We start from the raw sequence: 123,471 nt of genomic DNA on the forward strand, positions 1-123,471 counted from the left end.
GTGCTTATCCATACCTGGTGGTCATAAGTATTATCGTGGCTAAGAAACACTCAATGCACACGTTGATTACTTCCAGTGAAAGCTTGAATTATTTTCAGCGGTAAAATCAAATACAAAATGCTCAATGAGAATGCTGGTGGGTTGCGCTTGATTTCGCTGATAGATAATAAATCCAACCAAGTTATGAGCGACGTAGAACAAGGGTAAGATTTGTCATTGTTCGGATAGCCGCTGGATCAACATAATTACAGTTTGGTGCTCCAGCTCCCCTCCTTTCCGACTTTGTTTCCTCCTAACTATTTTAATGCATGTTTTTTTTAATGAGATTTTGCAGACATGACATGTAAATGATGATCATATTGATGAAAAGATTTTAACGTATTTATTTATTCAAGAAAGGAAAGAAGTCCATACTGTTTTTTAGCTATTTGATAATTTTGTCGTGACCATTGTACGTTAAGAAATCTATGACATTATCCTCGTTCATATTATTAATGACCAAAATGAAATTGGTATCATTTATCTTTTACTTGTTTCAGTCATTGGACCGTGGCCATGCTGGGGTATCGCCTTTAAGGGATTTAGTCGAACAGATCGATACCAGTAAGCTTTTAGTCGGATACTTATTTTGTCGGTTTATTTGTCGAACCGCTAGTTGCGCTAGACATAAACACCAGTTGTCAATCGCTGGTGACACACACATATGTCCCTATCAACATGTGGGGACCGTCTAATTGAGACACCTTTCTTCTCTTCTCTCTATTCATTCTTTCCGTAGAAGAGCGGGTCAAACTAAAGGGTTTGACCCGAGCAAAAATAAAAAAAGAGGATGTAATAGGTGTAAAACAACTTGCTGTAAACGAATATGAAAAAAGCGCGCTCGCGAACGGAGGGGTTGGGGAGGACTCGGAAAATTCACATGGTCAGACCATGAAAAAGAAAAAGCCGTCTAGTGTGAATTTTTCGAAATTCTTTACCCCACCCCCGGAAAAAAATTTTTCACCGCATATTTTGATATAATCAAAATTTACACCTTCTGAAGCATATTTGTAGAAAATTCCATTTAAAAATATTCATTTTTCAGGAAGTTATGAGGCAACAAAATCGGGATGAGGCACACATCTGTAGGAATGCCTTTTTTCAATCAAAAAGATATCATTCGTAATCGCCATATACACCTTCGAAAACGTAACTCCGCACTTGGCAGGGGCGAGAATGGGGGATTAATACGTATTGTATCCTGTATGATGCACACCATCTGCGTATAAAGACGCGTGGCTTTGTGATCGAGGCATTCGGTTCGTGATCGTAAGGTCATGGGTTCGATTCTCTGCAGCGCATTGTGTCCTTGGGCAAGACAATCTATTTCACGTTACTTTGTTATATCCTGTGTCACGCTGAATCTCCCTGAAAACTACGTTAAGGGTATGCATGTCTGCGGAGTACTCAGCCAATTGCACGTTAATTTTTCAAGAGGAGTCTGTTCTGTTGATTGGATCAACTGGGACACTTAACATCATTACTGGCGAAGTGCCAGTCATGTCCTGCTGGCGACAGGAAGAGCATCCAGCTGTAGAAAAACTTCCTCAATAAATTCCCGCAACCCATGCCAGCATGAGAAAGTAGACGTTAAAACGGTGATGATGATGAATCTTGAGACAGAGTAAAGAAAGTATTAATGATTTTTACAGCAACAAGCTCAACTTTCTCATGGGATTTGCACACTTGAGCTGTTACCTGATCAAATCCAACAACAATAAAAGCAGTGATGATCCTTTCTAGTTTTCAATAACAATGTCCTTCAGCCCACCACCGTTCACGTTGAACTTTCTCAACAACAGCTGATAAACTTCTTCCCACATCCACCTCCACCCCACTCCCATTAAGAGATGTGTATTTTTCAGAAATGAAAAATGGAATTGTACCATCTGCTATTCAGTGTCATTCACACCCTGTTTGCTTAAAGGGTGAGATTTTGCTCTACACTTCCTTAATTGATTGATGCTTCGTGTCACATACAAAACAACTCAAGAGTCTATTTTTAGACTTGTCATTTTACCAGAACTACTACAAATCAGATCACAATATTTGTAGATATAAAGGCGACCGGCTGACAGAAACGTTAACACGACGGGCGAAATGCTTAGCGCTAGTTCGTCTGCCTTTACGTTCTGAGTTCAAATTCCGCCGAGGTCGACTTTGCCTTTCATCCTTTCTCGGTCGATAAATTAAGTACCAGATGGTTCCGGGTTCAGTCCTACTGCGTGGCACCTTGGGCAAGTGTCTTCTACTATAGCCTCGGGCCAATCAGAGCCTTGTGAATTGATTTGGTAGACGGAAACTGAAAAGAAGCCCATCGTATATGTGTGTGTGTCTGTGTTTGTTCCCCCATCATCGCTTGACAACCGATATTGGTGTGTTTACGTCCCCGTAACCTAGCGGTTCGGCAAAAGAGACCGATAGAATAAGTACTTGGCTTACAAAGAATAAGTCCTGGGATCGATTTGTTCGACTAAAGGCGGTACTCCAGCATGGCCGCAGTCAAATGACTGAAACACGTAAAAGAATATATACATACAGACATCTCTCCCTCTCTCTCTATATATATATGTGTGTGTGCGTGTGCGTGAATGCATAACCAACTTTGGTATCAGTATATATTTTAATTCAGGATCACTCATCCATCACTGTACCCATTTCACCTCACTACTTTCACTCGTAAATGTTTGTTATGAGCAATTAACTTCCCTGTCCTGAATAATAACTATCAATAATTACCTCCCCTTGTTGATTCCTTCACAAGCTCTCATACAAGAACGTGGACTGAAAAACTTTAGAAAATATGAAATCACAGACATTTCAATGTCATTATTAGTGAAAGCGAAACCAGTCAACAACCACAATACTCTTTTATTTAAGATATATTAAATCTATGCAAACTGTGTGCATTTTCCTTCTTTTATTATATTTATATATATATAATATATATTCATATACATACAAACATATAAATATATATATATATATATATATATATATATATATATATATATATATATATATATATATATATATATATATATATATATATATATATATATATATATATATACTTAACAGCTAGTGTTAGTTTCTTTATCTCCCTGTAACTTCGTAGGTCAGCCAAAGGGACCAATAGAATTAGTACCAGGCTAACCAGACTTAAATTAAATATCAATGTCAGTTTGTTTGACACCCTTCAAGGCTTAGACCCAGCATGGCTGCAGTCCAATGACTGAATCCAGTAAAAGATAAAAGATATAAACATACATAACAGATATTGCGCAGCTGCAGCATCAAAGTTGCCAACTTGTTCGTATTTTACGATTTATTCCTGTCTTTATACGATAATAACAGCAGTGTGTTATTGTCATATAAATTAAGAATTTATTGAAGAAGTCAAACATGGACATCAGCACAGCACAAGGGCAGACAACTTTGCTCTCATGCTGCAAATTCAGATGCCACATTCTCAGAATATTGCATTAACTACATTATTTATATTATTTACATTATTTACATTTGATGGATATTTGTCCTCATCTTGTTTGTTGTTAACACAACGTTTCGGCTGATATACCCTCCAGCCTTCATCAGGGGTCTTGGGGAAATTTCAAACCTGGGTTCTCATTCCTAAGGTATTTTTCAATATTATTGTTATTATTCACGTCACTGCCTGGAATCGAACTCGGTATCTTGGAGTTAGTAGCCCGATCTCTTAACCATTACACCATATACCCATGAGTCCAAGTTCAATTCCAGGCAGTGACCAGAATAATAATCATAATCATGATAAAAATAATAATAATAATAATAATAACAACAACAACATTGAAAAATACCTTGACCACTAGGCCACACAACCTTGCTGAGTTTGTGTATTTATGTCCCACCATCACTTGATAACCAGTGTTGGTTTGTTTATGTCTCCATAGCTTAACTATGCAGTAAATAAGACCTATAGAATAAATACCTGAAATAAAATGATAATTTCTGGGGCCAATTTGTTTGATTAAAGTCCCTCAAGAGAAAGACAATAATATTGCATGGCTGCTATATTCAACGTTAACCACTTGTAGAACTGTTATAAAATATGCCCACCACCCACCATTGGATTTACTTACTGAAACTTTGATTTTCTTCTGTGTTTTGCCTCCAGTGCCAAAAAACAGTGTCACCAAAACAGGTCAAATGTCCCACCAGCCATGCCAAATTGCCAGTGCCAAAACAGCTGCTCCTAATCGTCTCATTCTGCAGTAGCATGGAATGTGTTTGAGCTTTGAATAGATTTAGAGGAATTTGAAGGTTAAAATATTTCACTCTGACCAATAGCTTTGTGAGTTAATTGTATAAAAAAAATGGTGTTGACATGAAAATTCATCAGAAATTAATTAACTAATCATTTGTAAAAAATTGTGAAGATTTTGATATTGTGTTGTTGATGACAAGTTGGTCTGTCCCAATTTTTCATATCCATGGTCAACACACTAACTCTTCTCAAACACTCGACCTCTTTCTTGTCTTTAAAACCATCACAGTTTCTATTACATAGATTGATCAGCCTATCCCACTTCACATAAATCTATTGTACAACATCCACATCTTGAATCTTTTCTACTGCAATTGTATGAAGAACACTGCTTATAAAACTTAGATAAATTTCCAATTTCTAACTGGGCCATCCCATTTCCATCCCCATCACCACCACTCCTGAAATTCTTATTGGATGATCATTATGAAGATAAAGAATGCTTTGGGGCACCACATAACCAACAACGTCATTTGCATTATATATTTCAAGTGGATTCTCTGGCTTTTCCCCAAGTGGATGTCAACCAATATTATCAAATCTTCGTATCTATCACATCTCCTCAACAATAGCTAAATCCTCCACATTTATGAGTCAATAACAAAACTGCTTTGCAGTTACTTGTGAGGTGCTAAACATAGCTGTGAAATTAATCCGTCATCATATCCTGTGGTCTTAGATAGGATGGTCACAGATGGAGTGGCTTTGATTATAGATTTACTCAACCAGGGTATGTCCGAGGCTAATCTATAACAATCTACTACATCTGCTGTCTACTTAGTTGTAATTTCACTCTCTACACACATACATACACACGTCACATACACACACACGTGCATACATATACGAAGGGGTGTATGGAAAGTTTCTGGCTTTCGGTAAAACAAAATACAGGGGGATCAGTTAATTATGATTTTATTCAACATATTCCCCTCTCAGGTTCACACATTTATCCCAGCAGTCCCTCAGTTTTTCTAAGCCCAGTAAAAAAACTCAAAAAGTTGGGCCTCCAACCAGGTCTTTTATGATACCCTTAAAGCCAGGAGCTTTTCAGTACCCCCTCATATATACATACATGCCTACACAGGCAGACAGATATTCCCATACACACACACATTCATACATGATTCCCCACATAGAAACTTCAGAAGCTTCTTCCAATCTTTGCTGCCCAACCTGCATCATCCCTACATCTATGCAGATGCCACTTGCGGAGTCAACTCTATTCATGTCAAGCCAACAAAGAGATTGGTCCTAACGATGTCCATCTAACACTCCCAAAATCTCAAACTGTACCCCACAACTCCTAAGCCAGTTCCTATCCTCACCAAATTCTACAATCACTCACTTCCTTAATGGGTGTGTATATCCCCAACCCATCAGAAGACATATAAAGCAGTTTGTTCAACCCCCAAAGTAAGACAACCTTTCTAATGCTATCACACTTTTAACAGTTAAAAGATTGTCATGAAACCTTGTCAGTGACCAGGTTCATAGATTCCAAAATGGGGTGCGAGCAGACCCCTTCAAATTTTGAGAAGTAAATAAAACACTTTGAAATTCTCCTGGAAATCTTCATCAGTGAAACGATTTGAGACATTACTTTTCCATTATTGGATTTATCTGAATTGATGTACAAATATAATTACTACTATAATAATAAATATTTAAGTGAAGTTAACAGTCTTTGTGTAATTATGGATGGCTAATTAGCATCTGCCATGCTGTGATTGCTTTTAGCTTTAAACACAAAGTCACAGATGAAATCACTTGCCTGGCAAGTAAATTTCTGAAAGCGATTAAAAAGAAACAGAAAAAGTTTGCCATTTATGTTACACTGTCTCTTCTGTAGATTCCATAGAGTCACATCTACCTAAGACTCGCTTGAAGAGGATAGAACTGGTTCAGAGATGTGGTATTTGAGAATTTGCGAGACTCAGCAGGACACGGTTCATACCAGTGATTTTGTTGGCCTGAAATGACTGGAAATGACTTCATAAGTGGCAGCTTTATAAACCTAGAGACGAAGGAGGTGTGATAGAGATGAGGTGAAAGAAGTTTGTATAAGTATGCATGTGTGTGCTTGCATGCAGAACAGAAATACAAGTAAGCAGACGGTAGATGTAGTAGATTATTATAGTTTAGCCACAGACCAACTATGGTTGACTAGAACCATAATTAAAGCCATTCCACCGGTGACCATCCTATCTTTCCATACATCCAGGATTATACTGTTCTTTTTTTTTTCTTTTTTTACTTGGATGTGATTTGGGGAAATTACACTACAGTTCCATCAAATGGAATGACAAAATAAACAGAGTCATCAGGAAGATTAAAAAAATGCTTTTGTGCACCACGTAACCCACAAATTCATTTGCTTTTTATATTTCAAGTGGATTTTCTGACCTCTTTTCAAGTGGGTATCTACCAATATTGTAGAATCCTCTTATCTTTCACATTTCAAGAAGAAAGTTGGGAATGTCAGGAAGAGTCAGTCATGTTCTTTTATACATTCTGAGGTCAATTCCAACTCAGGTCAATCTCACCAACAGTTCCGGGCCCCACCAAAAAGGCATCTTATTCTTGTTTTAGAAATCAGTAACACTCCCTGTTTTATATTTTCAAGCCAATGAGGGCAGTTCGATTCTGTTTTCTGCTTGAAGATTTGTGGATTTTACATACACACATGAAGCAGGTAAGAACAAATATGCAAGGCTTTTTTTCCTTCAAGTTTAAAATGAGACATTGCTGGCATAATTTCGTTATATCTATATTCCACAACCCACGGAAATAATCGAAGTGAAATGTTTTGATTTTGTTGAGTTATATCGAAGGAATGCCTTTATAATTAATTAAATATTATTAGAAATTGTATAAAAATTGTTGAAATATTTTTTTATATTGTAGAAATATAAGCATATAAAATCGTATATGGACCCCAAAGCCATATGGATCCTGATTGAAAGCCCTTCATCTAAAGCTAAAAGGGGAAAACAACACACCAATGGCTTTTTTGCCTTCCAGAATGTCTGCAATAGTGAAAATGTTACCTTCAACATCATTAAAAAAATTTCTACAGATTCTGGTAAAAGAATCTTCAGGAAAAGTTGCTCTTTTTTTCAATTCAATCAATCTTCTGTAATGGAAAATTTTTTTATCCATCTTTAGCCAAAGTTTGATCCTCAACATTTAGATTCATTCACAGGAGAAAATTAACATTTTCATCAATTTGTGTTGGTTATATTTTAGTTTTTATTCTGTCAGAAAGAATAAAATAATTTTCTTTCGCATCTTCCAACATTTCTTGACCAATCAAAAAATATCAGCTTGACATATCTTGACCTTCCTCTCAGACTCCATTCTGCCAGTTGAAGAAATATATGTAAAAAGACAATGAGAGGTCATTGAGCATGGCCTAGTTGTTGACATCAACAGAGACCATATTTTAACCCTTGGCTATTCAGCTAAGGAGCAGGCTCCTTGTGACTTATTCTAAACAACAGCAGCAGCTACTGTCAGTGATTCAGCCACCATCAAACTAATAAGTAGCTACTCTGAGACTACAGATTAGATGTTCCAAGCAAGGGGTTCTCAACCGTTTTCCTACCTATGGACCCCTTTCATGCTGGTTCTACTCAGGTGGTCCCTCAGAGCCATTCAGTGTGTTAAAAATCTTGTTGTAGCTTTATAATTAAATATTATTAACAATTATATAAAAAAACTGTTCAAAATATTTTATGTATTGTAGAAATATAAGCAATCATAACTGTGTGGTATGAAGCTTGCCACATGGTTCTGGGTTCAGTCCCACTGCATGGCACCTTGGGCAAGTATCTTCTATAGCCTTGGGCTGACCAAAGCCTTGTGAGTGGAATTGGTAGACGGAAACAAATATATACCAGAGAAGGTGTTTAAAAGTGAAGGGGGCCATGTTCAGCTTCTGTGTATTCGATATCATAGCTGCTCAATGTCTGTCTGTTCGCTGTTGCGTGCATTATGCAAGAGCTAGTGAGGTCACGTCCTCACACGTTGCTGTTGTGATGACAAAGAGAAAGGACTTAGTGCCAGGACCTCAAAGTTACATGTTGTACCACCTAGTGGTGAGTTATTTAGACAGCTACCGTCAGGGGAGGTAACTGCGCCTGCATAAGTATCAGGCTTGGAAATAGGTACTCTTGAAGGCAGTACCCAGCATGGTCGTAGTCTAATGTCTGAAGGAAGTGAAAGATAAAAGATAAAACAATGTACACCTGTTTATATTCGTTAGAATTATTAACCCTGACGTTGAACACAATGTGCATCCTTAATATCTCTTGACAGCCCGACTTTGAAGAATGTGTAACACAATGAAATGCATTTGCTGTCTGAATTTGAAGAGGAATTACAGCTTTGTAAATCACATAACAACTTAAGAATCTCAACATTAAAAAATATTATAAACATGCAAAGACCAAAATGGCAAACATCCGCAACAGATGAAAAAAAAAATAAAATGAGAACCAACACTTCACTTCATTTAATTAACATTGGTGCTAAATTAAGTTTGCTCCAGCATCACAGACATATTTCTTTGGCAGCACACCATGTGATACTACTAAACATCACCTGAAGTCATTCTTACCATGCTACGATTGCCAAAGAACTCAAAAACATTCTCGTTGTTGCTGTCGTCATCGGTAGCAGCATCAGCATCATTTAATATCTATTTTCTATGCTGGCATGGGTTGGACAATTTCACAGGATCAACTGAACCACAGGGCCACATCAAGCTCCAAGTGTCAGCTTTGTTGTAACAATTTTTAAGGGTGGATACCCTTTCTTCCTTCCTAATACCAACCACTTTACAGTGTATCCTGGGTACTTTTTTTATTTCATGCTACCAGCATTCATGAGGTCACCAAATAAGTTGCAAGACAAAAGTAAAATAAAGAGGAAGGGGGTGGGCAAAAATAGCTGGGAAGAAGGTAAACATGGTAGTGATGGGCTTCCAGAGTAAATACTCAAGGTTGAAGAAATTGAGCATCAAAGAAGATACAGACAATGGATCAGTGAGAGAAGGAGTGGGTGAGTAGATTCATAAGAATGTGAGGGGAAGAGTAACAATTGGTTAGAAATGGGGGTAGATGTGAATATAGTTAGTGACGAACAAGGATGGAGGTGTAGTTGATGGAAAACACCAATATGGAGAGAGTACCACCCTCAACAAGGAGCAGACATCTTGATGCTATATCTATCAAGCAGCAAAAGGCCAAAAACATCACCAATTCAGTTTTATGCAGACACTTGTGTTGAATAATTTATATCCATATTTTGTTAAATTTCTTTTCCTGTTTTTTTTCCTGTGAATTCCAATAAACAATGTGTTTTGACAATTTTGTTTTATATTTTCATTTCTGTTTCTTAAACATGCACAGGCGTGACAGTGTGGTTAAGAAGTTAGCTTACCAACCACATAGTTTCAGGTTCAATTCCACTGCATGGTACTTTGGAAAGTGCCTTCTTCAATAGCTCCAGGCTGAATAAACCATATGAATAGATTTTATAGATGGAAACTGAAAGAAGCACATTGCATATATATGTATACACTATATTAAAGAAAGCTGCTTAATTTGAACTATGTAACTTTTACCAAAAAATAAGTAATCATTAAAGTCCATATCCACATTATTTACATGTGACGGATATTTGTCCTTATCTTGTTTGTCGTTAACACAAAGTTTCGGCCGAAAAACAAGTATTTTTTAATGAAATATTCTACAAATACCTTTCAGATAATGTAGATCAGAATTTAACATGAAAAACTGGTGGGTGAGGACTGGTATTTCATGAATCTCTACTTTATTTCCTCATACATTTTGGTTTAATTAGAATCATGTTGGGAAAAAATTACTCAGAGTGGCAACTCTTAGGATAAATACTTCAAGTCAGACATTGTTATAACTCTGTCAATCCACTGCCCCAGGGTATCAAGGTCTACATTACCTAACGTTCCCATTCCTTATTTAAGACATTTTGGTGTTATTTTAGGGAGATTCGACCACTATTTCTAGCAGGTTGAATGACCACACAGAGGCTCCTTTGCTGGAGACTATGTATATTAAACGAATCCTGTATATGGTTTAAAATGTACTGTCCTTATTTAAGATGTTTGCTTGGGTGTTATCTAAGGAAGATTTAGCTACTATTTCTTGCAATTTAGTGACCGCATAGTGGCTCCCTTGTTGACTTGTTTGTAGAGAGTGTGTGCATGCTTATGTGTAAATGAAACGGTATGCGAAGGAGATGCGAGAGCGAGAAGCATATATTTGTGTCATGGAAATGTGTGGCTATGAGATAACAGTAAACAAGTAATTAATGCAGAGGAGGAAATTACAACCTGAGGTGACGAGTGATTTGTCACAGCATTAGTCACTTCTCTTGGCTGTGAAGCAACCTAACAGGAAATCTGTGTTCTTGGTGACAAGCGATGAGAGAAACCCACATACAACTTTACCAAAAGATCTTCTTCCTCTCATTGCCATATGACATACTTTTCTGTAGATTTTCTCTCTGGTCATTATAAAATGGTCCTTCATGAGACAGGTTAGTTTTATCCTACCCATACATCATATCCAAGTCACTTGAAGCTCAGCGCACTCATATATCGTCTGTTACCAGAGTCCCTCTCTATAGAGGGCATCATCATCATCATCATCATCATCATCATCATTTAATGTCTGTTGCCCATGCTGGCATAGGTTGGATTGTTTGACCAGAGCTGGTAAGCTAGGGAGCTGCACCAGACTCCAGTCTGATTTGGTATGCTTCCTATGGCCAGATGCCCTTCCTAATGTCAACCAATTTACTGAACATGCTGGGTGTCTTTTACATGGTTCCACATGGGCATTTTTAGTGGCACTAGACAGGTCCTTTTACATGGTATCACATGTGTATGCAGAATACACTAGTGATATTGCTTCATCAGAAATTGCCGTCCTACCTCCTGCGAAAAGGAATCACCCTGCTATGTATAATCAAGGCAGCGCAAAAAGTTGTTTTGCACAAGCATTTGTATAGCCAATTAGATGGATGAAATTTACGTACACTTAATAATGTTACACAAAACAGCCTTCAGACTTTCCCTATTAATTTCGTCTTTTGAATTATGAACATATTTACAACATAAGGGTTTTTTCATTGTAAGGCTTTCTTTTTTAGTTGATTTTCCCCTAGCAAGACTTATCGTAGATGGCGTAATAAGTCACACCCGGGCAACGTCGGGTTATACTGCTAGTTACTGCTAAAGGCAGTCCTACCCCATATTAAAATTAATTTGCTTGAAATTTTAAGGTGTTTCCATTATTTTGCATATATATATTATGATGATGATGATGACAATAATAATAACATATATATATATAATATAGATGCACACACACATATGCATATTTATTATATACAAATGTATATTTTATTTTACGGGTCTCCTTTAATGTGAATGCCTTCAGAACCAACCTCACCAAATGTGTCTTCATGCTCGACTAGAAGGCAAGCATCGTTTGTGAAGCATTTATGTATTTGATGTTTTCTGCCTCCTCAAGAAGCCTCTGCAATGGTTTGACACATTCTTCCTTATCACAGTTTATTTAAGGAATTTGAGGAGTTCCATGTGGTGCTTGCAAAACTACTTTCTCTACTCTCACAGCTTAAAATGTCTCATGATGCAACGATAAGAATCATTGGCCGACAAATACTTTTCAGCTCAGTGATATTACGTTGCAGTGGTTTAGTCTAGTTTATAGGGATGCTGTTTGTTTTTGGTTGTTGTTGTTTTTGCATTTGTTGTTTTTGTATTTGTTGTTGTTTTTCGCATTTGTTGTTGATGCTTTTTAGTTCTATTGAAAACGTGTGGTTTGGTGGTTAGGGGTTTTTGGCTGACAACTGTAAGGTCATGAGTTCAATTCCCAGCGGCGGGTTGCCTCCTTGAGCGAAACACTTTATTCCTCCAGTCAACTCAGCCAGCAACAGTGAGTTGTACCTGCAATTCAAAAGGGCCAGCCTTGTCACATTTTTGCTGAATCTCCCTGAGAACTACATTAAAGGTATGCACGTATGTGGAACACTCAGCCACTTGGATGTTAATTTCTTGAGGAGGCTGTTCTGTCGATCGGATCACCTGAAATCCTTGTTGATGTAACTGACGAAGTACCAGATTTAGCTCACGATTCCTGATTGAACCACCCTACTATCTTGGGCATTCCACTCATGGCCATCCACCTGAGACAGCATTATACAATGTGACGTTTGTTTTTAAAATGGTGAAGGGAATATGAAAGGAATTTGGTTTCTATTTCTAGCATGTCAGGTAACCACATACAAGTTGGTATAATAAAATCAATTTTATTTACATAAAGATTGAATCACAATTTAATTACGAGGAAGCAAAGAAAAAGAAGTGGGGGGGTGAGTTTAAACAGCAGGGGTGGGAAGTACACCCCAGGACAAGTTCCATCAGACCCGTGCAGGCTTCAAAAAATGATGACGACAATGATGATGAGAACAATGACGACAACGATGATGATGATGACGATGATGACAACCAGCATTCCAGACTTCCCTATCTTGTTTTCTTTTCTAGCCTATAACATTTGTCTAATATATTCATCTATTTTCAAAATGCTCATGCAAAATTTGAAGGAGATCTGGCTACCATTTTTAGCAGGCTGAACGACTGCACAAAGGCTCCTTTAGTGACTTGCAGATTTTGAAGAGATTGGTTACTATTTCTACCAAATTTAGTGACCATGTGAAAGAACCCTTATTTGCATTTGTGATGAGGCGCAGCCATTAATTAATATTGCCAATAATGAGATCATTAAAGTGTAAAATTACTTTGTAATTTGTATAATTAGGTTCAAAAATGCTTTACATTAGACCTCTGCCACTCCTCCGTGAATTCTTCGGTGTAATTTATAAAGCTTTGGATATAGCTGTGCAGTTAAGAAACTTGCTTTGCAGCCTTGAAGTCTTGGGTTCAATCCTGTTATGAAACTTTTGGACAAATGTCCCGGGGTAACCAATGCCCTGAGTGAATACAGTAGATGAAAATTGGATGAAAGCTCATTGTATATATGTATGAGACTGAAGACACAAAAAATAGTAAAAAAAAAAAACATATGAGCTGAGGATGATTTGTTTTGTTAAGCGTTTGGCATCGAGATTCCTGTGAGAAATGCAATGCTTTTTTATTTTGCCTTATTTTGAATAAACCATGCATTGTCTCATAGCTTTGAGATTTCAATTACGGGATTGCTAATGGTGAGAATGACATTTTATAGGTGTGAGAATCTGGATACGGTCATTATGAATATAAAACAGATAGAATACACAGGCCGGCTAAAGTTGGTTTAAATGCTAAGGGGTTAAACCATTCATGTCGTTGCCCCAGCATGACCGTAGTCCAATGACTGAAACAAGTAAAAGACAACAGATGAATGTTGAGCTCACAGCTACTGCACACTCTTTGGCCATATTCCAATAATATCCAAGCGCTGAACTAAACATCCCATGAAATGGTACAATAGTCTTTCTTTGTTAACATTGTGTTGTTAGGATCAGGTTTCACTGACAATCCTAGTTCCACATTATATGATCTTTTGCAGCTGGGAATCTTAGGCTACTTTAGTTCTTCTGTCAGCGATGGCGCCTCTTTCCTTTATTCTCATACTTAACTCATTGGTGCTTTTTAGCTCTTTTGGTTTTTTATTTGTTTACTTGTTTCAGTTATTGGATTGCGGCCATGCTGGGGCACCACTTAGAAGAATCTTGTAGTCGAATGAATTGACCCCCAGTAGTTTTGGGGTTGAAAGAAGCCCGTCGTATATATATATATATATATATATATATATGTATGTATGTATGTATGTATGTGCTTGTTGTTTGTGTCAGTGTTTGTCTACCCCACCATCACTTGACAACCGATCTTGGTGTGTTTATGTCCCCATCACTTAGCGATTCGGTAAAAAGAGACCGATACTATAAATACTAGGCTTACAAAGAATCAATCCTGGGGTCGATTTATTCGACGAAAGGTGGTGCTTCAGTATGGCCACAATCAAATGACTGAAACAAGTAAAAGTGTAGTTTGAGAAGGGTGACAATCATCTGTTATAAACTGTAAAAATGTGACAACCAGTTGACAATATCTTCATCAGATTTTATAGAAGAGTAATGGAGATAAAATTCTTGCTCAAGACAAGAACATTCACATATAGATAAGAGTAACTTGATTTTTTTTCCAAGTTGGAAAGCATTTGAAATTTGAGTTTTAGAAAAATCCTTTTAATTTTTTAGAGGTGTACTAACCAGGAAAGTGATTTGATCTGAAAATTGTGTTGAAATTAAAGCAATTACTACATGGAAAACATGAAGCAAGAAGGAAGCTGTAATAATATACAAGGAAACTGAAATCAGATTGGAGGGAGGCCAAAGCTGAAGAGCTACATTTTTCATGCTGATAAAAATGATATGAAAGCCATTTAATCAGGCCACAGAGAAGAGGCACAACAAAGCTCATTGCTCTTGACAACAAAACAGGGCTTCAAGAATAATCAGAGATCCTTGATATATTTGCTAATTACTTTGACAGCCTGCTTAAAAAACACATACTAACCATTCAAAAACACACATAGAATATTAACTTCATTTAAATATTTATTTAGTGTCAACATTTTTGCCACACCAACTGTAACCTGGACTTTAACATAGTTCCACTGCATCTTGTTTGTGGTGACGTTGTTGGTCAGTATACATAGGTTCCAAGCTTGTAAATTGTTTGTTTTCTCTGTAGAGGTCAGTCATTCTGGTTGGGTGCTCATTGTCGGTCAGTTAATTTGGTATTTGATAGTATTTCATGCTCTTACGGGTTTTCTTTGTTCTTGCTTTCTCTCTTCTTTTGACATCATATAATAAATAAATAAATGAATAATTGCACCCTTTTAAAGCCTAACCAGGCTCATGGGCCCGGTTTCCCGGTTTCTATGACGTATATGTTCTACAGCTGGATGGGACGCCAGTCCATCGCAGCATTACTCATTTTTGCCAGCTGAGTGGACTGGAGCAATGTGAAATGAAGAGTTTTGCTCAAGAATACAATGCGTTGCCTGGTCCAGAAATCGAAACCACAATCTTATGATCATGATGCTGACTCCCTAACCACTAAGCCACACACCTCCACTTTGACAACATATACAGACAGAAAATAAAAAAACACTTTCAACATGCCTAAAGACAGAAAGAACGAGTAAAGGATAGATGGTCCCCTACAATATCTTACCCTCTCAGTTTGATCCAATGTTTTATGGTGTTAGCCAGAGTCGGTGGTCTTGCTCAAGAAACACTGGCAGCGGGTGGAGCAAGTGGGCCTTTTGGTTAAATAGCCAATATTGTTTTTTTTCAACTGGTTTAAATATCTGAATTTTCTTTACTCTTCCATCATGATAATCATTATCTTAATACTCGTAGTTTGTTTCTCATACAAAGCACAGGCATGGCTGTATGGTTTACCCTTTAGTATTTAAACTGGCCATATCCAACGAAAATGTTTCACCTGTTTTATGTTCAAACTGGCCAAATCTGGTCTCTCATACCAACCCTACAATGTCGTTCTAAAAATAACCAGTCACATCATCAAAATCTCACAATTACAAGATAATGCCGGGCTTTTCCAAAAATCCACCCATCCCTTAGATCGCCCATGGGCGTTTATTTGAAAACTGTGAACAGATAAGCATTTCATTGCACAGAATAATCTGAATGTTAAAGGGTTGAGAAGCTCATTTTGCAACCATGTGGTTTCGGGTTCAAACCCATTGCATGGCACCTTAGGCAAGTGTCTTTTACTATAGCCACAAGTTAACCAATGCCTTGCGAGTGATTGTGGAAGATGGAAACTGTGTGGAAGCCCATTGTGTATGTGTGTGTGTGTGTGTGCGTGCACGTGTGTGTGTGTGTGTGTGTGCGTGTGTGTGTGCGCATATGTGTGTGTGTGCATGTGTGTGTGTGTGTGCATGTATGTGTGCATGTGTGTGTGTGCATGTGTGTGTGTGCATGTGTGTTTGTCACACAACCCTGTGACCAATTGACACTGAGTGTTAGTTTGTTTACTTCCTGCAACTTAGCAGTTCAGTAGAAGAGACTGATAGAATAAGCACTGGCAATTAAAAAAAGAAAGGTATAAGTACTGAGGACAAATTTTTCAACTAAACTTCCTTCAAGGCAATGCTCCAGCATGGCTGCAGTCCAATGACTGAAACAAGTAAAAGATAAAAGATATAAGATAAAAAGTTACTAGAATAATTTGACAATCTATCCCACCCTACATATATATCCTTTGCCATGTTATTTTTGGGGACAGGAAACTTTTAGAGATAACATATCTTCAGAGAATAATTTTCTATTGTTTCTGAACCAGGACAACACTCTATCCAAACATTAAAAAAATCACTGGAGTGTGAAGCATTGATACAATATAGATGCTTATCACATCTATTCAGCTATTTCTTCTGAAATCCAATTGACTTAGGTTCAACGTTCCACGAAAATTAACACTTAAGCAGCTAAAGACATCCTCCATTCACTGCCTACATTTTTTTGTCATACATTTCACTGCGTATATACGCTTCATAAAATCAACTTTTGTGTGTGCATGCATGTGTGTGTGTGTGTGAAACCTTTGACTTTTTGTATCCAAAGGGATTTTTAACACAATATCTACACAATATTATTCAAAGTTTTATCTGCTTCAAGTCTCACCATTCCAAAGGTAGATTGTGTGATGCTTGTGTACGAATGGCTATGCTCCATGATAGTGAGACATGGGCCCTGAATGGAGAAGACATATGAAGAGTGGAGAGGAATGAAGCTAGTATGTTCCAACGGATGTGCAACATCAGTGTGCAAGTACAGCAAAGTGCAAATGTGCTGAGAGACAAGTTGGGCATGGGAGGAATCAGATGCAGCATGCAAGAGAGGAGACTTACAATGGTTTGGTCATGTGATGTGTATGAATGAGGGCAGCTGTATGAAGAAGTGCCACTGAAAGTGGATGGAACCTGCAGAAGAAGGAATCCCAAGAAGACATAGGATGACGTAGAGAGGGTCAATCTCATGGAGGAGATGACAATGGACCGAGATGTCTGACGATGTAAGGTTCTTGAGAAGAGCCACCCACTTCAGTAAAACTGGGTCCTGGAAGTGTTGTGTATTATGTATTCTTCAGCCAAATAATAATAATAATAATAATAATGATAATAATGAAATTATTGTGTACAGTGGTCAGGTGCACTACAACTCATCAAAGGTGCATGTACAGTACATGGAATTATGTACAAAAGTTTTTAAAAAATGTTATCAAATCTTTTATGAGGATGTTACTAACCTTTTTTGGGAAGAGGTTTTTTTCTAGTGTGTGAGTGCTTTCGTTAAACCTTTTCAAACACAAACACACACACACACACATGTTATATACATATATATATATATATATATATATATATATATATATATATGCTTGGAATATTAACAAAAACTCTTTCCCTTCACCAAGGGTCTAATTAATGTAATTATTGTGCATTCCTCATGTTCGTTTTTTCCTTCTTTTTAATTGTTTATTTATTTGAATTATATATATATATATATATATATGTATGTATGTATATATATATATGTATGTACGTATGTATGCATGCATACATATATACATATACATACATAGAGATACACAAATTTATGTGTGTGTGTGTGTGTGTGCATGTATGTTTCTATATGTGTGCATGTGGGTGTCTATTATCATCATTTTCATCATCGTCATCTTAACATGTTATACTGGCAAATATATATATTTATATATATGAGTGTGTGTGTGTGTGTGTGTGTGTGTGTGTGTGTGCATGTGTGTGTGTGTAAAAGCTTCCTGGCTCAGAGTGATATCTCCTACTCTAAAACTCTAGCTTCCACTATAATACCATTAATACCAGAAGGTCTACAACTACAGAACCGTGTTACCCAGATAACCGTGTTACCCTATTTGAGCACCGTCTTCACTTTACAATTTTCTTTTTTTTTTTTCACTTAATCTAATCACATGATATCTACAGATTTAGCCCCCCTCCCAGCAAGTACTTGTCAAGTGAAGTTATGATAATGGTGCTTTTTATCGTTGAAAGCAAACTCACTCCTATCATTTTAATGTTGTCTCTCACCTGTGGTATCTTTATTGTGATACACAAAAGAACAATTCTGAATATCTTGCACTTCTCATCCTTTCCATGAACACTGATAAACATTTCTACTCTTAGAATCTTTATTTATTAGACTTACAAAACACTTACCTCTCTACTTCTCCCTTATTTTCTTTCCTCACTGTTTACCAGTCGGCATCTTATCTCTAACGGCTTTGTTTACAGCATCACCTACTCATTCACTGTCTAGCATGGTTACTATGACACCCAGAAGGAATGCTGGATTAACCATTAAGCAAAATAATCAGGTGCCAAAGGTATCAAAGGAAGCAGGCACCACAGAAATGGTAAATGGTTTACAGCACAAAAGGAATCATTTTAAACTTGCTAAAATAATACATGAAGGAAATACAAGTAATGCTTTAGGATTAAATAGAGATTTAGATAAGATTCTTTTTCATCCTTATCATAGTTATAAGGATATATTAGGGTTTCTTTTAATAGTATTTGCGTTGGTTTATATGATTGGAAATATAATTTTGAGGAATCCATGGTGTCATGGTGAGGATCTGATTGAAGGCTTTGCAATTGAAAAAATATAAATGAAGTGGAAATATAGGAAAATAAACATTATTTTCTATACTACTGTTAGTGTTGTTTCATTTTGAAAATTAAAATTTATTTTGTGGCTCCACTATTGGTTTATATTTTGAATTCATCACTATCATCATCATTTAACGCCCGTTGTCCATGCTGGTATGGGTTGGACAGTTTGACCAGGGCTGGCCAGCTGGAAGGCTGCACCAGACTCCAGTCTGATTTGGCATGGTTTTCTACGACTGGATGCCCTTCCTAACGCCAACCCCTCCAAAAATGTAAAGGGTGCTTTTACATACCACCAGCACATGTGCCATTTTGCATGACACCAGTGTCTGCCATGTCCCAGGGGCACCAAAATCTTTGAAGTGCTTAGGGCCTCTATGGGCCTTAATTTGGCCCTTCCCACAGGTCTGCTGCTTATCTCTAGTTCTGTAATACTAAACAGCAGCAGCAGATTCCACAGTCTGCCTTGAAAACTTTTAACTTGCATCAGCTCTTTTACATTGGTTTCTTGCTTCCTTCAGTCCTGTAAATTAAATGAACCTCCTTCCATAATAATTCTTTCTAATGACTGAAACAAATGAAAGAATAAAAGAGTAATGGTACTTATTAATCTTGTAGGCCAGTAGTCACAAACTGTGACAGTGGTATTTTTCATGATTGAAAGTAAGTCAATTTCTAATAAATGATAGTAATACGTCTCAGCAATGATGTCCAGATTTATTGTGACAGACATGGAGCAATTCAAAACATTTCTTATCTCCAGTCCTTTTTACAAACAACTGACAAACATCCTGCTCTTAGTTTCTTTCCAAACTTGGAAAACATTTAGTTTTCTGTTTCTCCTTTTATCCCCACCCCCACCCATCACTATTTACAGACCAACATCTTATCTCTTATAGCATTGTTTACAACATTTCCTACTCTCTGTCTAGCTGGGTCAATATGACTTCCACAGGTCTGGTGCTTATCTCTAATTCTGAAGTGTTAAATAAATGGATGAGGCAAATTTTTGCACTGGAGGAATTTAGCCTGGTACTACATGGCAACAAATCACTTGTCGATTCCACAGTAGTCCTCCTGCTGCTGCTGCTGCTGCTGCTATCAGCAGTGAGTTTATATCAACACTAGTAACAGAATGAAAAATGCTGACCTTTCAGCTGGTTGTCTAATATCCCATCAACTTGGCTGTCTATGTTCTTAAGGTTTGTAATTATAAATTTCTTTGCCTAACTGAAACCCAGCTAATTTTATGCTTACCTTATTAATTCTGTTTTACCACTCTTCATGCACCCTACGATCACTAAAATCCTAATTTGGTAGGTGGCAAACAGTACAAAACAGGGATCTTTTTAAAATTCTTATAACCATTTTAATTATTTCATATTTTCACCAGATTACATCTTTCATTCCCCCCCCCCTTACACTGATGTAGTTTTGTATGATGAAAATCCTTTTTAAAATTATTTAAAAAATTCTAATGAAAATTTGAAATGATTCAAGAGCAATCTTTTTAAAGAGCATAAAGGAATTTAGTTTTGTACCACACTGTTATTAATAGTAAATGATTATTTAATAAGCTGCTTCTAAAATAATCGATGATACAAGCTCATCTGTAAGAATTAGCACTTTGCTCTTGGGTTGTTATGAGTTAAGTCTTAATGATGAAGTGGGGCCTAGGATTAACAGTAACAGACAAGACAAAAATATCTACAGGTATTTCATTTCACATGTTTAATTGTCATTTCAAATCTCACAAAGAAATGCTCTGCCTGTCACCTCTGCCACTATTTTTTTATTCAATAAAATAAATGCTGGGTACGGAGAAGGATCAATCGTGTTGTTGAGGTATCTCTATTAATCAAACCCTTGTAAGAAATCATTATCTATCTATCTATTTATCTACCTGTGTATGTCTATCTATCTGTCTGTCTCTCTGCCTGTCTATCTTTCTATCTATCTATCTATCTGTGTCTGTCTTTCTTTCTCTCTGTCTGTTTTGTGTATGCGTGTATGTATGTGTGTGTGTGTGTGTGTGTGTGTGCGCGCGTGCGTGCGTGTATGTGTGCTGCAAATCCTTAGCGTGCCAAACAAAAAGCTTAGTAGCATTTCACCCATCTTTACGTTCCGAGTTCCAATTACACTAAGATCAACTTTGCTTCTAATCCTTTCGGGGTCGATAAATTAAGTACCAGTTGCGTACTGGGTCGACATAATCGATTTACCTACTCTCCCCAAAATTTTAGTAGAAAGGATCATTATTATTATTATTATTATTATTATTAGGCACTTCCCTCTTCGGCCGAGGACTCATTAACATTTTAAGTTCGTTGAAAGGTGGGTGAATGTGGCGAGAATGGCCCGTGTGAATGCGAGAGGGTGAAGAGGAAAGGGGTGCTTGCCTGAGGTGCCCTGTGTGATCAAGGTGTCCATGGTGTGTGGGGTTTCCTTGGTCGCCCCTAGTTGGATTTCCCCCCTATGAGGGAATTTAATTGTTCGAATTCTTGTGTTGCTTTTGTTTGTTTACTATTTACACGCATCGTCTAAACTCCACCGTCTCTTGTTTGTTTTGTGCAAAGTCCTTTTGTTTCTAGTGGTGAGCCCTTGTGGCCAATAAAGAAATTATTATTTGTTATTGTTATTATTATTATTATTATTATTATTATTATTATTATTATTATTATTAAGTCGGCAAGCTGACAGAATCGTTAGCACGCGAAATGCTTAGCGGCATTTCGCCCGTCGCTACGTTCTGAGTTCAAATTCCGCCCTAGTCGACTTTATCTTTCATCCTTTCGAGGTCGATAAATTAAGTACCAGTGAAACACTGGGTCAATGTAATTGACTAGTCCTCTCCCCACAAATTTCAGGCCTTGTTCCTAGAGTAGAAAGGATTATTACTATTATCATTATTGAAAGCGGTGAGCTGATTGAACTGTTAGCACGCCGGACAAAATGCTTTGCAACATTTTGTCCGTCTTTATGTACTGAGTTCAAACTTCGCCAAAGTTGATATTGCTTTTCATCCTTTCGGGTCGATAAACTAAGTACCAGTTAAATAGTTGTAATCACCTTCCCCCTCCCCTCAAAAACTGCTAGACCTGTGGAAAAATTTGAAAGCATATATATATATATATATATATAACTTCCATCAACTAAATATGTTTACCTCCCCCCCTCATCATGTCTTATATATGTTCTCTATGCTTAAATTTTTCAGTTGAAACATCTGTTTTCTCTTAGACGAAGAGTCAGACCAAAACCGTCGGATGCCCATCTCTCCACATAACTTAAACACATGAACTAAACTGTGTTATTTTTGCCGATATATACCTCCACCACCTCCACTACCAGTTTTCTTGGACCCCCTCTTTTTTAACGTTTAATTTATAAGATAGTGAGTAATTATTTTTTTTTCCTTAATTTTTCTCCTGAAATAACATTTCGCGATTATATTATTCAAGAGTGTGGTTTCGTTTATTCTAATATATATATATATATATATATATATATATATATATATAAAGACCCCGAATTTTCCACACACACATATTATTTATTTATCTATCTATCTATCTATCTATCTGACTATCTATCTATCTATTTGTCTATCTATCCACATACACGCACGCACGCACACACACACACACACACGCACGTGTATAAAATTTCATTTACATTCCTTTATATATTTTTTTTATCAATAAGTTTCTTTTGTAAATTTCATTTGTACTTTGTATCCCTCAATTTGATAAACTTAGAAAAACTAAATCCATCAACTAAAAATTTAAAACGATCAAAAAAAAAATTATTTGAAAAATAAAAATAAAATGTTGCGTTCTCATCTGAATAAAAAAAGCTAAAAACACACTCCAAATTGTTTTCGTTGGAAAAATGCCCTGCCTTATAAGGGGGGGCATCTCTGAGAAGGTAAAGGTAAATATAATTGTGTGATGGGAAAGGATATTTAATTATAAAAATGACAATATATAAACACAAGTGGGAGGAAGAGTAGAAGGTAATGTTATAATGATGGTAGCGTGGTTATAGCAACCAACACAAGTGTGTGTGTGGCTATGGAACGAGTCACATCATCCACCACTGTCCCACTCGATTACCGTCGTCGTCGTCACTTGATAGACAACAACTTTTAAAACTCCATGTTCACTCCAACCAGGTGACGACGAATTGGATCGCCACTTTTACGCGGGTCAAACTCCATTCATTTGTTTATACAACAATGAACCCCGGTTGCTCATTGCTATTCATTCCGAACTAGAAAGAAATTCGCTGAGATTTTTACTAACACACATCTACGTCAATGTCTTTTTTGTTTGGTCACCAGTTTTAAAGCTTGGACAACATCGACAGAATTTCATTGTAAGTATAAAAAAAGATTATATAAACTTTCTTTAGCGTTTCATGTCTTTATCTGTTTCCTAATGTTCATTATACGTTAAACTTTGAAAACTTTAATTTCTTATTTTTACACTAGTCGCGATTGATGACAGGCTGGCTCGTTGTTATTGATATAATTCTGTGTGAAAATAAGAAAATACTTCAATACATGGACATTTTTCACTTTTAAGTGTTACATATAACCAGCAAATTAAGTAGAGTTAAATTTAAAGTCGATAATGTTTACTCTCCCACAAATAATTCCTGAAAGAAAAAGAAAAAAATTTATCGTTAGTCAGCATTAAGTTCAACGATGACATGTTTGACAACTTTTATTTATTTATATTTGGTTTAATTTTCACCTTCATACTCTTAAAGCGACTTCAATTTTCTTTTATGACATTTTTCTTTATTTAAACATAAAGAAATTGTCGAAAAACTATGTCGATGATAGAAAAAAATCGTATTTGTCTCTGTGGTAAATTCACGATTCGGTCAGCAATTAGCGACTAATTAAGCAGCTGAAATTTAATGATTACTGCCTTAGTCCATTTCCTAAAATAGCCCATCCCGTGAATATTAATTTGTTTCTCAAAGAACCATATAAATGACAGCTAAAAACAATTTAATTTTATCGAGTAATTAAACATGTTCACAGGTTGTAAATGCTTCTTAGAAAGCTTTAAATATTTTTGAAAAGAGAAAATTAAAAATGAAATCTCAAAACTTCATCAGTTTTTATAGATAATAACTTGTAGATTGGATATGAATCTATTTAACGTCACGAGAAACTTTCTTAATAGACAAACACCTGATCCCAATAAATAAAGACATGGAATGTTTTTTTTTTTTTTGTAATTAACACTGTTGTATAACGGGAGGGGTGTGTGTAAAGTTTAAGTTATTCATTGAAAGTCGTAGAGTGTATTTCATGCAGAAATACTAGGCGACTGCGAAATTAAATATTCAGAAACTAATGTAATGTATTAATCGCCAGAGATTTAATATTTTTCCTAGTTCCATTCGGGTCACTTTTTTGATTGTCAGCTAATTTTTATTTTACTTTTTTTAGTTTCGCATTCAGTAATTACTAGAGGAAATATGGCTGACTTAATTAAGTCTCACGTGTGACCTGTTGCATTTTAAAGGCATACAAGCCGCTTTAAGTGAATTTACGATAAATCTTATGTTAAAGTTACTGATGAGCAAGGCTTGATATTGGTTTCAGGGTGTTTATCTTCGCTGTAGTCTATGTATTTTTAGTCTTAAATCGTACCATATTTGCTGTAGGCTTTCAATCACCATCTGGAACTGTTTAAAACTTCAGATAGCAAAGGAACGGCCAGAAAGGCACGTAGCTTCAGTGAAAGTATCTTTCTAGCCATCTGTACGATGAAATGCTGCTAGTGTCCTCTTGTCGTCGCTAATTGTTTTTTTTTTTCTCTTTCGCATGCATAAAAATAAATTAATTGTAAAGTTGGAAAAGTTTAAATGCAATTATGAGAAATCCAAACACTGGTTTCTAAGTTCATTGACTTATCCAAATTAATAGTTGTATGCAATGTTTATAAAATGCGATTAACATTCTTCGTTTTTACTCTGTATAGTTCTAAGTCCAGTAGTTTCGTCATGACCTGGTAGTCACCACAGGAGCGCCCATGAACATAGGCGTCCCAACCGTGACCATCCTATCATTATACATATCGGAAATTACATTTTCTAGTATATCCTTTATTATTATTTTTTTTAATTATAGGTAGGACTCTAGTTTTTTTTTAAGGATATTTTTCTGATATTTTATTAAGATAACTCGGATTTAGCCAACCAATATCTAAAAGAAAAAGATATCAGAGGAAAGGCGATCCTTGATATTCCGGCTACAAAAAAAAAAAAAAATAGAGAAGTCGGAAAAACGTCAGAGACGATGTCTATGTAAGGCCTGACGACGATTGAATTTGTTTTTCCTTTTTTTTTTAATTTTGTATAAGTGATGTAACCAGAAGTCTTGTATGTAAGTCCTCAAAAGGAATCTTCGCAGCTGGAGTATGAAAGATTGCCGGTGGGAACTGGTGCAAGAAGTGGTGGGTGCGTCAGCAAAAATTTATACACCGAGATTCCTGAGTTTGGTTAAGCTTCATACTTTGGCGAGTAGCGTAATTGGACTTTGTTGGGGGTCTGTTTCTCTAATTGGAAAACATTTTGTTTACCATCGATATAATCCTAATTGATCTGATAAATAATTTTTACTTCGTGCTTTGTTATTAACGTTCCCCACCTTTTTTGTTTTTTCTTATATGATAAAAATAGTAAATATAAAAGGGTGTAATCTGAGAGACGTGCATGCTATTTTTAACGTGTTATACCATATAGAGACATGCTCGTAAATGGATAAGATCTTATCCATTGTATTTCAAATAGGACTTACAGGCTGCTTCAGCGAAGAAATGTAAAAAGTCTAAACCTTATCAACAACTATTGTAAAATATCATTGTATATCGCTGTTCAATCAGAACTATATATTATCTTACACATATATGTAAAACGGTGGAAAATTAAAGACAAAATACAGGGTATGGGGGAATCTATTTTTATCCGTGGGTAACACATATTTGCAAACGAACAATTTTGAATGACTGGAATCTATTTTTAGATTCCTTAATTGACTTTCCTCACATTCACGCTTACTCCCCCTCCCCCTCTCTCTCTTTCTCTATATTGTCTTCAATAACCCGTTTTGAGGCACTTAGCCTATTATTTTTATTAATTATTATTGCCAATAGACAGTGATATAAAATAAACAAAACCTCTGGCGCTGGTGTGGCTGTGTGGTTAAGAAGCTTGCTTCTCAACCATGTGGTCTTGGGTTCAGTTCCACTGTGCAGCACCTTGGGCAAGTATCTCCGACTATAGCCCCGAGCCGAGAGGATTTGTTTGATGGAAACTAAAAGGGTAAAAGAGCCCATTTTATGTGTGTATCCCACTACCTCGTGACTTGTTTGAATATGTTTACTTTCCCGCAACTTAGCAGTTCGTTAATGGAAATTGACAACTAAAACCTTTCAAGGCGGCACTCCAGCATGGTCGCACTCCAATGACTGAATCAAATAAAAGAGAAAGATACTGAAGTTCATGTAGGAACATTGATTGTAGTCCTTGAAACATTTCACAATGTTTCTTCGAACTTTGAGCCTCACAGAAGCAATGACTAGTAACCGAGACCTTTGGCGATATGCTGGGCTTGAGAAGACCTGTCAAGCCAAGTGAAATTATAGTCATGGCTAATACTGTTGTCACATAACTGTCACCTGTGCTGGTGGTACGTAAAAAACACCTTTCAAGCATTGGGCTCCATGTAGGCAAAGTGGCCAATGCCAGTGGCATGTGAAAAGCTCCTTTCTAGTGTTGGGCCTCATGGAGGCAATGGCCAAGACCTTTGGCATTAGGTCATGCTTGAGAAGACCCATCAAGCCAAGTATAATCGCAGTCATAGCAAATACTGGCCATTGGCATGTAAAAACACCCATTACACTCTCAGAGTGGTTGGCATTAGGAAGAGCATCCAGCCATAGAAACCATGCCAAATCAGACAGGAGTCTGGTGCAGCCTGCCAGCCCTGGTCAAACCATCCAACCCATGCCAGCATAGACAATGGATAGTAAATGATGATGATGATGATGATTTGTCAAGTTAAAACTTCACCTGATATTCTGGAGTCTTAGGGTTAAGTCTGATTTTTTAGTGATTTGTCCAGTCTAAAACTTTATCCCATTATGTCAAGTTAAAACTTCACTGAATCTTTTTTTTTTTTTTTTTTTTTTTTTGCCAGAATGCACATATTTTTCATTATTTTGGCTTTTTCTTTTCAAAATATTGTTTGTCTTGTTTCTCTTCCAATTTTGTTTTGGTGTCTGTTTTTCTTCATAGTAATTTGAGATGTACAACTTTTCTAACATTAATTACAATGAAATGCTGTTTGTGAATTCTAATTTGACTTTTAAAAACTTAAAAAAAAAAAATACAATTTACATGGCTCATGGTATAAAAGAACTTTTTCTTCTTGGAGAATGGACTGAATATGAAGAGACTATCACATATTCCATGAAATTTATCTTGAGGGAAAGCACTTGGTCAACCAACCTAAAAGACTGTTTTACAGCTGAAGATAAATGTGTTAAAAAAAATATTAATTATGCTTTTTTGCATTTCTGGGATGGATTGTGTCACTTCTAATCTGGTCCCTTGGATCAAGGGTCATGCAGTTTACCCCCCAGGATTTCACAACCAGTTGGCAGGCACTGAGGAAAGGCATTTTGATGGAGTGTATTGTTACTCCACTCCTATTGCAGAGGTTATTTCTAACCCATTTCTCTTTTTTTACATAAAATATTTCAGGGAACCAGATTAGAAATTGCACATTTCATCTCAGAAATGCAAAAAAGCGTAATTAACAATTTTTATACATAATTGTTTCAGTAACGATGTCATTATGTATAAAATTTACAGCTACTGATATAGGTCACTGAAGAATTAAAAAAAAAAATATTGGAAAGGCACCAATTTTGGAAAATGATTTTGTGGGGAGTGGTTGCTCCCCTGTTAGCTATGCTACTACCTCTTTGTAATAACCATAGAGTTTGTAACTGAAAGGTACAGTAAGCTACTTGGAAGCAATAAACACTACTCCATGTTCTTTTTGTGGATGATATTACCATCACCAGACTGGGAAAAGTATCAGGAGCATAGGAGATGGAGATCAGCCCAGAAAGGAATGAAATCTTGGTTACTAGTAACAACCAAAACACAGTACCCAACATCATGCTGAACGGAGAGAGACTTGATGAAGTGGACACTTTCAAGTACTTAGGATTCACTTTGACCAAGGATGGCAGATGTTGAAATGAGATAACAGTTTAGTCTCTGCTGTCATCATGAAGCTGAACACTGTATGGAAAAGCAATTACATTAGCTTTCCAGCAAATCGCAGAGTATACAAGTCCTTTGGTGACTTTGATCCTTCTGTATAGGTGTGAGAGCTGAAGGATCCAGGCATTTGAGCCCAAGTGCTTCAGAAGACTGCTACACATCTTGTACACAGAGCACAAAACAAACAGCTTTGTCAGGCAACAAGTCAACAAATATGCTGGCAAACCGGAACCATTCCTTGCATTGGTAAAAAGATGAAAGCTTGCCTGATACAGTCATGTATCCCTCCACACTTGCCTCTCCAAAACCATTCTTCTGGGCACAGTTTAGGGAGGGCAAAGAGAGGCAAACAGAGAAACACCTGGTTTGACGATGTCAAGGACTGGACAGGTCACAACACAGCAAACTTGCGATGCACAATGGAGACCAGTGGCAACAACTGAACTCCAAACGTGTCTTGAGTGGCACTCCAACAACTGGCTGCATTAGTTAAGGTTGTTGTTGATGATTATTGACATAATGGAGAAAAAAGAGAAACCAAGACTGTTAGCATAGTTGCATGGGGTTATATAACAGCAATTATGGCTGCAGAACAAAACAAACAAACAAAATCAGTGTCTATAATACAGGAGCAGAGTAAGGAATTTTGTTTTGAAATTGGTCAGGGGTTGATTACAGTGATCAGGAAGTTGAGAATTAAGAGTTTTAGCTTTTTCAACACAGTCCCTTTAATTGATATCAAAACTAGCATTGGCACTGAGCCAAGTACAGCAGACTAACTGCTAATGATAGCCTCAGTGTGGCAGAGAAATTTAAGGTGCGGCATTACCAACTTGCAACTGTTGCCAAGGCTTTAACCCTTTCGTTACCAACCCAGCTGAAACTGCCTCTGGTTCTGTAGTACAAATGTCTTGTTTTCAAAGTTCTGAATTAAAATCTTCCACCAAACCTTAGTCACAATTTATGTTCTTAACATAATAACTAAGTTATTTTACTAAATTCTTTGTTATATTTAAAATTAATTGAAAGAAACACAGAGCATCTCAAAATAAATACAGCAATGAAAGGGTTAATGGCCACAACACATGTATGAAATATGAAGAAGGGTAAAGTGTGCTAACAAGTAATTACAAGAGAGGTTGGCTCTGTTGATTTACTTTTATGTTTAGTGGGATGTGTAGCACATCTGCCAAACCTTGGCTGTCTTTGGTATCTTTGGTGGTGGAGTTTAAAGCAACAAAGTCCTGTAGCAGAAAGGAAATGGAGGGTGAGCAAAGCTGTTGAGGTGGCACAGTCCACCTTGAATTAAAGAAAGTGATGGGTGCAGTGCAAAAGGCATTGGTTAGATACAAAAGAAATGGATATCTCACCAGGATAACAAAAGCAAGAAAAATATTCTTTTCTACTCTAGGCACAAGGCCCCACATTTTTTGGGATGGGGCAGTCAATTAGATCAACCCCAGTATGCAACTGGTACTTAATTTAACGAGGCTTCTGGAAAGTGCAGTTGGATTGGAAGGAATTGCTCATATTCCCAAGCCATGTTGCAATAATAAAGTGGCACTGTGACCTTATGGCATGGTCAGATCTGATTCAGAAAATAAATTGTTCTGATTGTTGAACTGAAAGCAATATGGAGTGGACACATGAAGGGAAAGGTTAGAAATGTGCAAGATTCAGGAATTCTATGAGGGATAAGGATTGCAGTGTATAGTGCTTCCAGTAGTGATGGGAGGTCATCGATTTAAAGCTAGTTCCATTATGTCTCTCCTGGTTGGTACTGGTTCAGAACAGTGATTTGTGAACTGGAGACAAAAGCAGAAAATGCTTCATCATGGATATGGCAGATCTATGTGAGATAAAGGTCAGTGCTGAGAGCAAAAGATAAATGGTCAGTGAATAGTAAAATGAGAGATAATTACTGCATAGAGGGAGTGGTTTGGTGTGGAGAGTAGAGGGATAATGGCGAAGAGAAGTTTTACAGTGTGGGCCAATGACTTGGGCCTTCCCTGGTAGTCAATGACTTGGGCCTTCCCTGGTAGTCAATGCTACTTGGGCCTTCCCTGGTAGTCAATGACTTGGGCCTTCCCTGGTAGTCAATGACTTGGGCCTTCCCTGGTAGTCAATGCTACTTGGGCCTTCCCTGGTAGTCAATGACTTGGGCCTTCCCTGGTAGTCAATGACTTGGGCCTTCCCTGGTAGTCAATGACTTGGGCCTTCCCTGGTAGTCAATGACACTTGGGCCTTCCCTGGTAGTCAATGACTTGGGCCTTCCCTGGTAGTCAATGACTTGGGCCTTCCCTGGTAGTCAATGCTACTTGGGCCTTCCCTGGTAGTCAATGACTTGGGCCTTCCCTGGTAGTCAATGACTTGGGCCTTCCCTGGTAGTCAATGACTTGGGCCTTCCCTGGTAGTCAATGACTTGGGCCTTCCCTGGTAGTCAATGCTACTTGGGCCTTCCCTGGTAGTCAATGACTTGGGCCTTCCCTGGTAGTCAATGACTTGGGCCTTCCCTGGTAGTCAATGACTTGGGCCTTCCCTGGTAGTCAATGACTTGGGCCTTCCCTGGTAGTCAATGCTACTTGGGCCTTCCCTGGTAGTCAATGCTACTTGGGCCTTCCCTGGTAGTCAATGACTTGGGCCTTCCCTGGTAGTCAATGACTTGGGCCTTCCCTGGTAGTCAATGACTTGGGCCTTCCCTGGTAGTCAATGACTTGGGCCTTCCCTGGTAGTCAATGCTACTTGGTACTGCTGAAGGGAGTGATGCCCTTGCTATGTGCTAAAACTGCCATGACCTCCATATGACATTTTATATATATATATATAGATAGATATGTCTACCTTATATAATTGTAATTTGAAGTATGCACTGATGCCTGATCACCATCTTCTCTCCTTTAATAAAGAGGATGGTCATGTATGTCCTCTTCTGCAAGACTTCAAGAATCTTGCAAACCAAATACAAAACCGGAAAACCTCTGCCACCAGCTTTGTTGAATCTTCCTTTCCCCCCTTTTCTCAGATGTTTCTGTGAGCTTCACTCCTTTGGTAAAAGCTTCCACAATAGATTCTGGTTTTACCTTACATCCCAACACTGTTCATATGAGGTTACTACTGTATGTGCACACGTATGTTTGTGTGTGTGTGAGAGGGAGTGAATATTTATAAAATTATGCTGAACTGACTTCACTGTTTTGTGGTTCTACTACAAATGATGACGTCATTGTTTGTGTTTGGGGTGCTTCCAGTGAAGTTTGTTGGCATTTCCTGTCAACAAGTCATCTGTTAGCTCGACACTTTTGGATTCCTGTGGAATAAAAGAAATCTCTTATTTGATAAACAGGGAAGGGTTGGCAGCAGGAAGTGGATCCCACTGTAAAAATCCATCCTCAATTCAGCTCTCTTCTGAGCTTTGTTAGCATAAGAAAACAAATCGTCATTGAAATGAACACACGCACACACACATCTATGTACATACATACATACATTTCAACCTTGTTAATTTACATACATCCTTTCTACAGCTGGATGCCCTTCCTAACGCCAACCCTTTTACAGTGTATACTGGGTGCTTTCAACCACTTCTATGTTAAACATATACATACACATATACACATGCATTCATACATCTTCATATGCACACATCTAGTCCTTTAATTCACACACATATACACATGGTTACACCTACAAGCACACACTTTCTCACATATAAAACACTCTCCTACAGAAATAGACACTATTTATATACTGTGGTCACATGATTGTTTCCCCCATGCTATGGAAAATTGTTGTAGAAGATGCTACATTCAAAGTAACACATCTAGACTAATCAAAAAAGATGAAGTGTTTAACTTCCTTAAATGTTTACTGACCTCAGCTTGATGCTGATCTAACTCAGTTCACTGAAAATTGTGTCCAGTTTATAAAAACAACACATTTGTACTCAGTCAGATTCGGTTTCAGTCGGGTTGGTAACAAAAGGGTTAAATGGCTATGGAGGTCCATTAGAGTAAATAAGAACAAAAGGGGTCCACAGACAGAAAATAGTTGAGAACCACCTGTCCGACCAATCCTCTTTCTAGTCCAGTGACCTCACCGTGTGGTCTCATTCTTATCAATTCTGTTCTTGACTTCCTATAAATACATGTCTCGTTTAGGTCCAATCAACCTGTGACTGCTTATTCTTTATTGTTTAATATATATAATCGATGTAATCAACTTAATCCCTTTGTCTGTCCTTGTTTGTCCCTCTATGTTTAGCCACTTGTGAGCAATAAAGAAATAAATATATGTAGGTTTCCTAAATTCTGCTATTCCAGTGTCTTCTCTTTGTATCCTGGGCGTGACACAATTACATCAACCATGAATTCAATAGACACTTAATTACAGCACAAATAGTGCAAGTATACGTGTGTGTGTGTGCGTGTACATAGGCACCTTCTGGTTCATATATATAAAGTCATACACATAAACATTTATGCACCTATATATATATGTACACACACATACTTGGATCCACCTATATGTATCAAGAGAGTTGTGCATATATTCTGTAATATTCCCAGCAATTATACACACATAAGAAAATAGATATACGAGCACACATGCAATGCAGACACCCACCCACACAGGCTTACGCATATGCACACACACACACACACACCTGACAGGGCAACAAATACTAAAATATTACTCATACATAGGTGCAGAGAGGGCTGTGTGTTGATTGGTTGTTTTATTTCTTTATTCAGTTTTTTTTTTTCTTTTGTAAAGGAATGACACCAGTGAACATGTGAAAAAGACAGAAAAAACTTTCATTCTTAGGAATTATATTTGTCTGAACTATATACAATGACATCCAAAAAATATACAGGGAAAAATTATATAAACATTTATATACATTGCATTGTATATCCACATGAGGTATTATGGTCACCGCATGTGTAGGTGTGTGTGTATGAGTATGTAAAGTTATTATTGTAGTTGTGTGTGTGTGTCTTTTTTTGTTCCAGTCACTAGACTGTGGCCATGCTGGGACACTGCTTTGAAGAATTTTAGTCGAATGATCCATAGCCATTGCTTTTTTTTATTTATTTTAAGCCTTCTGCTATAGCCTCGGCCCGGCCAAAGCCTTGTGAGTGGATTTGGTAGACGGAAACTGAAAGCATGGACAGTGGATATTAAATGATGATGATGATATATATATATGTATATATATATATATATATATATATGTATATATATATATATATATATATATATATATATACCCCCCCACACACACACACACACCTCATCTGTTTTCCATGCTGATATATGTATATATAGACATATATATTTACATATTGCTGGTTCCTCTGTTGGGTCAGAAGGGGGCAGACCTTTTCATCCCAAGCCATCTCCTTGTTCATTACCCTTTATTACATCACTTCCATCCCTCTTTCTTGTCATCAACAGTAAGGGCGAGTGTATCACCATCATTTCTCTTTGGTAACACCTTGGTTTCCTCAAGCTTCTAATTTGGAACACCTCACACCTCCATTTCTTATATCATAGAACATGTGCAAGTCTCTGCTTTTTCCATTTCAGATTCCCTAAGTCTATCTCATGACTTTTATAGCTCTGTCTACCATTTTATTCTACCATGTCATCGCTTTGATCAGTAATTCTCAGCCAATGATCTCATCTGAACTCCCTGTTGTATCTATCTCTTATCTATTGTCATTTGCATCAGCTAGAATTCCTCTAAACTTCTAACCAACTGTGGATTCTTTTAGCTTCTGTCTCTTCCTTCCACAGGTGGTCTTCTGTTTCTGTGCCTACCTAGCTCTAATTCTCACGTCACTTACCACTAATTGTGCATTCTTCACTAGGAAAGGGATTAGAATTTACAATAGTCTGCCTGTCTTGTTCCCTAATGAGAATGATTATCTATTTGATTTGTGTTTGCTAGATTGGTAGGTGACAAAGTGGTTCACTGGATTATTGAATTGTGTTTGGTGCAGTTAGATGAAGTTGCATCACAGAATTCCAGGAATCTTAAGACCAATTTTGAACATTGGTTTCCTTTGTTGAGTTATCTAGGTTCCTACATTCTAGAAAGTTATCACTTCTTTCAGATTGTACCCTTCTCAGGTAATAATTGCTTTTAGATTAAGAGAGAGGACCTTCAAGTGTACCATTTATAGTAACAGTTGTTGATCTTCTTTGATTGGCTCCAATAGCAATGCAATACCAACTGCAAAATCTGTTCTTTTGGTATGATGTCTTGGTCATTTCCTTTCCGTGTATGTTAATCCAGTGGATTGGTCAGCTCTAGTTAGCAATTCTCATGTAATGACAACAATATGGAGATCAAATCTAAATTGAGGCCTGAAACTTAAATTCTTCAGAGCAACAATAGAGAATCTAACAAAAGCCAGTTGAACATTGCCTACATACACAGAGGGTATGTTAATAATGATGACTTGTATGAGATGAGAACTAATTGACTGAATTTGATTATAACTTCAATTAGCAATTATTTTAATGATGAAGTGAGTCAATGTATTCAGTTAATTTATGATATAAATTTATTTACATAATAGACTATATAAATAACTTATATAATTTATATAAATAATTCTATAATGAATATATTAAATGTTTCACTGTATGAACAGATGTGTTGACATCCCATTGAGTTTTTTTTTCTTTTTTTTTTTTCTTTTTTTTTGTAGGAAGTTTTCTGTTATCAGGAAAAGGTTATGCTCGAAAGCTGAATTACTAAATGTGTTGATATAAAAACAAACCATGTCTCAGGCCAAGCTACGTGCATTGCAACAGTGGTGTAAGAACAGGTGTGAAGGCTATCGTGATGTTAAAATTACAAACATGACAACTTCATGGAGAGATGGACTGGCATTCTGTGCACTTATTCATCGTTTTCGACCAGATTTAATGTAAGTGTTTTCGACTTTGATTATATTATTTTCAACTTTCTAACTACAACTTTTACTGCTCTGGCAATTTTACTTGCATTTATACTTTTGCCTACTAAACTCAATTGGTACCATCATTTTCTTCTGAACCAACAGTCTAATCTTGTTATAAATTATGCATTTTTAAAATTCTTTTAGCCAGTGTGTGTGTGTGTATGTATGTGAGTGTGTGTGTGTCTTCAGTTTTATTTCAAGATTTCTTGCCAATAGAGAAAGAACTGGTTTCTAACCTGGATCCAGGGCTCCTTCATTGGAATTTCAACCTCAACAACTGGGTATTTTTGTATGTATGTATACTTGCCGACTTGTATGTTTTGTTTTATGTATGTATTCTTATGCATATAGTTGTATATCGAGACATGCACATGAATGTATGTATGTATGTAATGTTCTGGTGTAAAAGCACTTGGCTGAAGGGTTAAGGGATTCGGCTCAAAATCATAAGGTCACGAGTTTGATTCCTAGTGGCACATTGTATCCTTTCTTTCAATTTATTTCACATCGCTCCTGTCCACTCAGCTGGCCAGAATGAGGAGTAATAACTCAAAGGGAGTCGATGTAATTGACTTACCCCCACTCTCTGAAATTGTTGGCTTTGTTCCCAAATTTGAAACCAATATATTAAAAATGGTTTAATAAAACAGCAGCAGCAGTAGATAAGGTCTGTGATTATTTCACCTTGAGCCAGGTGATTTCTGCAATACTGAACACTTCATTAAGTAATTAAACAGAGTTGGCAAAATGTCCGGCCTTTTTGCCTGTTGCTTGCCTCAGATGCATGGTTTGCATTTATTTCTTTGTTATGGTTTTATTCAATGTGCTGAAATACAAGGGTTTTATTAGATTCATCATTTTTAGCAGTGTATCATTTCTTTAGAAAGATATTTCATAACCAGTGGAGCTGCAAAATGGACAATGGTTGCAAAAAATTCACACATTCCACTAACTGATCTCTTGTGGAGATCATCTTCTTTCATCATCATCAGACACCTATTTTCCATGCTGGCATGGGTTGGATGATTTGATGGGAGTTGGTAAAGCCGGGGCCCTTCCAGGCTCCATTGTCTATTTTGGCCTGGTTTCTATGGCTGGATACCCTTCCTGGTGCCAACCACTTTACAGAGCGTACTGGGTGCTTTTTATGCGGGTTCCTGTGCGTCTTTGTTCTGACATATATACACGACAGGCTTCTTTTCAGTTTCCGTCTACCAAATTCACTCACAAGGTATTGGCTGGCCCAGGGCTGTTGTAGAAAATATTTGCCCAAGGAGCTGCACCGTGAGATTGAACCCTGAAACCTTGCAGTTGCAAAGCAAGCTTCATAACCTCACAGCCATTCTTGCACTGAATGTTTATTTCATTTTTGAGTTTTCATTCTTTCTTTTTTGTTATTGTTTCTTCTTTAAACCCTTAGCATTTAAACTGGCCTCATCTGGCCCCTATTATCCTTGCTGCTTTACATTCAAATAGGCAAGATCCAGCCTTTCATGCCTGCCCTACAACATCATTCAGGAGTGGCTGTGTGGTAAGTGGCTTGCCTACCAACCACATAGTTCCAGGTTCAGTCCCACTGTGTGGCACTTTGGGCAAGTGTCTTTTACTATAGCCTCGGACCATCCATAGCCTTATGAGTGGATTTGGTAGACAGAAACTGAAAAGAAGCCTGTCGTTCGTGTGTGTGTGTGTGTGTGTGTGTGTGTGTGTGTATATAATATATTGTGTGTGTGTGTATGTCTGTGTTTGTCCCCACAACATCACTTGACAACTGATGCTGGTGTGTTTACATCTCCGTAACTTAGCAGTTCGGCAAAAAAGACCGATAGAATAAGCACTAGGCTTACAAAGAATAAGTCTTGGGGTCGATTTGCTCGACTAAAGGCGGTGCTCCAGCATGGCCGCAGTCAAATGACTGAAACAAGTAAAAGAATAATAACAGCATCAAAATCTCAAAGCTTCTGAGATAATGTATGATTAATTCCAGAGCAGCCTAAAGAAATAAGCATTACATTTCAGAGAGTAATCTGAAGGCTAAATGGTTAAAATATTTTCTTGGCCAAAGCTCTGCAGCATAATTAAGCCAAGGACAAATTTTTAGCTATGTCTGCATCTTAAAGTTGTAACTGGATCCAAGATCTGTTCTCCACAAATTATTCTTTCGGTAACTGTTTCTTGTCAGTTGTTCCATTGATTTTTGCCAGGTGTTAATGGTTCTTTTTTTTTTTTCTTTTATATTCTACATACAAAGAGGAACTGCTATTTAAATAAAGCTTTGTGGTTATTTGGTTTGCAGTAAACAGATGCCTGGACAACTATTTCTCTTCATTGCATCAGTGTAGCTTTTGTATTTTATACTTGTTTCAGTCATCAGACTCCGGTCATGCTGGTGCTCTGCCTTGAAGAATTCTAGTCAAACAAATTGACCCCCTGTACCTATCTTTTTAAGCCCAATACTTGAGAGTGGATTTGGTGGATGGAAACTGAAAGAATCTCCTCGTGTGTGTATTTACATCCCCATCACTTAGCAGTTCACCAAAAGAAACCAATAGAATAGATACCAGGCTTTAAAAAAATAAGTATTGGGGTTAATTCATTCAAGTAAAAAAAACTTTTGCAATGTGGTGCCCCAGCATGGCCGCAGTCTAATAACTGAAACAAGCTAATGGTAAAAGGTACACACACACACACACACACAAAAATGGTACTGTATAAAAAGCGCTAGTGCTGGTGCCACATAAAAAGCAACCAGTACACTCTGTAAAGTGGTTGGTTCTAGGAAAGATGTCCAGCTGTCAAACTGTCCAACCCATGCCAGCATGGAAAACAGATGTTAAATGTTGATGATGATGAGGGCATCTATATATATCGGTCGATAACTGATGAAGAATTAGGGTTCTGGTGTCTGTCCTACGTGTATGTTTTGTAGTATTTAATGCCAGAACCGCCTGACTGGCCCTCGTGCCGGTGGTACCTAAAAAGCACCCACTACACTTCTCAGAGTGGTTGGCATTAGGAAGGGCATCCAGTTGTCGAAACTTTACCAGATCAGATTGAGCCTAGTGCAACCTTCTGGCTCACCAGTCCTAAGTCAAACTGTCCAACCCTGTTAAACGATGATGATATATATTTATAAAGGGAGTTTTAATGAGTTTTATAAAGTGCTATGGTAATTTAAAAGTGATAATCAGATATCTGAAAACTTATCTGCCAATCCTCGGCTCTCAAGTGGTGCCGGGTCAGAGGAAGTCTACTGTTGAGTGTTTTTATTGTGAATGACTCGGACAGTTGCAGTGCACTCACTTCTCTTCTCACATTCAACTTCTCTTTTGAGTCTATACCACCACATTGTTAAATCTTGTTAGACTGTAACAGGTTTCTCTTATACAAGGACTACTATAGGCTTCTGTTCTGCACCCATTATTATGGGTGAAGAATAATTGATGCGGAGCAGATGGTTGGTTAAATAAATATATCCCAGAGTGTCATTAAATAATGATGGAATAAACATCCTTTCTAGATTGACAAGAGGATGTTACTTTGTTTTAATAGTCATGTTTTCTAATTTCTTTTCTTTTTTTTTTTATGTAATTGTTGTCTTAGCCTCTCTCTCTTTGTGTTGGGTTCAACTTATTATGGTTGTTGTTTCAGTTACAAGGCAATCTTAATTAAGGAGTTTCTAGATCAAAGACATTCCAGTTGTGACTGACCTATCTTTATCATGGCTAATGTGTTCTTTATTTATTTAAGATGGTAGGATGTAATTGATGAGAGGTTTAGTTAGTATTTCTAGCAGGTTGAGGAACCACGTGCAGCTTCCTTTGCTGGCTTGTGACCATTTCATGGGATTAGGACCATACTTATTCATTTGCCATAATTTATCTGCTGTTAGAAGTTCACTGGAAATGGGGTCAACTTTTTTCAGAAAGAAACGGTAATCAAACAGAAAATTCAGTAAGACTTACTAATGGTTGGCCCTTTCCTTCATTGGTTGAGAATAGAAACAATTACTTAATCACCCCTGCTGGGTCTGGGCTGTTTTACAGAAGCAAATGCCTAGTCCCAAGTATGCTTACCATTCCTTTACATTTAACCTGGTCACTGCAGAGAACTGGACATTTGTTCTTTTTACAAAGGCCATCCATATTGAACCAGATCTACTGCAGATCCAGCTTCTGTTTTCTATGGATTGGAAGATAAAGCTTTGCTTTTGGCCTTTTGTAATTATTTGTGGTTGATGAGGTTGAATCGATGGGATTGGTTTTCTTGAATTTCTGGTCAACTTCTACAAAAGCATTGGGAGGAAGAGAATTCCTGAGAACCGACTGGCTAGCATGGAACTCTTGACAAACAAGCATTGTACACTTCACTCACAATTTTTTTTACTTTCTTCCTCAGAAACTTTGATTCTCTTTGCAAAGAAAATGTCTATTACAACAACAATCTGGTAAGTTTATTCATTTAATAATGTAAATTGGTTTCTAATGTTATCCTATTGTCTCCCTCTATCACACATCACCTACATGTTGGTTTTTGTATTTTAATATATGCTTTTGTGTCAGATCTCAAAATAACTTGTGACTTCATTTATTTGTGGAATCACACCCACTTTATAAAGTGCAGCTCTAATTGCAGTCAATGAAACCCTCAGAAAAAATGTCTTTTGTATAAGACCCACTGACTTTCCTTTTGTGTTATGTTGTATAGAAAAAGTATGTTTAGTAAAATCTACTATGATAATTGTCTAAAATACATTGGAAAGGTTTCAGTATCCTAAGCAAAAGAAAGGACAAGTTTAAAATTGACCTTTGAACTTTATTGTATAAAAGTACGCTTACTCCATTGGGGAATGTCATGTGATCATTTTTTTTTTTTTTTTTTTCCTGGAAAATCAATTTTATTTTGATAATAATGGTAGACTTCAATATATTTTTACTGAATTTTACATTCCAGTTTGTATTGTAATGCAAACACAAATTCATTTTTCCCCAAGAGAACAAAATATTTTTTTGCTTAAGTGTGAATTCTTTTGAAACTTATATTTTGTTATAGATTTTCTTTGTTTTTAAATGGTTTTTATATTTTTATGGATTTTTCTGGTTTGAATATCAGGCATTCAAGATATGGCAAAAAAAGATTTAAAACATTGATGCATGGAATGCATATTTTAGCCATTGAAATAACTCTGAAAAACTGTTAACTTCACTTCAGCATTTTGTGGCTTGATGTCAAGATTTTCATTGTGCCAAGTGAAGTTGATAGATTTTATGTTGTTGAATTGAATGCCTGATATAAGTGTCTTTGACGCTGCCGTTGTTTTAGTCTCAACAAACCATCTTGGACCAAATCACTTGCTTGGCAAGTACACAAGTCTGAAAAATATAAAAATATATAAAGCAAAATAGCAACAAAATAAAATATAAAAATCTTGTGGCTGTGTGGCAAGAACTGGATGGTTCTGGATTCTGTCCTAGTGTGGCACCTTGGGCAAGTGTCTTCTTCTATAGGCTTGGGGTTGACCAAAGCCTTGCGAGTGGATTTGGTAGACAGAAACTGAAAGAAGCCTGTCTGTCCCCCACCACCACTACTTGACAACTTGTGTTGCTATGTTTAGCAGTTCAACAAAAGAGATTGACGAAATAAGTACCAGGTTTAAAAACAAGGAAAAGAAAATAAACAAGTCCTAGAGTTGATTCATTCAACAACAAATTCTTCATTGTGGTGCCCCAGCATGGCCACAGTTTAATGATTGAAATAAGTAAAAGATAGAAGATATCAGGTCGATGCTAAAGGGACTCCTGAATCACTGTGTGTTTAGAATGAGAGAGAGAAGATTTGATATGAAACCAAAATGATTGGTTTTATGTTTTACAACAGAACTTGCTGATCCTTGTCAAAAACAAGCATCAGAATGTTGCTAAAAACCCCAAATAGTCCTATACCGGTGTTTAAAAAATTTTTTTTTCATTAAATCCAAATTCCAACTTGTTTTGTGCATCAAATGATGCATTTAATATTGTTAACTTTATTCCTAAAGGCTTTCACTGTTGCTGAACAACTTGGAGTCACTGCTCTCTTGGAGGCTAAAGATATGGAAGAACTCAAAGTCCCAGACAAACTTAGTATTATCACCTATGTTGCAAGTTTGTACAATTACTTCAAGGACAAAGAAAAATGTGAGTTTTCAGTAATCAACATCTTCTGTTTATTATAAATAAAATGTTTATAGATTACATCATAAGAATTGTAGAACAGTTACCATTGCTTGGGTTTCGTATTCAACTAACGACTCAGAAACTGGGATGTATCTTGTTACTTGTTTGATTTGGCAGATGGGACTTGTGCCTGATGGTGTACTTTTGATGGAACTCAGCTTGTGATCTTACTAAAAGGTTCAGCACTCAAGAACCTCATCCAAATGCAAATTCATGGGAAATTAGGCACAAACAATGATGTAATTTGTCTATAGAAATTTAAAGATTTTTACTGGTTTTTCAGAATTTTAAGAAAACGTTCTGTTTTTGAAGATAAACTAATTTCTATGTATGTATGTTTGTATGTTATACCTTGTTCCTCATAAGCTATTTTTATTGAAAAGAAAAAAACAATAGAATTCTATGGATCCAATATCTTAAAATCTTGACATAATGGTAATAAATGGTGGTCATTTTCGCATTTTTTGTATCAAAACAATTTGTTCAGGCCTAGATTTTTTGATAACAGGGAGACTTTTTTTTTTTTTTCGGTTGGCCTATGTTATTGAGTATAACAGGCTAAAGTGGTGTGCTGTTAGCACATTGAGCACAATGTTTAGCAGCATTTTTTCCAGTCAACTTTGTTTTCCATCTCTTGATTGTTGATAAAATAAAATGCCACTCAAGTAAGTACGGGGGTCGAAGTAATCAACTTTTCATAATTGCTGGCTTTGGACCCTGCATTCGGAATACTGTGACCTTAGTCACTTATACACCATGGAAACTGTATAACTGGCCCCTTTTGGGTCCTAGCGCTCAGGAAAAAAAAATGTACAGATTGGGCCTCATAGAGGCAAAGTGGTTGAGTTCTTTTTGAGTGTTGGGCCTCACACAGGCAATGACCGAGACCTTTGAGCATTATGTCATGCTTGAGAAGACCCATTGAACTGAGAAAAATAAGCCTTCCAGCTTACCAGCCCTGGTCAAACCGTTCAACCCATGCCAGCGTGGACAACAGATGTCAAATGATGAATGGATTATAATGACTCAAGCTCTTTCTTTCCTTTTAATTTGCATATTTTCAAGTTTATATATATTCTATTTTCATTTCTTTTTGAAAGATTGGTATATCCGTATAGTCTCTCATATTAATTATCATGTTTATGCTTGAGTAATCAGAAAGATATATGTATATGTTTATTTTACATGTGTACCATTTAAAAAAAAAAACAATTATTTCATCTCATGAAGACCAGGAACTACTGTTAGCCTTTCTTTGTTCTGCAAAAGTGACTGAAATGGTTAATTAGATGAGGTGGCATAATTAGTGTTTGGGTTGACGGTTTGTAGGAAAGTAGTTCCAGAGGGAGACATTTTTAGTGGTGATCGTTGACTGGAAGATAAGGGATAAAGTAGTTAGGACAGAGCGAGAGTGACAGAAAGAGAAAATCTGGGTGAAATGAATAGATTTAGGTGAAAAATTGTTTATTGTCAGCAAATTTAGAGATTAAAAATGATTGTAGTAGCAGTGGAAGATCCAGCTTTGTGATGGGGAGGTGGTTCAACAGTGTTGAAGATTTATCTCTAGTGGATGTATAATAGTAGAGAGAGAGAGTGTGTGTGGCTGTATTCCTAATTAGGGCAAACTTATCCCTCATATGGGACCAACTATTGTTCAGGTCTGAAGTGTTTTCTAGTTCTGAAAAAGAAATGTGAACTTAGAAATGTAACTCTGACCTTGTAGTTTCTATATAGTTGTCATAACAATAACAGCTAACATTGTTTTGTTTTTTTATTATTATTATTATTATTGTTACTAATGAGCTTGCCATACTGACATCTGTGAGAACTCTGACAATGGTTCATTCATCAATTCCAGCCGTGCAGCTTCACAACTATGTTAGTCTCTACTTCTGAGTCATTAGTTGTAAAGGACCTGGTTTTAAATCTGGGTGGCTCGGGTGGGGGGGGGGGGGGGTGTAAAAGAAAAGAAAATGCAGCAAATATTGAACGAAAGGATTTGCAGTGATGTTTGTGAAGATTATCAGATGCTGTGATACTCGGAGTGCAGCAGCTTTACATATCAGTTCAGATTTGCAGTTTTAAATGTTATAAACCATCAACCTTAATGTTGGCGCTTTAATCATAAATTTATGAAATAATTTATATGATTTTATTGTTTTTGTGAATTGTTTGTAAATAAACTTGCTTTATTTTTTCCCAGTGGGTGGCCCAGACGTACAAAAATGTAAATCTCATATATCGATTGGAATGAAGCGACACCCGGACAGTGACCCTTATGACAAGTTTGAACCGAAGAGATTAACACCAAGTAAAGAAGATAACACGAAAAAGGTATGAAATCAGTTTTAATCACTCTCCAGTTCCTAGTGGCCTAGTGGTTAGGGTGTTGCACTCACGGTTGCCAGTTTGTGGGTTCAATTCTGGGACCAAGCTGCATATTGTGTTTCTTGAGCAAAACACTTCATTTCACATTGCTCCTGTATTTCAAAGAATAGACCCCGGCATTTCTTCTGTGTTGTAAATGGTGACTGAAAGGGGTTAAGGTGGAATTTGCCCTCCGATGTCATCAAAAACCCTCACCAGCAATGACTGCCCAAACAGACCGATGGGTTAGACTAGTGGTTCCCAACTCTTTTATTTAAATGAGTTTTCCACAGACCCTTTTTAATATGCTTATTTTTATGTGTGTGTGCGTTGGCTCCTGTGCTGGTGGCATGTAAAAAGCACCCACTACACTCTCAGAGTGGTTGGCGTTAGGAAGGGCATCCAGCTGTAGAAACTCTGCCAAATAAGATTGGAGCCTGGTGCAGCCACTGGTTCTCCAGACCTCATTGAAACCATCCAACCCATGCCAGCATGGAAAACGGACATTAAACGATGATGATATATATGAAATTTTGATTTTTAGTCATGGACCCCCAGTACTACCTTTGCAGACTACCAGGGACTCTGCGAACCCCAGGCTGGGAACCACTAGGTTAGAGGGTTGTCACCTGAGTAGTGCAGAGGCACCATCTGCCTAGTGTAGGGAATCACCAACACCTGGTGGATGTAGTAACATGCTGTTACAGCACATGCCTTCATACTGCTACTATTTCTACTACCACCACTACTACTACTACTACTACTACTCCAGTCTCCACTCAATCTCTCCCACCTTCTCTCTTCTAAAATGTAAGATGTCATGTAGCTCCATTACAGCAAGAAACCTGCTCTGCTCTGGTCCTTTTTCCGCTCTGGCCCTTATCTCTCATACTTTGCCAATTGTGTGTGTGTGTGTCTGTCTGTCTGTGTTTACGTCCCCGTAACTTAGCAGTTTGGCAAAAGATACCGATCTTACAAGGAATAAGTCCTGGGATCGATTTGCTTGACTAAAGGCAGTGCTCCAGCATGGCTGCAGTCACATGACTGAAACAAATAAAAGAATAAAAAAAAATGTAGTTATTTAATTCTTTTTGCTACAAAACTTTCACTGGATAAATTTGTAGAAATCAGTTGTTTTTGTAGTAAAGATTGTTTGCCAACATAACATGGCAGTCCTGGTTTAGGACTAATGTTGCTGCAAACCAGGACTGCCATGTTATGTTGGCAAACAAACTTTACTCCAAAATACTGTTGCTGAATATCTCTCGTTGTGAGATTTAAAAATAGTAATTTTCAGTTGTTTTTGTCTTTCATATTCAAATCTTTCTTTTGTTTTGTTTTCTTTCTTCAGGGTAGTTCCACTCCAACCAAGCAGCCTTCGGGTGGCGATTATTGTGTACTGTGCAAGGACAAAGTGTATCTTATTGAAAAACATATTGAAGACGGTAACTTGTATCACAGATCCTGCTTTAGAAAAAGTTATATGTCACCTACAAGTAAAATTTTAACTGACTATTCCACACAAAAACAAACCACCACACCATCACCCATCACAATAAACTCCATTGATAAAACCACTTCAAATAATATGGATTCGAGTAAAAATGATCCTTCTGCAAATGCGAAGTCACTAAGATTAAAGGGTAAACTCTTTGACAAAAAGAAAGATCAAGTTCAGAAAGCAGAAGAACGCCTCAGATCAGATAAACAGTACAAGAAAGAAATGGAAGAAGAACAGATGATTAACAATGGAAGAAAAAATTCTTCTTCAGCATTAAAGGCTCATTTAAAGGGAATTGATTCCAGCACAAAAAAATCTTCAACAAATTTACCTGAAAATTCTTTTCCTCAGCATGAAAACCGTTCTAGTTATAATTCTGAGAAAACTTTTCAGACTTCACCTTATAGAGACTCTAATCTCCATGAGAGATCTGATAGTCAAAAACGAGAGACAAATGACTTGACTTTCTCTACTGTATCAGTAAAATCTGCTGCAAAACCAGAATCAGATCCTTCATTAGATACGCCAATGCTCATGAAAGAAGTCTCTAGTCGGACAATGGGGGATAAAAAAATGCAAGCAACTATGCATCACAAATCTGTTTCAAATTTAAAAGACAACAGTGAACAATACGTAGTCTCAGGCTTGCTGAAAAGCTTGGCTGGTATTCGACAACGCCAGAGCACCAGTTCTTCACCTACTAATAGTGATCCCCCATCACCACTGCCAACAGAGCCAGCTGTGCCGAATATTAAACTGTCACAAACCTCAACTTCCACAGTTACCAATTCTTCAACCATCAAATCCTTATCGGGAGATAACTCACAGAATTTCAAGAATCCTCATTTACACCTTAATAAAAGTAAGACATCTTTGATCAATTCAACTGAAAAAGAATCTGATGTGATAACTGCTCATACAAATCATCAAAACAAGCCACAGGCTGCCTTAAATTCTTCATCAAAGTCAGAACAAGAAAGTACCAATTCAACGTCTACAGCCTCAAGTTCATTCACCCCTAGAAAGCAAACCAGAGCATCTCTTAGAGTACAGCTTCCAAGTATTCAGCAAAGAATTAAAGATTATTCTAAAGTTGCCCCAGGCATTGGTGATCAACCAACAGATTCCAAGAAACCAGATGATGTTGCAAAATCTGATAAAAACAACGTACCTCCACCGTCTTTTCCTTTAAGTACCATAATGAAAAATGAGCAAAATTTGAAACCACATCAAGAGATTAATAGAGGACACGTGGCTATGGACATACCTTCTTCTGGTGGAATTACTGCTGCCAGCTCTAAAAATAATTTTGAAATTTCTAAGACTGTGAAACCTAATGCTTTGTCAGAATCTGCAGCAGACATACATTCAACTCATTCTGCAGGAAAATCCCTGGTAAAACCCAGAGGAAAACATTTAGGAAACGATGATGCAAACAGCCCAGCTTCAGGTGTTATTACAACTAAATTGCACCCTGGGCATATGTCTCCTGCTAACAAAGGCTCTCTTACTATTATTGATGATCGAGTTAATCCTATACCAAAGCCTCGGCGTGAGAAAATAGGTTCAAGAACTGAGACAGCCAAAGAAAACAAAGAAAATCCGTCTGCACTTAAAACGATTCCAGAGGCATTTGAAAGAATTGAGACACCTCATTCTGAACAAAACACTAAAACGGAAGTCAAAACAGAATGGCAACTCGAGGCTGAGCGGCGAATTGCAACGAGAAAGGTGGAAGGCTATGTTGATCCAGAAGTTAAACATTTGAATGTGAATAACAATAGAATCTCCCAAAATAGTCAAAGCAATGGAGATGTCAATGAAAGTGTCAGTACTGGACAGAGGAGAAGAATTCCAGTCACACGGACTTTTACATTTACTATCAACGATACTTTACCAAACCAACCAGAAACTTCTCTTAAAAGTGATACGAAGAAGGTATATACATTGTTTTTATTGATGATTTTATTGATGTTGTGTGTGTATTTCTTTTCAAGTTTAATGTCAATGCATGAATGATGATGCAACAGTGGAAAAGTTAAGGTCATGGATTAACAGCATGAGGCCATCTCACTGCTGTTTTATAATAATACTTACCAAACTGTTTTTGCTTCCAGCAAGAGCCCGTTCTCCTTCCATTGCAGCGTTTGTGGTGGAAGGAAAGCCAGCTCTGCATTTTGCTGCTTCAATGTCTCATCTGTAAAAACCCAAATTTCCAGAGAACTGACCTGCTTTCATTAGCCTGATAACATTTTTTCAAAAGACTCCATTCTGAGTATTAAAGTTTTAAAACTTCTGAATTTGCTTTTAATATAAAGGTTTGAAGTAGAGAATTAATTCTATTCAACCCATTAAGTCCCAGAGTTCTTAAATTTTCACAGATGATTGAAAATGGGTTAAAATGATAAAAATAATTATTAAAACTCCTTTACTTCAAGTAGAAATGGAAATACTCGGTGTCCTATAAATAGGTCACTGAGATAATGTGATATAGCTTATTTAAAGTTTTCATTTAGTATCTTATTTATAGGACAGTGGGACTTAATGGGTTAAGATATATTCTTGTACGTTTTGCTTAAATATATAGACATGGCTGTGTGGTAAGAAGCTTGCTTCCCAACCACATGGTTCTAGGTTCAGTCTCACTGCATGGCACCTTGGACAAGTGCCTTCTACTATAGCCTTGGGTCAACCAAAGCCTTGTGACTGGATTTGGTAGATGGAAACTGAAAGAAGCCCATCGTGTATATATAAGTATATAATATATATGTGTGTGTGTGTGTGTGTGTGTATGTCTGTGTTTGTTTCCCCACCATCATTTGACAATCTAATGTTGGTGTGTTTACATCCCCATAACTTAGCGATTTAGCAATAGAGACTGATAGAATAAGTACCAGACTTACAAAGAATAAGTGCTGGGATCAATTTGTTCGACTAAAGGTGCTGCTCTGGCATGGCCGCAGTCAAATGATTGAAACAAGTAAAAGAGGATATAATGAAATCTCCTGTTGTTAGACGACTTATGAGGGTTTGACAATTTCTTATCGAACAACCACACAGGATTTGTTTATATTGACTGAATGTTTGTGTAGACATAAGCTCACTCCCTCCATCAAATCAAATACATTACCTGTACAGGTGCACCATATGTTACATGTCAGATGTCGAAATGATCATGGAGCAACGTGAAATGAAGTGCTTTGCTCAAGAACACAATGCAATGCCCAGTCTGGGAATTGAACCCATGATCACACTATCATGAATGCAACACCCTAACCACTAGGCCATGTGCCTTCACGTGTGGTAAGAAGCTTGCTCTCCACCACATGGTTCTGGGTTCAATCCCACTGTAGGGTACCTTTGGCGAGTGTCTTCTACTATAGCCTCAGGCTGACCAAAGCTCTGTGAGTGGATTTGGTAGACGTAAACTGAAAGAAGTCCATCATATACACATATATATATATTTACATGTGTCTGTGTTTGCCCCCCCCCCATCGCTTGACAACCGATGTTGGTGTGTTTACGTCCCTGTAGCTTAGCAGTTTGGCACAAAAGACTGTTAGAATAAGTTCTAGGCTTACAAGGTATAAGTCCTGGGGTTGATTTCTTCAACAGAAGGCAGTGCTCCAGCATGGCCAATCAAATGACTGAAACAAGTAAAAGAATGAAAGGAATATTTGTGTGTGTGTTCATATATGCACACACACACACACACACACACACACACACACACACACACACACACTTTTCCTATTATTAGTTTCTTAACACATGTTTTATTTTATTGTTGCTTCTTTTTTTTTTAATTGTTTATGGAAAATTTTCTGTGTCTAATGTAACAGAGATAAAGAATTCTTGTTAGAAGAAATCCAAAACATTTTCTCTCATTTACAAAATTATTGCAATGCTGACATGACTTCATTGAATGTCTCTCTAACACATTTTCTTATATTATGATCATATTCCCAGTTATTTCAGCCAGTTTTTCCCAATCTTTCTTTTTGTCTGTTTCAACCAAAGTCTTTCTCCAATTTGAACAGTGAAAAGGTTTCGTATTTATAAGTGTCGTTTTGGTCTCAACTCATAGTTCTAAATGAAGTTTTGTAGATGTGGACCAAAGACATTACTCTCTCTCTTTCAATTCATTTAATTGTTGGAAATAGGTAGAAGAATCTGGGTACATTGGTTGAGACTAGTGGAAAATTTATTACTTACAAACCAAAGAGATGAGCCTTTAAAAGTCCTTCTGGAATAAAGAGGTGGTTAAATGTCCAGGAGACACATTAACATTTATACAACACTTTCACTCAAGATGTATCCACAACCGATGCCATGCTCTCTCTCTCTCTCTTTCTCTCTCTCTCCTCTCTCTCTCTCTCTCCTCTCTTCTATCTCTCTTCTATCTCTCTCTCTCCTCTCTCTCTCTCTCTCTCCTCTCTTCTATCTCTCTCTCTCTCTCCTCTCTTCTATCTCTCTCTCTCTCTTACTGGCGTCAGTAATTCAATTATTAAAGTGACTGTAAATTGCTTGCATTCAGCCTTTCTTGCAAATTAATTCTTCAGCTATTAAAAATGATCTATAAACACCCATGCTTCATTGCTTCTTTAGCAGTACTTCATAATGGCTGCTAATCTTTGCACGGGGGAGAAACCTTTTGCTACCTGAAGTCATAAAAATGCATTGAGACTCTTTTACTCTTGGTTCCCATTTCGAAGCTGGTATCTTTTTTCGCATCCAGTTTAGCAGAAACCATACATGGAACTTTGTTGATGGTGTTTCATGCTTGAATTTATAAATTTCATCCAGAATCCCATCAAATCTTGGTACCTTGGTGGGGTTTTTTTCCTTTTTTTGCCCCCCCCCCCTCCCATAATGGCAGATGTCCATTATTGTGCCACCAATGAAAGATCTCTAGATACCATCATAGAAAATACAGTCACAATAAATCAAAATTCCTGAAATGTTCTTTGTATTGGATGTTGACACCCATTTGTTCTTTGAGAAGTTTTTTTACCATCTTTTGATCTGAGGGTTGTTGGAATTGTTAAACTAGAACAATAAATTACTTCAGTGGTGCTGAAGAAATCTCTGGAAATGTACATGTGATGGCATATCAGCTCGTTTCTCGATTATGGCTGCTTCAGTCTGCTGCTAATTGTTCTTTATTGCATGAGTTTTGTCTTTGTTATCTGGAATGCAAACTTTCCTTTTCTGCTCTTGATTCTTATCATTTTGGTAAGCATGAAAAAAACTGCTCTTTTACTCTCAATTAGCTGCTTTATTTCATTGTTGTTCTTATTGATTGTTGCTTCCATCATCATGTGACCAAAAAATACCATCTTCCACAATTATTGGAGTTGTTCTTCAATAAATTCAAAACATTTTCCAGATATTTTTTCCAGTTTCTGTGTTTGTTGTTAATTATTACCTTAATTTATAACGAGCTTTTATATGACCTTAATTACATAATGAGTCTTTAACTCAAAGCTTTATCTTTCAATTTTTACATTATCAATAAAATTTTTTATTTCAATAACTTTCGTTAACATTTCAATTTAATGAGTTTTCTTCGTTTCCTTGCATGCTATTGACATGATCACATTGTTATAAATATTTCATAACATTATTTCATCCTGTTTTGTTTTCAATCTTGTAATTAAAACTGATTAAACTATTACATTTGTAGATTTTTACAAATTTTGTTAATGTTTCTACATTGTTATTCTTTGATATGATACCTTTTGGCAGACTGCTGCCTCTGTGTGTGTGTGTGTGTGTGTGTGTGTGTGCATGCACTCATAGATAGATCTTTTGTTGTTGTATTAATTGGTTCTAGCTGCAATTCTCCATCCTACCAGGCGAGCAGTAACACGGAATTTATAATCTTCAGACATTAGATGCACCGAAACTGCACTTGTACTCTGGCCTCCATGGCTGATGAGAGGATTTCCATTTTTATTTGTTCTTTTTGTCTTTTTCCATTAATTGTTCTGATGTGACTTGACTCTGTGTGTGTGTGTGTGTGTGTGTGTGTGTGTGCACATGCATACACAAACATGTGTGGCTTAGTGGTTAGGACGTTCAACTCATGATTGTAAGGTTGTGAGTTCAATTCCTGATGGCACATTGTGTCCTTGAGCAAGACACATTGCTCCAGTCCTCTCAGCTGGCAAGAATGAGTGGTACCTGTAATTCAAAAGGGGCCAGCCTTGTCATACTCTGTGTCACACTGAATCTCTTTGAGAACAACATAACGGGCACACATGTCTGTGGAATCCTCAGCCACTTGCATGAGCAGGCTGTTCCATTGATCAAACCAACTGGAACACTTGTCATAACTGAAGTGCCAGTTAAACACACACACGCTCTCCCTCTCTCTCTTTCTCTCTTTCTCTCTATCTCTCTCTTTCTCTCTCTCTCTCTCTCTCTCTCTCTCTCTCTCTCTCTCTCTCTCTCTCTCAAAGTCTCTTTCATTCAACTTTCATCTCTTTATTGCTTATTTCATATATAATGTTTGAAATTTAACAATGCTGCCTCTCAATCGTGTGTTACATGTTATCAATGCGTTTTATTCAGTATCCATTCCCTGTCATCTTCTGCCTATATTTTCCCACATGTCCTAACCATTTACAAAGTGAAGAATTGTCTTCAGATTCTGAGTGGTTTATTTATTTATTTATTTATTTGTTCCTAAAAAATTAAAAAAAGAAACCCTCTTCTTTATAATTTTCTTCACTGATTAAAGATGAAATAAGAGGAATGTGTGAAAGTAGTATAATATGGAGGAGGAAACTGAGTGGTGGTGTGAGTGTGTTGAAGAGGAGGAGCAAAGGGTACAAACAGTGGTAGGAGTACTGAAGTGAAATAGTTATGGCAGGGTGTAATGAAAGAGAGAGAGAGAGGGAGAAATAGTAATGACAGAAAAGAGTAGGAGATAGTGTCATCAGCTAAATGTGTGCTGGTGAAAGAGAGGGGAGAGATAAAGAGAGACAGATAAAGGGACTGAGAGAGGGAGCAAGGGAGTAAATAGTTGTAGAAAAAGTCTATGGTAAGACTATGATTTATGTCAAAGGATTGACCTGAGTGAGGGTGAGTGGTGCATAAGAGTATTGGAGTGTAAATGGTGGTGGGTGGCTGTATCTGATACCAGCAAATCTGTCATTACTCGGGACATAGTGATGTGAGGGTAGTAACAGTAGAAAGGTATAGATAGTGGGTGGGTGTGGTGGTGGTGGTGGGGTATGTAGACAGATGTAATGTTTTTCTTGATGGCACAAGTGGCAGCATGTTATGATTAGAAAGGCTGATAGAGTAATGAAATAGCATCAAATAAACAAGAAGCAGAAGATGGAGACATGAGTACAAAACAGGCGAATGGCTCAGATCATTATCATCATCATCATTTAACATCCGTTTTTCCTTGCTGGCATGGATTGGGCAGTTTGACAGGAGCTGGCAAACTGGGATAGCTGCACCAGGTTCCAATCCCTGTCTTGAATTAGTTTCTATGGCTGGATGCCCTTTCTAGCACCAACCACTTTACAGAGTGTACTGGGTACAGTAAATGCCAATGAATCTCTCTCTCTTTCTCTGGTCATAAGTTACCTGACTAGAATAGTGACGTTCTTGTAATCCTAGCCACACACATCCTGGTCACTTTACCACGTGTGCCCTGCATCTATAAACAGACCCTTTGTAAGCCGGTTCCATTGATCACCTGGTATCTTGCAACAGCACAAAGTCACGTTCCCTACACTTATCAAAGGGACAGTCTTATACTACACTTCCTCCTGGCATAAACAACACACAACTAAAAGCCTTTCCTTCTCCCCCCCCCCCTCTCTCTCTCTTCAATCAACCCTTGATATTACAATCTCTGATGATATTACCAGATCTGCTTACCAAAGACAAAGCCTCTTCTCAAGATTTGACAATTCTTCACCATTCTACCACTTCTCACTTATTTGGAGTGATACTGTTGCTAAACATACACACACATTCACAACTTTTAACTTATGAAATGAAGGCCACCACAGCTGTTTGTCAAATACTCACTCACCTGTATTGACTTACTACTCAACCCACACTGATCCTTCTTCCTGACTCTTCAATTACTTTTTAAATAACCAATTCCTCCACTGCCTGCATCCATTCATCTTCCGTCGTCTTGTTATCCCTACACCAAACCTCTGAGATGAAACAGTTTGTCCAGTTAGGCTTCTCCTGATCTGCAAAGTTTTGGAATTCCTTCACCACTTACGTTTTTTTTTTCCGATGGGTTTTCATCAACCCCCCACTGAACATTAAGTAGTCTGTCTGGACTGACATGGGTGATGGGCCCCTCAACCTTTGACGAGGTAATTAATGAAAAAGGGCAAGAAAAAGCACTATTAGGTATTAATTAAAAACACACTAAGCAGCAATGATTAAAATAAAGCTGTGCACATTTATATTGAATTGGTGCATAGTTATTGCAGCATTTTTGCAACAAACTGTATTCAACAAAAACAATATTTAATAAAAACGTCTTTAAATGATTATTCTGGAGCATATTCACCATCTACTTCAATTACTGCTTCCCATTTGTTTGACAGATGGTTAGACCATCATTTAAAGATATTTTTGTTAAATAGTGTTATTGTTTTTCTTGAATAAAATTTGTTGAAAAATAGCTGCAATAATTATGCACCAACCCAATAGTCAACATATTCAAATACACCCAAATGTGGAAAAATTTTCACTGTAGTAACTCTTGGAAGAGAAATTCTACTTATAGATAATTGAAACTACACCATTGTGCTATGGATATCATCTCACTTATATGACTACAGGCCATGTTTCTGTGTTGTTATGCTTCATCAGCTACACACCAAATGTTTTGATCGTAGCTTACTAAGAACTGCTGTTATGTATACAACAAACAATAAATTTGCTGGTGTGTGCAAGGCTTTGTCAAGCTGGAACTAATTAAAGACACACTAAGCCACATATCGGTAAACTTGGGTAAATTACCCTAAGTGGGGTAAAACTCTGTGATTTTCTTTCTTTCGAATCAAGGGGGTAACATCAGCATAAATAAGTATATTTGGGGGTAATTGGTTAAAAAAGTTCCCTGCACTAAGCAGTGATAATTAAAATACATTGAGTTTACATGAATGAGTTAAAATCACTGTCTTGCAAGAGCAATTCTCCCTATAAAAAATGTGTGTGAAAAGACATGGAGCTGGGCTCTGATTGTAGGACAAGTTTCTGCATTGTTACATATCATCAGCTGCAGACTATTATTTATATTTAGTCAGGAGTGGAGCTGAGAGAAGGTTCAGTACAATGATAGTGAGAGGGTTGAATTCGTAAGCAACATTTCTCTTTGGATCGATGCCATTACCAAGAAGAACCCCTACAACATACACACAATGTTAGTACTACTCTGACATTTTTCGAGCAAGAATCAGTGGGACAGTGATTGCCCGAAGGGGAATCCCCTAACAGACCAGAGAAGGCAGCTGATCCCAAAAGTGAAAATCACTGAAACACAGAGAGAGCAGTTATACCTATAATTAACGAGATTGTGTAGGAAAGTGATAACCTCCGTGACTGGCGTTACAGTGTCATCAACTGATAGCAAGGTAAAAGGGATCCACTTGAAACATGGTCCTTAAACTAAGGGGTCAAGCTGTGAAAGTTTCAGCCATTGGTGCACTTGTGTAATTAATAGGACGATCAACCATTTAATGAATTCTCTGAGTTGATAGTTTCTATTAAACGGTGGTCTAATTAGTGCTGAGTCCATATGGAAAGGAAACTGCATGAAGCATAAATTTTGCTAGGGATGGGAAGAGATGAGGTAAGCATAGTTCTTTGGGTGTGTAACAGTAACCCTCATGAATGGTAAAGCATAAATAAGCTGAAGAAATGACCAAGTGTTAGCTGATGTGTACTGGTGAGCTCACTACACTGGTATAGACATGTGATGTGTACAGAGGAGTGGGTGGGGAAGAGCTGTGAGATCTTAGGGAAACCACTGAAAAGAAAGATCAGTGAGGGGAATGATGAACCCCACAAAAGATGGATAACTGACTGAGACAACTATAATCTACTTGTTACCGTATTTCTGTTGAGATGCTCTGTGTTTCTTTCAATTAATTTTAAATATAACAAAGAATTTAGTAAAATAACTTAGTTATCATTAAGCTAGTGTTAGGAACATGAATTGTGACTAAGGTTTGGTGGAAGATTTTAATTCAGAACTTACGAAACCAAGGCATTTGTACTCAGAGCCAGAGGCGGTTTCAGCTGGGTTGGTATTGAAAGGGTCATAAAATCTCATTGTTTATGATTAAATATCATTAGGAATTGTATTAAAAAAATTGCTAAAATATTTTGTGTATTGTAAAAGCATAACAAATTTATTGGTGATAAATTTTAGCAATGGACTCTTCTATGGGTCCCCAAGGGCCATGTGGAACTTGGTTGAGAACCATTGGTCTAGTTCTTGGAATATTTTATGGCTGCCTGCAATAACCTCCCTGGCATCCTGGAATCTTTGTTTTGCTACCTCAACGCACTTCTTTCACCACATCTTCATCTTTGAAGGTCCAAAGACAACTAAATGACTGGCAGCTCACCATGAAATCCTTGCTCAATTCTTCTACTTCAAACACACCTACATGCTCCTGTCTGGTTTGTTTCTTTGTAGTTGCATGGTCTGTCTACACTCCTAGCCTGGTCACTCAGCCTTTGTCCTCTTTTCACACTAACCACCTTTCTCCATAACAAAATTATGTTCCACTGCTTTGGTCATCTTGACCCTAACATGGACTACTTACCCCTGCCACGTTCTCTCTCTCTCTCTCTCTCTCTCTCTCTCTCTCTCACACACACTTTCTCATTCTCTGTTATTATCTCCTTAGCTATTTCCTCTTCCTTTCATCTAACCTATTCACTCCTATTTTGTTTTTCTTTCTTTTTTTTTATCACTTCACCCAGTTCAGCCATTACTTAAACACTTTTCATTAAAATGTCTTAATAGGAAATGTCAGTTTTATTGTTTGTTTGTTTTTTCGCCCCCTCATCACAACTAAACTTAACTGACATCTACAGACTCTCTTGAATTTTCTAGTACAGACTTTTGCATTTTTTTTATTTTGTTGTATCAAGAGAGGGTCATTATACAATAACACATACACACTGATTCTAGTTCACTTCTTCACTTTTTGTTAGTTGATTAACAATTTAACCAATTGATTAATTGTTTACTCAGTCAATCAATTAGTAGAGTTTGTCTTTTTGTCATCCCTCTTAACTTCCTCAAAACATGCCCTCTATGAGTCCAGATCTTCTTCAGGTCTGTCTGTCGAGTTCACATAAAGACTTTTATTTTTAATCCGAATACAAAAACAGATTTTCTTCGAGCCAACCATGAAATACTCCTCAATAAATTTGGGCTCTTCTTTATATTTTACTCTTTTATTTGTTTCAGTCATTTGACTGTGGTCATGCTGGAGCACCACCTTTAGTCGAGCACATCGACCCCAGGGCTTATTCTTTGTAAGCCTAGTACTTATTCTATCGGTCTCTCTTGCCGAACTGCTAAGTTATGGGGACATAAACACACCAACATCGGTTGTCAGGCGACAGTGGGGGGACAAACACAGACACACAAACATATATATATATATATATATATACGACGGACTTCTTTCAGTTTCCGTCTACCAAATCTGCTCACAAGGCTTTGGTCGGCCCGAGGCTATTGTAGAAGACACTTGCCCTAGGACTCTCCTATGGGTCCCCAAGGGCCATGTGGAACCTGGTTGAGAACCATTGGTCTAGTTCTTGTAGAAGACTGAACCCAGAACCATGTGGTTGGTAAGCAAGCTACTTACCACACAGCCACTCCTGTGCCTATTATATATATATATATATATATATATATATATATATATATATATATATATATATATATATATATATATATATATATATATATATATATATATATATATATATATATATATATATATATATATATATATATATAAAATTTATTTTCAAGAGATGAAATTTTTCCTATATATAGGACACATTGAAGTGCTCAGTATATTTGAGGCATAGGGAAAATTATGATGGGACAAAAGATAGGTTACTAAAATATATTCTGTTGTAAAATAATTATGTGTGCAAAATCATGTGCTAAAAATATATTGATATATAAATGTATAAATATGTTAAGGATATATGATATATAGTCCTACTTATAATAAAAACCGTATTAAAATTTTATCAATACTGGTGGAGTGCAGAGAATATTGTAAATCCATATAGATGTTTATAGTTTGTTAAGATCCCATAGCTGTTTCTGGGGGCATAGTGATGCAAAGATGTAATAGAATATGTGCATACATATGTATGTGTGTATGTTTGTATTTCCTTGTCTTGGCATCACATGATAGTTATGAATGTCATTATCACATAAGCAGTGTCGTTCATTTCTAATAGTTTGTAAGAACATGTCTGGCCATAGGGGATTATCTTTCTTGGAAACAGGTGAGGGTTGGTGACAGGAAAAGCATCCAAGCATAGGAAACGTGCCTCAATGATAAAATTCCCTCCAACCTATGCAAACATGGAAAATGGACATTACAACGATGATGATACGTGTCTTATCTCATTATTCTTGTGTATAATTCGCAACATTAAATAAATTGATATGTCATGAGGAGAAAGGAATTTCAACATTATGAACTTTAATAACTGGTTTATTACTCATACAACCTATCTGTTTTATATTTTTTCTCATTTTTTTTTTTAACTTTATTGTTTATTCTTTGACTTTTTGCATGGCAGACTTAATCTATCCCTCAGTCAACACCTTGCCTTTTTCTTGTTGCCTTGCATAAGTCTTGGAGGGTCCTAGGGCAACCTCACTCATTCTCTGATAGTTCCTTGACAGTTGCTCCCAGGAGACAGCAGTTCTTGGTTAATCGCTCCCCTGACGTTTATAGGTTAAAGTTTGCAGAACATGCTAGAGTGTAGGTTGAAGCAATTATCTAGACCGATTATCCAGAGGTTGTTGTTCTGATGGTGTCTGAGAGGCTCTGAAACAGAACATTGGTGGGTGCTGCCTGACTAAACCATTGAAAAACATTATTAAAATCATCAAAATTTACAAGAATATTTAAAATTTTTCAAATCTCAGTTACAACGTGAGCAAACCAAATAAAAATATGAATTAATGAATTTGAAAAAATATGTTTTGTTAATCCTGGAGTCAGTCTTATGTGGAACAACTAATTGCTGAATGTTAATCCTGGAGTCAGTCTTATGTGGAACAGAATTTGTATACAACTAATCTCTGGATGAGATGAATGAATCTGCAGCTTTTGTGGAAACCAAGATATGAGAGATTAAACATATCGTAGAATAACGAGGGGGTGGGGTTAGATTTCTGCAGATTACTGATATCTAATATCAGCAAGTATAAATTTTGGTAAAAACAAAAAAAAAAAAAACCAAAGCAACATTTGAAGTTTCCTTTAACTCATTCATTAGCATATTTCTGTTGGAATGCAATGTCTTTGTTTCAGTTCATTTTGAAAACAACAAAGAATTTATAAAAATAACTTTGTCATTATTAGGAAAATTTAACATAAAATTTAGAGAAAAGCTTTTAATTTAGGCCATTTAAATACTGGATTTATAGCCTAGAACCAAGGATGGTTTCAAGTGGCTGGGAATCAAAAGAGTTAAAGAAGAGCATTTGCTATGTCAACCAGGGTTTTGTGTCTGAGAACAAAGTCCCTCTTCAGATAAATAAGGTGATATATCTGTAACAATGTTGTTATTGTTTGCCCAAGTCATCCCTGATTGCGCAGTTCTATGGTAAAAAGCATTCCAGTGAAGACCACCCCATTGAGGGGAGGGGGGAAGTCAATTACTTAACTGGGGTTTATTTATCCCGAAAGGTAAATTCAACCACAGTGGAATTTGAGATCAGGTCATAAAGACAAACGAAATGCCACTCAGTATTTTGTCTGGTACGCTAATGGTTACAGCAGGTTCTGAAAGCAGCATTTCTAATCCATGGGGTTCTGAAAGGGTCTCTACTTGAACTAAATCGATGTGTTGTTTTAGCTTGGGTTAATATCTTTTATCAGCTGTCAAACGATGGTGGGGGGAAAAACAGAGACACACAAATACACACACACACACGTATATACACGATGGGCTTCTTTCAGTTTCCATCTACCAAATCCACTCACAAGGCTTTGGTCAGCCTGAAGCGACAGTAGAAGACACTTGCCCAAGGTGCCACGCGGTGGGACTGAACCCAGAACCATCTGGTTAGAAAACAAGCTTCTTACCACATAGCCACACAACAATAAATTCAATAATTCCAAAAGTGAGTGCTGTTGTCTCTTTTTTTTTTTATGTTATCTGGGATTGCACAGAAACCTACACCCACACTTAATATACATACATGTGACTGATTCCACACAGTTTCCATCTACCAAAGACACTCAGAAGGCACTGGTTGGTCTGAGACTATAGTAGAAGATACTTACCTAAGGTGCCACACTGCAGGATTGAACCTGGAACCATGCGGTTGGGATGCAAACGTGTTACCACACAGCCACACCTTGCCAATGATTTCTGTCACAGAATGGAAAGTTCGAATTATGCTCTAGATTGTGGATGGAGTGCATAGATAAGTGAGTGTGTTTGGCAGTGACGGCAACTGAATCATTGATGTGAAAAAAGGAAAGAGTTTGTACGAAATGAGGCCATCGCAGAAGTTAGGGTTAGTTTAATGGAAGAAGAATTGGAAACGGTTCCATTAACATGGTGTAGTGAAGTATTCAGTTAGAATAAACTCTGGTGCAATCAATTATTGATGGGCAGCTCTACCAAGAGATTTTCATGGAGATATTATAGTGAAACGGTTTGTTAACAGGAAGAAGAATAACAACAATAGCATGAATATTACATAGGCAGATTTGTTGCACTCACAAGAACACACACACATACGCACATGTACTCTCTCTCTCTTGCACACGCATATGCACACATTCTTTTGGTCATACACAAATACTCTCTTTGTCTCCCCCTCGCTCACACACACATGTACTCTCTCTGTCTCCCCCTCGCTCACACACATACGCATACACTCTCTTTTGCTCATACACATACACTCTCTGTCTCCCCCTTGCTCACACACACACACACACACACACACATATATATATATATATACTCTCTTTCTCTCCCTCACTCACTCTCGCATACACACACACATACTTACATATACTCTCTTTCTCTCCCTCGCTCACACACACACACACACATGTACGTGCCCTATTTCCCTTCTGTCTTATCGTCTTATCAGTCTTAACTTGTTTCTACTAAACCACAAAATAAACTTTGATGCTAAATGTTTCCCATCAGAATTATTGGCAAAGAACCAACGCTTGAAACATACCACTTTCATCAGACTAGTTGACTACAGATGACCCACATACCCTGCTGATAGCTCATCATCATCATCATCATCATCATCATTATTATTATTATTATTATTAACAGTGGTAGTAGTAGTGTTGCCTGGCACAAAATGGTTCCAGCAAATAGATACAAAGAGAGCAAAAGGTTAAAAAAAAACAACCTACTGGCTCTCTGTCTAATACGTCTGATGTAGTGGACCTGGGTAGCTCTGTGTCCTGAAAAGGATGTTAGTGCGGGGTGCAGGCAACCAGTGGTTGGGCCACATGCAGTTTAAGGCTTAGGCGACCTGTGGCTGGGTATTGTGCAGTGTATGGCATAGGCAGTCTGTTCTTGGCCCACATGCAGCTCCTCGTGACTTTGTGTATGGCTTGCCTTGTGGCATGATTATTTAAAGATAACTTTTTATTCCTTAGGGTGACAAATTCAAAAGAAGGCTATGTCTGGTCACTTAGAATAAAGTGCTCCAAGATGAGTCTACACCACCCTGCTCAACGAGTGGTTAAGCAAATATATAATGTATTCTTTCTTTTATTATCTATTTTGGGTTCCATTGCTTCTGTTACATCATTCATCATCTTTATTTATTTATTTCTATGTATTGGACTATGTCAAATGTACAAAACATAACAACCACACAATCCATGCTGTTGATTTGATAACAACCACACAATCCATGCTGTTGATTTGCTTACTCAAAGGTGACATTTCAATAGATGTATGTGTTGCTAATTTTTCTGAGTGCCATTCCATTTCCCATTTTTCAGGTCAGCCAGAAGCAAACCAATTCTGTGTTTCTCCAGCACAGCATAGCAAACAAGCTTGCTAATATAGCTCTATATTTAATCTCTTCTATATTTTGAATCACTCTTATCAGTTTAAATATCATTGCCTTGTTTTCTGTTGTTTTTTCTTCACTATTTACAGTCATGTTTCAGTTAAATTTTATTTATTTAATTTTAGAAAACATTCACCTCTTCTGAAATTCCTCTTGAAGTGGTTGATATTGATGCTAAACTAAGAGAACTTGAATTGAAAGGTCGTCAGTTAGAAGATATCATTAGAGCAAGTGAGTTGATACCACATTTTTCTTTTTATTTTTCAGTTAATCGTTGAATATTTTCAAAGTCATTTATTACTTTTCATTTTTTTTTTTATCATTTTTAATTCTAATCTAAAATCAATCTAAGAAAATAATCAGAATTAACTCTTTATTCGTTCAAATCATTTCCATAATCTTATTGTAAACATCCATGCTTGTTTTCAGGACTTCTAGTTCATGGGAATTAATTTGGTTTAGTATGTGGGCAATATATGTTGGTACTTTATTAATTAGTGGGTAATATACTTCTGTTTTGCAACCTTTGATTATCTGCCAAGTATCCTGTGCATCACATATGATGCCCTGTAATATATATATATATATATATATATATATATATATATATATATATAGTTAAATGAAGAAAAGAAAATGGAGAGTAGGAAGTTAAAAATTATTTATTACTTTACTTCTTACAGCCGTTTTGATTAATACTCAATAATTTAATTACAAATTTATACATTGAATTTGCATTTATGTGACATGAGCATAATTTCATCAGAGAAAAAGATGTACCTTGAGATGTTATATGTTACATTCTGAGTTCCAGTTCCGTTGAGATCAATTTTACTTTACATCCTTCCAGGGTCAATAAAATAAGTACCAGTCACGCACTGGGGGCCAATGTAATCGACTTGCTCCCCCCACACCCTAAAATTGCTAGTGTTGTACCAAAATTCGAAACCAATTCTGTGTATTCATGCATAGGAGTGCACATACATACATTCACGCATGCACATAGATATAAACGTCCGAATATGTTTGTTTACAAAATACAATAACTGTTTATAACTTTTCAGTGACAGGAAATACAACCGACTTTAGGTACGGTTTTATTCTTAATCATATCGTTGTTGATGTTGGTTAAACTTTAAAATTGCTTTCCCCTTTTCAGATGAAATGAGACATTAAACAAGATGCCACAAAAAAACTAGGGTTAAATGGTAAATCGTTGTTTGGTATCGAGTTCTTTTCTTGATTCCTTCATAATTCCCAATGTCCTTGCATGGCATGGCTCTGTGTATATTCATGTTGGAAAACGTGGACGCATGTGCGTGTCAAATAGAAGTGATAATGTTAGATATTAAATAGGTTTGCGATCTGTGTGTGTATAGCTGTATATTGTAAATACCACACTTAGACACCCAGACGTATGGTTGTGTGGTAAGAAGTTTGCTTTGAAAGCATGTGGTTTGAGTTCAATCCCATGGCGAGGCAGCTTTTCCTCTACCATTGCCTTCATTTGACCAAAGCTTCATGAAATTTAGGAGACAAAAGCTGTGAGAAAGACCATCGTGTGTGTGAGTGTGAGTAGAGTGTAGGAATATACAGATATATATTGATAAAACAGTCAGAAGTTGGAGAAATACAATATATTTATGAATTATTACCTCTAACCGTTTTCTTTCCATTTGAAAGAAATTATTAAAGATGCCGGGATCATTGAGTATTTTTGGTTTATATATATATATATATATATATATATATATATATATATATATATATATATATATATATATATATAACAAGAATATAGAATGAACAGGTGTTAATCACAAATTACAATTGTTTCTGTACAATGGTAACAGCTGTTGGTGATTTTTTTTTTTTCAAATTAATCTTTCTACCCAGATAATATTAAATATACATGTATATATATATATATATGTGTGTGTGTGTTTGTTTTATTGATAATTGGCAGAGGTTGCAAAGTGATTCAGGGCCAAAAGATTTTTGTGTTAACATGAAACTCATGGCCCTTGAGACACACAGTAACTTCAGCTGTTTATTAACAAAAAATAGTATATATACTCATGCTTTGAGTTCTATTTTCCTTGTTTGCATCACCAAACCATATATATATGTATATATATATAATGTATATAATTTGTGTTTCACCAAGAGCAGTACATGGTACCAGAATTTTCGGCCCTATTCAAGTATAACAAACTACCCCAAATTGTTGTTACGGTATCCGCATACATGAAGTCCAGACCAGTTAGTTTGTGCTGGCATCAAGCAGTATTAGTTGTTATAATGAAGTCAAACCAGATAATTAAAGCATTTCAAAAATATTTTTGAAATGCTTTAACTGAAGAAGGTTTATGTAATGGATGCATTGAACTGAAACAGGCGTATTAAATGATTTCAAAATCCCACTATTTGGTTTGACTTCATTATTACAACTATATATATAAAACTAGTAACACTTTTAAGTACCATGGTAAGCTAACCATTATGCTGGAAGCCAACTGGATAATGACAATTTATATGGAGATCTGACTTGTACAGTAATAGTCATACATCTTATTGTACAATGTGATATGTAAATAAATACAATCTTGCAACCGGTTCAAATATGCTTGAGGCCCATTGAAACCAATAGGAAATCCACTTACAGTATTTTATCATGGGGAAAATTTCTTGCTGTAAACGCCCTGAGTCAGCTCATAGCGCCCCCAAACCAGATGAGGCTAAACCAGTCTGGTTACGGGCTGCTGTGAGCAGACTCAAGGGTATTTACTCATATTTGTCTACAGTGAGTAATTTTCTCCATGGCAAAATGCAGTGAATGTCTTTCTTACAGGTTCAAATATGCCTCAAGCATCTTTGAAACGATAACAAGTTTGTATTTCATAAACATCATTTCTTAACGTTGTCGCCTCATTTATACATTGAGTTTCTACAACTTCTGCTTAGTTTGTTTTATGAATACGTGTATGTATATGCATGTGTGAGAGCATGGGGCAAGAAAATGAATCAACAGAATTCGTGTGCTGGTTGAATATATTGCACTAGCTAATGCCACCTCAGTGATCTCCTTCGTTACTGATCAGATTAATTAAAGCAAATATTGGGGCTGATAGAATTAATTAAGACTATAGTCTAAAGATTAAAATGCACACATATCCTAAATGTGTATTTTCATGTGTATAGATCATCATCAAGTGTGTGTGTATGTATGTATATATATATATATATGTACATATATATACATATATATATATATATTTATGTTCTTTGGTGTAGAAATCATGCCAAATATGACATTGGAGCTAAGCACAGTCCTCTGGGTTGTCATTCCTGTCAAGCCAGCCAACCCATGCCAGCATGGAAAACAAACTTTAAATGGTGATGATGATGATGATGATGGTGGGTGCCACATGAATAGCACTGATGCTTGTACCATGTGAAAAAGCACCTAGTACATTCTGCAAAGTGGTCGGCATTAGGAAAGGCATCCAACTATAGAAACCGTGCCAAAACAGACAATTGGAGCATGGCGCATCTCTCTTGTTTGTCAATTCTTGTGAAACCTTCCAGCCCCTGCCATTAAGGGAAAATGGGCATTAAATGACAAGGACGATGATGATGGAATGCACACACACATGCATAGTTCTTATTCTTGATCTAGTTTACAACTCTGTATACCGCAAGCAATTAATGAGCCGATTGCAGTCAGATCCCAAGCCAGGCAGAGACAGAGCGGATATTGTAAAGATCATAAAAATTCTTCACGCTTAATCAAGGTTAATAGTTCAAAAATAAATTACAGCAATCTGATTAACAGTAAATCATCTCATTCGTTAAGGAATTATTAGCTATTTATAGATTTTGCTAATTAACAAAACATCTTACATAGGACGTAGGGTATATATAAAAGTTAAACAGGTGAATGTGGCTAAATGTGATTATGAGCAAATAAGCTTAGTTTTTGTTTCGTTTTTTTGTTATTTTTTGTTTTGTTTTTATAAGAATTTATATATTTTTACCCTTGTTTTTTAATCCTTGTTATTCCCATACCTTGTTTATGCACATTGTTTGTTATTTTCATGTATTATTATTCACCCTGTTGCTGAAGTGTTTTTATTTTGTTTTGTTTCTTTTTTTATATTTATTGGTGCATTTGGTTGTTTTTAATGTAAACTGACTGCTTTTAGGTACAGTTTCAGCAAATATAGTGTTTTGCTTAATTTTTTCTTTTTTATGAGTGTTTTTTAGTTGTTTCTTAATATTATTAAAATTATTATTTCAAAAGTTTCCTAACTTGTATTATGAGCATTACTAAACCTATATATATATATATATATATATATATATATATATATATATATATATATATATATATTCATTTTGTTGATTTTTTTTCAGTTTAAAGTAGAAATTATGTATCAGTTTTTCATTATTTGGACATTTGAATGTTTCATAGAATTTCTACAATATTCTGGTGGGCTGAAACTGTCAATACTATTCTTGTTAAAGAATAATGTGTGTGTGTGTGTATATATATGTATATGTGTGTGTGTCCGTGTATGTGTGTCTGTATATATATATATATATATATATATATATATATATATATGCACAAAATGGAAGATCCGGTTCATTGAGTTTGTATATATATGTTTGTGTGTATATATTTGTATATATGAACCTACCTTATGGCAAGAGGTGCAAATGAGGATAGCTACATCAAACTCCATTCTTCACCAAGTGCCACATATTAGAGAAGGCTCTCAGTAATAACAGTGTAAGAAAACAGCGGTGCTCCAGCATGGCCACAGCTCTGAGCTGAAACGACAAAGAAAATATATATATTTGACAAGGTTTATGCAAGTCTAAAATTATATTTTGTTATGCAAAAAAAAAAAACACCAAACAAGAAAAAAAAAAAGAACAAAGAAATCAACTGCCATAAATAATTCACATAATCTTCTTTTTACACTTCAGAAATTCTCATTAAATTTAGTTTTGCTATTGAGCAAAGTTACTATTTTTCTAATTATGGACATAATGAACTTAGTTGTCTAACAGAAAAAGAAAAAGAGGTTTTTTTAAATCTATTTTTAACTATTTCATCATGGTACTTGGTTTATTATCATCTAAAGCCTCACCGGCAGCCATCTTTGACTTTCATATCAAAATAGGGTAAAGATACTTTGATTTTCATCTGAAGTTGTAACTCCATATCATTTATCACCTTATTTTGATCCTAAACAAAAGAACTGAACTTGTTTCTATCATGTCGACACATGCTTCTGGTTTTGAAGTACCTTCAAACATATTTACCGAGTAACATTAGTACATCAAAAATTCCCCGTCGAGTAATGTGCACTTGTTTTGCTTTGCCAGATTTATTGTTAAAACTAGGTTTAAGCTCTCATTATGTTGACTAATCGAGGGATCTGTCACAGCATTGTATGTTTTAGATATATTTATGTAATACCCGAATCAAGTTTATTGATCAATGTACCATATTTCTGTAGTACACAGGCCTTCCACCTTTCCTCTGAGCTCTCTCTTATCTCTCCTATGGTGATACTTGCACAGATTTCTTCTTCACACCTGACATGATGCACCACATCTCTCATTTCACAGTCAGTATATATTGCCACCTTTACTTCATATAATTGGTACAGGCACTGCTGTGTGGTAAGAAGTTTACTTCCTGATCGCATGGTTTCAGGTTCTGTTCTGTTGTGTGACACCTTGCACAAAGGTCTTCTGTTGTAGCTCTGGCCTGACCAAAGCCTTGTGAGTGGATTTGGTAGATGGAAATTGAAAGAAGACCGTCATGTATATATATATATATATGGACTCTCCCGTCGTTAGACGATGTATGAGGGTTTGGTAATTTCTTGCTGAACAACCACACAGGTGATTTGTTTATAGTGTTTAAATGTTTGTGTACACATAAGCTCACTCTCTCCATCAAATTGACATTACCTGTACAGGTGCACCGTATGCTATGTGTCAGATGACGAAACAACTGAAGAGCAACGTAAAGTGAAGTGCTTTGCTCAAGTGCACAACACAATGCCCTGTCTGGGAATCGAACCTACAATCTCACAATCGTGAGTGCAACATCCTAACCACTAAGCTATGCACCTTAACAAATGTGTTTGTGTGTGTTTCTGACTCCTTGACATCACGTGACAGCAGTGAATGAATGCCACTACCATACAGGTGGTGTTCTTTGTTTCTAATCTTCCATGAAAACATGTCTGGTTACGGGGAAACATTACCTTACTTGGGAACAAGTGAGGCTTGACAACAGGGGTGGCATTGGGCTGTAGAAAAGAAAATTTACCTCAACTAATTCTGTCTGACCCAAACAAGCATGGAAAAGTAGACATTAAAATAACAAGGATGATGATTTCTAACAAAGAATTAAAATTTACAGATATTAGATCTGTTAGCTCGTCCTAAATCTATTAGTAGTTTTACTATTGACTGTGGCATCTGCAAACATCACATTATTGAATATAGCATTAGTAGTATCCCTTGTATTAACTTTGTTTACTATTTTTCTTTATATTTCTAACAACTCTAATCCAAAATGCATTATAACACAGAGAGTATATTTTGTCTGCAACATTATCCAAGAGGATTTTGTCCTGTTTGTCAGCTCCATTATAAACCCCGACCCTTCAGCTAGTTAGTTGCATGTCAAAAATGAAATGTGGGGATGTTCTACTGCTCGTTACATGTTTGATGCAGTTACCACAACTGCATCTCAAATCTCTAATTTGTCTTACAAGATCACATATTCAGTTGTTGATCTCTGACAGTCTTCTGCTTGTTTGAATCTTTTCTTATGTAGTGTTTGTGTTGTATATAAATGGTTTAGGTGAACCATTGTTTAGAATCTTTATTTACCACTTGGTGTTCATTGCAAACAAGTTCTTACAGGAGTAGCTGGGTGTGTGGCTGGTTGTGATGTTGATACATCCTTGGATAGGATACTTATTATGTCTTTTATGGTGTGGATAAGATAGGGGGTCATCCTTCTGTCACAGTGCAGAAAAGTCTTTAGTAGAAAGTGGGTTATACATCTTTAGATTGTATACCTGACTTTCTACTATAAAATTAAAGAAATTGACGGAACGCTGAACTCCAGACTAAACAACTCAAACAACATTTATTTAGGTGGTAAAACATACATATCTTCAGTTATACATCTTTAGAGGTGAGAATAACGAGCTGTCGAGTATAAGACCGAAAGATGTAGAGACAGCTTTAAACACACGTCCATGCTCAATCGCTGGCCAGCAAGAAAGAGAATGAATTGAGCGGGAAACGCTTGCTTGTTTAATTCTACGCATGCGCAGGCGTTACTACAAGTCCTTGTGATAGGGTTCACGATGTCATCCACAGAATACTGGTGAAGATGCTGGTTTTTCAGCTTTGATGACCTGTGAAGAGGTTGGCAATAACATCAACAATACTGCTTTCTTTGATGTTATTTGATCTGTTGCTAAATGTAATGATGTGGTTCTTTTGTGTTGCTTTAAGTGTGGCACCAATTGCATCGCACAATCGTGGTTTTAATGTAGTAGATATCTGAAAAGATCTAGCTGGGCTTAGGTGAACTCAGCCAGTTTTCAATTCACCACAGTATTGTAATGGTATCAGTAAGAAAGAAAGAGCATTGAGTTTATATGAATTCTAAACCTGCTGTGTCTATGCGGAAATATCCAATTCTGTTTTAGATAATAGAAGTCAGTAAGCAACGTATCAAATTGGTGTTAAAAGTTATCAGTTACGGATATACTTTATTAGTTATCAGTTACGGATATGTTCTTGGCCAATCAAGATTCTCAGGAAATTAGTTATTATATTATCTGATGAAAACCAAGCCATTCTTCTCTCTTATCAATAAAGCAAGTGTTTGTTATTCAATCTTTTCCTCCTGACTCAAGTAGTTACAGGTTTGTTTTAACTGCAGTAATGTTACTATATAAAATTCAGTAACTTTATTGAGACACAAAGTTCAGTAACTTTCACCAAATGCACAGCTGGGGTAGGGTGGAGGGGGGTCTGCCTCAGGCAACACTTTTGGGTTTTCTGTATAAGGGATGTTTCTGGCAGCACAAACTCTAGCTATGCCACATGTAGCACAATATTCCAACTTGTGTTAATCTGCAGACAAGAATTGACTCAAAGATGTACAAATTTCTTGTTGTAAGTTAATACCTAAGATGCTGTTACTGCAAATGAAACATTTGTCTGCAAAGACATAACTGAAGCACTCGTCTTTGGTCTTGTTGTCATTGTTGAAGTGTTTCTGCATGCCACACATTCTACACAGCCCTTTGCATAATTGTTTCCTCCTCACATCTGCAACCTTCCAAAAATTCACTCTTCATCCATGGTTTTTTCTGCTGATGCCACCTTTCAGTCCATTGTCATGTCAGCCTCTCCAAGAAAGTTGGATTTTTCTTCCATGCGCGCAAATTCCTTATGTCTGAGAATGTAGGCCGGTGCCTTCTCTGAATTTCTTAAACTTGTTTCATCGAATTCAAAATCAAATTGTCAACATGATGAGTTGTCATCTTTGTCTTTGGTTGGAGTCTTTGGCTCATCCTCAAAATGTATTTTTGCTCTCTCTTTCTACAACTATTCCCATAGTCATTGCTCTGACAAATTTTCTGGTCTAGTTCCTCTCAGTCAAGAGCTTTAAATGTGTCACCTACTTCTCTTTCCATGCATATTATTTTTCTGTTGAGTTTCCTGTTAGTCATAAGTCATTTTATTCTAATAGTTTCTTTATTCGAAGACTCACTACTACCATCTTGCTTTCCTCTTGTCTGTGATATTCAATCCTTTAACCGTGTCAATTGACATCTTTTAAATTTATAGGCCCCCTTCTTTTCTTTCTTTCTAGTCCCTTATGTTTCAGTGGCCATAAACCTTGTTTAGAACCAAACTGTATAAAAACAGGTTCCATTAACATAGGGAGTTTACAAAGATCATAGATGTCTGCCCTCTGATCAATGAAAAGACTGTGTGTCAATGAAGGTTTACCTCTGTGGTTGGTGTTAGGAAGAGCATCCAGCTGTAGAAACTCTGCCAAATCAGATTGGGGCCTGGTGTAACCATCTGGTTCGCCAGTCCTCAGTCAAATCGTCCAACCCATGCTAGCATGGAAAGCGGACGTTAAACAAAAAGAAGACAAAAACAGAATCAATAATATAGACAATTGCAGGCCCCAAAAAAGCATTAAATAGCTGAAGGATTAAAATTAATCAAAAGACAAAGAGTTTTGACTGTTATTTCCAGCAAGTAGACATATTTAATACGTCCTTTGATTAATTTTATGTACACATATATATATATATATATATATATATATATATATATATATATATATATATATATACATACATAAATACATTTTTTTGTATCATAACAACACAAAAACTACCGAAATTGAGGTGTATAGAGTTTATTGTTGTCTGAGTGTATGGAGGGCAATTGAAATGTTTCTTTTTTTACGAAAATCTCGATCATTTCTTGTTAAACTGGTTCTCACATTGGTGACAAGTGACCAGTTTGTCATGTCGGGTATTTTTACTACTTTTCTCTTTTATTGCTCATTGAGGAGTAAAATCACGCAACAACAAACAGCTGGCTGTACTAAGCCTTTCGGTATAGGTTTGTAGTTAAGGTCATCATCATTGTCATCATCATCATTGTCATCATCATCATTGTCATCATCATCTTGAAGTCCACTTGATGTATTCAACTTTTCGGCAAGGCACCTTCCCCCTCTCCCTCTATCACCGTTTCTTTCTCCGGTCTATACCCCATTCAGTCGAGGGGTCCTATCTTGCAGCTACTTGGTGGCACATGAAATGCACCTGGTACACCCTCTTGAGTGGTTGGCAATTAGGAAGGGCATCCAGCTGTAGAAACCATGCCAAAGCAGACATCGAACCTGTCAGAGAACTCTGGCTCATCTGTTCTTATTGAACCATCCAACCTATGCCAGCTTGAAATAAGGGACATTAGATGATGATGATGATGGCTATAAATATCTTTTACCTTTTTCAATCATTAGACTGTGGTCATGCTGGGGCACTGCCTTCAAGAGTTTTTAATCAAAGGAATCAACCCCAGTGCTTATTTTTTTTAAAGCTTCATATTTATTCTGTGTCTTTTGCTGAACTGCTAAGTTACATCGTCGTCGTTGTTTAATGTCCACTTTCCATGCTGATTTGGCAAGGTTTCTACAGCTGAGGGATGTAAACATACCAACACCGATTGTCAAGCGGTGGTGGGGAACAAACTCTCTCACACACACACGACAGCTTTCTTTCAGTTTCCATCTACCAAATCCACTCACAAGGCTTTGGTCAGCCTGAGGCTATAGCAGAAAATGCTTGTCCAAGCTGACATGCAGTGGGACTGAACCCTGAACCATGTGGTTGGGAAGCAGACTTCTTACCACACAGCCACACCCTCCCCTATTTGCTATAAATGGATTAATCTTATTGTGGAGTAATGGTCTAATTGTTTTTTATACTTAAATAATTGTATTTCATTTTATGTGTGTGTCACTTAATGTCTTGGTTTACATGTGAGCTACAATTGGTTTCATGCTCTGATTGTACAGTAATTAGACTATCCTATGTAGCATACTGTGTACTCTCCTATCAATCAGTCAAGCCGCAAGATAGTACACAGCAGGCCGTACAAGTCCATCTGATTACTGTGCTATCAGCTCTTGCAGCTCACAAGGAAATCATGTTTATTAAATGATGTTTATCACATGCTAATTAGTGTACTTTTTTGTTGATCTTACCAACAAGGAAGCTATATATGCTACACACACACACACACACTGGCTGTGGTAACAAGCTTGCTTTCCAACGACATGGTTCTGGGTTCAGTCCCATTGTGTGGCACCTTGGGCAAATGTCTTTCACTATAGCCTTGAACTGACCAAATCCTTGTGAATGGATTTGGTAGATGGAAACTCAACGAATCCCATCATATTATATGCGATATGTCTATGAATATGTGTATCTTTGTGTTTCTCCCTCACCACCACAACTTGATAACCAGTGTTGGTTTGTTTACATCTCTACTTTAGCAGTTCGGCAAAAGAGACCAACTGAATAAGTACCAGGCTTTGCAAAAATTCTTTAAGGTGGTACTCCAGCATGACCACAGTCTGACTGAAAAATGTAAATTATAAAAGAGAATATGAAACGGGAGTGTACTCTGGCATTTATTTGCTCATTTTCTGGAATTACTATTCAAAGACACCCTCAGAGTAGAAACTGAGTAAAGCCTAGTGTTTTAGCAAATGACTCAGTATTTGGTGTAGACTCAGTTCATGGCTCATTCCACTGGCTTTGAGTGGTTTTACTTCCATCTGTGTTTCCACTCATCATCATCATCATTTAACGTCCGTTGTCCATGCTGGCATGGGTTGGAGGGTTTGACCAGAGCTTGGCGCTGCACTAGACTCCAGTCTGGTTTAGCATGGTTCCTATGGTTGGATGCCCTTCCTAATATGCCAATCACTTTACAGAGTGTGCTCGGTGCTTTTATGTGGCACTGCACAGGCGCTATCATCCATAGCCTCCTCCTTGCACTCATGCACACACAGAATTTATGATGCTCCACGGCTTCTTCTTGTGAGGTTGCTGCTTGTCAGTTTTCCATTGTTTACTTAGTATAGCATTGTGACCTCTTTTTGCCTGATTCTCCACCCGAATGTAGCCGTGCCTTGCTTTTATAAACTGTTGTTTGTTTTGTAGAATCTCCTTAATTGATGGTAAAAAGTGATATTGCTTTCTAGAAACCGTCCTACATTCTTCATTTGGATTCTTACCGATGGTTTTTGCTTGGATAAAGATGGTAATGAGTTTATCTAAGTGAACAATTCCAGGTTATTTCTCTTAATGATAATTATCCAATCAATTGATTTAACCCTTTGGCATTCCGATTACTCTGTCAAATGTAATGCTTATTTATTCTCATTGTTTTGATATAAATAATGCATTATCTCATGGCTTTCAGATTTCAGTGTTGTGATCTGTAGTTTGTGACATGCACAGATGAGACAGTTCAGTAAATGAAAGTCCAGGGTGACAATAATCCAAGCCAGACATTCATGGCTCTTGCTCAGTTGGGACATCTAGTATGGAAAGGTTAACATTGGTCCAGATAAGTTGCCCAAACTGGATGGATGAATGCTTACAATTTCTGTATTGAGAAAATAATGCATCTTTAATTTTACATATTCATAAATGTTCCACTGAAATGATTATTTTGGAACTTAAAGTCTAACCTTTTTGCTTCCAAGACGGATTGTTAACCCTTTAGCATTCAGATTACTCTGCTAAATGTAATCCTAATTTATTCACATTGTTTTGAATTAATCATGTATTGTCTTGTAGCCTTGAAATTTCAATGCTGTGATTGTTTATTTGTAGAACGACATTGTAGGATAGGTGTGAGAGGCTGGATCTGGCAGTCTGAACATAAAATAGAATTACTATTTTTAAAACTCACGAGAGATATTCAGCAACTGTACTTTGGAGTAAAAATTGTTTGCCAACATAACATGGCAGTCCTGGGGCTAAATTACAGCAACATTCATCCTAAACCAGGACTGCCATGTTATGTTAGCAAACAATCTTTACACCATAAAATAGAATATTTTGAGCATTTATGTCCAGCATAAATGCTAGAGGGTTTAGGTGGTGGTGGTGGACACATGTTCCAACCAAATCTGTCTTTTATGGTTTGCAACAGAACATTCAGTTTCACCATCTCTAGATTATAGTCTTGTGGTCTGAGGTGCCCAGGTGTGCTAGTGATGTGGCTTCTGCAGGTAGGTTTGTCAGAACAAGATCAAGAATGTTGTCTTCTCTTGCTGCCACTTCTTTTACAATCTGCTGTCAGCCAAGACATGTTTTTGTTTGAGTGTGGTTATTGAGCCAGTTCTAATGGTGGATATTGAAGTCTCTTAAACTCTAACAGATAGGAGATCAAACTCACACACCTTTCTAATAAACTAAGAATAGTTATTGTTCAAAGTGAGTTGGAGTTAACCCTTTTCTTACCGTATTTCTCTTGAAATACAGTTTTCACTTCAATTAATTTTGAAAATAAAGAATTTAGTAAATTAACTTTGACAATATTAATTTGGTGTTTGAAACATAAATTAGCAGGAAATTTTAAAGGAGAGTTTTAATTTAGATCACTTGAAAACATGAAGTTTTTTTCCATAGAACCAAGTGTGGTCTTGGAAGGTTTTGTATCAAAAGGGATACTGGACAAAATTCCAAATTTAGCCATGACACAACAGGACCTACATAAATTTCTTGACCAAGGATTAGGGAGAAATGATATTGGAAATTTAACTCTGATCAGATTTTTGGATCTTTTATTAAAAACTTTTCATATTTTTTTTTTTTTAGTTCTTAAAGTTAAATGTAGAAAAATTGAGTTTCAAGGTTCATCAATCTTGTTAGTGTTTCTCAGTCTTGTGAATGAGTTTGGTTGTTACTAAACCATACCAACGAGACAGAGGTCTTGAAGCAGTGGAGTGAGGAACTTCACAGCTGCAGACTAAACATAAAGCATTAATAAAGAAATAAAATAACTCTTGAGGTAAAAAAAAAAGAATGAATTAAACTTGACCAATGGTATGTAATATTTTCAAAAGGAAGATATATATATACATTATATACACACACCAATCTGGGGAGATTTTGTTTTCCCGAGCTCTGAAGTATATTGTGCTTTTTAACACCATACAGTTTTTCTCGAGCGAGATCGTTGCCAGTGCCCCTGGACTGGCTTGTGCGGGTGGCACATAAAAGACACCATTTCGAGCGTGGCCGTTTTCGTGCGGGTGACACGTAAAAGCACCCACTACACTCTCTGAGTGGTTGGCGTTAGGAAGGGCATCCAGCTGTAGAAACTCTGCCAAATCAGACTGGAGCCTGGTGTTGCCATCCGGTTTCACCAGTCCTCAGTCAAATCGTCCAACCCATGCTAGCATGGAAAGCGGACGTTAAACGATGATGATGATGATGATGATGATAAATTACAGCTTTTGTTTTTTAAATAGCACACATACATTCAGCATACATTTAGCATGTCATATTGGTAATGTTTACATTACAGAGCTGTTTACATTGCATAATGTTATACATACATACATACATATATATATATATATATATATATATATATATATATATATACAAACTTTGAAAGAGAAATTAGTTGTTGTGTCATTATCATAAATCTTTTTTGTTTTGTTTTATTTTTATTGCAAGTTTGTATTAGGAAGTTTATATTTTTGATATTATGTATTGCAGTCTCAATTCCTAACCAATGTTTTTTGAAAAAAAAAGTCTTTTGATGCCACTGTCTTGCAGATATCATAACTGAATGTTTCCTTTGCAGTGCATCGTCTTCATTTGGAAGGCATAGAACTTAGATCACTCTGACTCCTTTTCTTACCATAGTTCTGCTGAAATATGCATCCTTTCTTTTAACTGATTTTAAAATAACGAAGAAATTAGCAAAATAGCAGTCATTAAGCTGATGTTTGAAACATTTACATGAAATTGTTATGAAAGGTTTTTATTTATATCACTTTTAAAACAGGTAGTTTGTATCGTATCATCAGGGGTGGTCTCAGATGGATTGGTGGTACACTGCCTTTGTTTCAATTAATCTTTAAAACAACCAGGTCATTATTAAGCCTTTTGTTACGATATTTCTGTTGAAATACACTGCTGTTGTTTCAATTAATCTTGATAATAATGAAGTATTTAGTAAAATGACTTCACAGATATTAAACCAGTATTTGGAACATAATTTTACATGCAATTTTGATAGAAGGTCCTTTTAAAAATCCTTTTAAAAGATACTTTAAAAAAAAAAAGAGTTTGTTTCGTAGAACCAGGGGTTCGTTCCAAGCAGTTAGGTATCAAAAGGGTTACAATGATATTTGGAACAGATTAATGTGAAATATTGGTGTAAGATTGTAGATTACTTTAGATTACTTTAAAATAGAATATTTCTGTCATTAACCCTTTCGTTACTGTATTTCTTTTGAGATGCTCTGTGTTTCTTTCAATTAATTTTAAATAAAACAAAGAATTTAGTAAAATAACTTAGTTATCATTAAGCTAGTGTTAGGAACATAAATTGTGACTAAGGTTTGGTGGAAGATTTTAATTCAGAACTTTTGAAAACAAGACATTTGTACTACAGAGCCAGAACCGGCTTCAGCTGGGTTGGTATCAAAAGGGTTAAACCAAGACAGTGTCAGGCAGGTTGGTACCAGGAGTTAAATAATATCCAGAATATTCCATACTTGTTTGTTTTTCTACTTTAACCCTTCAGCATTCAGATTAGTCTGTCAAATGTAATGTTTATTTATTCACATTGTTTTGAATTAATCATGTTTTATCTCATAGCTTTGAAATTTTTATGATGTGATTGTATATTTTATAGAGTGACATTGTAGGATAGGTGTGAGAGGCTGAATCTGGCCAGTTTGAAATTAGAATGGGTTAAATATTTGGGCCTTACATGGCCAGTTTAAATGCTAAAGGGTTAAAAAAAAAACAACTGTAAACCAGAATATGACAAACTGAAGTAGAAATATTAAAGTACATCCAAATTATAAATCCTATTTATCGTATCTTTCAAATCTATTTCCTACACAACCTGTATTCTTGTTTATTGCCCTGAATTCTTGAATTGAATTCAGATCTGCTCTAATGGCTTTTAATATTTTTTTGTTTTATACAGTATTTAGCACAGCTGAACACTGCTCTTTTTCTATGTCTCCATTTTAGATATAAAATGTTGTATTTGTATGGACATGTTTTTATACTTTGTCATAATAATAATAATAATCACGACATATGTAATTACTATATTATCCAATATTTTCACAAAGCTTTTTTATGTCTATTGTATTTTATTACTATTATTCTTGTTATTATTGTTGTTGCCTCTCAGATTACTAGGTGTTTGTCATTTTAGTTGTAAAACTACATTGAGAGTAAACTGTATGGAATCTGTACCTTCATAGCTCTGTTTTCAAAAGAAGAAATAATCTGTGGCTTGTTTCTTGCAGCAATATGTGATGATGAATATGACAGAAAAATGACAGAATGGTTTAACATTATCAATGAAAAAAATGAACTTGTCAGGAAAGAACATTATTTAGTTTTCCAGTAAGTTCTATTGAGTTTCTTTATTCAGTCACCATAAATCTTTCTACCGTATATTTCTCAGACAAATAGACACTGGCCTGGGACTGTGTGGTCAAGAAGCTCAGTTTGCAGCCATCTGGTTTCAAGTTCAGTCCCACTTGGGCAAGTGTCCTCTATTATAGCCCCAGGTCAACCAATGCCTTATGGCTGAATTTTGTAAATGGAAACTGTCTGGAAGCATGTCACAGGTGTGTGTGTGTGTGTTTGTATTTGCGCCCACCCCCACCAAATCATTGCTTGACAACTTCAGTTGTTTTGCTTACATCCCCACCATTTAGCAGTTCAGTAAAAGAGACCAATTGAATAAGTACCAAACTTTAAAACAAAGGTAAAAAAAATTGTACTGAAGTGGATTTGTTCAACCAAACTTCTTCAAGATGGTGCCCCAGCATGGCCACAGTCCAGTGACTAAAATAAGTAGAACAGAAAAGGTAAATCAATTAACTATTCCCTGATCCACACACAAGGACAAAATAATTCCACTGTGTTGGCCCCTAGTATTTTATCTGGGATCTGTTGAAAAGGAGGAAGGGCAAAGCTAAGCTCGGCATATGGAAATGTAGCCTCAATACTACAAGATATTGCATTCTAATGGCATGACTGTTTGGTTTACATTTGCAGATCCTTACCCCCCCCCTATCCCCCTTACCCCAGTCCAGTAATGTAAAATAAAACAGTTCTATATTTAAGAGATGAGGAATTATGTACATTATTTACATTCGACGGATATTTGTCCTCATCTTGTTTGTTGTTAACACGTTTCGGTTTATATACCCTCCAGCCTTCATCAGGTGTCTTGGGGAAATTTCGAACCTGGGTTCTCATTCCTAAGGTATTTTTTGATGTTGTTATTATTATTATTATTATTATTATTCAAGTCACTGCCTGGAATCTTGGGGTTAAGAGCGCAGGCTACTAACCCCAAGATTCCAAGTTTGATTCCAGGCAGTGACTTGAATAATAATGATAATAATAATAATAATAACAACAACATCAAAAAATACCTTAGGAATGAGAATCCAGGCTGGAGGGTATATCAGCCGAGACGTTGTGTTAACAACAAACAAGATGTGGACAAATATCCATTAAATGTAAATGTAAAATAAACTGTCAAGTTGCATTTGGTTTTCATTTTTTTTTTTTTCTTGTAGTCTTGAAGAACAAGAACTTCTGAAGGAGCAAGTTCACATTGATCATGAACTCCAAGAACTCCAAAATTCACGTAAGTTCTTTACTTTATTTGAAAATTGAAATACTTTGCTGCCAAATCTAGCTAGAAATTTCCTAATGCTACTGGTCAAGCCAGAATGGACTACTCTCACCTGTGTGTGTGTGTGTGCATTGTGGTTAATGTAAATGTATTTTAATTATTGTTAACAAGACTTCTCAAATTATTTCCTCATGCCTCTATTTCATTAGAGTTAATTAGCATTCTTGAGCAAGTCTTTTTGTTTATATTGACTCACTATATTTCTGTTCCATCACTCACATCGGCCTCACCTGTCAACACACGTTTGGCTGAGCTTTACAAAGAAGCCTCTGCAAAGTCGTTTGGCCTGCTAGAAATCATATTGAAAACCTCCCTCATCTCACACCCTATTGTCTTAAAAAGGACGGTTGTTAGTTTTCTACTCTGCAATCACTGCTTCTGCTTTCCCTTCATCCACTGAGATGTGAAACTTTCTGAGAAGCTGACAAACTAGTTTCATCTGGATCCCTATTTCATTTATTTTCATTAGCTTTTATTATTATTATTATTATTATTATTATTATTGTATTATTATTATTATTTGACAGGATTTGCAATAACAGCCTGATTTGTTGATATAGAAATAAGCCTGACTGTCTTTATGATTACTTCTAAACTAGAATAAATAGGACTGAGAGCAGAACTTTCTAGATCTAGATTCCATCGTGAGTCTACAAATGATTTTCAATTTATTTTTAACGTCTTTTCCCAACCATTTATAGTTTTTTTTAACTCGAGTAACAAGCCTGTTTCAGCCTTACCCGTAGCTCTTTATGCATTCATTATCCTAATTGGTTTACATCCTTGTAACTCTGTAGCAGGATGCTGATGGTTCTTCTAAAGATATTTGTTTGAATTCATTGACTGTTGGTTGAATGAAAACTGAGATTGTGAGGATTGGGAAGAAGTGGCGAAAGTTTTATGGAAGACATAACAGAAGATTAAGATACATTGAAAGATGTTATGTTGCAGATCTTTCCTAATCCATAAAACAGATGGAAGTCCAGTAATGATAGAATGTACTGTAGTTTCTGACAATTTGCTATCTCAATAATGGTTCTCTGTTAAGGTGGCAAGGAGCTGGCAGAAACGTTAGCACACTGGACAAAATGCTTAGTGGTATTTCATCTGTCTTAACGTTCTGAGTTCAAATTCCGCCAAGGTCAACTTTGCCTTTCATCCTTTCGGAGTCAATAAAATAAGTACCAAATGTGTATTAGGGTTGTTGTAATTGACTGGCCCCCCCCCTCCCCAAATGTTTCAGGCCTTGTGCCAAGAGCAGAAAAGAATAATGGTTCTCTGTAAAAACTGATAGAATCTGGTGCATGACTTGCCTGTGTCCTGTTTCTCTCCTCCTTCCTATGTACTGTTTCTTTTCAGATATGAAATTAAGATTACTCTTGAAGATAATCCAAAAGTCTATTCACCAAAAATATTGTATAATTAATGCAGTTCAATAAAACTAACTATTTCTTGCAGAACCTCTCATATCAGAAGTACCAAAATACAAGCCTTTAGGAATAGCCAACTGTCCTCCACTGCATAAGGTCTTTATCTCTTTTCCATAATGACATTTGTCATTGCTTTGTAGAAGCCTCTCATCACGACGACAACTTTCAGCACCTCACTTTTGGTCTGGAATTTTTTTCCTTATTCTTATCCTCCAAGATCACTACCACCTTTTGTTCTTATCACTTGTCTCCAAGTATTACATCCTATGCTTGTCCATCCAACCAACCATTTTCTCCACCCACTATTTCTGGGATGGTCATGGGAGCAGAATTCTCGGGCACCTCCTCCATAGGGCCCGCTCACAAGCAACAGTCAGTAGACATCCCAGATTCTTAAGCATGACCAACCGAGACTTGGGATATTATCCAAACATCTTCTTGGCCAATCTCTAGGTTTTCTCCTGATTGGCTTTGTTTGAAGAATCTTACAGTCCTTCCCTACACCATTCTAATTACATGTCCATGGTACTGTATTTCCAAAGAATAAAGTTTAACCTAGTTGTCAGCACCATAGAAACTCTACCATCCTCCACATGTCCCTAAACGACTCACTCTCCAGACATTCTTTGCTAGTTTCTGTGAATTACCTTTAACAACAAAATGCTTCATTTTTGGCTCATTCAAACCAGTTCAGCGAATATGTTTCATTGTCATCTGTGAGGTTGTGAGGTGTTCACACACAATCAAAACACCTGAAGGTTAACCATCATCAAAGTAAAAAATGCTTTCAGACATTGCACAGCCTGCATCTTCCCTCACCTCCCAAACTACATTCAGGTTTTCTGTTTGAGGTGCGAGTAAGAAAAGAAAAAAATGTTGGGTGATGTAAAAAGGGATAACAGCTTCTCTGATTGAGACAATTGCTAGGGAAGCAAATTAAGGAAATAATGGATTTACTGGTGTTTAAAGTTTTTAGAAAGAGTGCAAGAAAAATAAAGTTGTGCACAAGAATGGCTTTAGGGAGAGGTGATGCCATTGAGATGGTTGTGCTGAGTGCAGGAGGCACAATCATTGAACAATTAATGATTGTCGGAGGCATTTGATAGAGATCACAGATGAAGTTAATGGCCTGGAGAATAAATGCTCTCTTTGAGAGAAACTGAAAGCTAACATTTAAAGGACAAAGATGAATTACTGTGATGGTTGTTTCCATGTACTTCACGAATTTCACCTTTTGGAAAGAAATTGGGCTGTCAAGTGTAGCCTGGAGAGTAAAGACAGGTTAATGAGAACAGGTGAGCAAAGACCTGACAACTGGTTCTAATAGTAAGAAAGTAAAACCTGGTAGATGGAATCATGGTTGGAGCAACATCTTCAGAAGTGTGTTGAGAAAGAAGAATGGTTTGATTGTTTCTGACAGACATTGACACATGTCAAAAAATTAAGAAATTTGGTAGAGTTTGGAAGAGTTAGAGAACTATATTCACTGCCTACTTTGCCTTGTTAGAATATTGTAGAATAAATATTTGGTGGAGTTGGGATGAGATAAAAATCTGTATTTGCTGCTTGCTTTGCTTCGAATTCTACACTGCATAGGCATAAAACAAAACCCCTCCCTGTTGACACCCCCCCCCCTCACACCTGCCTCATGTTCGCACAACTGTAAACCCCAACAATGTGACCAAGCTCAACAATGTTCCTTTTTTCTATGACCTTCAAGCACTGCACTCCTCAGCTAGCTCCTAGTTTTTTTTTTTGTCTTTTTTTTTCAAACCCTTCAGTCAATTTTTTTACAGGAATATATTTGTTATTGATGTATTTCCCATGTGAAGTTCTTCACCATCATTAAACTAGAGCTAAAAAGAACTTTTATTTTAGTGTTGGTTACTCTATAAGCATTAACTGTTTAACATTCAGATTACTCACTCAAATTGAAAGGTTTATTCATTCACATTGTTCTGAATTAACTGATTAAATACCAACCTGATTAAAAACCAACCTATTTGGTTCTGTTATACAATCTTCCCCCTTTTTAAAATGGTCTAAATTTCATCAAAATTTCCTTTAACCCTTTAGCATTTAAACTGGCAGTGAATAAAACAGAAGCAGGGTTATAAAATGGTTAATCATGCATTATCTTGATGATGGGATTGTTTATTTTTAGAACAACATTGTAGGGAAGGTGTGAGAGGCTGGATATGGCCAGTTTAAATGCTGAAGGGTTGAATTTTTCTCTGAACACCTTTTTACTGTATTTTACCCTGGTTATTCAATGCTCAAATAAAAATATATTTATATACATATAATCACTATATTGAGGGTGTCATGAAAGAACAAAAATATTTCTGCTACTCTTTGGTAAACCGCAGAAGCACTTGATACTTTTTGCTACATAGAGAATAGACTTCGATGAAGAGAGTTCAAATGAAACATTTAAACTGAAGCTAAAATGTAAATGTCTTTTTATAAATAAAACTGATTCTTCAGAATTTGTCTACTAATTAAGTGAATGCAGAGTAATTTTAATTAATAATTGCATTTTTTTTTTGTTTTTGTTTTTTTGTCTATTCCTTATATGCAGCCAAACGAACCAAAAAAATTAAAAAACGTGAAAAAGAATTGATTAAAAAGAAAATTGCTGTGGTCAACAAGCGCAACGTTATCGTTGAAACTATTGAGGAGAATAGGCTTAGGTAAAGGAGAACTTTCTTTACTTTCATTAAGACAATTCTTTATTTTTAAAGGTTATCCTGAAACCACCTTGGTAATGCTTGTCCAATAGGGGCTCTACCCCCATCAACCTTCTCCCCATCCACATTTCATCCTCCAACACCAAAAAAAGCACTGGTGCCACGTAAAAAGCACCCAGTGTACTCTATAAAGTAGTTGGTGTTAGGAAGGGCCAAACCTGGGCACCAAACCATTAATCAACAAAGTTAACCTTTTCATAAACAAGGCTTTGGCTGACCAAAGGCGATAGAAGACACTTGCCCTGGGTGACACGCAGTGGGACTGAACTCAGAACCATGAGGTTGGGAAACAAACTTCTTACCACACAGTCACATCTATATATATATATATATCTTGTATTATTTACTTGTGTCAATCAGTCAGACTGGCCATGCTGGAGCATCACCTTGAACTTTTAGTCAAATGAATTGACCCCAATACTTATTTTTTAAGTCTGGTACTGACACCAACACCAATTGTGAAGTGGTGATGGTGAGACAAACACACACACACACACACACACACACATATATATATATATATATATATATATATATATATATATATATATATATATATATATATATATATATATATATATATATATATATATATACGAGGGGCTTCTTTGAGTTTCCGTCTACCAAATCCACTCACAAGGCTTTGGTTGGCCCAAAGCTACAGTAGAAGACACTTACCCAAGATGCCATGCAGTGGAACCAAACCCAGAACCATGTGGTTGGGAAGCAGAGTTCTTACCACACAGCCATGCCTGTGCCCTGTTGTTTTCGACGTAAGAACCTAGAAACTTCAAGGGAACACGAAAGATTTACTTTATCTACTTCAAGTTCAACCATTAAAAAAAACAATTAGTTCACTAAATATGTGTTTTTGTATAGTATCCTTATTGCTTATTTGTTGAATAGTTATGCAAATTATTAGATTAATTAATTTATTAGTTTATTTGATTAAACTCATGGAAAGTAAAAATATTCAAAATTGTTAATTTAAGAGCATTGAGCTCATTTTCTGAATTACTCTCGTTACATTTTGTATGAAATTTAATTCGTAGTTGAGAAGCAGAATTAACTGGGTTTTACTGGGTATTAGTTGGTCACATATTAGTAATTGTATATGGGTAGCAAAAGTAGGGCAGAAGTTGATATGTTTGGGTAAATACCTGTTCTGGGGTGCTTATTACAACACAATTAGCAATTCTGTGTATACTGGAATTCCATTGATACTAAAGTTTTTACATATCATGAAAATTGTTTGAAATAAATATCATTTGTGTACTTGATTTTTAATTTTATCACTTTTGTTTAAATAAAATAAAAAATTCAGAATAATTAACATTTTTATTATTTACATTATTTACATTTGACGGATATTTGTCCTCATCTTGTTTGTTGTTAACGCAACATTTCGGCTGATATACCCCCCAGCCTTCATCAGGTGTCTTGGGGAAGTTTCTATAAAATCTTAGTCTTGTGCTTATGTTAATGAGTAAAAGGACTTGTCCAAGATTTGCCAACGCATCATGTTACTTCTGTTGGCATTGAAAAATGGGAGGAGAGCAATTCTGATGCTAAAAAAAGACATAAATGAATTGTAAATCAGCCAAGGTGTCTTCGTTTCTAAACCATTTTTTGTTTGATTGTTTTAGATATCAAGAAGAAGATGAAGGGATTCAGGAAATGCTTTCAAAAAAAGGTAAAATACCTTTTATTTTCTTATATTTCATTGTAATAATATTCAATAGCATTTATACTGATGTGTGTGTGTGTGTGTGTGTGTGTAAGTGCAGGCATGGCTATGTAGGTTAAGAAGCTTGTTTCCCGACCATGTGGTCTTGAGTTTAGCCCCATTGTGTGGCAGTGTTTCATGAAATCATTGCTGGTTTGTAGGAAAATATTACCTTCATTAGAAACAGGTGAGAGTTTGTGAGAGAAAGGTCATCTGGCTGTAGAAAATCTACCTCAACAAATAAATTTAATTCAATCTGGTCTATGCAAATGTGGAAAAATGGACATTAATTGGTGAGGAATTAATATATAAATATTTCGTGCCTTTTATAAAAGGCATCATCATCATCATTTAACGTCCGTTGTCTATGCTGGCATGGGTTGGACGGTTAACCAAGGCTGGCAGACTGGAAGGCTGCACCAGACTCCAGTCTGATTTGGCAGAGTCTTCTACAGCTGGATACTCTTCCTCATGCCAACCACTCCAAGAGTGTAATGGGTACATTTACATGCCATTTGCATGACACTGGTATCTACCATGATTGCAATTTTGCTCAGCTTGATGGGTCTTCTTCTCAAGCACAACAGAATGCCAAGGGTCTCAGTCATTGCAGACGTTAAACTATGATGATGATGATATATATATATACACACACACACATATATATATTTTTGCTTTTTCTTTTATTTTCAGGATTTGTAGAAGATGATTGAGTACATCTTGGTAGTGTTTATAGCACATCCCTTTATATATATCTGTCAATGACTCACCAGCTTACCATATGCATAATGCTACTTCATGGTTTCTTATCTTCTGGAAATACTCATTGAAGCACTACAAACAGAAATATCACTTTTTTTCTCTCTTTGCAAAGAAGAAAGTTTTATTTTACCATTGGGAAAATTATTCACAAGTCTTGCCAAAAAAAAGTGAAAGGATTAAAATATTACGCAAAAATACCCTCAATAGTTTTTTTTTTATATTTAATGACAGGTAACTTCAGCTTCAATTGAATTATCAATATATTTTTAATAAATTTTTATTCATGTAGCAGTTAATAATCAACATCAATATTTCACATTTTTTTTGTGTGTGTATGAATAACTCTGTAATGGTGTGTGGCCTGGTGGTTAGTGTGTTACACTCGCAATTGCAAGAAAGTGGTTTCAATTCCTGGATTGGGTGGTGTGTTCTTGAGCAAAGCACTTAATTTCACCTTGCCCTGTAAATGAGTGTGACGGTGGACTGGCATCCAATGCAGAGGTGATTGTTGTGATCTTGGTCACTTATGCTTCGTGGAAACCAGGCAACCGGCACAATGATTCCTAGGCTTCAAGACAATACTTTGCAATTTTTCTTTTGACTGTGAGCGAATCTCTGATATTGTATTTATTTTTAAATATGTAATGTCTGTCTGTAAACTTGTGGACATTGGATGACAACATTTCTCATTAGAACAAGTTACTGTGGAATCTCTGTTTGTCACCCAAAATGTTTGTGAACGAAAACTATTTTTCCCATAGGAAATTCAAGTCAAGACCTGGTGAATGTGCACAGGGATGTGCCCTGAGCGATAGCTAAACACCAACCGATGCTCTCTTGCTGATAACTCCCAGCCTGTTACCAACCATTGTTGCCGACTTACATCTTCATTACTCAAGATACCTTTCATCACCTGATACATTTTATATGTTTGAAAAACTGTTTGTAAACTGAGGTTCCTCTGTTATATGGTTTAAGAAACTGCAAGTGCCACTTTACCATAAAAAAAACTGGACATTATATTCTGCTTAAGAAATCATGTTTTATTTTTATATTGCTTATCAAAATTATAAATGCCAGGGGGAAAGTTTCTTTCAACTCCTCTAACCTCAATTCAATGATTTTACTGTGTGAGTGTGCAGTTTACTTGAGATCTAAGCCTGTATTTGTTACCCTAAATACAAATAACTGTGCTTGTTACCAATTCAAATAATATTTTCATTAATTGTCTTCATTTTGGGGTGAATTTTGGAAGCATCTTTTTAGTGTATCTTGGATGAAATATTACTGGTGCTTTTCATCTTTTCATTAAGCCAAATAAGAATTTTTGCTCAGCACTGCAAGCTAATGAAACAGTCTTTGAACATACCTAGTGGGTTGGGGGTCGGGTTTAAACCCTTTGCTTGTTCTGTGCATCACATATGATACCCAGGACATCCATGTATCCCTATCATCCGTGTATCATGTGTAATACACATTCCCAATTTCTTTTTAGTCACAAGAGTAAGTTGGGAGTTGTGAAAGGAATGTTTTATGTTGCTCAGAATGTATGAAACGAGGACTCACTAAAAGTCTGAAAACAAGCTTGGACGTTTAGGGCTAACTTATGCTTTGGACAGGCAAAGGTTCAGTTTATTTTTAAAAGTTCAATCTAGACGTGTGGGCAGCATCCATGACTATCAGAGAATCCCTTGAGATTGATGACATCGGTGTAGTTGATGTTGAGCTTGGACATCTGTAAGCCAACATCTGCTGCACAAATGTGAACTGGAATGGAATTCCAGAAGGTTAAGGATTGAGAAGAGTGGTTAACGTGTGTGTGTGTGTTTGGAAAGGAGAGGTGGGGTGTCTGCTGGAGTTTGGGGTGGAAATGGTATGAGACTTGGTAGTTTTTAAAAGCAAAAGTGATTATAATGATGGTAGAATAGGCAGTGTAAGGACATCACATGTCTTAATTAAAGGTTCTAGCACATTTAATGTATTCTTCCTTTTTCTTAAGATGAGAGCAGGTAATTTTAAGGAAATGTTTCCACTGCTAGGCTCAGAATGAAATTAATGGAATGGGTTAAATTAGTTGTTTTACCCGACATTTATCCTGATTGAGACAGTGTCTGGCCAAGTGGTGACCATTTTGCCTTATATATATATATATATATATATATAACACCTCATTGTCTGAGGGTATAAATTTGGAGAAAATTGGCTGCTATTTCTAGCACTGTATGCAATTACATAAAAGTTTTTTCAATGGTTGTGTGCAGTCAGCTGTGTACACACTGAAAGGTCAATTTTATACACACAATTCTCTGAGAGTGAAGGCAGGTGGCCTAGTAGTTAGGGTGTTACAATTACAATCATGAAATCTTGGTTTCAATCCCCAGGCTGGACAGTGCTTTGTGTTTTTGAGTAAAAGACTTATTGTTCCAGTAACAGCTGGGAAGTTAATCCTGTGACAGACTGGCATCCTGATCAGGGGAAGGAGTATTATAATCTCATTCACAATGGAAACCAGGTGAAGCCCTACCGTTACATGTCAACAGATACATCTTGATGTTGTATCCCATCTTAAAGATGGTTGTGAAAAATTATCAAATTAACCCTTTCGTTACAGTATTTATTTTGAGATGCTTTGTGTTTCTTTCAATTAATTTTTAATATAACAAAGAATTTAGTAAAATAACTTGGTTATCATTAAGCTAGTGTTAGGAACACAAATTGTGACTAAGGTTTGGTGGAAGATTTTAATTCAAATCATATGAAAACATTCAAATTGTCCTTCTTGCTTTCTTTTCTTCTCTTCTTTTTCCTCTATTGCACCTCAATCTCTCTCTCTCTCTCTTTCTTGCTCATCTTAATTTTTCTTTTCCTCCTCCCTGTCTGGTCTGAATATTTTGTTTTGGGACTTTCCTCTCTGCTGCTCAATATCACCCACTCAGTTACATACCAATCACTACTTTGTGTGTGTGTGTGTATATATATATATATATATATATATATATATATATATATATAAATACACACACACACATATATAGTATGGGTGAGTGGAGAAACAAAGCCTAGCTTGTCAGGCTAGATTTTGTTGACCACTCACCCATACAATATTTCAAAAATGGGCACTGTTAATTGAAGAGTTAACTTTGTTAAATCAAACTGCTCAAAATAATAACCAATAGGATTTCTCCGTCCATGCTGTAACAGGCTTAGCAATTATGATTGTAATTTTCCAATACATTAAAATTAACAAAACTTTGTAACAAATGTGTGTATATATATAGAGGGAGAGAGACCCATGCAAGCATGGAAAAGTAGATGTTATAATGAGGACATATATGTGTTAGACACTCATACACATATCTGATGTATGCTATCACAGTTAATACAAGGGAGATAATCATTTCTTCATAACATTTGGTGGGATTAGTAGCTTGAAGTTGAAATTAAGGAAATAAGGAGAAAAAAAATGCAAGATCATATTATCCTATTATTGTTTTCACATATTAATAATGATAGCGGTATGAAATTCGGGACTGAAATCCCGCCCATTTCAAACACATTTTCTTTATTAAACATTACAGGGGTTGTACTGATATCATTATTATTCTTGGATTCCATTTATTTATTCTGATTTTGTAGTGATTTACTGCTTTAGTAAGCTGTCTTTATTCTGCTTGCTCTCACCAATAATTTCTACAATAATTTGTTTCCAGTCATTGTTTTTCTTTTTTTTCAAAAATCTAGAATAATTTTGATTTAGCTTAAGAGAGTCACTATGCCAGTGATAAACACACGCACATGCTGGCTCTATTTCACTTTATTATTTATTAGTCAATTGATTAATTGGTTAATCGATTAATCAAGACACACAGACAGACCTAAAGCTGGCCTGGATTAGAGAGGACATGTCATTAAAAACAGCAGGGAAAAGACCTTAATAGACTATTTCACTGAACAATTAGTCAGACAGTTGATTACTTAACTGTTTAAATAGTTAACTGATTAATGAAAAATACTAAAGGAAGTGAAACCAGTGCATGTGCTTATTATTGGCATAATGACCCTCCCAAGATACAGCAAAATTTGTTTCTTCAAATGAGTTCACGTTATGAATCTTGCAAACCAAATACAAAAACAAAATATTGTAGAATAATTATTGAGTATTTTTTATCTGAAAATGTCACTGATGGGTTTTGATAAACATCGTCACTTTAATTAATTCAAATATGTAAATATATAAGTTTTTTATTTATTCACAAGTACATTCATTGTGAGGTTTCATAAATTATTACAGTAACTAATAACGATGTATAAAAATGTTTTTTTTAATTAAATTAAATTTTGTTTATCTGTTTTTGATCATCTTTGTTTAAGCATGAACTGAAGAATTTAATGAGTGTGTTTTTTTCTTTTTTTGGTGTCAACATTTTGTAATAAATTCACGATTCTCTTCACATTAAATGAAAATGGTAAAACGGACAGAATGAAATGTGTTGCCTTCAGTTCAGTTATTGGTGCTAAATTCTTTGAAACTCTTTTTGATATCATTAAAAGGAAATTGTGCCTCCTTCGACATTTTTATATAATTTTTTTTATACATATATATATATATTATAGTAAAAATAAAATTTTCTTAATATATATCTGTAATTTTCTCTTGTGATTTTTCCTTTTGGTTGTTATTTAATCCATGTTATCCCTTATCAAACAGACCTGTGGTCAAAGACATTCCAGTCATGATCATTCTGACTTTTCTTTCCACACTTGTTCTTGAAAACTTACATATCATCATCATCATCATTTCATCTCCATGTTCCATGCTGGTAAGGGGTTGGATGGTTTCACAGGATCCAATGGGCCCAAGGACAGCATCGGTTCCAGCGTCTGCTTTGGAATGGTTTCTACAACTGGATCCAGTCCTGTATTTTTGTAAGTTGAATGAAGTTTGATAATTTATCTTAAGTTTAAGATATTACAACCTTTCAAGTAAAAATACTAATCATAAAATAAGACCTAGGAAAATATGATTCCACCCTTCTTTCTAAATGTTAAAACTAACATAGGCAAGAAATTCCTGCCTCTTTTAGATAAGCATTTCCCAGTAAACCATAAGTACAGGAATATTTTTTTTAACAGATGCTCAATTAAAATGTGATACATCTGCTACTCTATAAAGAACATTATAACTTGCAAACCTCACCAAGAGCCCACTCCTAGGTGAAACTGTCAAGAGCCTGAAGCTTGTCCACTTGACCAGGTATGTATGGTAAACTTTGTCTATGAGGCAGAGGTTACAGCAATACTTCAAGATAACCTAACAGTAAAGAAAAGTTACCTCTGGTTATGCAAAGGCATTTTCAAACGATATGCAAACCATCTTCTTTCCTGGACAATGACAAAAGAAAAGCCTCATCTGTGGTTTAAAGATCAACTGCATACCTCATGCAATCAAGTGGAAAATCAGAGAGAAATCTATGCCATATGTAATGGATCTAAGAAATGCAAATTACACATTGCTGAAAGATCGTACATACTTTTTAGATCTAAGAATTCCACTGCACCACTTAATTTGAGATCTGAAATTTTCAGCAAATGCAAGCATATGGACAAATTTCTTTTGGAGAATGCCACGCTCTCCAGACTGAGCAGCTGTCTCACAGACTTTGACCCCGTCTTTGTTGAATTTTATGGTCGAAGGGGACATAACTCTAATTTTTTCTTTCCATTTTATTCACCCTTCCACATTTTGCACCAACTTTCTCTTCACTTTTTTTCTCCTGATTTTTCATATACCAGCACCCTGATTTTCAAATAGAATAGACCATGTGCAGAGAACCTAAAGATTGCTTGGAGACACAGGGCATGTTATTAAAAACCTACTTAAACACATGTCGCCAAAACAAGAAACTATTATCGCTATACTATATACATTAAATGTGTGTGTGTGTGTGTGTCACACTCATCCTTGCATACATATGGGTTTATATAAATATTGGGTTTGTGTGTGTGTATTTATGTGTGCATCTGTTGTGTGTTATGTCCCTTTAAATTGAAAGGTAGTGTTTAGTTCATACAATTCGCAGACACTTTTTTTTTATTTATATGCTTCATTAAATAATTCCATCACTGGTCAAATAACTGCTACGTAATGTAATTGGTGCAGGGATAATGAAAACTATTTCTTGAAAAAGAAAATCTTGCAAAACTAAAATAAATCAACAAACATAAATAAAATAAAAAATACAATTTCATTAAATATAATAATTATATATATTTGGTGTGAATTACTTGTCAAAGACATTCTGTGAGTGATTTTACAAAAAACACGAAAAACTTCCAACCCTTATTTGGAATTTTTGATGTTCATAATTTTTTGGGTTTTGAACATAATCTAAAACGAATCAATAGATGAGTCAAGATCTGCTATGAAACCACGTCTGCGGCCAATTCACAGTTTTTGTGCACAAAAATGTTGGCATCAAATAATAAATGTTTAAGTTAAGAGCTTTTTGTGCGATTTTGACTGGCTAATACAAGTGTCCTCCACTCAGCAATTGTTGTAGGTTCAACACAAAATCTCAGATCAAATCATTTGCCTGATAAGTACATCTCAAAAATTAGAATGAATGTAAAATTGGTAATAACATTCCGATTGTGTTTGAGCAGTTTACACAAGCAATGGTATTAAAAATGATCTGAGATTATATCAAATCAATCTTGTTTGTGGAAAAAGGATTCACTAAAGGGATAATCAAAGACAGAGGTATGTAAAATGGTGAATTATGAATCTGTTCAACTGAGGCCAGCATGAGGAAATGCATAAAATACACTGTCTCTTTGTCATGCTTTCACTAGTGCTGGTGCCTTGGGAAAAAAAAAAAAAAAAACACCCAGTGCACGCCGTAAAGTGGTTGGTGTTAGGGAAGGGCTTCTAACTATAGAAATAATGCCAAAACAGACAAGTGGGGTTTGGTGCCGTCCTCTAGCTTTTTAGGTCCTACTGAACCATCCAACTCATGCCAGCATGGAAAAACATGTTAAATGGCGATGACTACGATGATTTTGGTGCTGACGTTAGAAATGAGGAAAAATTACAGAATGATTGTGATTAATTTAAATCTCTTGACATTTTAAAATGTAACGTAATGATAATTTAAAAGACATAAAACATTGACAACCAAAACTTTAAATGTCTTCATTAATGTTTAAGAATTAAAAATTAATTAAAAATGCATATAATAAATGTCATCAGTTTCTCGACTATACATTCGTCTCAACACCCAAGGGTTAGTTAAAAAGTATACAACAATTTTACTCATAAATGTATATATATATATATATCATTATTATTATTTGTACAAATTCAAATACCTTTATATATACATACACACACAAATATATATATATATTTAAACAAAGTTAAAATAATTTAGGCTTCTCATATAATTACACACTTTTTCAGAAGCTACTTGAGTTATTATGTAGAGTGAATAATTCGTAATGTTAAAAATCAAAACGGTAAATTGATGCCAGTGGATGGTTGAATCTTCAACTTTAGAAATGTTAAACTCTTTGAAAACAGACATAATTCAATTAGTAATTTTTACAATCAAATATGCAAAACCAGATTTCATACAGTTCTGTTATATAACTTCATATTAAAACTTGTTTCAATGGTCATTTCATTGTCACTATTAATGGTAAATTTAATTCATTCGGCGGCAATAATATCCTAGAACTTTGCATTTTTCACACAGATGCTGTGGATGCACTTTGCTTTGGTCGGATACATCCAAACCATCAGGTTTCTCTAGTGGTCTCTGAAAAAGGGGGGAAAATATATCAATAAGTTGCAATTAAGACTGAATAATATTTTAAATTACATAAAGTAGTACATAGGCGTGGGCCTTGTGGTAAGAAATTTGCTTCCCGACTACATGGTTCTGGGTTCAGTCCCACTACATGGCACTTTTGGCAAGTGTCTACTATTACAGCCTTGGGCTGACCCTTCACCAAAAGTGAATCACAAAAGAATAGCCACTGAAAACACAATAACAGTGGTGGCACTCCAGCATGGCCACAGCTTTTGGGAAATGCATAAGAGAATTAGAATATTTAACCTTAATTTTTTTTTTTAAATATTTAACATTTTAATTGACTCTTTTGATACTTAATTAATATATTTAAATTTATTTTCTTTTAACACTTAAAATTTTTTGTTTAATCTTTTTGATACTAATCTTTAATTCTATGATACAAAATTACCCGTTTTAAACTAATCTTAATTAAAACTTTCTTCCATTAAAATTTTATGTTAATTTATGTTCCAAGCACCAGTTTAATAACGACAAAGTTATTTAACTAAATTCTTTATTATTTTCAAAACCTAATTAAAATAAAGCCAATGCGTTTCAACAGAAATATGGTAACAAAAAGTTAAATATTTAAATATTTAGAATATTTTAAAAAATTTTTTAATTTTTATTTATTTTATATTATAAGATTCTATCATATTAAGCTGATAAGAGAGACCCTCAGCCACCAGCAGAGATAGAATGTTGGAGCCATTCCAGGTAAGATTTCCATGTCAGAAGAATTAAACACAACTTTATAAATTTCCAAACTATTGTACTACCATTAATTGCAGAAGGAACTATTCTGTTGGAACTAACTGGACTTCATCATTGAGAGATAAAGAGAGGCTGACATGGCTGTGTGGTTAAGAAGCACACTTTGTGGCCACATGGTTTTGAGTTCAGTTCCACTGCATGGCACTTTGGGCCAACCAATGTCTTGTAAGTAAATCAAGGAAACGGAAACTGTGCGGAAGCCTTTCATACATATACACATACGTATGTGTGTGTGTGTGTGTGTGTGTGTGTGTGTGTGTGTGTGTCCCACTACCACCACTGCTTGACAACTGGTGTTGGTTTGTTTACAACCCCATAACTTAGCAGTTCAGCAAAATGAAATCGATAGACTATAAGTATCAGTCTTAAAAATAAATACTGGGTTTGATTTGTTTGACAAAAACCCTTCAATGAAGTGCCCCAGCATGGCCACAATCCAATAACTGAAGCCAGTAAAAAACAAAATATTTAATCAATACAATCTGAAGATTTTTTTTTTTTTCTTTTACCTGTTTGAATGGATAAACATTAATGTGACATTTGATGCATTCTTGACCCATGTTGGCCCAACTGTTGCCACTCATCCATTTGCGTTTGCACTTTGGGCATTTATATTCACCGAAACATCTTTTCTTTCCTTGATATGGAGTCAGTCCTTCACCTTTTGGCCGGGCCTGAAATAAAGTAAGATTTTACTTGATTTTTAACCCTTTTGTTACCGTATTTCTGTAGATATGCTCTGTGTTTCTTTCAATTAATTTTAAATATAACAAAGAATTTAGAAAATAACTTAGTTATCATTAAGCTAGTGTTAGGAACATAAATTGTGACTAAGGTTTGGTGGAAGATTTTCATTCAAAACTTATGAAAACAAGACATTTGTACTCAGAGCCAGAGGCAGTTTCAGCCGGATTGGTAACGAAAGGGTTTAGGTCTTATACAATTGCCATGTGATCCCCATGCTGGTAGCACGTAAAAAGCACCATCCGAATGTGGCTGATACCAGCGCTGCCTTGATTGGCTTCCATGCTGATGGCGCGTAAAAAGCACCAACTGTTCGTGGTCGTTGCCAGCCCCCTGTGGCCCCTGTGCCAGAAGCATGTAAAAAGCACCCACTACACTCTCGGAGTGGTTGGCATTAGGAAAGGCATCCAGCTGTAGAAACACTGCCAGATCAGATTGGAGCCTGGTGCAGCCTCCTGGCTTCCCAGATCCCAGTCAAACCATCCAACCTATACCAGCTTGGAAACAGACATTAAACGATGATGATGATGATGATGATATACATATAATTTCTTGTAGCTGTCTTTCTATGATATATTCTCTATTGTATGTATTTCTATTCCATCCGATGATATCTCTCTTGACTACAGTTATCATCAATGTCTTTATATAATAGGCTTGCTCTATGATCAATCTCTGAAGGTCATATTTGATAGTTAATCAATATTTTCCACTTAGGCTTTCTCCATATTTCTATTATACTACATCTTCTGATCAATAGTGGCGTTAGTTACAGGTTTCCAAAAGAAAAACTAATAATGATGGCAATGATAATCTATATTTATATAAAATCCTTTGTATCCCTGTCTGTTCCCGATGCATTCTCAAATGGCTCAATGAAATCAAATCAAATTTTACATGGTAATACTACCACACCGTAAGAGTGTCAACCTGTCATTTTTGTGGATTAAAACAATGCAATATTGGCACTGCTGCTGCATTACGTCTCAAAACTTGAAGAAAAAAGTGGAACTTTCAACAGGATAATAGTTGTAAATAGTTTCACTTTTATATTGTTTCACTTTAAATAGTTTCACTATGTATATATATATATATATATATATATTATATATATATATATATATATATATATATATATATATATATATATTTTATATATATATATATATATATATATATATATATATATATATGATTTGATTTGATCTAGTTTCAGCTCATGAGCGGTGACCATGCTGGGGCACCACCATTTGGTGTTGCTACATAATTCTACTTCACTAATTCTTGTTAGAAATTGACATTTGGTGCATGAGGGAGTTTAATGCCATTGTCCTCATCTGCACTTCCTGCTGTGAAATTGGTTCATCTGCGATACTTGACAATAAGAGGTTTAGTTTCGTTTTGAAAACACTTCTACTCCATGCAGGTCTTTCAGGTCCTTTGGGAGGATATTGTAGAGCTGCAGTTCCCTAAAGCCCAGGCTGTTGCAGTATCTTGTCCTATATCTTGATGGCAAATTTGGAGTCCTTGGCACTATGCAGTGGTGCCCTGTTCTAGTATTAGTGCAACTCTCAATGCCAAAGTTTTGATCAAGTCCCTCCATAATCTTTCAGATGTATATTATGCCTGTGCTCTAAGGAATAGAGTCTTAATCTCTTGAGTCTTTCCCAGTAGCTTATATGCTGCATAGAGGCTATCGTATTTGTGTAGCTTCATTGGATTGCCTCAAGTTCTGCAATTAATTTTCCACTGGTTGGTGATCATAGCTGGGAGCAATAGTCAAAGTGGCTTAGGACAAGTGTCCTCCAGAGGACCATCATGGTTTCCCAATCTCTTGTTCTAAAAGTTCTAAGAATCCATCCGGTCAGCTGCCTGCATGAGATATATCACTTCCACATTTGAGTGGTTGAGCAGCTGTTTCAACACCCAAAAGAGTACATATATATATATATATATATATATATATATATATATATATATATATATATATATATATACATACGTACATATGTATATATACACACATATATATATATATATATATATATATATACACATACATATATATACATACATACATACCCAAAAGAGACCGATAGAATAAGTACTAGGCTTACAAAAAATAAATCCTGGGATCGATTTGTTCGACTAAAGGTGGTGCTCCAGCATGGCTGCAGTCACATGACTGAAACGAAGTAAAACAATAAAAAAACTATGTCATTTTAATCCTGAGCAACGCCAGGTGTCTCTGCTAGTTTGAAATAATAGATAATAATAATAATATCTACAACAACAACAACAATAATCTTTTCTGCTATAAGCACAAGTCCTGGAATTTGGGGAGAGGGGACAAATTGATTACATTGACCCCCAGCATTCAACTGGTACTTATTTCATTGACCTCCAAAAGAAGGAAAGACAAAGTCAACTTTGGTGGAATTTGAACTCAGATCATAAAGACATGCAAAATGCTGCAAAGCATTTGGCCCACCCTGCTAAAGATTCTGCTAAACTCACCACCTTAACAACAAGTTCTTCAGATTTTGGCAGAAGGTCAGCAGTTTTAGTGGGAGGGTGTTAGTCAATTAGATTGCTACCAGCTCTTGACTGGGGCTTTATTTTATGGACCCCTAAAAGAACGAAAGGCAAAGTTGACCTCAGTAGGATTTGAACTCAGAACATCAACAGCCAGAGCAAACACCACAAGGTGGTGAACTGGCAGAATTGTTAGAAAAACTGCCTTTTGGTGTCTATTCTGGCTCTTTATGTTCTGAGTTCAAATCTCACCAGTGTCACCATGGATTTTTTTTATTGAACCCTGTACAAACCATGTACTGGGCTTATGGTTTTGTGGAATGCTTCCCCTTAAAATTGTTGGCCTTGTGCCAAAATAAGACAAGAAGTATGTAGAATTAGTTTGATACTTACCTGAGGGCAGTCCTTGATATAATGCCCTTTTCTAAAACATAAATGACAAAGGTAGTGACTTGGTGGACGTTTGCTTGTCTGTCGGTCGATAATAGTTAATTCGCTGAATTGGTTTCTTAGTTCATGGACATTATCAAATGATGTTGAAGTTAGTGGCGTAAGGGAATTCGATTGAAATGATGCCTGGTGAAGAAAGAGACAAGACATTAGCAGAAACTTAAATATAAACAATAAAAGAGAAAGCAACACTTTTCTTTGTTACAAAGCAAGATTAACCTTTTGAAAACGCCTCTTTCTAGCACTGAAGATATTGGTAATATGGGCAGTTGTCAAAAGCACTCACCATCTATAACTCTCTCTTCCTTTACTCAATCATCCCATTTATATTCTGACCACTGTCCCTTATCAGTATGCCTGGTATTTTGCCATCATCTCTATCCTGCTGTCTCCCACTCTCTCTCCCCTTCTACACTTCCCTCAGGTTGGGTAACCGTGTATTTCTTTTGCAGTAGCAAACCTATTTCTTTCTTCATTCCTGATCTCTCTCACTCTGACCAGGTAACTTTGTACTTCCTCTAGAGAAAGACACCTGTATCTGTCTCACTATAACCTTTCCATTATCATCTCTTTATTGTTTACATGTTCGAGTCATTGGACAACGGCCCTACTGGAACACTGGGTTGACCTCAGTACTAATTTCTTTTTTTAAAAGTCTCATATTTATTCTATTGGTCTGCTTTATTGGCCCCCTAAAATTACAGTGGTGTAAACAAACCAACACCATTTGTCAAGCAATGCTGACAAGACAAACCCAACCACAAAGGCAAGCACACACACATACATATCAAGCTTCCACGCAGTTTCCATCTACCAAATCCATTCACAAGGCATTGATCGACCAAGGGCTATAGTAGAAGACACTTTCCCAAGGTGCCTTGCCATGGGACTGAACCCAGAACCACACAGTTGCAAAGCAAGCTTCTTAAACACACAGCCAGGTCTACTCTCATAAAGTTCTTTTGATTACAAATTTATCTGAAGACTCGAATGTTCGACCTTTTTGGAGTAGACAGCTATGCCAGGTGGTGTTCCTTTCTTGGCAGTTTTCAGTTGCTGGAAATGACCCTGGCAAGAAAAGAAATACTTTTCATTAATTACAGTTTCTCTTTCGTTGTTTGTACAATTTTTCATGGAAAAAAAACATAGCTTTATAATGTTTTATAAATGTGTGTGTGTGTATACTTCTAGTATAGGATTGATTCGTTAGCCCAAGGCTATAGTACAAAATACTTGCCAAAGGTGCCACACAGTGTAACTAAACCCGAAACCACGTAGTTGCAAAGCAAGCTTCTTAACCATACGGCCATGTCTGTGCCGAAGCCTTCTTAAGATGTTTGTTTGCGTTTATTCATAAATAAACAGTCAAAATGTAGATATATTTCCTTAGATGTTTAACGTTCGTTTCCTTTGTGGAGGAAGACGAGATTAATGCGAGTGTTTAGTTAATGCATGTGAACTGCAGACTAATCTATGTCCGTCGATACTCAGAGATCAAAAGATGGATACAGATCTCATTTGATACAACTGCGATTGTCTCTGAATGGCAGTCTGAAAATTCAGATGCCTTCCTCTTAAATGGGACAAAATAGAAAAATGCTGAAGTGTATACTTCCTGGTGAAAATGCGATAATAAACAACTTGGCTAAATTAATGTAACCTAAATCATACGTTTATAGTCTGTAAATACTTGCTGTTCTTATCCAGTTCCATTTGAAGACGTACATGTTGCATATTGTGGTTTAAGACGTACATGTTGCATAATGTGTCCTGCTAACTAATGGAAACACTAGGCATGTTTGGAGTTGGTATGAGTCAACTTCCAAATAGTTGATTGTACAAGAGGAGTTGTAACTCCATCTGGCATTTCTACAGATGTATTCCACCATCCCACTTGGTTTCCTTATAACTTTTTGGAAAATAGATACTTTTTTGCATAAAATTCTCGAGAAATAGGTTTCTGTTGCTGTAGACTACGATTAAATAGGATTTGATGTGAAAAGAAAAATTGGTGGATGGTATTGGATTATTCACCGTCTTCATCAAAATACAGGAAGAAAATAAAGTCAAGGTGTGTGAATCATCGACCCAATCCCATTTTATTTCCACATTAAACTTAGACATAATCGTTATACACACTATCTGAAATGAATTTGCAGAAAATTTTATTTGAAAATAAAATTTTTTTTTAGAAAGTTAAGGCGAAAAAAAAATCGAAGTAAGTTGTTTATCTGCAATTCCTCTCCCCATACACTGAATTTCTTTTTTCACCACAAATCCCGATATAATCCTAATCAAATGCATCTTCGTAAAATTTCATTAAAGAATATGCGTTTTTCGGAAAGCTATGAGGAAACAAAAGTCGTGGGGGTGGAAGAGAGGTAAAGGTAAATGAAACCTGTGAGAGAAAGGGAAGGAGGGAAGGAAAAGGTAAAACGTTCAGAGTGAAAATGAGAAGTAAATTTAAGCAAAATGAGAGAGAGAGACGGAGAGGACATCTTTGACGTTAATGTGTCGGTATTTAATCTCATTGTATAATCTCTGTTCTTGATGTATATATCAGTAAATAACAAGAAAGCCATGCAGTTCTATATTTAAGAGATGAGGAATTACGTACATTATTTACATTTGATGGATATTTGTCCTCGTTTGTTGTTAACAACAAACAAGATGAGGGCAAATATCCGTCAAATGTAAATAATGTAAAGAAAGTCATGATCAGTTGACAATCTCTTCTGTTCCCGTATTTTGTCAGAATACTTCTTTAGAGCGAATTAGTTGATGTAACCATCCAAGGAGTGTTTAAAAGACATATTTTAAAAACAATTTGAAAAGAAAGAAAAAAAACACTTTAAAAGTATAAAAGATCAGATTATCGGGACACCCCCCCCTCTCGTCGGCCCCATAACTTCCTCACCAAGAAAACAAAGAAAAAAAAGGTGAGGAATTAAGCAGCAGAGAATGGTGGAGAGAGAGTAATGGGTTATGCACCCCAGACCAAATTGGGCATGTTTAATAGCGCCTGCAAAGGCGTTGCTACAGAGAATAGCCAGTGACACTCGCTGCAGCAGCAGGGCAGTGAGGGAGCCGACAACACCTGAGGTTTCGATGGCCACCAGCACAAACTGATAGCGGCCATTCAAACTACTCTCTATTTCTTTTCTCTCCTTTGTGTTACGGATGGCGATACCCGAAGAGTGAATAGCAATTTTATAGGCCATCACTTTTTGTGACACAAATTCAGTTAGTGTGTCTTAGTTCCTTTTTCTCCCCATTGATTATTGGGCAACGAAAGGTCTTCCTCCGGCATGGCCACAAGCCTTGTCAGTGTGCCTCCAGGCCAGGCCTATATCTGACAGGTCCTCCACAGTTCTAGGCAAAATTGTGACATTTTGCGAAGCGAAAACTAAAATTGCAAAACTAGTGAGTATTCTGCCGTTAATTCTCTGCCGAGTTTCTTCCAAGGTGCCGGACTAACTCCAAATTACACTCGCTCTCGTTCTCTCCAAAGTAACACGCGACATAATTCATCTTTACAAATTGCAAACGAATATTTGCGAAATAGTTTTATTTGTAGTAAACGAGAAAGAGAAAAAGTTCCTTTCTTCTACAACAGACCTGAAGTTTTGAGGGGAGGGGCTGGTCAATTCACCTTACCTCATCGGTTGCCACAAACTAACGCACATTTTTTATCAGTTTTCGTTTCGGATAAGCGAAGATAAGTCACAAGAATGGTGTGGAAGCAGAGATATGCTCCAAGAGAATTTCTATAAAGTGCTGACAAATGTTTGAACTCTTTCCGTTCGTTTCAGTCGTTGGGACTGGGGCACCAATTTTTTAGTCGAACAAATCGACTATACTACTTATATTTGGAAAACTGGGACTTATTGTATGTGTATGCATTTGTGTGTCTGTGTTTGCCCTCACCATCGCTTGACAACCGATGTTGGTGTGTTTACGTCCCCGTAATTTAGCGGTTTGGCAAAAGAGATCGATAAACTAAGTACTAGGCTTACAAAAAATAAGTCCCAGGGTCGATTTGTTCGACTAAAGGCGGTGCTCCAGCATGGCTTCAGTCAAATCACTGAAACAATTAAAATAATTATTCTATCGGTCTCTTTGCCAAACCGCTATTTACGTTGATGTAAACGAACCAACATCGGTTGGTGGGAACAAACACAGACACAAAGATACACAACGATCTTCTACGCAATTTCTGTCGACCAAATCCACTCACAAGCCATAGAGTCGGCTCGAGGCTAGAGTAGAAGACAGAAGTCCAAGGTGCCGCGCAGTCAGACTGAACCCGCTACCATGTGGTTGGAAAGCAAGCTGCTTAACCACACAGCCATGCCTGCGCCTCTGTAGAGAAGAAATAGAGACGAAGTATGGCTAAATGATGAAGAAATGTTTCTCGTTCACAACGTCCAAGAGTCACCCACTGCGTGGAATCTTGGATAATTGCCCGTAATTGAGTATGCTGGTTAATTATCAAAACGAACGGACTCCGGCTAAATATAAATTGAGATATGAAGAGTTAAAATTTCATCGGTTGGTGGTAGGAATTTTAAAAAAAAATTCAGCGTAGGCACCTACTTAAACAGACCCTGTAAGTAGGTACCTATTCTGAATATTAAGCACACCCAAATGACCAGGAAATAGTGTTTAAAGAGGACAATGATTTAAGTCTCACTGCTCCAAAAGAAAAAAGCCTGGAAAAGTGGTCGTTAAAATGATGATGTTGTTGATGTCAATGATGATGATGATGCTCATGGAAATGATGACGATGCTCTACCCATTAGTTCTTGTACCTGTCGATTCAACAAAACTATGTTTACTTTCTCTTCAGGTTTGAAAGAATTTTGCTTTAACTTGGTATAACTATAAAGCCATTCCGTGGGGTCTTTGTCTACGATGTAGCATCAATAATGCCTCTTTGTTCCAACCAGAGGAAGACGAAACTCTGTGCTGCACCGACAAGAACATAGAAGCAAGACCATCTATGTAGCTCTCCAGCTGAGAAAAAGTATAAAAGGCATCTTGAATTGATAGTAGGGACCTTGGACAAGTCTCTTCATCTACAGTCCCGGGCTGACCAATGCCTTGTGAGTGAATTTGGTAAACGAAAACTGTATGGAAACTCGTCCTGTGTGTGTGTGTGTTTGCCCTCCACCACCATTTGACAGCCGATGTTAATTTGTTTACGTCTCTTCAATTTTGCGGTTCGGTAAAACATATATTAATATGTTTAAGATAGGTACTGGGGTGGACTTGTTCGATTAAACCTTTAAAGGTGGTGCTCCAGCATGGCTGCGGTCAAATGACTGAAACCAATAAAAGATAAAAATACGGTGCGTCTGGGATCACTTTATCCATTGTGTCCTGTTTTATACATTAGGGTGTAACTAGAAGATTTGGCTGCTACTTCTAGCATGCTGAGTAGCCATTCTGAATAAAGCTCCTTCGTTGGTTCGAATCCGACCGAAGTCAGCTTTACCTTTATCTGTTATCTTTTACTTGTTTCAGTCGTTAAACTGCGGCCATGCTGGGGCACCTCCTTGAAGAATTTTTAGTCGAAAGAATCGACCCTAGTCCTTTTTGTTTTTTAAGCCTAGTACTTATTCTGTCTGTTTGTTATGTTACGCGGACGTAAACACACCAACACCGATTGTCAAGCGGTAGAGATCAAAGATACATACACGACAGGCTTCTTTCAGTTTTCGTTTACCAAATCCACTCACAAGGGCTTTGGTCGACCCCAGGGCTATAGTGGAGGAGACTTGACCTAAGAGACTTTATGGCGTATCTTCAGACCCTAAGACCTGTTGGCCCATGGTGTCTTTAAAATATTGAGGGAGAAACCCAGGGTAACCCTATAAACTGTCCTTCACCAGTTTCTAAAAAAAACGGTATACACACACAAATGTAGATATGCATATGTGAATATGTTTGTATCCCTCCACCGCTTGAACAACAGGTGTTTACGTCCCTGTGACTTCGTGGTTCGACATAAAAGAACGCTAGGTAGAGTAAGTACCAGACTTTGTCTTTAAAAAAATGACATTACATGGTCACTGTTATCATTATCCAGAAAAAGACAGGATGGTCACCAATGGAACATTTTCGTTTATAGGTTTGTTCGATCATAAGCTATCGATTGATAGGATCGTTAGACCATGGGCTAAAATGTCTGCAGCCTTTAGTTGTAGCCTTCAACATTCTGAGTTCAAATCAACCTGGAATTTTATTTTGCCATTAAACCTTCCAGTGGATTCAATATTCCTACAAAGCCCCCTGGAAGGGAATAGAATAACAGTAAAAGACCATTTGAGTAGATGTCGATCTAAACAACCCCTTCAGACAAGTCAATAAAAGACCGTGAAGGGTTCTTGAACATATTTCTTCCAGCGTACCCATTTATTTTTTCAAGCAGTGTTGGTGTGTCCCTTGAGATAAACATACAGGTACAACATCATTTTTTTTTTGGAACGTTTGATTCCAAATATTTTACGGATTACTGACTTTTCCGAATCAAAGACGTTCACCATAGTCAACCCACTCTAAATTAAATAAATATTCAGTTTATTTGAATAATTATATACAGGTACCTCTACATTAGTGTAAACTGGATCAGATTATTAGAGGTCCGGAAAGGTCGGTGTTGTTCTTGAATTGTCGAGGAAATCGACCCCAGGACTTATTCTTTGTAGGCCTGGTACTTATTCCATCGGTATCTTTTGCCGAACCGCCAAGTTACGGAGACGTAAACACACCAGCATCGGTTGTCAAGCGATGGTGGTGAGACAAACAGACACGAAGACACACACACACACACACACACACACACACACACACACACACACACACACATATATATATGATATATACGACGGGCTTCTTTCAGTTTCCGTCTACCAGATCCACTCAAGGCTTTGGTTTGTCCGAGGCTATAGTAGAAGGCACTTACTCAAGGTTTCACGCAGTGGGACTGAACCCGGAACCGTATGGTTGGGAAGCAAGCTTCTCATCACACAGCCACGTTATTATTATATTTGGGGGTCAACGCGGTGAGCTGCGCTCCTTCCGGTTCTTCTGATTAAGTTCAATTTCCGCCGAGGTTAACTTTGCTTTTCGTCCCCCTAAGGTTGATCGAGTACCAGTCATGTTCTTGGGTCAACGTAATCTACTCATCACCCCCCACTCTACTATTAAATTACTAACCCTGTGCCATAATTTGAAACGTGTGTTCAGAATGAAGGCGACTAGCTGGCAGACTCGTTAACACGCCGGACAAAATGCAGAGGAGCATTTCTTCCGGCTCTTTACGTTCTGACTTGAAATCCTTCGCTTTTCATCTTTCCGGGGTCGATAAAACAACTCGATGTAATCAACTGTTACTCACCCCTTTAAATTGATGGCTTTGTGCCAAAGCTCGAAAGAATTGTTATATTTGGAGTCATGGCTTCGAAACAAACGGTTTCTTTTTATATAAATGCTATTTTACTAAATCTGCGAAGCACCTTTGAAAAAGTTGTCTGGGACAACTTTAAAATTCCGAGGCTTTTATGAACCTCACCGATCTCTATAATTTCTCTTGTGTACACGTGCCCCGGTTTGCAAACTCCAGCTCTACGTGATCGCTCAACCTGCAAGAAATAAGTCCAATCTTCCTCAAATCAGACCCTACTAATTTAAAACGGGAAGGACACATTGAATGATAGAGTTCTAGCTATGAGAGGCCATGGTAGGAACGTCTTTGTTCGTAGGTCAGCTCGATCAGAGTTAATTTGTGATTGAACGACAATAAAGACCTTCTTAAATGTCTTAAAAGACGAGAGAACCTGTAGGCGGCCGTTAGAAGTCGCAGCCAAATTGCCCTCAAATCACATCCTACTAACTAGCTTCAAGCAAAAAGAAGACACACTGTATAACGTGGTCCTAGGTATCAAGGATCACAACCGAAACTTCTGGATCCCTTGGGCACAAGCGTAGCTAGAGTGTGTGCCGCCCCCGGACCCCACAAAAAACACATATTGCCTACAGCAGACCCAAAAGTGGTGCCTCTTTACAAGTGCTGTCAGGGACGGACCGCCCTCCACCTAGCTACGCTAGTGTCCTTGGGGTTAAACGACTGGGGTTAAACAACTTTGCCTAAAGTGAGAATGAATTGAAATAATAAACATCCTTCAAAAATGGGACGTCAAAACGTAAATATCAAATAAAGAAAGGCCGATTCCAATCATGATTTTAGAACGATACAAGATCAAAGACAGAGGTGGCACCCCATCAAGATAGGTAAATGACACAGGTGTGTCGTTTTCTAATGAGAAAATTTAAGTATGTAAATATGTCAGACGATATGTATCTGTTGGATGTGAGTTGGGTGTAAAGCATTAGGAAATAAAACCTATTCTCTATGTATACATAGACACATACAAATATACATTCATATATACTTGTGTATGTGTGTTTTACTTTGTTACGTATTGGCTGTGTCCTTTTCGAATCATTTTAAAAGAAAATGTTTACTTAAATACTATTATAAACACACATAGCTATACTTAAACAAAAGTTCCTGGCACTCTAATATTTGTATGTATTTATATAATTACTTAAACATAGAATTTCTTAGAATCGAGGCTGCTATACGGTGTAAAGATTCTCGTCTTAGTTTCACAACTTGGCAGACTATTATAATTTCTTATATTAATAATGATTGCTTACATAACTTTGCAGGTATAATGAAAAATCGTTTGTAAATTAAATTTAAAATCAAAGAGTGTGAGCAGGCAAGAATATGAAGGAACTAAGAAATTCAAAGATTTCTTTGATTCTAAACCCAAACAATTTGCTCATATTAAAATCAGTTTACGGTAATGTGTAAAACTAAAAAGTCTAATAATGGTATAGCAGAATAAATAAACATGGAATGTTTTACGCCATTTTTTACAGATATTTAGATATTTGACTTTGGAATACTTTGGAAATGGCTTTTGATTGTAAAGGAATTACGCACTAATTAGCTGTTTAATTATATATTTAATGTCGTTTCGATTACTTGCATTGAGTAGCAAAAAGTTACAAACATATACACAATAAGTTTTGATCAAAATAATCAAAGAAATTGTTTGGATGAGAAAAACAAGAGAAAGAAATTCAGCAACTTTTTTAGAAAATAATACTTGACCCTTTTTTCTTTCTTATTTTGTTTTTGTTTTTGTTTAAGAGAAAGGACTTACTTGTGTGATATTGGTTAGAGATGGATTAGTAATCGTAGATCCATTTGACCACATTTCATTGAAAACATTAAGACTGCGGCCTCTGGAGCTTAAGACCTGTATGGTATTATCCCATGGTTCAAGACTCTGTCCAATATTTGTGTTAAGAAAAGAACTAGAGGTAACAGATTGTGTTGAGAGTGAGTTTGTTGCCCATGTATCACTATACAACGACTGTCCATTTTGTGGAACCCCTTGGCTAGAATCCGTGATATACACCGTGAAAAGCTGTGCTGGTCGGAAGGGAGATGCATTTGTTTCTAGTGCTGCCAAAGACGTCATTACTTCGGCACAATAAAAGTTAGTGGATGAGAAAAAATGACGAATGTTATTAAAAGCAAATCGAACGGCTAACTTAGCCAACTTTTAATGTATCATTCGTTCTTTCAAATGTATTGATAGTTCTCTCAAGAAAAGTATTAAATCTTGAGATTTTAAAATGGTAAATTCAAGGACTATCATAAAGAATCATATTTGTTATTGCTAATTTCTAAGGAATCTTTAGTAACTCCATTTTTCTTTGCGATTTTCCTTATACAATAGAAATGGACAGTAGTTCAGTGAGGTAGGGGAAGGAAAAGAGTGTTGCAGTCAGAAGCCACGCTAAAACTTTTTAGCCAATCAGTGTAAAGAATCTAATCTTAAGAACAGATGCTGCAAAGTGAAAGCGAGACAAGAATAAGTAACAGAATCTAAAAGGATAGCAGAAGTAATTCTTCCTGGAAGCTGAAGCCCGTCGAAGAAATGTTATGTTTATGTAAGTTTTGAATAGAAAGTTTATTCTTAACGTTGACAAACGACAAAATGACTTCAAAAATATGTCATGCCCTAAAAATGGTCAAGTAGCACTTTACCTTCTCATTTTACACACTAGAAGTCGTTTTCATAACAACAAGTCAACTTTTAAGTGGCTGAAAAATTGTGTTTATTTTGATTTTAAGACCCATCGGTGCTGACGACTTTGGTATTATGACGATAATATGCAAAACTGAATTATTGCGTATTCTAAGATATTTATTTCTTTTCGGATTCTTATAATCTTTAACTGAGTAAGTATCCTTTTAAAACTATATGTATATATATTCTTGGTTCAGTTCTACTGCGCGTGGCACGTTTGGCGAGTGTCTTGTACTATAGCCTCGAGCCGACCAAAGCTTTGCGAGTGAGTGAGAGACCGTCGCTTGACAACTGGTGTTGGTGTGTTTACGTTCCTGTAAATTAGCGGTTCGGTAAAAGACTCCGATAAAATCTTTTAGAAAATAGGCTTAAAGAAAATAACGACTAAAAATTTTACAAGGCGGTGCCCCAGCATGACCGCAGACTGAAACAAGTAAACGATAAAAAATAAGGAAAACATATCCGTTAATCTCAGAGATTACGCGGTTTTGGTTTAGCAAAAGAAACAAATTTTACCAATTGGCATTTGAAACAGTTTTGGTAGACCTGCACAAGGACGCCCCCACCCGACTTAGTTTCCACAGAAGTTTCAGAAAAAGAAATTTTTTTTTCATGAAATTTTCTACCAACACCTTTCAGATGTAGATTGCGATTATATCAAAATATAATATTAAAAAACCCAAAAAGTTGAGCGAGCGCGCACACACATACTCACACACACAGCGTATAATTTTGCTCAAAATTTCAAATGACGTTTTGTAGGTGTATATGTGACGTGTGATAATATGTGTATGTATTTAGGAATTGTATGAAAAAAATGTGAAAATATTTTGTGAATCGTAGAAGTATAACTGATTTATTGCAGATAAATTTTAACAACAAAATCTTATATGGAACCCCAAGGGCTATAGAGACCCCAGTTGAGAATCTCTAGAGTAGAAAAATAAACGAAAGGGGAAATGAGGAAAGCTTGACAATGCAGAGAAGAAAGTTGATAAGGTTTGCATAGTTAGAAACTTTCTTCAATCCCCTTTTCGCCTATTATTCTATTTCTATCCTACAATGCTTCAAGCAAACTACAACGCTTTTCTAGTTTTAGAAGGTTACAAAAGAACGCATAGACTTTTGTATATTTAAGAGGTAAATGTATTCCTTAATAGTCCTGGTTTAGTTGGATTAAATTATCGAGATTTTATACCGCGACGAAAATGTACTGTTCTAAAGAACTTTTTGGTTACCGTTTGTTGCTCTTTCACTTAAAATAGATTATGAATATGTATCTTATATTTAGGACCATGCCCTCGCTTGTGTACACCAGTGTGCTATGGGTTCCTCGAACGAATCCTCTGCATAGACAACAGCGAACTGATGTTCGAAAATAATAATAATAATAATAATAATAATAATAATAATAATAATAATAATAATAATACTGGGCACTGCACACATCCTACGCAAAACACTTTCAATACAGTAACCATAAGAGCACCACAGCAAACCACAGCACATACCCAAGGCACACAGAGCTGCGCTCGGTAGTGAAGTGAAAGCACGTTATAGAAATAAAACTACTGAACAATAATAATAATAATAATAATAATAATAATAATATTATTAATAATAATAATAATTGAGCAAGAATATAGATTTTGGAACAGAAATTGGAAAAATATGGAACCTCGAGACTAAAACAATACCTGTTGTCATTGGTGCCCTAGGAATGATAGCAAAAGGGGCTGATTGCTACCTAGCTCAGATACCAGGAAAGTCATTAATAGAGGACTGCAGATAGACGAAGAGGCATTGATGCGTTAAGTATGGCGATAAGATAAGAGACAAATGAGCATTGAGTTGGTTTAAGTTTAAATGAGCAAGTGTTAGTGAGTTCAGTCGAGGCACCAGTCTAGTATATTATCAATATAAAAGAAAAAAATTATCCACCAAAAGACACAACGTTCTTGATATGAGAACAGTGCTCTGCTGTTAGATATAATCGTGTATTGTAAAGTGTTAGAACTGTTCGCGACTTTGAGTAACTTTTGGGTGCAGTGTTGAAGGTTTTTCCAGAATTCTTCATCAAAGGCTATTTGACCTAAAAGATAAATGTAAGGAATATCTTAATTGTGCATCGTTGATACATTTTGAAAAAGCAATGTTTTCTTTTTTCCTTCTAACTCTTTCCACTGTTTTTTCTTGATGTCCTTCGCTTCCTTTGGAGCATTAGCCATCGAATCGATGGCTTTTCTCCATTGTTTTCGACTCTGGGCCGTCCCTTCTGCGTCTCTTCAGTTGTATCCCACCTTTTCAGCTTCGCCTCAGTATCCTACACATGTCTCCTCAAAGGAAGCCCTTTCTTTCCCAAGCCTTGTTAGTTTTGAATTGTCATGGATGATTTTATAACGTTGCTTTTTTTTTTCTAGGTAGGGTTATCGGCACTATGCAAAGAGACGGTCCTTATTAGTCTGTCGTCTTTCTTTTGGCTTGTCCAGTATGGGACGCCCTGCCATGAGCTCTCAGGGTTATTGAGGCCATAATAAGGTCTGTACCTTATGACGGTCTTCTCAGTGTTGTATGGCTCAAATCAGGGGTTCTCAACCATTTTCTTTATCTATGAACCCCTTTGATTACTATTTTATTCTGGTGGATCCCCATAGCCATTCAACGTTTAAAAACTAGTTTTAGAGATACTTCTTCCAAAATTCCTATTTTGTTTTTCACACAGGCTCAGGCAATAAATGATTGATTTTAGTTTGGCATTTTGTTCTTTATTTATTGCTGGGGAGGGAACCACAAATAATGCAAAGTTTCCAAGTCTTAAAAACTTGGGAGTTTTTTAAGTGAATGGATGAGATTGTAAGGTTCATTGAGTATGGAAGGCATTTAAAGAGTACACTGTTTTGGAGAGGTTAGTGTTTAGTTCAGGCCATGCGCTTTCACTGGTATTTTTTGTTTTGAAAAGATTTTAATGCGTGTACATAGAAAGTAAAGAGAGACATTAGATAAACAGGATGATAAACAGATTTTTAATTCTAAAAAGAAAATCTAGAGAAACTGATAAAGGATAGGCGCAAAGAATAAAAGCAAAAACGAAAAGCAGATAATTAGATGATGTTCTGATAAACCATTGAGAATCTTCTCTAATTCACTTTCAAACAGCCACAAACATATGGTCTAAATTGTTAGACTCAAAATACATCGGTGAAGTTAAAATAACAGTAGTTATCTATTACAAACCACTGCACGATGAGATATAACGTTTACAATGAAAACAACTGTTGGCACAGTTGTACAATTATTATTCATCAGTGCATCGAACAAAATGCTTAGCAGCATTTCTTCCGACTCTTTACGTTCTTAGTTTAGATGCCGCCAGAGTAAATTTTGCCTTTCATCTTTTTGGGATCGATAGAATAAGTACCAGTCGAGAAATAAGGTCGATGTGACCGGCTTATCTCTTTCTCACTAAAATTGTGCAAAAATGAGAAATGATTATTGTTTGTTCAAAACTTGAGAGACGATCGTGTCTCAGCTGAGATGTTTTATATTAACACACAAAGCACAATAGGCCACGATCGTGGCCGTCAGGCACTGGTCGACAGGCCACGATCGTGGCCCAGATAGATGCATTTAATTTATGGACGTTTGTTGGGGTCTAATGTCTCTCAAACGCTCCGATACCCGCCAGAATGCAAGAGGACTAATAGTTCAGCTAATGACTTTTCAGATGATGTAAAACTTGCCACCATTATATGCTAAAACGATATTTTAACTATTTCTTTGTTTTTCATGTGTGCATGGTAGTCTCATTTTCATAAAATGTGCTCAGCAGTCCATGCTATGTAAGTGAAAATCCCAGCGCTTTATGGGTTAAAGAAAAACCTGATAAGCTGTTTTTGTCAAAACATCAAAGTCTCAATCTCTGTGGTTTTGTCTAATAAAAGATTTTGAACCGACTCGTGGATCCAATGCCTTTTCAGTGAATGTTACTTCTTGTTTGTAATATATAGTCTTTTTAACATACTCTTTTACTTGTTTCAGTAATGGATTGTAACCACGCTGAGGCATTGCTTTGATGGGTTTTTAGTCGAACGAATCGATATTTTTTGCCGAACCGCTCATTTACAGGGACATAGACAAGCCAACATCAGTTGTCAACCGGTGGTAGGGGATAACATACACACACACACACACACACACGTATACAACTTCCTCATGATTTCCATCAACCACACGGCTATAGTCGGCCCGAAGCTTTAGAAGCCCCTTGCTCAAGGTGTCACGCAGTGGGACTGAACCTGGGCCGATGTGGTCGGGAAGTAAACTCCTTACCACACAACCATTCCTGCACCCCTCTCTCTCATTTTCTGTATGCACGTATGTATATGTACGTATGCATGCGTGTATGTGTGTATATCTATGTGTACGTATATGTGTTTGTACACATACACATATCTGTATATAATATACAAACATAGACAGCGCCTATATCAAATAACTTCACGTAATAACGGTAGAAATTTTGATTCATTAAATAGAGATTAAATATATTATTTTTCACGAGAAATATATAAAAGTACTCTGGGCTATTTTAGCTTCGTCTTTGTATAAACTTCAACAGGAAGTAAAAAAAAGTAATAAAAGGTAAACCGCAAAATTATTTTGAAACATGAAACTCTTCAATTTACAAGATTCAAAAAGTTTCCGACGCGATCGAAGTTCGATTTTGTAAATACACTCAGTGTTCGAGTTACTTTTGGTATGACATTCTCCTCACGGAAAATCGTTAATAAGAGAAAGACAATCTATTTTAAGTGATAGAGTAGCAATATAAATGATGGATGGCGTATAAATGTTCAGCTTTTGCCGAACGATCTGCACAAATGATTTGTTTATAGTGATCAAGCGTATGTGCCGTACGTTGGCTCATTCTCTCCATCAAATCGACCTTGCCAGAACAGGCACACGGTGTGCCGCACATCAGATGCCGAAGCAATCACAGAGCAACGTGAGATGAAGTGCTTTGCTCAAGAACACAACGTACCACCTGGCCTAGGAATTGAAACCACGATTTCGTGATCATGAGTGCAACACAATAATCACTAGGCCATACGATATAATAATAGGCACTCTTTAATTATCGACGTCCAATGTATTTTAATTAATAAAATAATCGGAGAGCAAAAATGTATGAAATTAAATGTTTTGTACAAAAAAAATTCTTTCACAGAAGAAAACAGTAATCCAATTCCTTGCTTTTTTCCTTCTACATGAAGTAGCGATCGTTATTCCAGAAGTCAGCTGATCACCCATCTCACGAGTATAATAGGTTATTTGTTAACCTTTCTCTCTACGAGAGAGAGTTTCTCAGATATTTTTTGAATGCGCGACCGACAGCTGTTGTTTGCCAACAGTGAAAGCAGGTAGAGTAGGCACGACACTGGCCCGTTAGTAGCTCACTTCCAATTTGATAAGGTTAACAGTCCGCCTCGTCATGTTGTACACGCCAGCTGTTACAATAAGGACAGTCTGAAGATATTCGTGAGTATGGGTCACGAGAGCGCAGCCGTCTTTCTGTATACTGCAGCTCCGGGACTCGCTCTTTTCAGAGTTCTATAATTGCATGGAACCGCCTGATGATAAAGCGCTCGATGTTTTATCCGACGTTCACTCTAATACTGTTGCCGTCCTTTATCTTGTTAGGAATCCTGATAACACAAGTGGAATATGTTAAAGAGTATTTATGCTACCACACACTGTTGTTTCATTCTTGTGCGCACAAAGAAGGGCTCGAACTCCGATAGAATAGCTAGGTGTTGAGGATAGCTGTCCCCACTGTAGGTGACGATTTTACGGGTGCAATACTTTCGGGTCTGCTGTATAGTCCTGTATAGGTGGTCGGGAGCAGAGTGGAAAACTCAAAGAGATGCCCTGAACGGCACACACTTTAGCTACGCTACGGTCGGACTCATCTTCCGATGGCCACCAGCGTTGCTATACCAGCATAGAGCTTGTGGGAGATCTTAACAAATTTACTGGAGACACCCCTGTAAGAGCTCTTTTTGGGCAATGTCGAATACTTGGAAATAACAAACACCACACATCTGGTTCTGATGCATAACTATTCTTCTTTATAGCCGTGAAACCTAGGCAGCCTATAGTCGTCACTTAGGTCGTTGGTGCGCTATCTGATGAGTTGCCTCCTGCTATCCAAGGAATTACTTGGGGTTAGCGTATACCACAAACTGAAATCATTGCAAAACCTAACCCCCAAATTATTTTGCTCATAATTATTCAACTCCAACCGCGGTGGTTCCACTGCAAGGTGCAATTATTGTTGCGGTATGATGGCTTGTCTGTTTCAATGACCTTAAGAGCTATACCAGCGGAGCGCAAGATTCTCGTTGGTCCTCTCGCGCTGGACAGATCGAACGATGGAAGCCTGACTAATATGGCCCGCCTCTTTACAGAGGTAAAATGGGGAAAGTTGTGTAGGGCCAACAGCCCTAACTAGAAAAAAAAAGTAAAGTTACAGAATCATTGATGACAATTCAAAACCACCAAGACCTGAGAGAGGAAAAGACAGCTCAGAGTTGAGAACAGAGGAGAAAAGTTGTCGATGGCCTCTACTCTGCGGAGAGTGAAGAGCCTCGGTGGCTGGAGCGGACCAAAAGATATCTCCTTATCAGCTGTCCCACTGAGTGAGTATACGACCAGCGAAACCATGGACGATACTCAGCCGAAGAGCCAAAGATGCACTCTAAGGATCAAATACAGAACGTCTTGAGAAGTTGTAAAGTCAGATCCGAGTATCTGGAGGCCAATGCTGCTGACCATATCACTTGTCGATAGTTGTGAGGAAAAAGTTTCATTTATTGGAAATAGAGGAGACTGCTGAAGAGATCTGGGAGAGATGTATCCATGGTGGTCACGCTTGCTACCATTACATATATTTGTCATTTGTTTATTAGAGTTTGTTGATCCAGGAGAGAACTGTTCAGTTATCAACATTTTACCGGCAATTAAGGGTGGGGGAAATCGTTATGACATTTTGATGGGCCATCAGGAAGAGAGAGGGGCGTGCGTGTGTGTGTCTGTGTGTACTTATAATTTTTCGTCCGAAGTCCTCCAATGACAAAACAGAATCCAATTCGAATAATGGTTTCCTATTTAGATGCTGAGTCGGTAGAGAGCTGAACAAAATGTGTTGTATTTAGTTACGACACTTTACGTTTGCCGAGTTTTATTTCGTGGCTTCATGAAATAAAGTACCAGTCAAGTACCGAAGTCGACATAAAGTACCCTTGATGCGAATGGAATTATAATACAAGAATGAAAAAACACACTCAGCCAGGCCTATAAGAGGACACGGGGCAGTAGGGGTTCAGTCAGGACGTCGACCTAGAGAGTCATGGAAGGACTCGGCAACACATGAGAGCATCCTTCCTATATATATATATATATATATATATATATATATATGTATATATATATAATTACATGTCCCGGAGAGCGGAAGTAGTCTTGTTCTGCCTGGCAATATTTCTCTCGGAGACCTTGGTACACAGACTGTTCATGTCTACATCTGTAATAATCAACGTCAAATCTGGTGGAGGGGTGGGGCGGAATAAATAATAGTTTAGTATTCATAAAACTTCTTTACGTTGCTTTAAAATATACTTAAAATGGGACATTGAACTTCAGCCAGCAAGCAACTTATATAACGTCGACACCAGCACATACTATCTCCGCCAGTGATAAGCATCAGTAGCCATGAACATGTAATCTATATTGTTACTTAAATCCTATTCACACAAAATAGTTTTTCTTACGACGTAGCCAACAGAAGCGAAATATTCACATCTGTGTAGATCAGTGGTTGTCAACTAGGGTCTATATGGCCCTTAGGGGTCGATAGAAGATATTTTTGTTAAAACTTACGTATAATAAATCGGTTCTACTTCTACAATGCACAAAATATTTTAACAATTTTTTAGCACAATTCCTAATAATATTTTATTATAAAAATATGTGATTTTTAAAACATCGAACGGCCACGAGGGTCTATCCGAGCAAAATAGGATTCAAAGGGTCCATAGGCCAAAAAAATTAATAAAAAAAAATGATTGAGAAATACAAGTCGAGATGTATTTCCCTTAGATTATAAGAATATTTGGATAGCGTAAACCTAGTTATTCGGAAACCTCGAATTACGAACTACTGGAGATTCTACTCTCTCAAACATTGATACAGCATTCAGTTATTTTTGGCTGGATTACAAGGAAAATATTTCTGTACTTGCCGTAAGCGCGGTAAATGGAAATAAAAATTATTTTCAAACATTTTAATAATTTGGTTGATATAATCGACAAGTCAGAAAAAATATTCAAATGAATTATTTTCCCAGTCTTATTATTTAGAAATATATTAAAGTTGTATAAGGGTGTTAGTGAGGAAACGTCAAAGCAATGTCGATACAGACTTTCATCTAAGTGGGGTCATTGTATTGACCCCGACTGTCGCAGATTCTTTTTAATTGCTTTTTAATTATTTACCAGAATAGCTTCAACATTTACAGTATATGTTTTCGTAATGGGGTCAATAAATTGGCGAGAATGATTAACCGTAAGATGTCGAGAATTAAGTACAGAGACTATTATGAAAGTGCACCACCCATCTGTAACCACTTTGGCAACTGGGAGAACCGACCATTGTTGTAGAATTGGTATTAATGTCGATGTACTTCTTTGGCGGATGTAAAATATTAACGCGTCAAGAAAACGAAAGTATATAATAATTTCTTTATTGGATAACTAAGAACGGATATAATGTAACTAAGTCGTCTGCACTTAATTATCAACTGTTTCGTTATCAACTCTCTTTGTTTTCATGTGACATGCACACAGGCGTCGGCGATCATGACCTCCATACTACGAGACGAAAGATGAAGTCTAAGGATACAAAACCCTTTGTTGAGAAAAATAGAACAATGGCTTTCCATCGTCTTCTGTTGGCTGATTTACAGTTTATTCTGCAACTCTTTTGCTCTCCCGAGTTTGCTCTTAAAACAGAGGACCTGTTTATATCTTCGGAAGAAGGGATAGTTCGCGTGACATCTAGGTATGTCCACACGGTGGTAGGCTTGTGTGGCGAAACGTTTGGAGCCAGACCTCCGAATCCTGAATGCCTTAGCTACAGGGCCATCTTCTGCTGTCTGGTACGTAAATATAGTCTTAGATAAGTGCTGCCATCCCGTGCTAGAATAGAGCGGGGAGTAGAAGTGGTTAAGAGTATCTCCATTCACCCTCAAACTTCTGAATTCCTGAGTTCAGAAGTTTGAGGAACCTCATCCTCGGCTGTAGTTCATTGATTGTCCAAGACCATTATTCTCAATAATTATGGAGTAAAGCCGTTCGAATTTTGGCACAAGGCCAGAAATTTTGAGGGGAGCAAGAAGTTGATTGCATCGATTTGATTATTTTATCGATCACGAAGGATGAATAGCAAAGACAATCTCAGTGGAATTTGAACTCGAGACGTAACTTAACTAAATATTGCAGGCATTTTGTCCATGCTTTAATGATTTGACCAATTCGCCATTTTGTTGCTGCACAAAGAGTCACACCAATGCGTTTGTCTACCGCACAGATTCCCAACCAGTGTGCCGCGAAATATAGATATGTATGTGGGATCATAATTGATCATTTAGAGTAAAAAATATATTTTCATACTATCTTTTTTTGAGATCACAGCCGTGGCCGATACCATTGTCGAATAACCAGCCCATTATAAAGTACCCTTGAATCGTCGGGCGATACGCTACGCTTGAGAAGATCTATTGAATTAAGTAAAATGGAAATCGATGTTATGACCGATTTCAGTGTCGCCTGACTGGCACCAGTGCTAGTGGCACGTAATAAGCACCATTCAAGCGTGGGTCGATACCAGTATTGCCTGACTGGCTCCCCGTGCCGGTGACACGTAAAAAGTACCATCTGAACGTGGTCGATGCCAGTGTCCCCCCCCCCCCCCCGACTGGCTCCTGTGCTGGTAGTACGTGAAAAACACCATCCGAACGTGGTCGATGCCAGTGCCGCCTGACTGTCTCCCGTGCCGGTGGCACGTAAAAGGCATCCACTACACACTCGGAGAGGTTGGTGTTAGGAAGGACATCCAGCTGTAGAAACCTTGCCAGATCAGATTGGAGCCTGGTGCAGCCTCCTGGCTTGCCAGTCCTCAGTCAAACCGTCCAGCCCATGCCAACATGGAAAACGGACGTTAAATGACGACGACGATGATGATGATACATAAGGATAAGCATATTAAAAGGGGTCCATGGAAAAACTCATTTAAGTAAAAGGAGTCCTTGGTAGTGAAAAGGTTGGGAACCACTGGCACAACTGAAGGAATACGGATATGAAATCTGGGAAGGTATCTTACAAGTACTCTAGTATAATAATCTAGGTTCTAGTTAACCACATCGAATGATATGGAACAATGGGAAGTTGTTTAAAGTAAACAATTACATGGTTTTCCTCTTGATAGATAAATCTTGATTTCGCCTGCTTGGATTTTATACAGTATACAAAGAATATAATCAAGATAGCATAAAGAAGAATGGAGAATTTATACATCCAAAAAGCTTGTTTATTACAGTATTATATACAATACATTCACTTTAAATCTGTCCGACACGTGTTTCTATTGCATAGATATCCTAGGATATCTATGCAATAGAAACACGTATCGGACAGAGATTTAAAGTGAATGTATTAATAGATAAGCTTTGTGGATATATCATTCTCCATTCTCATTTTTAATGTCTTGTATATATAAATATATATATATATGCATATGGCTTACCTACGCAAGTTTCCTCCCCCCACCCTCGCCGAAAAAACAATAAAACAAAAATGTATTCTCATAACTTTCAGAGAAATAGATGTTTTTAAATGTAATTTTCTACAAATACTTTTCAGATAGTGTAGATTCTGATTATATCAGAGTTTAAGAAATATTCTGATTTTTAGAGTCTTCCAAAGAACTGAAGTTCTTTAAATCGAAATAAATGGTAATCTGAAGGGGCAACGTTAGGTGAGTACGCTGCATGTAATATCTGTCTGTCTGTCTATCTATCTATCTATCTATCTATCTATCTATCTATCTATCTATCTATCTATCTATCTATCTATCTATCTATCTATCTATCTATCTATCTATCTAGATAGATAGATAGATAGATAGATAGATAGATAGATAGGTAGGTAGATAGACAGATAGATAGACAGACAGACAGGTAGGTAGGTAGGTAGGTAGATAGATGGAGAGAGAGAGAGAGAGAGAGAGAGAGAGAGAGCAGAACAGAGACTCGTTGAATCCCTGTACATGTCAATTTATTTACTGGATACAAATCAGAAATACAAATTATAAAACAAAAACATTATATTCAATATGCTTTTCTGGTTTACACGCATATTTTATCAAGTTACATTTTTTGCTGGGCATTCGAATTGTTGACTCTAATGTATTTCTGGCATGTTGATCAGCCAGGCAGAAACCTCCCCCACCTTTTAATTTTAGACCTTACTTCAAAAGTGCCGACAAAATGCTAAACCTTGACTGTTTATAAATAATGTACCTTATTTTTATAGAGAAACACTTTCCCTGCCTTCACCCCCCCCCTACCCGACACACATAGAGAGAACCAGATGTAGCAGTATTAAAACAGCATAGTTATTATATTCTATCTTAGGCGACTCCTTGGTGTGTGTGTGTGTGTGTGTGTGTGTGTGTGTGTGTGTGACTGACCTTGTATGTATATGTGAGCTTGTATATCTGTCTGTCTGTCTAAGTGGTGCAGCAAAAAGGAATGATAGAAGGCCCAGACTTTAAAAATATGTACTGGGGTCAATCTGTTTAACTAAACCCTTCGACTGAATCCTTTAAAGTCGTGCCCCAGCATGGCTGCAGAAGAAAGAGCATGAAACTGTTTGGTAACATAAATAGGCTGTTATGAGACTAAATTTATAACTTTGCATAAATAATATACCCACTCCATAACCTAATATACAAGTGCGTATATATATCCTTAGCTGCAATATTTTAAGTAAAACTTTTCTTGTTCTGTACTTTACCAGATCTAATAACTTGTCCTGAACTTTTCCAGGTTTATAATCTTAAGAATATTTCCCTTGCTTGCATTTTTCCATGGAATACACTATTGGCTCATAGTCCGTATTTTACCAGTTCCATTCTTTACACACACACACACACACACATGAGAGAAGTAAATGAGACGCCCTTATAATCATTTTCAGTTGTTGTGTTTGATACATTTAACCTCTCGGCAATCTCTCACACAGTTACATGACAATCGTTCGTTCGTTTAACATCCGCTTTCCATGCTAGCATGGGTTGGACGATTTGACTGAGGACTGGTGAAACCGGATGGCAACACCAGGCTCCAATCTGATCTGGCAGAGTTTCTACAGCTGGATGCCCTTCCTAACGCCAACCACTCAGAGAGTATAGTAGGTGCTTTTACGTGTCACCCGCACGAAGGCCAGTCAGGTGGTACTGGCAATGGCCACGCTCAAAATGGTGTATTTTATGTGCCACCCGCACAAGAGCCAGTCCAGGAGCGGTGGCAACGATCTTGTTCGAAAATCCTATGAAGGCCAGTCAGGCGGTACTGGCAACGGCCATGCTCAAAATGGTGTCTTTTATGTGCCACCCGCACAAGAGCCAGTCCAGGGGCCCTGGCAATGACCAGATTCAATTATGGTTTTGATTCGGTTATCATCAACTGCAGTAGGTCGACCAGAACGTCAGTCATCTTTGAATGAAAAATTTTCAGAACCAAATTTTTTAAACCATTTCTGACATGTGCATTCTGTTAAACAGTCAAGACCATAAACTTCACATATCACTTTGTGGGCCTTAGCAGTTTTTTTTCTTGCCTTTGTGGAAATAAAAAAGCAAAATATGGTGGAAATGTTCGTTTTTGCACTCTGTGTTAAAATTGATGCTGAATCAGTGGGGAGCAGAGTCGTAGCTGTTAGTCTTAACTGCTTTGAATAATGTTATCGCCAATGAACTGGAACAAATTGTCAGGAGAACCCAAAATACATTCAATTTGGTTTCTTGCTGGTTTCAGCTCTGATGAGGAAGCTTTTGATCAAAGTGTTCCAGCCGTGACCAACCTTTATATATATATATTTATACATATATATCCATATATATATACACACACACACACACACACACACACACACACACACACACACATATATATATATATATATATATATACACACACACATATATATATATCTGTGTATATATATATATATATATATATATACATACACATATATATATACATATATTTAGAATAATAAGGTAGTCAGAATGTTGGATGATTATATATCTTTTTTATTTACATTTTATTTACACTTTTAGCGCTTTGATAAACCTGATAACGGAAGAAAGCGCATGGGGTTTGGTGGAAGATTTTAATTCAAAACTTATTAAAACAAGACATTTGTACTACAGAGTCAGAAGCAGTATCAAAAGGGTTAATGCCTTTTTTTTTTTTTTTTCAACCATTTTCAACCATCTACACTCTCTGAGTGGTTGGCGTTAGGAAGGGCATCCAGCTGTAGAAACTCTGCCAAATCAGACTGGAGCCTGGTGTTGCCATCCGGTTTCACCAGTCCTCAGTCAAATCGTCCAACCCATGCTAGCATGGAAAGCGGACGTTAAACGATGATGATGATGATGATGATTTTGATATCATCCTTCTCCTTTCTCTGCTTCTTTTCCCTCCAAAACTTTCCAGCTATTGCTAATTTCTCCAGGCCCTCTTTCCTCATCACATGCCCCCAAAAATCTCAGTTGCTTGGCCCTTTGTCTCACAAAGCAGTTTGCTATTTACTGCAACTTGGGTCATCATTTTTTCATTCTAATGAAGAAGTGATTCCTGTAACTAAGGCTGGACGGAAATATTACTCATCGATGTCTGACCAGTCTCACTGAAACTAGATACTAAAGCAGAAGCAAACGGTCAAGTTTGTCAAATATTTTTTTGGATACAAACATTTTGCTCTATTCAAAAAAATTAATGAAGAATTTGACCCAAATTATATATAACAGTGGAGGAAACTGATAGGCACTGATTGGCATCATTTATGCCATATGACACACTACAGATATGTGATTACAGTACTTTCAGATGGAAGGTATGTAATCTTAAATTCTACAGCATTGACACAAATTCTTAAGCAATAATGGGAAAGGGTGAGTTCTTGGAACTTGGCACCTTGTCAGAATGAAGTAATGGCTTAGATACCATTAACCAAAGCAGAAATACTAAATGGTGATGGGGCTGTTTAAAAATAACTTTGTACAAGGAGTCTCATATTAATCCTTTCTACTATAGGCCAGTCAATTTGATCAACCCCAGTATGCAACTGGTACTTAATTTATTGACCTCCCAAAAGGATGAAAAGCAAAGTCAACCTTGGTGGAATTTGAACTCAGAATGTAGCGGCAGATGAAATACCGCTAAGAATTTCACCCGGCATGCTAACGATTCTGCCAGCTGACTTTATTAGGGAGTCTTGTAATAATGAGACACACTTTGAGCCCAAGTAACAAACACTGGAACAAACATGGCAGAGACACTACAATCTTGTAAATTAGAAATAAAATGTTCCCGATCATCGTAAGAGACCCTGTTTAATACTGAGGGATTAAGAGAATCATTAGTGTCATTCAAAATGACTTGACAGTGTTAATCTATGGTCTGTTGTG

The 123,471-nt window shown here is 36.7% G+C and overlaps 2 protein-coding genes across 14 annotated transcripts; one reads left to right on the forward strand and one right to left on the reverse strand.

Moving 5' to 3' along the window:
• Window positions 1-20,067: 20,067 nt before the first annotated feature.
• Window positions 20,068-90,767, forward strand: LOC106871587 (uncharacterized). Of its 10 annotated transcripts, XR_016242497.1 has the most exons (14): window positions 20,253-20,372; window positions 22,388-22,564; window positions 35,208-35,429; window positions 39,861-39,909; window positions 41,500-41,638; window positions 43,881-44,011; window positions 45,396-47,483; window positions 62,007-62,112; window positions 63,041-63,089; window positions 78,053-78,152; window positions 79,343-79,413; window positions 83,473-83,584; window positions 85,288-85,334; window positions 86,061-90,767. XR_016242497.1 is itself a non-coding variant. In XM_089354618.1 (13 exons), exons 3-13 carry the CDS (start codon window positions 35,281-35,283, stop codon window positions 86,935-86,937), a joined length of 3,039 nt encoding a protein of 1,012 aa, XP_089210744.1. In that variant the 5' UTR covers window positions 20,068-20,372; window positions 22,388-22,564; window positions 35,208-35,280; the 3' UTR covers window positions 86,938-90,767. The 10 variants fall into 10 exon arrangements, 4 of the variants coding, with proteins under 4 accessions (XP_089210744.1, XP_089210745.1, XP_089210746.1 ...); XM_089354618.1 differs by lacking the exon at window positions 63,041-63,089 and having other exon boundaries at window positions 20,068-20,372; window positions 86,891-90,767; XR_016242496.1 differs by lacking the exons at window positions 20,253-20,372; window positions 22,388-22,564 and adding an exon at window positions 23,223-23,547.
• On the reverse strand, window positions 90,354-108,388 carry LOC106871594 (zinc finger CCHC domain-containing protein 24). 4 transcript variants are annotated; one of them, XR_001409671.3, is made up of 6 exons: window positions 107,725-108,380; window positions 99,485-99,553; window positions 98,429-98,611; window positions 95,266-95,430; window positions 93,763-93,946; window positions 90,354-91,045 (listed from the first exon to the last, which is right to left on the reverse strand). XR_001409671.3 is itself a non-coding variant. In XM_014918111.3 (5 exons), the coding sequence occupies exons 1-5, from the start codon at window positions 108,043-108,045 to the stop codon at window positions 93,833-93,835; spliced, it is 852 nt and encodes a 283-aa protein (XP_014773597.1). In that variant the 5' UTR covers window positions 108,046-108,380; the 3' UTR covers window positions 92,356-93,832. The 4 variants fall into 4 exon arrangements, 2 of the variants coding, with proteins under 2 accessions (XP_014773597.1, XP_014773598.1); XR_008264551.2 differs by having other exon boundaries at window positions 93,581-93,946; XM_014918111.3 differs by lacking the exon at window positions 90,354-91,045 and having other exon boundaries at window positions 92,356-93,946.
• Between the last annotated feature and the right edge of the window lie 15,083 nt (window positions 108,389-123,471).

The sequence above is a fragment of the Octopus bimaculoides genome, chromosome 7, assembly GCF_046866305.1.
Source record: "Octopus bimaculoides isolate indiv1 chromosome 7, ASM4686630v1, whole genome shotgun sequence".
Classification (NCBI taxonomy): domain Eukaryota; kingdom Metazoa; phylum Mollusca; class Cephalopoda; order Octopoda; family Octopodidae; genus Octopus; species Octopus bimaculoides.

What these genes read in the sequence shown, in the direction of transcription:
- LOC106871587 (XM_089354618.1), top strand. Translation starts at nt 35,281, where the DNA reads ATGTCTCAGGCCAAGCTACGTGCATTGCAACAGTGGTGTAAGAACAGG. An exon ending in CTTCAAGGACAAAGAAAAAT is followed by an intron (nt 41,639 to 43,880) that starts GTGAGTTTTCAG and finishes ATTTTTTCCCAG; the next exon opens with TGGGTGGCCCAGACGTACAA. An exon ending in GAACATTATTTAGTTTTCCA is followed by an intron (nt 78,153 to 79,342) that starts GTAAGTTCTATT and finishes TTTTTCTTGTAG; the next exon opens with TCTTGAAGAACAAGAACTTC.
- LOC106871594 (XM_014918111.3), bottom strand. Translation starts at nt 108,045, where the DNA reads ATGACGTCTTTGGCAGCACTAGAAACAAATGCATCTCCCTTCCGACCA. An exon ending in CTCTAACCAATATCACACAA is followed by an intron (nt 99,554 to 107,724) that starts GTAAGTCCTTTC and finishes TTTTCTTGCCAG; the next exon opens with GGTCATTTCCAGCAACTGAA. An exon ending in ATATCAAGGACTGCCCTCAG is followed by an intron (nt 95,431 to 98,428) that starts GTAAGTATCAAA and finishes ACTTTATTTCAG; the next exon opens with GCCCGGCCAAAAGGTGAAGG.